At 36.6% G+C, this 144,179-nt stretch overlaps 7 protein-coding genes, 1 long non-coding RNA gene and 1 pseudogene across 13 annotated transcripts; 6 read left to right on the top strand and 3 right to left on the bottom strand.

Moving 5' to 3' along the window:
• LOC141685012 (protein EXECUTER 1, chloroplastic-like) overlaps nucleotides 1-964 on the bottom strand; it is a 5,434-nt pseudogene extending 4,470 nt beyond the window's left edge.
• Nucleotides 965-29,459: 28,495 nt separating this feature from the next.
• On the top strand, nucleotides 29,460-43,599 carry LOC141687279 (trafficking protein particle complex II-specific subunit 120 homolog). Its single transcript, XM_074492494.1, has 10 exons — nucleotides 29,460-30,039; nucleotides 30,991-31,197; nucleotides 31,358-31,540; nucleotides 32,065-32,174; nucleotides 32,315-32,374; nucleotides 33,415-33,703; nucleotides 35,442-35,734; nucleotides 37,170-38,044; nucleotides 39,058-39,996; nucleotides 42,771-43,599. Exons 1-10 carry the CDS (start codon nucleotides 29,629-29,631, stop codon nucleotides 42,989-42,991), a joined length of 3,588 nt encoding a protein of 1,195 aa, XP_074348595.1. The 5' UTR covers nucleotides 29,460-29,628; the 3' UTR covers nucleotides 42,992-43,599.
• On the top strand, nucleotides 32,384-33,076 carry LOC141687280 (uncharacterized). The gene is made up of 2 exons (XR_012560982.1): nucleotides 32,384-32,522; nucleotides 32,687-33,076. It is a non-coding gene; the product is annotated as an uncharacterized LOC141687280 (long non-coding RNA).
• A 1,268-nt stretch (nucleotides 43,600-44,867) lies between the features above and the next one.
• Nucleotides 44,868-50,035, top strand: LOC141687365 (uncharacterized). Of its 4 annotated transcripts, none has more exons than XM_074492610.1 (2): nucleotides 44,868-45,032; nucleotides 46,152-50,035. In XM_074492610.1, exon 2 carries the CDS (start codon nucleotides 46,185-46,187, stop codon nucleotides 49,812-49,814), a length of 3,630 nt encoding a protein of 1,209 aa, XP_074348711.1. In that variant the 5' UTR covers nucleotides 44,868-45,032; nucleotides 46,152-46,184; the 3' UTR covers nucleotides 49,815-50,035. The 4 variants fall into 4 exon arrangements, with proteins under 4 accessions (XP_074348711.1, XP_074348708.1, XP_074348710.1 ...); XM_074492607.1 differs by having other exon boundaries at nucleotides 46,149-50,035; XM_074492609.1 differs by having other exon boundaries at nucleotides 46,122-50,035.
• A 2,493-nt stretch (nucleotides 50,036-52,528) lies between these two features.
• On the top strand, nucleotides 52,529-57,017 carry LOC141686927 (phytochrome B-like). 2 transcript variants are annotated; one of them, XM_074492039.1, is made up of 5 exons: nucleotides 52,529-54,687; nucleotides 54,941-55,745; nucleotides 55,859-56,143; nucleotides 56,393-56,618; nucleotides 56,725-57,017. In XM_074492039.1, exons 1-4 carry the CDS (start codon nucleotides 52,593-52,595, stop codon nucleotides 56,592-56,594), a joined length of 3,387 nt encoding a protein of 1,128 aa, XP_074348140.1. In that variant the 5' UTR covers nucleotides 52,529-52,592; the 3' UTR covers nucleotides 56,595-56,618; nucleotides 56,725-57,017. The 2 variants fall into 2 exon arrangements, with proteins under 2 accessions (XP_074348140.1, XP_074348139.1); XM_074492038.1 differs by having other exon boundaries at nucleotides 56,720-57,017.
• A 107-nt stretch (nucleotides 57,018-57,124) lies between these two features.
• LOC141686928 (uncharacterized) lies at nucleotides 57,125-73,594 on the top strand. Its single transcript, XM_074492040.1, has 3 exons — nucleotides 57,125-58,070; nucleotides 58,183-58,643; nucleotides 72,751-73,594. The coding sequence occupies exons 1-3, from the start codon at nucleotides 57,253-57,255 to the stop codon at nucleotides 73,452-73,454; spliced, it is 1,983 nt and encodes a 660-aa protein (XP_074348141.1). The 5' UTR covers nucleotides 57,125-57,252; the 3' UTR covers nucleotides 73,455-73,594.
• LOC141687164 (uncharacterized) lies at nucleotides 67,960-69,098 on the bottom strand. The gene is made up of 2 exons (XM_074492347.1): nucleotides 68,578-69,098; nucleotides 67,960-68,502 (listed from the first exon to the last, which is right to left on the bottom strand). Exons 1-2 carry the CDS (start codon nucleotides 69,079-69,081, stop codon nucleotides 67,996-67,998), a joined length of 1,011 nt encoding a protein of 336 aa, XP_074348448.1. The 5' UTR covers nucleotides 69,082-69,098; the 3' UTR covers nucleotides 67,960-67,995.
• A 3,630-nt stretch (nucleotides 73,595-77,224) lies between the features above and the next one.
• LOC141685011 (uncharacterized) lies at nucleotides 77,225-80,421 on the top strand. Its single transcript, XM_074490138.1, has 5 exons — nucleotides 77,225-78,190; nucleotides 78,305-78,743; nucleotides 79,073-79,311; nucleotides 79,519-79,908; nucleotides 79,975-80,421. The coding sequence occupies exons 1-5, from the start codon at nucleotides 77,225-77,227 to the stop codon at nucleotides 80,419-80,421; spliced, it is 2,481 nt and encodes an 826-aa protein (XP_074346239.1).
• A 5,954-nt stretch (nucleotides 80,422-86,375) lies between these two features.
• LOC141684467 (putative ubiquitin-like-specific protease 2A) lies at nucleotides 86,376-104,241 on the bottom strand. Of its 2 annotated transcripts, XM_074489456.1 has the most exons (17): nucleotides 104,004-104,241; nucleotides 101,651-101,934; nucleotides 101,484-101,574; nucleotides 101,290-101,339; nucleotides 99,776-99,964; nucleotides 99,617-99,695; nucleotides 97,862-97,970; nucleotides 97,558-97,620; nucleotides 96,776-96,901; nucleotides 94,452-94,652; nucleotides 94,322-94,377; nucleotides 94,221-94,247; nucleotides 94,056-94,149; nucleotides 93,349-93,439; nucleotides 89,646-89,768; nucleotides 88,162-88,572; nucleotides 86,376-87,272 (listed from the first exon to the last, which is right to left on the bottom strand). In XM_074489456.1, the coding sequence occupies exons 1-17, from the start codon at nucleotides 104,194-104,196 to the stop codon at nucleotides 86,589-86,591; spliced, it is 2,871 nt and encodes a 956-aa protein (XP_074345557.1). In that variant the 5' UTR covers nucleotides 104,197-104,241; the 3' UTR covers nucleotides 86,376-86,588. The 2 variants fall into 2 exon arrangements, with proteins under 2 accessions (XP_074345557.1, XP_074345558.1); XM_074489457.1 differs by lacking the exons at nucleotides 101,651-101,934; nucleotides 104,004-104,241 and adding an exon at nucleotides 100,906-101,131 and having other exon boundaries at nucleotides 101,484-101,541.
• Nucleotides 104,242-144,179: the final 39,938 nt, after the last annotated feature.

The raw sequence follows: 144,179 nt of genomic DNA, 5'->3' as shown, positions 1-144,179 counted from the left end.
TGAATCAACCCAAATCAACATACAGAGCATGGGTACAGAGTGATTAAAATATTCAAGATTTCAAGTAGTTTCATCAAGGGATCATTTGTTATATCTACTTCACATTTTCTGGATAGATCAGATTTTATAATAAACTCACTGAACAATTAAACTAAATCCTAAAAATTAATAACTTTGACTGGTAAACTAAAATTTAAATTTATTTTATTAAACACATTAATATGATACCCTTTTCTATGATTTATTACACCATGCCATAAACAAGAATCCCCAACAATATAGAACTAGCAGGGAACCAAATCATAATGCTACAGTGACATGTTCCCAATATTGACCTGGCAGAAACTAATTATAAGAACTCGGAGCACTTACCAGTCCTGCACTAGCATAATCTCGAATAAAAGCTGCATCCTCATAACGCTCTTCCTTTATGGCTTTCTGCAGTTGGACATAGTTAACATAAAATTAAGCAGCAGATTGAAAAAGGATATTTTCTAATGTAACATAAAATACTTCACCTACATTCAGATGAGACATCACTCTGCTAACAGCATCCGTTGTAGTAGCAGCGCAATTGCAACTTAAGTTTGGCAGCTTCTTCATAGTTTTCTCTACTAATGGCTCGACTCAGCTGTGACTGTTAAAACAAACTTTTTCATCATATAAGTTCATGCTATAGTCAAGAAAATGTGCTTCCTGCTTTGCCTTAAATCTTCTTGCTCTTTTCTCTATACACTATTCTCAAGTTGGTTGGTTGAACTCTATAATTACACCATAAATCACAAAATATGAGGCATAAATATATCTGATATATTAGTTAACGGCAAAATTATGGTCCACTACAAGTAAAAACTTAAAAGAACCAGCAAAAATAATTGACAATGGTCTCACTTTCCATCCACATTACCCTCCCTCCCCCAAACCAGGCACCCTCCGGCCTCCACAGCCCTACTTCCCCCAACATCGGTCGCCAATCACCCTCCCTCTTGCCATTTGTAATTAATAACAAATATAAAGAGGGGGGGCCAACTTCCACTACTAACCATTTTGCCTACAAACTATACTAACCTCTCAAATTCACTAAATAAATACATGATTAATCTAAACATGAAAGTTTAGTTCCTAACTCGCAAATACAAATACACTAAGCGCAATAAAACTCACTGAAGTTTTATATTCACAAATACAAAATACACAAAAAACTATAATTCAGGTGTACACCCCCCCCCCCCCCCCTCCCCCCAAGTTTGCACACTCAAATTCCTTTAACTGCTTAATTATTTCCATTCATCACCAACAATCAATAGAACACACACATAAGAGTGACGATGAGAGAGGGGAGGGGGAGACGAAGGGAGAGAGGGAGAGGGAGAGGGGAGGAGAGAGTATAGGAGGGAGGGGAGAGGGGGAGAGGGATGGAGGGGGAGAGATAGGGGGGGAGAGAGAGTAGGGAGAGAGCAGAGAGGGGAAGAAGAGAGAGAGAGACTACAATCAATACAACTCAAAAATTCCCTAATTACAAACACATACATATCCTTCAAAACAGCAACAACCTTTCCTGATCATCAACCTCGTCGACAATGCTTCTACCACCTATCCATCCCACTCTCACTCATCTCTCTCCTCTCATCTCCCCTCTCTCCCCACTCTCTCCCTCCTCTCTCCTCCACTCTCTCACAAACACCTCCATCTTCTTCATCGCATTCCTCACCGCCTCCTTCAACCCACTCCCCCACTCACTCTCCCCAAAATCCAAACTTTCATTGTTACATCGACAAATTCTCACTCTATAACCACGATTCGACACTAAAGACGATTGCTTTATGGCTGGATTGAGTTTGTTAGGGTTTGTGAAGGTCAGTTTGTGTGGGTGCTGGAGATTCGCATCGGAATTGATGAGTGTCGATGGCGATGAGAAGCTCCGTGGAGGTGTCAAAGCCATGGTAGAGATAGAGATAGAAAGAGAGATATTATTTTGTGTGTATATATGTATGTATAATTCCAAGTGTGTATTTGTGAAGCTGAAAAATGGGGAAGGGGCGATGGGATAAGAAACGGATTTGTCCCTAGAAAAACCAGTGAGTTTGTGCTATCAAATTTGTAATGATTAAAATTTATTTTTGATTTTCAAGGTTCAAAATAAATTTGTATGTGAAGTTTGAAAAAATTGTTTAAAGTATAAAGTAATTTATAAAATAATTTAACTTTTTTTTTGTAATTTCATCAATTAAAAGTTAATATCATTATTTATATATATATATATATTTATTTAACAATTTAAAGCATCTCTAATGAGAGAGAGTCCTTAACTAAAAATTTAGATAAATAACCAAAATTAAAAATTATACAAAATTTTGTAAAAAACCATCACTCCAGTGGGAAATTCCCATCACCTAAAATTTTTAGCCAACCCAAAATATTGACTATATATGTTGAAACACTATCAATATATATGTAGAATTTTCACGTCATCCTCCGCTAATTTTTTTTCGCTTCCCAGCTAAATTCTTTTCCTCTCCCGCCACTTAACTATCTTGCAAATGAGGTGTATCGCCTATTTAATTGCTATCAAATTAAGGTTCATTTCTCTGGTTATTCGAAGATTGATATTCCTCTTATACAATGTGACGAAAAAGATATAAAACTCGATTGCAATTGCTTCCCCTCTCTTTTTTGTTTATATGTATATATGAATTTGTCGACCCATTAGACTTACGGGCACCGGACCTTTGATTTTTGTTTATAGTGTGCTTTCTTAGAATAAGATGAACTAGTTAACATATATGCTTTTTTCATTATATAAAGTCATAATTTGATTGGGTCCCTCAACTTCCATTTTACATGTTTATATGCATGAATATGCAATTAAATTAGATTAAGTACTTTCATTTTTGACTATGATAGATATCGGTGGTGGTGGTAATTTTGATAAAAGTAGGACTAATTTTGGTTGTGATTAGTAGTGATAACAGCGACCGTTAGCTTGCTTTTTTTTACTACACTTAATCATTTTGGTTGCTTAGTGTATGTGTTCTTTAGCTTGCTTGAGACTGCAATTAAAAACTCCGATCTATTCATATGCATAAACGAGTACCAACTTTGTTCTTATACATTCTTTACTCAACTAATGTAAATGATGATAGTCACATTATATCATAGATTTTATTGTTGGAGTGTATTGGAGAACTATAGTTAATCAGAGTTTTTTATATTGCAGTTATATGTGATGTTGGTGGTTGATACTTTGGATCTAAAAAATATGTTATCCTCTATTAGTTATTAGTGATAACAACGCCCCTCTGACTACTCAACTTTCATATTTTGCAGCCAAAATTTACTTGATTATCACATATGACTACTAGTTTTACTTCTTTACTCAATCACGAGCATACAATGAACTGAGGAAGTCTTTTACTCTCAACCACCTCATAGTACACAAGCGCCAACCAAGCAAAGAAAATGTCGATCAAAGAAATTTTTACTTTAAAATGGTATGTTACTTTTATTCAGTTGGCTAAACGTGAGCATGAACCCGGTGCAAGGTAATAATCAAACAAAGTACTTACTGGAATAGAATTTGGAGTTATCTCCATGAACACAAAATTTTTGAAAGTGATCGAAAGCCATTATTAGAATACAGATTTATAGCACAACATGTTTGGTTTTTGATATAAAGTTCTACTAAGTTTTAATAATTGTTTCTGTTTTTTTTACAATAAGTTTATTATCACTACAAAGTCTGTTAAGTTCAAGAGTTAATAATAATAATAACTCTAAAATTAAGTTTAAGGTTGGAGGCCCATTAGCTCTTGCCTATATAATATTTTTTTCTAATAGAATTAGGATTACACGTTTTATTTGATAAAACATAAACCCTAGCAGCTTGAAGAGAGATAGAGAGAGCAAGACGGCGGCCTCAAGAACGTGCTAGTACACACCCATCCTCCAGGCGATCATTCGTGTGGATACCTTCAAGGCGTAGATCGTTCCAGCGACGGGCTACGTGGTGATCATTCAAGACCTCCATCTTTCCATTAACGTAAAGCTTCTTGAGGTAAACATACTGAACTACGAATTAAATATTATTTTTCGCATGGATACTGCGGAGGGTTTCGTTATTTTAAAATTTAAATTTACGTTTTTGTTGTGTTTATGTGCTAAAAACCCTTCACACATAACTTGATTTTGAACAAAAAAAAATTAAAAATCACACATTCATCCCCCTATGTCTGCATTTCATACCCAACGGTACGCTACATGGACATGTGCATGAAGGCTGATGCGGCATATGAAAGGGCGCATCAACTGCGTATCACCTTGATGCAACATTTTCAATGGGTATTTTGGATCAAATTTTTAAAAAAATGATAGAGAGAACCTTGAAATTGAAAAGAGAAATGCTAGAGTTCCAAAATTCATTTCCGAAACCATTCCCAAACGATAAGTTATCAACATATTATTAAATATTTACTCATAAATGAAATGAGCCCATATTATGTTAATATAAATTTCACAAATTGAAAGATAACACATGTTATTTTGGAATAATGATTGAAAAATATTTTGAATAATGAAACTGAGGAATTTTTTTACTCTCAACCACCCCATAGTTAACAAGCGTCAAGCAAGCAAAAAAAAAGGTCGATCAAAGAAATTTTTAATTGAAAAGGGTATATTACTTTTATCTGATTGGCTAAACGTGAGCATTGACACGGTGCAAGGTAACAATCAGACACAAAGTACTTACTGGAATAGAATTTGGAGCTATTTTCATGAATACAAAAAATTTGAAAGTGATTAAAATCCTACGTCGTTATTAAATACTTAAGAACACGGATTTGTAGCACAACATGTTTGGTTTTTAATATAAAGATCAAGTAAGTTTTGATAATTTTTCTGTTTTTACAGTAAGTTAATTATCACTACAAAGTCTGTTAAGTTAATGAGTAAGGCAAACACATAACTTGATTTTGAGTAAGAAAAATAAAAATTCACATATTCACCCCCTATGTATGCATTTCATACCTAATGGTACGCTACATGGACATGTGCGTGAAGGATGATGCGGCATATTAAAGGGCGCATCAACTGCACATCACCTTGATGTAACATTTTCAATAGGTATTTTAGATCAAACTTTTAAAAAGTGATAGAGAGAACCTTAAAAATTGAAAAGAGAAATGCTAGAGTCCCAAAATTCATATCTGAAACCGTTCTCGAACGATGAGTTGTCAACATATTATTGGATATTTACTCATAAATGAAATGAGCCTATAATATGTTAACATGAATTTCACAAATTAAAAGATGACACATGTAATTTTGGAATAATGATTGGAAAATATTTTAAATAATGAAACTGAGGCAATTTTATACTCTCAACCACCCTACAGGAAACAAGCACGGCGCGCCCGTGCTAAGAAGCGGGGCGACCGCGTTGAAAAGTTAGTAACTGTGCGCGCCCGCGCTGGCATGCATGGCGGCCGCGCTGGAATTCCAGAAGCACGGCGCGCCCGCGCTGCCAGGCGGGGCGGCCGCGCTGAGTTACTGTAGTCGGAAAAAAAAGGCAGCAAATAAAGATAAAAATCGAGGGGTGCAACATAAAATCAATTCAAACCTGAATTTTACTCTCCCATATCTCATATTTCCCTCTCCAAATCAATTTGCATCACCCCATTATTCCCATTATTCCCATAATCAATTCCCACTTCTTTTCCATAACTAATTCTCTCCAAATTCTTATATATACACACACTTATACACAAACTTCTCCATCACTTCTCAAATTCTCAAACACAATTCTTTCTTATACACATATCTCTTATTCTCTCTTATTCAATCTCAATGGCACCCAAAAGACAACGAACCCAAGTTAGCAGCAGCACCACTGATTCTTCGAGTGTGGGTGGTGTGAGGCTCAGGTTTACAACTTCGGAGGCTGACGCGGAGTATATGAGGCTGCTTTCGAAGCCTATAGCCAAGGAGCGAGGTTTTCTGCCATCGGGGATGGATGGTAAGTTATTGGAGTTGATCTTGGAGATGGGCATGGTTGCTTTTTGCGAGACATCCGTTGGTGTGCCAATGAGTGTGGTTCGCGAGTTCTACGCGAATGCAAAGGCGGAGAAGAACGGTTTCACTATGGTGAGGGGGATGACAGAGGACTATAGTGTTGAGGCGATTCGTAGGGTGATTTAGCAGCCCGAGAGACAGTCGGAGCAGGAAAACTGGAACGAGAAGACGGAGGATGATTTTAATTTGGATTTGATCGTTGTTACCCTGTGTGTGCCTGAGACTCACTAGAAGTTCAAGAAGGGCACGAACGAGTATGCCACTTTTCCTGCCTCGTGCATGAACATGTTTACACGTGCATGGAATTCTTTTATTTGTGCCAACATCATGCCATCTTCTCACGTGCATGATGTTACTGTGGAGCGTGCATGTTTGTTGTGGGGGATTCTTCAGGGATATTATGTGGATCTTGGGATGGTGATTCATTAGGGGATTTTCAGATTTTTGCGAGGGAGTACTACGGGTTTGTATACCCTATGCATCCATTATGATGAAGTTGTGTGCGGCAGCTGGCGTTCATTGGCCCACACACGAGCAACTGCAACTCCCGAGTGCCCCGATTGATAGTTCGACACTGTTGAGTATGCAGGAGTGGTACGGTGGGAAGCCCGATCCTAAGGGGCTTGTATATTCTTATGACCATCTGCCAGGTGGAAGGTCGGCTGATCAGACGTATGTTGGTGGTTCTTCCCAGGCCCGTAGAGAAGCTCAGATAGCTCAGTTGGGTGAGGAGGTCGGTCCATCACAGCAGCAGCAGCAACTATTTTTGCGAGGGAGTACTACGGGTTTGTATACCCTATGCATCCATTATGACGAAGTTGTGTGCGGCAGCTGGCGTTCATTGACCCACACACGAGCAACTGCAACTCCCGAGTGCCCCGATTGATAGTTCGACACTGTTGAGTATGCAGGAGTGGTACGGTGGGAAGCCCGATCCTAAGGGGCTTGGATATTCTTATGACCATCTGCCAGGTGGAAGGTCGGCTGATCAGACGTATGTTGGTGGTTCTTCCCAGGCCCGTAGAGAAGCTCAGATAGCTCAGTTGGGTGAGGAGGTCGGTCCATCACAGCAGCAGCAGCAGGAAGAGGCTCAGGGCAGTGTTGGCATGAGTTCAGCACAGTATAGGCGCTTGATGAGGAGGATGGATGCGATGCATGACATCCATAGTTGGTTTGCACAGGACCTTACCCAGGCGTTGGGGACTGCATTCAGAGCCATGAGAGTTGACATCCAGTGGCCTGTATTCAGTGAGGATTCCGTGTATCCACCTCCAGACACTCCTGACACACCACCCGTCGAGGGTGATAACCCTGATTCTGAGTAGGTATGTCTGATTCATTACTATTATCTTCACTGAGGACAGTGAATATTTTAAATTTGGTGGTAGTAGTTAACGATTATATGTTATGTGTGAGTCGCATATAGTTTGCATAGTCATGATAGTTTAGTTCATATAGTTGGACATTTGCCATGTAGTAGTTTTTTTTTATTTTTGTTATAGTTTGTTGCATATAGTTTCATGCATATGCATTATATCATGATCTCTTAGATGATTTTTCCGATTGATTTGTGATATTGATGCTAGTGTGGTGATGTCGTGTTTAGTGATGTTAAGTCTTGTCGAGTTGATTTACATGTTAGAGGTAATTGTAATTTCACTAAGTCTTATAAGTTGCTCGAGTGCGAGATCATGATTATGGTTTATTTGTTTGTTGAGGTTTAATCAATTTTTTATATTTAGGATATTCTTTTAATGATAAAATAACACGGATATTTAAAAATTAGAGAAAAAGTTTGGATTTCATTGCTAGTTGTTATGACTAGGTGTCAAATGGCTAGTAGCCAACTCATTTTATATGAGTAGTCTAGGGTTGAACGTGATGGAGCGAAACGCACTCGTTCAGAAATAATGAAAAAAGAAAAAAAAGAAAAAAAGAAAAAAATAGAAAAAAATAAATGTGTTTATGCATAATTGATCACGAGTGGGCTCTTTAGTACTCGAGTTATTAAGTTCTTAGGGGACTTTGTGCTTAGTGACCTAAGCTTTTATTAGTCTGGTATCCACTAACCTAACGCTCGCTACATGGGTATTATTGTATAAGTCTTTTGTGGACCTCACTCATTGCACAGTCAAATAAACATATTTGTGATGAGAATACAAGCATGAGTCCATGTATAACTCCGATATAAGAATTGAAGTGTCGTAAGTCATGTTGAGTTTAGCTTTTTATTTTATTTATAACCTTGTGATTACCTTGATGAGTAGTGAGTCATGATTATTGATCTAGTTGTGATAGTATATATGTAAACATTTGCACACACGCACGTTTTTGGCTTGTAAGTTGATTTGTGGGATTTTATTGATCTTTGTGCGAATAACTGCATCTGTTAAGATGTTGCTTGTCGGTTGGCTAAGATATTCTATGGGGATCGTTGCATTCATATAGTTTGCATTCATGCATTTTTATTTCTTTCTCTTTGAGTTTGTTTATGCTTGAGGACAAGTATCGGTTCAAGTTTGGGTGTGTGTTAAGTGGCATTTATGTCCACTTAGAATGCTCTATAAATGCTTGAATTGACGTTTTGTACTCAAGTTATTTGTGTTTTTGATGTGTTTTGTAGTGTTTTTGCATTTCAGGCTTATATAAGGGATTTAGGTGATTTGGCGTTGTTTTGATGCTAAATTGGTGTTAGGATGGTGTCTTGAATAAAAGCTCATGGATCACCGACTCAAACCAACCAAGAAAACAAGAAAAAGAAGTTTTTTCCAGAAGGTCAGCGCACCCGCGCTGTAGTAGCGCGCGGTCGCGCCGGGATGCAGATTTGCAGCGCGCCCGCGCCAGGTCGGGATCACAGAATCCTGATTCTACTCTAATTTTGATCAACTAGACTTCTAATATGCATGGGCTGCTATATAAGCATAACTTATGATCGTTTTTTCATAACAAGACGTACCAGAGCTTAAGGAAAAGGCGTAAGAAGACCGTATAACACAATTCAACCACGGCGAAGAGGATCTAGTTTATTCTTGTGATTCTTTATTTTAAGTTGTAACTTTGGATGTTAGTTTTCTTATTTGTGAACTTATACTCTTGTGTAACGTACTTGGTTTTATTATTTATTCAGTATAAAGACTGTGTTTACTATGTCATGCTTTCATCGGAACCCACGTTTATGATGAGTCTGATTATGGACTAATCGTTATCGTGGGGTTCTAGCGGATTTACTTATGGATTTCTTTAGTTAATTTATTTCATGCCTTAATGTGTGGTGATTGTATGATAGCCTAGTATTGGTTGTGCTTATTCGTCTTATGAGTGTCGCGAACTTATAAGATAGCGTGTTAATCTCTAATGAAGCGGAAGTGAATTTAGGGGTTTAGAACTTGTCATGCTAGCATAGGTTCATGTATTGTTATGCATGATTCGTTGGTAATTTTTAACCATCTTACTTGTCCTATGTAATCATGATAGATAACTTGTGCATTAAACCGTTATGTTATCAAATTCTATAGACATATAGGGTCTAATATAATTGGTGTCTATTCAGCATATATCTATTTTGTGGATGTTTGGTAGTATGGTATTCGTGCAACGAAAGTTGGCATTTATCGGTTTCGTATTATCTGATTAGTGTCATCACCATTGCATGCTAAGGTTAAGAATAAATAGGCTATTGAATGAAGTAGTAATGAAGTTAGAATCCCATGTTTGTGTTATATAATAATCAATCCTTTTAATTCTCTTAGTTAATGTTCTTTAGTATAATTTCTTAGTTAATCTTAGTTATAACAATCTCAAATTGTTAATCGTCTTAGCATTGGATAATAAACATACCATTGTTGCATAAGTACATTGATTGAACTTAACTTAACCAGTCTCTATGAGAACGAACTATAAATAATTTTATATTACTTGCGAACACGTATACTTGCGTGAATATTAGCGTGTGTTTTCGTCCTAACATATGTTAATATGAATTTCACAAATTTAAAGATGACACATGTCATTTTGGAATAATGATTGAAAAATATTTTGAATAATGAAACTGATGATATTTTTTACTCTCAACCACCCCACAGTCAACAAGCGCAAAGCAAGTAAAAAAAGGTCGATTAAAGATATTTTTAATTGAAAAGGGTATATTACTTTTATTCGGTTGGCTAAACGCGAGCATGGACACGGTGCAAGGTAATAATCAGACACAAAGTACTTACTGGAATAGAATTTGGAGCTATTTCTATGAATACAAAAAATTTGAAAGTGATCGAAATCCTACGTCGTTATTAAATACTTAAGAATACAGATTTGTAGCACAACATGTTTGGTTTTTGATATAAAGATCAAGTAAGTTTTGATAATTATTTCTTTTTTTTACAGTAAGTTAATTATCACTACAAAGTCTGTTAAGTTCAAGTGTAAGGCAAACACATACCTCGATTTTGAGCAAGAAAAATAAAAAATCACACATTCATCCCCCAACGTCTACATTTCATATCTAACGGTACGCTACATGGACATGTGCATGAAGGCTAATGCGGCATACGAAAGTGTGCATCAACTGCACATCACCTTGATGCAACATTTTCAACGGGTATTTTGGATCAAAATTTTAAAAGTGATAGAGAGAACCTTGAAAATTGAAAAGAGAAATACTAGAGGCGCAAAATTAATTTCTGAAACCATTCCCGAACGATGAGTTGTCAACATATTATTGGATATTTACTCATAAATGATATGAGCCCATAGTATGTTAATTTGAATTTCACAAATTAAAAGATGACACATGCCATTTTGGAATAATGATTAAAAAATATTTTGAATAATCAAACTGAGGAAGTTTTATACTCTCAACCACCCCACAGTCAACAAGCACCAAGCAAGCAAAAAAAAGGTCCATCAAGGAAATTTTTACTTGAAAAGGGTATGTTACTTTTATCCGGTTGGCTAAACGTGAGCATGGATCTGACGCAAGGTAATAATCAGACACAAAGTACTTACTGGAATACAATTTGGAGCTATTTCCATGAACATAAAAAATTCGAAAGTGATCGAAATTCTACATCGTTATTAAATACTTAAGAATACAGATTTGTAGCACAACATGTTTAGTTTTTAATATAAATATCAAGGAAGTTTAGATATTTGTTTATGTTTTTTTTGCAGTAAGTTTATTATCATTACAGAGTCTGTTAAGTTCAAGAGTAAGGAAAACACATAACTTGATTTTGAGCAAAAAAAATAAAAAATCACACATTCATCCCCCTATGTCTGCATTTCATACCTAACAATACGCTACATGGACATGTGCATGAAGGCTGATGCGGCATACGAAAGTGCGCATCACCTTGATACAAAGTTTTCAATGGGTATTTTGGATCAAATTTTTAAAAAGTGATAGAGAGAACCTTGAAAATTGAAAAGAGAAAGGTTAGAGTCCCAAAATTTATTTCCGAAACCGTTTCCGAATGATAAGTTGTCAACATATTATTGGATATTTACTCATAAATGAAATGAGCCCATAGTATGTTAATATGAATTTCACAAATTAAAAGATGACACATGTCATTTTGGAATAATAATTGAAAAATATTTTGAATAATGAAACTACGGAAATTTTTTATTCTCAACCACCCCACAGTCAACAAGCGCCAAGCAAGCAAAAAAAAAAGGTCGATCAAAGAAATTTTTACTTGAAAATGGTATGTTACTTTTATACGGTTGGCTAAACGTGAGCATGGACACGGTGCAAGGTAACAATTAGACACAAAGTACTTACTGGAATAAAATTTGGAGTTTTTTTCATGAACACAAAAAATTTGAAAGTGATCGAAAATCTACGTCGTTATTAAATACTTAAAAATGCAGATTTATACCACAACATGTTTAGTTTTTGATATAAGATCAAGTAAGTTTTGATAATTATTTTTGTTTTTTTACAGTAAGTTACTTGTTACGACTGGTATTTTCGTGTAATATTATTTGTGGATTTGGTATAATATTAAAGTCAAATAAAAATATATTCAGTGATTGTACGTTAGTATGAGTGAAAATTTCTGCATTATAAATTTGCTTTGTGTAGTATATGATTTTTCAAAGCAAGAGTTTATTTAATTTCTTTATTTTTGATTTATAAGGAATATTCTAAGCCTTGGAAATTTTTTCTTTTAAAAGGTATTTTGTTCACAAATTTTGAAAATGATTTTATAAAGTCTCTAAAAATCCAAGTTATTTTATGGTATAAATTTTATAATTTTTGAACTTGTATTTTATTTTATAAAAATAAATCATTATAAATTCTAGTTGTCATATTTAGCAAATTACAAGAAAGCCCTTGCATGCAAACCACCCTCTCATTCTTTTCAAGGACAAAGAGGACAATTCCAACCCCACTAACTCTTATTTCTCTAGCCAATTTCCTTCTTTACCCTTGCATGCAAAATGCACCAAGTATAAGTGGAAGGATAGACTTGTCAATTCTCCCTTCCACTCATATTTTGTCAAATCAAATACCATAAAAACAAGCAAATACATGATCATTTTCACTCATCACCCACACCTCACTCTCTCCTCCTTCCCCTTCTCCCTCACTCTCGGCCCTCTCTCTCTCACTCTCGGGTTTAGCCGAGAACCAACCCCCTCCCCATTTTTCTTCAATTCTCCACCAAGCTTCTACTCTTTATACAAGTAAATGTTATCTCCCATACCATGATCATTCATATTTCAAAGAGTTTTGAGTAGAAAGTTTAAGTTTAAGGGTTGCATGTAAAGGTTTTAGTGAAACTCAAAATACAATCTTGATTCAATGGATTTAAGGTTGTTTTTGAGAGGACTACAATGAATGGATAAGTGCCAAGTCATGAGAAGTAAACTCTTGATGATTTAATGGCCATTTCTATCCATTTCATTCGGCCATGACCATATGGGAGCCGAATGAATGGTCCTTGAAATCATTCTTGTTGTTTTGATCAATTTTTGCATGTTTATGTGATAATGACTTGAATTTTGTGGTGATAATTTGATAAAACTCCTTGCATGCTAAGTGATCATCTAGGTATACCTTATGCTAGGCTTGCATGTCAATTTTAAGATGGAATATATGTAGAAAATGTGTTGTTTTGGTTTGAAAAATCCAAAGGCATGCATGCATGAGGATTTCTCTTAGAATGTTGTAAGATTTTGATCATTTGGAAAGATTTTGTTAGTGAGTCTTAATTTCAGTAGGAATAATGTGTTAATATTGATTTATGCTTCTTGTTGCATGGTAATAATTCGTGATTATCTTTTATAAAAATGCATACCCTGTTGTTTCAAAAGTATGAAGATTTGTGATTTGTGAAGTGTAGTCTCTTTTGTTTTGCCATAATTGCACCTTAGGTAAGGATGATCTCACCCAAGGTTATTTTGAGAATAAGGGAGTTAGTTCAGTATATTACCATGTATAAGTCTTGGTTTAAGTATTGAGTCGTTGTTAGTTGAGTTTGTCAAGTCAAAACCTTGGAAAAAGAGAGTTCTAGTTTCTGCAGAAAAATCAGTATAGCACCCTGAGGTTTAGAGTGAGTTTTGACCATGTCATTGGTGTGCACTTTGAGGCCCAAGCTACCAGAAGTTAGTATTGGGAGTATATAAAAGGTTTTAGGAGTTGGTTGTAGGTTTGCATGTCATTTGATTAGGTGCACAAGTAGAATAACAAAATCTGTCCAGCAGGGGACAGTTTTGTTGCAACTTAGAAATAGGGAGACTTGACCATGTCATGGGTAGGCCCTCATTAGGCCCAATTGGGCCTTAGTTATAGGGTATGTCAGAGAAGTTTTTCCAACCATAGTTCATGACCCAAGAAAAACAGGGGAACCTTGGACTTTTAGCTTAGGCCCAAGAAGGCCCAAGCCAGGCCCTTGAGCCAAATCAAGCTTGTTAGATGCCCTTAGATCAGGAGAGTCTTGTGTAAAAGTTTTGAAGGAAAACTTGTAGTTTAAGAGTGCCCAATGCACTCAAGAAACTATAGTTGTCATTCTGATATTTGCACCAGTGAGCACTTTCACTTATCACCTAGTTTTAGAACACTTAGGAGTAAGTATTAGGTCGACCACCATAGTTGCAAGATGGTATAAGGTCAGTAGAGCAAAAGGCACAAGTGAGGGTCAATAGGTTTTGGATAATTTAGGAAAGGCACATCGAGTTAGGGAGCCAAAATTTGAAGACTTTGTCTAGTTTAGCGACCAAGTGACTTAAGTGGTGAGTCGAGATCATCCAAGCCTAGTGTTGTATTATGGTATATATGGTGTTATTTGGTGTTAATATATGATATGTGAATATGTGGCTATGTGTGTGCAATTGTAATTTAAAAGTGAATATAAATTAAGTGTGTATAGGCCTAAGTGCCATCCGTGTTTAATTTCAAGTTGTAAATAGGTTAAGTTAGTGAGAATATATTATAATGAGGATTATTATTTATGTAGGATCTCGAGACGAGGGAAAACTTGCCATAAAAGTCGAGTGAAGCTCTAGTTGCTCCTACCAGTCAGACCAGACCAGCCTATCTCAAGGCAAGTGATTCAACTTGACCTTCATATTTACTATAAATAGTTCATATTTATCGATGCAATTATCCTGAGTCATTTTGATATGTTTAAATCAAGCGTATCTCTCGCTTATCTTTGAATTACATAGAGATGCCATGAACCCTCAAGTATGTATTGCAAGTAGTTCAAAAGTCTTTTCATGATAGTTAAATGCCATGATAAAATAAAGAGTTGTTATATTACTTGATTGATCCTCTTGATTAACATGATGATGATTCCTAAGTATTGATATCTCATCCTGATACTTGAACCCCTATAGAACCTTACCTTGAACTCTGATAGTCAGAAACTTACCAACATGATTCCTAATTGATTGATACCCCTCTTTCTTATCCTAAAGCTTGTCAATTCTGATATATCCTGAGCTAAAAATCATTTCTTCATACCTTAACACCCTTAGTATTCATGAAGCTTACATTCTTGATGATCCAGCACTTGAACCTTGATGAGAAACCATTGCTTTAAGCCCAATTTGGCACTTCCTTTCATGATATCCAATAGCCTCACTAAATTCCCTGGTCTAAACTTTGATACATGAAAACCATTAAGTTACCCTCACAGAGTATAGTTTTGTGATTCATGGCTCTGAGAGTTAGCACCAATTCCCCGTGTTTCGAGTTGATCTATAATCCTTTGATAAAGTTGTTTACTGTAAAAAGAGATTTTGTCACAATTCGGCATCAGCTTTTGAAATAAATAAAATATGGGTTTTCAGTCCCAAAGGGGGATAAATGTTTTCTTGAATAGTGGATCTGGACTGAGACGCGAGTCCTTTCCACACTTATATTAGGCTTAAAAATTACCTAGGGATTCCCGTTAATGTTTTAGAACCCAGCGAGGTTCAGGATTACTTCGCGGCTGATAACCGGCTGTAATCCGTAGCGTCATAAAATGATTTTGATTAAGACATGATTTTTAAAATTGTTTTGATACAAGCAAAATGATGCCATCTCACATAGTTCTATCTCTCGTTATCATTAGTTATGTCTTTCCATCGTCATTCTTAAAAGTATATCTCAATTTATGTTTCGTATTGTTAGCACTTGTTGAGAATTTGGCTCACTTCTTGCTTTACCCTGATATTACAGCTAGCAGCTATGGTTAGATTCAAGCAGACTACCCGTAAGACCTGTGATGCTGATGCTTATGTTCGAGCTCAGGTAGAATAAGTAATAATAGTTGTGTGAGGACTCGGTATTTGTAATCAGGTGTAATAGTTGGTAGTGTTGGGCTGTTCCAAACCCTAAACTGTAAGATCTTGGATTTGGTTGTGTATTCTTCATTAAAATGATGTAATGGCTATATTTTTTTTTGCTGTTTAAGTTGGGGGTGTGACAGGTTTTGGTATCAGAGCTACGGTTTAGAGTCCCTGGACAGCCCAAATAGGTTATAGGATTTGTGTGTAGGTTATAGATAATATGTGAGAGAGTAGGTTAAGTAAATTATTATTAATACTCCTCATATTGGTTGTCAGCAAAGGGCGCATTCCTCATCATCCTCTGGGTCAGACAACACTATTGCTTTCTCCGTGTATGCTGAGTTGAGGCGCGAGTTCGACATGCTTTAGGGCAAGTACGACCGACTGATAGACCGACTGATAGACCGACTGAAGAACGTGTATCCGGACAGCCGAAACTACGAAGGGAAGCCCAAGGAGCAGATGACTGCGAGACTTGAGACCTTGGTTTAGTACGTCAACACTAAGCTTGAGGAGATGCCAGCGCACCGGGACCGTACCAGCCAGTATGTCATTCAGATGGTGGCAGATGAGCTCCAGAGCATTGTGAAGACGCTTCGAGAGGAAAAGACTACCAAGCCCCGTTCAGATGGAGTGGAGCCTTAGTTCTTTCCATTTACCTTTCATGTTGTTGTACTATCAGACTCTATGGAATCCCCAGTTGTTTCCGTTTTTCTTTTAAATAAGCATGTTATTCCTAGAAACAGACTATGTCCCAATCCTATGTATTGTGACCTTTAAAAATTTCAATAATTATGTTCTATTGTTCCATTTGCTCTCAACTGTTATTTTACATTTTTATATGCATCATCTGCTTAATTTGGAAACTTGACCCCATATGTAAATCAGAATGCCATGCGATACCCTCGAATCATTTTATCATTCATATCTGTTTTGACACAACTCTTATTTCAGGATCCTGCCTCCCAAAAATAAGAACCCAACAACCACCTCCACCACAGACCCAAATATTCTTCGACTACTGGAAACTTTGCAACAGTAAACTAATGTTATAGCTCAACAACAACTAACTCTTCAACAACGAATTGAAAACCAAGATAACCGTGAGACACACCAACCACCTGAACCACCAGTACCACCTAGACAAATTGTCACTTTCAAGGCTTTTCAGAATGTGAATCCACCTGTATTTCATGATACCACTGATCCAGTGATAGCTAACACATGGATCAAGGAGATGGAAAGGGCTTTTGAGTTGGTACAGTTAGGAGACGATCAGAAGACGCCGTATGCTACTTACTTCATGAAGGGAGAAGTCATCTATTGGTGGGAATTAGTAAAGGCTATGGAAGTCACTCAACAGGTTTCTTGGGAGAGATTTAAGAAGTTATTTCTGGACAAGTATTACCCTAAGTACATGCAGAATCAGATGGAGCTAAAATTTCTTGAGTTGAAGCAAGGGAACATTACTGTATTGGAGTATGAGAAGAAGTTCACTGAGTTGTCAAGGTTTGTGACAAAGTATACCAGCACTGAGGAGGAAAAAGCAAAGAAATTTCAGCAAGGATTGGAGCCTTGGATCAGAGATAGGGTGGCTATGTTTGAGCTTGAAACTTATGCGGAGTAGTACAGAATGCTGCTCTGATTGAGAATAATGGGATGCAGTCAAGGAAAGAGAGGGATAACAAGAAGAGGAAGGTTCCATTTTATGGAGAAAAGTCTGAAGCTGGAAGTTCGCAAGATCGGAATATAAGGAGGATTGGTTTCCAGAAGGGCGGAAATTTTCAAAAGAAGGGAAATTTGGGCAAAAGGCAAGAATCAAAAGGGAACAACCAGGCAAGCCGAGGGCAAGTTGGAGAAAACAGGTTCCAGAGACCGGAATGCAAGCACTGTGGAAGAAGGCACCCCGGAGTATACAATAAGCTGAGCATGACCTGTTATAGGTGCAATCAGAAAGGACATTTGGCAAATGAGTGCAAGATGCCGAAGCCAGGAGTTACGTGCTATAAGTGTGGGAAGACTGGACACATAGCTAGGGAGTGCAAGGTAACCGGACCAGTCAAAGCTCTGATGAATGTGGTAAGTACCGGTGCAAGCGTGCCAGCTGAGGTATTGGCATTACCTCCACCACCTGCACCAATCCCGCAAGCAACAGCAAGGACATTTGATCTAAAGATGAAGGATGTTGTTCAGAATTCTGAAGTAATAGCAGGTACACTTTTACTCAATAATGTCAAAGCTAAAGTATTGATTGATTCGGGAGCAACAAGATCTTTCATATCAGAATCTTTTGTTGATAAGCTCCAATGTGATAAAATGGTTATGAGTGAGGTAGTAAATGTGGTAATTGCAAACCAAGAGAAGATTCCTGTGAATTAATTTTGTTCAAAGTGTGAGATTGATATTTCGGGGTATAAGTTCTCAGCCGACTTGATACTCTTCAAGTTGGGAGAGTTTGATATAATTTTAGGAATGGATTGGTTAGGAGAGAATAGCGCTCAGATAAATTGTAAGACCAAGAGAGTGTATTTAAAGACGAAGAATGGAGAGAAGGTAGTATTTAAGGAGCAGAGGCAAGAGCAACTATTCCTTATAGTTGTTCAGGCTAAGAAGTTACTTAGAAAAGGTTGTGAGTCGTTCCTAGCATATGTAGTGGATTCAGAGAGAGGCAACCTCAGAATGGAAGATATTCCTGTAGTTAACGAGTTCCCCAACGAAGTACCAGGCTTACCACCAGATCGACAAATTGAGTTCGAGATCAACCTTGCTCCAGGCGCGGAACCAGTTTCAAAGGCCCCATATAGGATGACACCAGCAGAAATGAAAGAGTTGGCGAGCCAGCTACAAGAATTATTGGATAAAGGAGTGATACAGCCAAGTGCATCGCCATGGGGAGCACCTGTTCTGTTTGTAAAGAAGAAAGATGGGAGTATGCGACTATGCATAGATTATCGGGAGTTGAATAAGGTAACGATCAAGAACCGCTACCCGCTACCAAGGATAGATGACCTTTTTGATCAGTTGAAGGGAGCAAAATGCTTTTCGAAGATTGATTTGAGATCGGGATACCATCAATTAAAGATCAAAGAAGAAGATATTCTTAAGACTGCATTCAGGACCAGATATGGGCATTATGAATTCCTAGTAATGCTGTTTGGATTGACCAACGCTCCGGCCGCATTTATGGATCTGATGAATTGGGTATTTAAGAAGTATTTGGACAAATTTGTCGTGGTATTCATTGATGACATCCTTATTTATTCTAAGTCGGAAGAAGAACATAAGCAGCACCTCTGGATAGCATGGAAGATACTCCGACAAGAGAAGTTGTATGCCAAGTTTACCAAATGTGAGTTTTGGTTAAAGGAAGTTCAATTTTTGGGGCATGTTATTGGAAATGAGGGAGTTAAAGTGGATCCGGCAAAGATTGAGGCAGTTATGAGTTGGGAGAGGCCAAAGACTCTTACGGAAGTGCGAAGTTTTCTAGGATTGGCCGGATATTATAGAAGATTCGTCAAGGATTTCTCGAAGATCGCCACGCCATTGACCAAGTTAACCAGAAAGAATCAAAAGTTTGAATGGAGTGCAGAATGTGAAGATAGCTTTCAAGAGTTAAAGCAGAAGTTGGTAACAGCTCCGGTGTTGGTACTTCCAGATGATCAAGGGAATTTTGTAATATTCAGCGACGCTTCACATAAGGGTTTGGGTTGTGTGTCGATGCAACATAGTAAAGTGATCGCATATGCGTCAAGACAGTTGAAGCCACATGAGTTAAAGTACCCGATGCATGACTTGGAACTAGCCGCCATAGTGTTCGCACTTAAGATTTGGAGACATTACCTCTACAGAGAGAAATGTGAAATCTACACGGATCACAAGAGTTTAAAGTACATTTTTACTCAGAAAGAGCTCAATATGAGGCAGAGGAGATGGCTGGAATTAATCAAGGACTATGACTGCTCGATAAATTACCATCCTGGAAAGGCGAACGTAGTGGCCGATGCTCTGAGTAGGAAGGAGAGATTGAATATGATGATAACATCAAAAGAGTTATCCGAAGAAATGGAAAAATTGGAATTGGAACTTTGTGCTTATGGAAAAGTCGAGGAAGTTTGTCGTGCAATGACCTTTCAGCCAACACTAGTGGAAAAGATAAAGAAGTGTCAAGAGGAAGTAATGGAAAAAGAGAAGAATCAGTTATCTGGAGAGGAGATTAATACTCAAAGGGATGAGCAAGGGATACTAAGGTTTTCATCCAGAATATGGATTCCCCATGTACCTGAATTAAAGAATGAGATCCTCCATGAAGCCCACAATTCGAAATTTTCAATCCACCCGGGAAGCACCAAGATGTATCGAGACTTAAAGAAGAACTTTTGGTGGCCAAATATGAAGCAAGACGTGGCAGAATGGGTTGCGAAGTGCTATACTTGTCAGAAAGTAAAGGCAGAACATCAACGACCAAGCGGATTAATTCAGCCCCTGAAGATTCCAGAATGGAAATGGAAAAATATCGCTATGGACTTTATAGTAGGACTACCGCGAACGAAATCCGGACATGACGCAATATGGGTTATAATTGATCGTCTTACGAAGTCGGCGCATTTCCTTCCAATAAATGAGAAGTCGTCACTAGACAAGTTGGTTCATCTGTATGTGCGCGAAATCGTACTAAGGCATGGAGTACCTGTATCAATAGTTTCAGACAGAGATCCCCGATTTAACTCGAGATTCTGGAAGCAATTTCAGGAATGTCTTGGCACAAAGTTGAATATGAGCACGGCGTACCACCCGCAGACTGATGGCCAGAGTGAAAGGACGATTCAAACAATTGAAGACATGTTGCGCAGTTGTGCAATCGATTTTGCAGGAAGTTGGGATGACCATTTGCCGTTGATTGAATTCTCTTACAACAACATCTATCATTCCAGTATCGGTATGCCACCATACGAAGCTTTGTACGGGCGAAAATGTAGATCACCAACAAGTTGGGATGAAGTAGGAGAATGAAGAATTCTCGGCTCGGATTTGGTACAACAATTGCATGACTCGGTCAAGTTAATTCAGAAAAGGTTGCTTGCTGCTCAAGATAGACAGAAGAAGTATGCGGATCCAGCACGTAAGGACGTTCAATTCCAAATTGGCGAAGCTGTGTTGCTGAAGGTGTCACCTAGAAAAGGGTTGATGAGATTTGGCAAGAAAGGGAAGTTAGCACCTAGATACATAGGTCCTTTTGAGATTTTGAGTCAAGTGGGAAAGGTGGCCTATGAGTTGGCCTTACCACCTCAGTATCAGCATGTGCATAATGTGTTCCATGTGTCGTTGCTTAAGAAGTACAATCCTGACGCTAGCCATGTGATATAATATGAACCTGTAGAAATTCAGGCAGACCTGTCATTTATGGAGCAACCGGTTAAAATACTCGACTGGCAAGTAAAGAGTCTTAGAAATAAGTCAGTAAAGTTAGTAAAATTACTTTGGAAGAACCCTAAGGTCGAAGAGTCGACTTGGGAGTTAGAGTCTGATATGCGTTCCCGACATCCTCATCTTTTCTCTTAGATTCTGGGGACAGAATCCCTTAAGGGGGAGAGGATGTTACGACTGGTATTTTCGTGTAATATTATTTGTGGATTTGGTATAATATTAAAGTCAAATGAAAATATATTCAATGATTGTACGCTAGTATGAGTGAAAATTTCTGCATTATAAATTTGCTTTGTGTAGTATATGATTTTTCAAAGAAAGAGTTTATTTAATTTCTTTATTTTTGATTTATAAGGAATATTCTAAGCCTTGGAAAAATTTTCTTTTAAAAGGTATTTTGTTCACAAATTTTGAAAATGATTTTAAAAAGTCTCTAAAAATCCAAGTTATTTTATGGTATAAATTTTATAATTTTTGAACTTGTATTTTATTTTATAAAAATAAATCATTATAAATTCTAGTTGTCATATTTAGCAAATTACAAGAAAGCCCTTGCATGCAAACCACCCTCTCATTCTTTTCAAGGACAAAGAGGACAATTCCAACCCCACTAACTCTTATTTCTCTAGCCAATTTCCTTCTTTACCCTTGCATGCAAAATGCACCAAATATAAGTGGAGGGATAGACTTGTCAATTCTCCCTTCCACTCACATTTTGTCAAATCAAATACCATAAAAACGAGCAAAGACATGATCATTTTCACTCATCACCCACACCTCACTCTCTCCTCCCTCCCCTTCTCCCTCACTCTCGGCCCTCTCTCTCTCACTCTTGGGTTTAGCCGAGAACCAACCCCCCTCCCCATTTTTCTTCATTTCTCCACCAAGCTTCTACTCTTTATACAAGTAAATGTTATCTCCCATACCATGATCATTCATATTTCAAAGAGTTTTGAGTAGAAAGTTTAAGTTTAAGGGTTGCATGTAAAGGTTTTAGTGAAACTCAAAATACAATCTTGATTCAATGGATTTAAGGTTGTTTTTGAGAGGACTACAATGAATGGATAAGTGCCAAGTCATGAGAAGGAAACTCTTGATGATTTAATGGCCATTTCCATCCATTTCATTCGGCCATGACCATATGGGAGCCGAATGAATGGTCCTTGAAATCATTCTTGTTGTTTTGATCAATTTTTGCATGTTTATGTGATAATGACTTGAATTTTGTGGTGATAATTTGATAAAACTCCTTGCATGCTAAGTGATCATCTAGGTATACCTTATGCTAGGCTTGCATGTCAATTTTAAGATGGAATATATGTAGAAAATGTGTTGTTTTGGTTTGAAAAACCCGAATGCATGCATGCATGAGGATTTCTCTTAGAATGTTGTAAGATTTTGATCATTTGGAAAGATTTTGTTAGTGAGCCTTAATTTCAGTAGGAATAATGTGTTAATATTGATTTATGCTTCTTGTTGCATGGTAATAATTCGTGATTATCTTTTATAAAAATGCATACCCCGTTGCTTCAAAAGCATGAAGATTTGTGATTTGTGAAGTGTAGTCTCTTTTGTTTTGCCATAATTGTACCTTAGGTAAGGATGATCTCACCCAAGGTTATTTTGAGAATAAGGGAGTTAGTTCAGTAGATTACCATGTATAAGTCTTGGTTTAAGTATTGAGTCGTTGTTAGTTGAATTTGTCAAGTCAAAACCTTGGAAAAAGAGAGTTATAGTTTCTGCAGAAAAATCAGTATAGCACCCTGAGGTTTAGAGTGAGTATTGACCATGTCATTGGTGTGCACTTTGAGGCCCAAGCTACCAGAAGTTAGTATTGGGAGTATATAAAAGGTTTTAGGAGTTGGTTGTAGGTTTGCATGTCATTTGGTTAGGTGCACAAGTAGAATAACAAAATCTGTCCAGCAGGGGACAGTTTTGTTGTAACTTAGAAATAGGGAGATTTGACCATGTCATGGGTACGCCCTCATTAGGCCCAACTGGGCCTTAGTTAGAGGGTATGTCAGAGAAGTTTTTCCAACCATAGTTCATAGAATATGAGTTAGAACCATGTGTCACAAGTTAATTCAAGTCAGGACATTTTCTGCCCAGAAAAACAGGGGAACCTTGGACTTTTAGCTTAGGCCCAAGAAGGCCCAAGCCAGGCCCTTGAGCCACATCAAGCTTGTGAGATGCCCTTAGGTCAGGAGAGTCTTGTGTAAGAGTTTTGAAGGAAAACTTGTAGTTTAAGAGTGCCTAATACACTCAAGAAACTATAGTTGTCATTCTGAAATTTGCACCAGTGAGCACTTTCACTTATCACCTAGTTTTAGAACACTTAGGAGTAAGTATTAGGTCGACCACCATAGTTGCAAGATGGTATAAGGTCAGTAGAGCAAAAGGCACAAGTGAGGGTCAATAGGTTTTGGATAATTTAGGAAAGGCACATCGAGTTAGGGAGCTAAAATTTGAAGATTTTGTCTAGTTTAACGACCAAGTGACTTAAGTGGTGAGTCAAGATCATCCAAGCCTAGTGTTGCATTATGGTATATATGGTGTTATTTGGTGTTAATATATGATATGTGAATATGTGGCTATGTGTGTGCAATTGTAATTTAAAAGTGAATATAAATTAAGTGTGTATAGGCCTAAGTGCCATACGTGTTTAATTTCAAGTTGTAAATAGGTTAAGTTAGTGAGAATATATTATAATGAGGATTATTATTTATGTAGGATCCCGAGACGAGGGAAAACTTGCCATAAAAGTCGAGTGAAGCTCTAGTTGCTCCTACCAGTCAGACCAGACCAGCCTATCTCAAGGCAAATGATTCAACTTGACCTTCATATTTACTATAAACAGTTCATATTTATAGATGCAATTATCCTGAGTCATTTTGATATGTTTAAATCAAGCGTATCTCTCGCTTATCTTTGAATTACATAGAGATGCCATGAACCCTCAAGTATGTATTGCAAGTAGTTCAAAAGTCTTTTCATGATAGTTAAATGCCATGATAAAATAAAGAGTTGTTATATTACTTGATTGATCCTCTTGATTAATATGATGATGATTCCTAAGTATTGATATCTCATCCTGATACTTGAACCCCTATAGAACCTTACCTTGAACTCTGATAGTCAGAAACTTACCAACATGATTCCTAATTGATTGATACCCCTCTTTCTTATCCTAAAGCTTGTCAATTCTGATATATCCTGAGCTAAAAATCATTTCTTCATACCTTAACACCCTTAGTATTCATGAAGCTTACATTCTTGATGATCCAGCACTTGAACCTTGATGAGAAACCATTGCTTTAAGCCCAATTTGGCACTTCCTTTCATGATACCCAATAGCCTCACTAAATTCCCTGGTCTAAACTTTGATACATGAAAACCATTAAGTTACCCTCACAGAGTATAGTTTTGTGATTCATGGCTCTAAGAGTTAGCACCAATTCCCCGTGTTTCGAGTTGATCAATAATCCTTTGATAAAGTTGTTTACTGTAAAAAGAGATTTTGTCACAATTCGACATCAGCTTTTGAAATAAATAAAATATGGGTTTTCAGTCCCAAAGGGGGATAAATGTTTTCTTGAATAATGGATCTGGACTGAGACGCGAGTCATTTCCACACTTATATTAGGCTTAAAAGTTTCCTAGGGATTCCCGTTAATGTTTTAGAACCCAGCGAGGTTCGGGATTACTTCACGGCTGATCACCGGCTGTAATCCGTAGCGTCATAAAATGATTTTGATTAAGACATGATTTTTAAAATTGTTTTGATACAAGCAAAATGATGCCATCTCACATAGTTCTATCTCTCGTTATCATTAGTTATGTCTTTCCATTGTCATTCTTAAAAGTATATCTCAATTTATGTTTCGTATTGTTAGCACTTGTTGAGCATTTGGCTCACTTTTTGCTTTACCCTGATATTACAGCTAGCAGCTATGGTTAGATTCAAGCAGACTGCCCGTAAGTCCTATGATGCTGATGCTTATGTTCGAGCTCAGGTAGAATAAGTAATAATAGTTGTGTGAGGACTCGGTATTTGTAATCAGATGTAATAGTTGGTAGTGTTGGGCTGTTCCAAACCCTAAACTGTAAGATCTTGGATTTGGTTGTGTATTCTTCATTAAAATGATGTAATAGCTATATTTTTTTTTGCTGTTTAAGTTGGGGGTGTGACATTACTTATCACTACAAAGTCTGTTAAGTTCGAGAGTAAGGCAAACACATAAATTGATTATAAGCAAGAAAAGTAAAAAATCACACATTCATCCTCGTATGTCTGCATTTCATACCTAACGGTACGCTACATGGACATGTGCATGAAGGCTAATGCGGCATACGAAAGTGCGCATCAACTGTGCATCACCTTGATGCAACATTTTCAATGGGTATTTTGGATCAAGTTTTTAAAAGTGATAGAGAGAACCTTAAAAATTGAAAAGATAAATGCTAGAGTCCCAAAATTCAATTCCGAAACCGTTCCCGAATGATCAGTTGTCAACATATTATTGGATATTTACTCATAAATGAAATGAACCCATAATATGTTAATTTGAATTTCACAAATTAAAAGATGACACATGCCATTTTGGAATAATGATTGGAAAATATTTTGAATAATGAAAGAGAGAAATTTTTTTACTCTTAACCACCACACAGTCAACAAGCGCCAAACAAGCAAAAAAAAGGTCCATCAAAGAAATTTTTACTTGAAAAGGGTATATTAATTTTATCTGGTTGGCTAAACGTGAGCATGGACCCGGTGCAAGGTAACAGTCAAACACAAAGTACTTACTGGAATAGAATTTGGATCTATTTTCATGAGCACAAAATTTTTGAAAGAGATAGAAAGCCGTCGTCGTTATTAAATACTTACAAATATAGATTTGTAGCACAACATGTTTGTTTTTTGATATAAAGATCAACTAAGTTTTGATAATTATTTTTTACAGTAAGTTAATTATCACTATAAACTCTGTTAAGTTCAAGAGTAAAGCAAACACATAACTTGATTTTGAGCAAGAAAAATTAAAAATCGCACATTCATCCCCCTATGTCTACATTTCATACCTATCGGTACGCTACATGGATATGTGCATGAAGGCTGATGCGGCATAAGAAAGTGCGCATCAACTGCGCATCACCTTGATGCAACATTTTTATTGGGTATTTTGGATCAAATTTTTATAAAATGATAGAGAGAACCTTGAAAATTGAAAATAGTAATACTAGAGTCCCAAAATTCAATTCAGAAACTGTTCCCAAATGATGAGTTGTCAACATATTATTGGATATTTACTCATAAATGAAATGAGTCCATAGTATGTTGATATGAATTTCACAAATTAAAATATGACACATGCCATTTTGGAATACTGATTGAAAAATACCTTGAATAATGAAACTGAGGAAGTTTTTTTACTATCAACCACCACACACTCAACCAGCGCTAAGCAAGCAAAAAAAAGGTCCATCAAAGAAATTTTTACTTGAAAAAGGGTATGTTACTTTAATCCGGTTAGCTAAACTTGAGCATGGACCCGGTGCAAGGTAACAATGAGACACAAAGTACTTACTGGAATAGAATTTGGAGTTATTTTCATGAACACAAAAATTTTGAAATTTATCGAAAGCCTACGTCGTTATTAAATACTTAAGAATACAGCTTTATCGCACAACGTATTTAATTTTTGATATAAGGATGAAGTAAATTTTGATAATTTTTAATGTTTTTTACATTAAGTTAATTATCACTATAAAGTCTGGTAAGTTCAAGTGTAAGGCAAACACATAATTTGATTTTGAGCAAGAAAAATAAAAAAATCACACATTCATCCCCCTATTTCTGCATTTCATACCTAAGGGTACGCTCATGGACATGTGCATGATGGCTGATGCGGAATACGAAAGTGCGCATCAACTGCGCATCACCTTGATGCAATATTTTCAATGGGTATTTTGAATCAAATTTTTAAAAAGTGATAAAAAGAAACTTGAAAATTGAAAAGAGAAATTCTAGAGTCCCAAAATTCATTTCCGAAACCGTTCCTGTTGTCAACATATTATTGGATTTATACTCGTAAATGAAATAAGCCCATAGTATGTTAATATGAATTTCACAAAATAAAAGATGACAAATGTCATTTTGGAAGAGTAATTGGCAGTTTGTAACCCACTTTTTATTTTCATTTTTGCGATTTAGGTCTACATTATTTTTTCTGTCAACATGCACCTTATAAAATTAATTTTGCTTCTATTTGCACCCCATTGACGATTTTCCATCCAAGATGACCGTTAAGTTTAATGGACGCGGGGGCATTTCAGTAAATTACTAATTAAAACAAAAGAAAATAAGAGTAATTGACACTTTGTAACCCATTTTTTTGGGCGTCTCTTCAATTTGGGTCTATATTATGTTTCCTTCCAAGTTGCCCCTTTAACTTTGAATTTCGCTTTGTTTTACACCCCTAGATCGTTTTTAACTTTTATATCTGGGGTAAAATCGGAAATTTCTGGTATTCAAGAATAAATTATCGAATCTTTCGATTTCCCAATCCAAACCTACAAATACATACATGAATCGTTTGCAAATAGGGTGAGCAAAACTGAACCGAAACTGAAAAGCCGAATCGAACCGTACTAATTCGGTTTGGTCCGGTTTTGGACCGAACAGATCAATTTTATTTTTTATTTTTTAAAATTGCATTAAATTTTTCTAACCAAACAACATAAAATCTAAAATATAATTAAAGTAAGGTGATCTGTAGAGATGTAGGAGTGTATAAATATAATTAAAAATTAAAATTTAAAAATTATGACTATAATTTTTAAGAAATATGTAAAATATATAATATAAAAGTATAGTATTTATGATTTGGTATATTCAGTCTATTCGGTCCGGACCGAAATATTTTTTAAAAGAACCGGACCGAACCGAATTTTATTTCGGTCTATTTGGTCCGGACTGAATAGAACGAATTTCTAAAAAATCAAGACCGAACAGAACCGAATTAGTACGGTACAGTTCGGTTCAGTTTTATAGTTTCAGTTCGATTTTGCTCAGCCCTATTTGTAATCGATTCATATATTATTTGTTGGTTTGGACTGGAAAATCTAAGGATCCGGCGATTTGTTCTTGGAGACTAGAAATCTCCGATTTTACTCCTGATATAAAAGTTAAAAACGCTACAGGGGTGCAAAATAAAACGAAATTCAAAGTTAAAGGTGCAACTTACTTGCAAGGAAACATAATATAATCCCGAATTGAAAAAACGCTCAAAGAAATGTGTTACAAAGTGCCAATTACTATTATGTTCTTCTATTTTAATTAGTAATTTAATGAAATGCCCCCGCTTCCGTTAAAGTTAACGGTCATCTTTGATGGAAAGTCGTAATGGGGTGCAAATAGATTCAAAATTAATTTTATGGGGTGTAAGTTGAGAGAGAAAATAACGTAGACACAAATCGGAAAAATGAAAATAAAAGTAAGTTACAAACTGCCAATTACTTTAAATACTCCATTTTGGAATAATGATTGGAAAATATTTTAAATACGTAACATTGCTGAATTCAAAATGTGAGTGTTTTATTTACGGGTTAAATATCAAAGTTGTCACTCAACTGAAGGTCATATAACAATTTAATCATTAAAATAAACGAGGTATCATTTAAATTATTAAAATCATAATAAATATCAAACAAATACTTCAGAATATGTGTTTGAAAATTAAAATTATTTTTATGAAATATATATATACATTTTTCTTAAATCATATTACAACCATAAAAAAACTTATGAATTATAGTATTTTAGATAATATAATGATATTTATAAAATTAATCTACTAATTATTTTTATTAAAATAAAAAACAACTACAAAATTAAAAATCAATAGTAGATTAATTTCTAAAAATCTCGCTATATTATCTGAAATACTATAATTCATATATTTTTATTTGGTTGTAGTACTATTAAATAAAAGTACAGAGAACACCATAAAAATAAATTTTAGTTTTCGCCGTGTATTTAGAGTTATTTGTTTAATATTTATTTTGATTTTAATGGTTAAATGATTAAATGACAAACTTTGATATTTGCAACCCAAAAATTAAGTATAAGTAAATTACGGGTGCATATTTGCAACACAAAATTCAAAAACAAAAAACTCGAATGTAAAAAAGAATACACTATTACACGCGCGCGTTGTTGATGCCATTTCCGGAACACTTTCCAGTAGCAATAGAGCAATAACTCCCACACCTCACAGAGAGAGACGAGAGAGATTCGAGAGAGAGAGAGAGAGCGAGAGAGATTCGATAGAGACGGAGAGATATTAGACTAAAATGGAACCAGACGTGAGCATCGAGACAAGCTGTATGATCCGAATCGCCGTACTCCCAATCGGCGAAATCACACCATCTCAATTCCGCGATTACGTCTCTATGCTCGATCGCCACCACAAGATCGATCTCTCTACAATCAATTCATTCTACACCGAGCATCAAAAATCTCCTTTTTCTCATCAACCGTGGGAATCCGGTAGTCTCCGATTCAAGTTCATGATCGGTGGATCTCCGCCTAGTCCGTGGGAGGATTTTCAATCGAATCGGAAAATTCACGCGGTTATCGGCATTTGTCATTGTCCGTCTTCGCCTGATCTCGATTCGGTTGTCGAGCAGTTCCAGGTTGCGTGTAAGGCGTATGCTGCTTCGATTGTGCATCGCTGTTTCGCGTTTTGTCCTGCTGATTCGCAGGTGATGGTTTTGTGTTTCTAGGGTTTGTTTGTTGGCGTTTGTGTTGAATGTGTTGTTGTGAAGTTGTTCTGGTGTGGAATGGTGCATTTGTGCGTAATTTAATAGGTTTTGTAGATTGATGCTATTTTAGTTTCTAGGGTTTATTTATTGGTGTTTATGTTGAATGTGTAGTTTTGAACTTGTTTTGGCGTGGAATGCTGCATTTGTGCATAATATGATAGGTTTGATTGATGTTATTCAATTTCTAGGAACTTGTTCTGGTGTGAAATGGTGCATTTGTGTGTAATTTGATAGGTTTCCGTTTCGTAGATTGATGCTATTCAATTTCTAGGTTATTTTTTTCGAGAGCAATTTTAAGGGTTTATTACTTAATGTTAATGTGCAAGGGTGTAGCGGTAAAAAATTTAATAGGTTTTAGTTCGAAGATCGGCTGATTGATGCTTTCTTCAGTTTATAAGGTTGAAGTTCTAGGGTTGGTACATTGATATTATTCTAATTTCTAGGTTATTAATCAAAAATTGTTTTGAGAGCATTGTTATGACCTTATTTTTTTGGTGTGCGACAGTGCAGCAGTTCTAAATTGTTTAATTATTGTTTTGAAATCATTATCATGTCCTTATTTGGATGTGCAAGGGTGCATCTGCACAGATTTTGACATGTTTTAGTTCTAACATTGCCTAAATAATGTTAGTTGATAACCAGATTATGTAAATTAGGATTTTTTAGGCACACTGTTGCTATTTTGTTAATTTCAAAATTTGGCGGCTATAGTTAATCTACGTTAATAGTTCCCGTGCCATCAAAGAATCAGGGCTTAACCAACTAAAAAAATGACAGTCTGATGATTCTGTAGTATAATTATATTATAAATTGAACTATTCTTATGCAGTTCAATTCCATTACTTCATATTCTACTATTCAGTTCTCAATACATTGCTTAATTTTGAGCAGCTGGAGCACGACAGTAAAAAAGTAGGTAGCTTGATCATGTTTCCACCAGCTGATCGACAGACTCTGGAATTTCACTTACAAACGATTGTGCAAGATATTGCTGCTTCTTTGTTGATGGGATTTGAGGACTATGTCCTTAAAGCAGAATCTGGTGGAACAATTTTGAAGACACCTTTAGATTCCCAAGCCAGTCTCGGTTCAGAGGAGGTTTATATTTTAGGTCTCCTGAAGCTTTGATTTTGTATTTGTTTGTTTTATCACTTCTCATAAATCTCAAGCTGTTTTATCACTTCTCATAAATCTCAAGCAGTGACTTTCCAGATACTGCATGTTTTTGTTAGAAATGTCTGACATGGTCATAATGCAGGTAATCAAGGCAAAGAAACGGAGACTTGGCCGTGCACAAAAAACAATAGGAGATTATTGTCTATTGTCAGGATCACCTGTTGATGCCAATGCCCATTATTCTACTTCCTTGGAACTTGCCAGGTTGACTGGGGATTATTTTTGGTATGCGGGCGCCCTAGAGGGTAGTGTTTGTGCATTGTTGGTAAGCATCCTCTATATAAAATCAAGATTTCAATCTATAAATAGGATTGGATATGGATCATCTTATTCTATGATGTTGTTATATTTTGTATACATGTAAATTTTGTGTGGTGCTGCACATTAGGCATGACTGAGAACCTGTGCAGGATTATTAGCAATATTTCTATGTTATCAGTGGCTCCGTGCATGTTCCTAAATGCATCCTTGCATCTATATGCTTATTTGAAATGTATATGGTATATAGGGGGTCCATCTACATTTGTTTTCTGTGTGTATCTTGGAAGTGCTAAAGATACATCTTATACAAAGTACTTGTTTTGAAGTTGCTATATGATGTTTTTACTATATTGTATATTCCAGTTGGTAATTGAGGATATTTACAAAGTACATGCATTATATTTGGATATGAATTTAAATGTTTATGATGTGTGATTCGTTACATTACAATATTTGGAAATCGCTTGAACTTTTAGATTATGAATAAATCACAAGTTCATGCATTTACCTTGCGCGTATCACTCGCAGATAGATAGAATGGGACAACAGGATTCTGCTGTAGAGGATGAGGTCCGGTATCGATACAATAGTGTCATCTTGCACTACAGGAAGTCATTTATTCAAGAAAACGCTCAAAGGTACATATGTTTAATGTTTTTTTTGCCATTTCAGAGCTTATATCTGAAGCTTCCAACTGTTCAATGAAAATCTACTACATGTTTCCATTACACTTGAAAATTCTTTGATGGTTGTTTTTTTTTTGGTGATTTTGCTGCAGAGTGTCTCCCCTAAGCTTTGAACTTGAGGCCACCTTAAAACTGGCAAGGTTTCTTAGCAGGTAGACATGTTAAAATTTCTGTATTACATAAATTATAAAGTTCTTTTTTACCTTAGAGTTATCATGTCTTCAGATACTTTTATCCAAAGTACACCTTGCAAGTTGTAGAAAAAAGATACAAGAAGATGCTTGTGGTGAGGCCCTGAGGGTAATAATCCTCTTTCCAAGCCAAACTACAAACAAAAAATAAATCACTGAAAGTACCTCATTACTATACAAAATTTAAACTAGAAGCCATATGTTCAAACTTAACGAACGGAAATAAACTTCTTCTAGACTTGTTTTAGGTTATAAGCTATCTTCCCTTTTTAGGTTTTCGGATGATTATATAGTTATGTAAGTGGAGGGGAGAGCAAGGGATTGAACCATGGCCTTGGTGATCGGAGAGGAGTGCGAGTGTCTCACAACTAGGCTAAACGCTCAACCTCAGTACTAATTACTTTTAAAGCCAGGTTCAGGCTTTCCCTTTTGGCTCGTTTGATCTTAGGCACGATTCGACTAGTGATCAAAAGCTCAAGCTTGGTTCAGCTTACAACTCTAGATGGGAAGATCATGTCCTTTGAATGCTGTCGATACAGGCCTACAGCAAATCAGATTATATATACATATTGTTGACTAGTTATTCTAAAACCTTTTTGTGGTCCCTGTTAATTCTACATAATGATTTCACGAAATTGTATTTTTATATAATTCTACCTTCGACTACTTTTGTTCATTACTCTCCTCTCCCGATATATAGAATTTATATTTATCATGACCTTGTTACAGGAAGTTATTTCTTCGACACCAGTTAACATGAAGTCTCTGGATAGAGAGCACGATATTGTTACATTAATTACAGTCTATACAATTCCTATTATTTCATGGTATTATCAAAAGCCACTGTTGTCTGTTAGCCAAGATTGCCGGGTTTTGTTTCAATGGATGTGATTTTTGATTATCTGATTTTAAACTATACATTGGCGAATTTCAAAATGGGTTCCTCAACTAAGAGCATACATCTTCTGAATTTCTTTTGTGACTTTTTATGGTCCTTACAGAAGAGTGCAGGCCAAAGAGGTTGTTGAGTTGCTGACTGCTGCTGCTGATGGTGGCAAATCATTAATCGACGCCAGCGATAGACTTATATTATACATTGAAATAGCTCGTTTATTTGGAACTATAGGTTATCACCGGAAAGCTGCATTTTTTTCAAGGCAGGTGGCCCAGCTATACATGCAGCAAGAAAATCGTTTAGCTGCTACTAGTGCTATGCAAGTGTTGGCAATGACTACCAAATCATATCGTGTTCAAAGTAGAGCTTCTATAGCAAAAAATCGTCCCCAATCTGTGAGTTTTATATTACTTGTGTGCCTTGGCCTGTTTGTTACTGCATCAATTTATTTATTTTATTTAGGATTAGAGGCTGCGGTGAATATTCAGTGTCCTGCTATGTGATGTTACATTTTTGAATTATTTATCAATTATCACGAGTGTAATACAAAGTTTTGAAGGACAACTTTTGCTTGACATGAAGCTCATCAGTAGAAACTCCGGTAAATTATAATATCCACATATACACTCCGCAGTGAAGGGTGGGGTCCAACCCTTATGGGAGGACATGTTATTTATTAGTTATCACTTCTCTTATTTCTGAAATTCAGGAATAAATTCTGAAGGTGGTACTCGTTTATATAAATGTGGCATGGTTATCTAGCAAAATCGATAGATTATTTGCACTTGGGCCATGTATCTCATAGAACAGTAGAGCAAGCACGATGCAATATGACCATTTTGACAACCCAACAGAACTTAGTTATTAACAGAAATTCAATGGAGTTAAATCCTTTCCTAAATACTTGAAATCTAGTATCCAATGACTTCTTCTGAAAAGTAGGTGTTGGGGAAAATTACCAAATGCTTCTTATATATCTTTGACAAAAAAATAATTAAAAATTAACAAAATTACTTCTGCTCGAGTAGTAACATAACATGATGAACTGAAAAAATCACACAAATAGATTTTTAATCATGTATTTTCTAATTACATGCGGGTTCATTTGATACTTGGATGTGCAACAATAGTAGGGTTTCAGGGGTTAATTACTTTTACTTTGCTATAAGACACACTGTAGTTAATGTAAGGTTTGATTTGTGTTGTGTCTCTGCTGCTTCCAGACAGCTGTTGTCAATTTATCTTTTGTTCAGTGTCATTGGTGGCCATTCCCCAGACACTCATAGCACTGCAGGAGAAACCATCGTTATGTCATATTATTAGTCCACAGAGTATGTCTTTTAGTCATTGCGTTACTATTACCCATGCCATAAGCTACTGAACTAGTGATGAAATCCTAAGAGGCCACCATAGATACCGAACACAAGTGATAACCATTGAAGATAATTTGTTCAATCTATTAATTTGATATCATTTTTAACACATGTCCCGGGATCTAGGATAGACAGCATTGGTTGGAGAATATACCCTGTAGTTGGTGGGTTATGTAGTTGGTAGTATGATATTTACAAAAATTGTAACACTGATTATATTGGAGGGGGTGTCAGGAATAGACAGTTATGCATATTATTATTATTATTATAATTAGTAATTGATACTAGTAGTAGTAGTAGTAACTGTTACTAAGGGTACTATGGTCTTTCTGTATGACCTGAGTAGTATAAATAGTATGGAGAATTCGTAATTCAGTTATATTGAATCTATCAGAAAATGGAAATGTTTTCCACCAATCCTTTCTCTTTCTAATTTCTGTACTTTCTCTCTCTATAACTGATTTCTGCATCTCTCTAGGGTTTCTCTCTCTCTAGAAACTATCATACTACTGCTAATTTCTTACATTTTAGCTTAAATTTCTTAGATTGCTACCTGTTTTCCTGTTCTCTATAATCAGAAACACCCAAAACAATATAAAACTTCAGAAAATACAAGTCAGAAACCTCAGTTCCTGACAGGGTGGGTATTGTAGGTTTCCTTTTTGTATCACGTGAGAGTAGTATATCTTTCTTTCTGTCTGTCAGTTTGACGGACACTTCAAGCCATTATAATTTATTTTTGAAATTTGGTGTTTTTAAGGAAATTGATTCAGACCAGGCTGACAATAGCAAAATGCATCATCATTTGGTAGTCTCATTATTCGAGTCCCAATGGAGCACCTTGCAGATGGTTGTGCTAAGAGAGATACTTCTTTCTGCTGTTCGTGCGGGAGATCCACTCACTGGTTGGAGTGCGGCAGCTCGTCTACTTAGATCTTATTATCCTTTAATCACTCCTGCTGGACAAAATGGTCTTGCTAGCGCTCTTGCAAATTCTGCTGAGAGGCTTCCTTCCGGAACTCGCTGCGCTGACCCCGCATTGCCCTTTATAAGGTATAGGCTGTAATTTACAATTTACTATAAGGTTCAATTTGGCATTTCTATTGTTTCCTTCATGGGCATATTTGTATATACAAATGTCTGCATATTTACACTGGACACTTCTGTTTGTTAAATAATTTATGGATCTTTATCTCAAAACGTTATCAGTGATGATTCAGAATGAAACACTTTTTCTCATCAAGATTACTCTTCCTGGCGTTTAGCTTGTTTCATTATTGTTTTTCGTATAATTGTGTCATTTCCTTTAAAATACTACGTATTCAACCCACTACTTTTTCCTAGAACAATAATCGACCCCATTAATGAAATGAAACTGTTTACTAGATATCAGACTTCTTACTGTGCTGTATCATGACGTGTTATTGTTTTGTATCGAATTTCCACTTAAAAGTTATACTACGTTTTAAACTGAGATTCCAGCGAAGCGTTTAGACTTTAGAGGGATGCAGATCCCCACCATCAGATTTCTTATAAAAACAGTACAAGTATATGACTATAAAATAGGAGGAAAGCAGAAAAGAAAAGACGATTGTACTTTGAGTTAAAAATTGTCCATTATTATATTCATTATTTTGGTTCTGAAGTCATAGTGGCAGACAGTCCTTTCATCAGTAAGGCTCTAAATGTTAGGAACAAATGAATATCTTTTTTTTTTGTTTTTTTTTGAATAAATGAAAATCTAATTATAATCATGAGCAGTTTTTGAAGTATATGTATCTATAGATGTGCATCCACTCGTTCAAACCAACAAAGCAACAAGAAGGATTTTTAAGTAAATATTAAGAATCATGCACACTGTACAGTACTTGTACTTGTAGTAGTTCTATTTCATGGTTGCCTCTAATTTGTCTAGGGCCCCAGATCAGTGGGCTCAGGCAGGCAACTCTAGAGTTCCGGCTGCCCAATCTCTGCTGCAACATGTTAGATTCAGCATTATTGGGAAGGATGAATTGTTGATAAGATTATGTGAAGATTTCCTATATGAAAATGAAATTAGTTGTTGATACATACCTAGTTGTTTCTGCGCAGTGCAATTCATCACATTTTCGTGTCTGCCTTCAAGATCTAAGTTGAGAGATTAATTTAGAAGAAGTAGGTAATGAAGGGATTTTTTTTATCATCTGGGCTTGAGAGCCATTGATACAATTAGGATATAATTTTCTGCCGAAAGGATTAAATTGTCCAGTTTTGTAGACATTGGGGGCTATATCGCAGTAATTTCCATATTAGTTTCATGTATACATATCTAAATGTTAAACATTTTTCCAATTTTTCAACATGCCAAAATAATTATCTTAATAATTTTGATGCTTCACATATCTGTTGCCAAGAGGACATAAGTTACATGATTAATTAATTTGCATAATGCTAAACATAAACTTCATGTGATACGTGACTATATTTCCATGTTTGCAAATGTTTCCAGGTTGCATTCTTTTCCTCTTCATAACTCGCAGATTGACATTATCAAACGCAATCCAGCTAGAGAGGATTGGTGGGCGGGATCTGCTCCGTCTGGACCTTTCATTTATACACCATTTAGCAAAGGAGAGTCAACTAATAATTGTAAGCAGGAGCTAATATGGATTATTGGGGAACCAGTGCACGTCTTGGTGGAATTGGCAAATCCTTGCGGTTTTAATCTCATTGTTGATAGTATATATCTTTCAGTGCATTCTAGCAATTTCGATGCTTTTCCTATCAGTGTAGATCTTCCTCCTAATTCCTCGAAAGTGATCATGCTATCAGGAATTCCAACCAAAGTGGGACAAGTAAAAATTCCTGGATGCATAGTTCATTGCTTTGGTGTTATTACCGAACATTTTTTTAAAGATGTTGATAACCTGCTTTTAGGAGCAGCACAAGGCCTTGTACTTTCTGATCCTTTCCGTTGCTGCGGATCTGGAAAGTTGAAAAATGTATCTGTTCCATTTATTACTGTGGTGCCCCCTCTACCATTGCTAGTATCTCATGTGGTAGGTGGTGATGGTGCTGTAATTTTATACGAAGGTGAGATACGTGAAATATGGATCAGTGTGGCTAATGCAGGCACAGTATCAGTTGAGCAGGCACATATATCATTATCAGGAAAAAATCAAGATTCTGTCATATCAATTGCTTATGAAGCTTTAAAGTCCGCGCTTCCTCTAAAACCCGGTGCAGAAGTGACCATACCAGTAACACTAAAAGCATGGCAGCTTAGTTCGGTGGATCTTGATAATTTAAACAGGAACTCTCATGGAAATCTAGTAAGGCAAGCAAAGGATGGAAGCAGCCCTTTGTTGACGATCCATTATGCTGGTAACTATCACATATATGTGCAGGATATATCATTACTAGTATTTGTCATTCTGGTATAATCTTAGAAACAAATATCTGAAAATTATCTCTAATGCCAGTTTTGAAGGCCCCAAAAAGATGTTTAGGGTTTTTTTATTATCATTAATTCATCACAGCTACTAATAGGAATGCAGTATTACTATGATATTTTCATATGTACAAGGGTATGATAGCTAGTACCTTGCACTCATGTACCTTTTACAATCTTCCTCGATCTATTTCGTATCGTATTTTTAAAGTTAGATCCTATGTGTAATAGGCATAAGGTGAATCTTTAGTCATATGTACTAATACCAAAATCATAAGGACCGTTAGACCTACCACTTTTGGATTACCCATATTTCGTGTTAAGAAAGGTCTGGGGTTCAAACCTTCTCAACTTCAATAAAAATTATATTTATAAAATTTATATATACATATGTATACATATGTTTTAATAAATATAAAAAAGTAATATGATTATATAATACACTATGTTTGTACAAATATTAAATTGAAATTTAATTAAAAAAAATCCTTGCACTCACACAAGTTGGCCAGATGGGATTAGAGGTGCCCAATTCATGACCAAATGGTCATGGATTTGACTCTCTTATCCGTCATGCCGGGGTTCATTTTCTGGAAACAGCCTCTTTAATCTCGAGTTAGGGTAAGGCTGTGTACATCCTACCATCCTTTTGAGAGAAATAAGTGGGTACCTTTCTCTTTCCTTTTCCCTTTACATAACATCACTTGAGAGATGTGTTATTTACATTCGGCTAGCACTAGTGTAGCCTAGATAACTTTTATCTTGATCATTTAAGCATTGCTATATTTGAATTGACGCCGTGACCTAGGCCAGATTGTTGGGACTCTACATTCACTGGGATTCTTTTGCACTTATGTGATGGAGATATCTAACTGAAAGTGAAAATGTGTCGTTATTAAGTTTCAATATATTGAGAGTTTTACTAATCTCCAGATCTTTTTTGCAGGATTACTCAACCCTGGGGAATCATCTGCATATGGGCGTCGCCTGGTGACCCCATTAAACATCTGTGTGTTGCAGGGCTTATCTTTTGTAAAAGCTGGTTTGCTTGCCATGGAAATTCCTGCACATGTTGGTGATAACTCTTCCCATGTAGCTCAGATGGATGGTGGCTTGACCGAGGTAGTCGACCGTTCTGAGAGTAAGAATGATAAATTGGTGAAAATTGATCCTTACAGAGGAAGCTGGGGTCTACGCTTTCTTGAACTTGAGTTGTCTAATCCAACTGACGTGGTCTTTGAGATTGGAGTGTCCGTCCAGCTAGAGAACTGTAATGATAAGAACACTGATTTGGATGATGGTGATATTGCGGAGTATGATTATCCTAAAACAAGAATTGACCGAGATTACACTGCACGTGTATTGATACCTCTGGAACATTTCAAACTACCAATTCTAGATGGTTCCTTTTTAATAAAAGATTATTCGCCCAATGCTCCTCCCAGCAGCAAAAGCCCAAACTTCTCAGAGAAGAATATGAAAGCCGAACTGAATGCTTCTATCAAGAACCTGATATCAAGAATCAAGGTAAGGTGGCAATCTGGACGCAATAGCTCTGGGGAATTAAATATCAAGGACACAATACAGGCAGCCCTTCAATCATCTGTAATGGATGTACTGCTACCAGATCCACTGACCTTTGGCTTTAGGATTGCCAAAAGTACTACAGAAGTTATTACAAGCCTCAATTCTTCTGAAGATTCTGACGTTCAAAACAACTCTTCTTCCTTTAAAGGTTCTATAGTGGCAAATGACATGACTCCTATGGAAGTTCTTGTTCGCAATAACACAAAGGATACAATCAAATTAAGTCTTAGTATTACATGCAGAGATGTAGCTGGAGAGAATTGTCTTGAAGGCAACAAGGCCACAGTTCTATGGGCAGGTCAGAGTCTACTTAACCTTTTTTTTGTCTAAGTAGCATATTTGTGGGTATATCTATGCATTTTCTGTATGGTCCAGATTTATGTTTAAATTTGGATAAGTATACTTTCTAGGTAGTTAATTATTTCATCTGATTTAACTTGCACCTACCAACTAGAACATAAACCTCATACAACTAGAACATAAACCTCAAAAGAATGATAATTAATAAGAAGTCATGACTGTGTATTACTGCTGGTGTACATGTAAATTTACATTACATGTAGAAGGCAAATTTAACTATAGCCTAGTGTATCTTGTATTTTTAACCATCCTTTATACTCTGTCTCCTGGTGTTGCTGTACATGGCCATTATTGTCTTTAATTAATAGCTGTCAAGATATGATGCCTAGTTGAGGAAAGAAGCTGGTTGGGGTAAATGTTGCGTGTGTCTTATCTTAGCCAGATAACGAGATATTACATACCCAAAACAAATATCTGTTTTGTGCAGATTAGATCTGAAAATTTGTTTTTTTTTTTTTTGTGAAAAAGATAAAATAAATAGGAATTGCTAGATTCAAATTTAAATTACCGGGTCAAACATCCATTAAAAAGATTTTTACTTTTAGTTTTGAAGGTTTTGAAATGGTAATACAAAACTGGGCATGCACTTCTAATTTTTAAACTTTGCTATTTCTTATCGATGACACTGATTGGGGATGGTATCGTTTGTATCTAGTTCTGTTGTGTTGGATATTTTCTTAAAATTACCTGAACTTAGTTGGGTTTTCCTTCAATATATATATATATATATATATATATATTTTTTTTTGAATAAAGTTTTCCTCCAATATTAATTTGTTGTCAGTCTGACACAACTCTCTCTAATCAGACAGGAACAACAACATGTGTGATTGGTCTAATTTGGATTTTGTGAATTTCTTTTGTTATGTTAGAACCAAAATCATATGGAAAAACCAATTTTTTCAGAAATATGGGCTGATTTAATTCATATGGTTATGGTTTAAAATTGGTTTTACCTTTATTTTGTATAAAATGTGTTTTTAAAATACCTTTAAACATTTTTTTTTGTTTTTTCTTCTAGAATTTAGATGCAAAATAATTTTTTTAAAAAGGACTTCAAGCTCAAGGAGTTCAACCATCTCAATTACTGTTAGTGTACACTTAAGTTTGCATGTATAGATGGGCATGGGGATGCATACATGCACATAAAGTTAATATGTATATATGCATACACTTATATATAAACAGGTATAGGTTTGTACTTTGTAGTGTATAAACCTATATTGACTTACATAGATACACATAGACTTGTGTGTGTTTTACCGGCTGTTTAGTCACAATAGTCAATAGTAGTACTTTCACTTATGAGGAAATTTGTACATGTATAAGTTTATATGATTTTTTTTTCACTAATTAGGCTTATATTTAGACTAGCCTAAAACTCGCGCTATGCACGGATTATTTTTAATATTACATATTTTTTTTGAATTTAATTTGAAGTAAAAATTTTAAATTATGAAACTTATTTATTTGAAATTTTCATAATATGATTTGATAATACTTATTAATATATACATAGGTGTATAAGTTAGTGATACTACAGTTTTAAAGAGTAATGTAATAATTGAAATCTATATTTTTATTGATATTTATAGGTGTGTTTACGAAAAATTATTATATTTAATTAAAAGGTAAATTTTAGCTGAGATCAATAGTATACGAATTGCCATTAGTATGTTAACCGACCAAATCCAACTAACTACATTCAGATTTATGTTAGTTTAATATGTATAAACTCGAATCAATAGTAAAATTTTATGTCAATGGCAAAAAATTTATGTTAGCTTGAAGCCTGTTATATCAACCAAATTCAGCCAATTATACTTACTACTTTGTTTAATTTTATTATAGCCCGGGGTGATTATTATTTTATTTTAGAGCAAATGGATAATATTTATTATTTTGTTTTAGTTTGATGACATTATATCGACCTCACAAATTTTCTTTCAAATTTTTATTTTGTTATAGTAATATTTATTATTTTATTTTAGCCCGATTCTTCAAATCCAACTAACTATATTAATTTTTTATTTATAATTGAATCAATAATATTTTTTTCCAGTCGGGTGAATTTTATATATTATTTTTGTTTTAACGAAAACCTTTAGACATATTATAATTCTGTTATAAATATTTATCTATTTATGGAAGTTTTTTATTTTAAATATTACTATAATTACGGTGACCAGACCGACTACCAACCAAACTTTCATTGTTTCGTTTTTAATATAATAGTATAGATGTGTGTGTCTCTCTCTTTATATATAACAATATTAGTGTAACCATAAGAAATTTACTTTGTTTGTAGTCTATATTCTTGTTTATTAGTCTATATGTGCACTTATATGTATACACTCATATAGATACACACATTTTTGTTATCATAGGTAGGCATACATATGTCAATATAATACAGTAATAGATCGCATATATATGGTTCTGTACGTGTGTGTGATTATGTCACAAACTAATTTAGGCTTCAAATGACAAGCTAGTGAATAGTATTTGTATTATTGTTAAATTTTGTTAATATATTTAGTATTTGTAGGTTTTGTAATAGTGATGTTGCTGCAGTCGTTTGATATAAGGAAAAAAGGGAGGGAAAATAAATAAACAATCCACACTAGTTTCTTGATGAACAATACTATGAATTTATACTATAGTCAATCTACAGACAAGTGTATTGATGAATCCAATTCCTTCTAAATTTAGGTTCTTTGAATGGTGTCAAAATGGAGGTACCTCCACTTCAGGAAATCAAGCATGCCTATTCCCTTTATTATATGGTCCCAGGCGAGTACACGCTCTTAGCTGCTGCTGTAATTGATGATGCTAGTGAAGTTCTTAGGGCCCGTGCAAAATGTAAATTGCCTGATGAACCTATCTTCTGTCGTGGGCCCCCATTTCATGTACGAGTCAACGGGACTTTGTAATTATCCCTCAAATGTAATAAAGATGAAATCAGGATGTTTTATAACAACTTCAGAGGTTGATTTGGGCATTGGCCTGGATGGAACTTGGATTTTGTTTTGCGAGGGAGGGGTCTGATCAACATCTGAACTCTGAAGTGATTCTTATTTATATCTCTTCTTTGAGTCCAGTTCTTGAAGATGGCTTAATCTATATACCTTTGCTTGTTATAAATTCAATCTGTATATCGTGGCACATCATCATCAACCGAAGACCTTACTTGTTAGAATTTCTCGAGCCTTTGTATGAGAAACTTGTAAAGTTTGTGCTTCTTCCCTTTGTTAGAAATTTGACTTTTATGTGAGAAGCTTCTGTGTTCTATTCCAGTGGTGATATATTTGATAGTTATTTGAATTAGCAAATCATTAGTGCACTGTTGTAAAATTATTGTTACACTGTTGTATAAATCTAGTGATACGTTGTTATGGGGCGGTACTACATAGGATACCACTTTTGCCGATACCACTTTTGCCGAAACTGGTTCAAGTTTCCAGGAGAAAGTCATGTTAGTTTTTCATTTAAGAGATTTTTTTTATTGTTAATGACAGTGTTACGAACATTTTTCACTGATTCTTTTGTTCTTTTCTGGACTTCTATACTTTCTACTATATGTTTAAGGAATGAAATATTCTGGGCTACTCATGTTTTTCTTTAAAACAAGATGGGTCTTGGTTTGTACAACAATTTGATATGTGCTTATGCTAGAATCTGAGTTCTGATATCTGATCGTAACTTGTGATACTGCTATGTTTACATAACCACAGTTGCATGAAACTTGAATGTGATTAGTGAGCAAGATGCAACGGTATTGCTGAATATAAATAAATCTCAAGTCTTCCTGCTTGGTATTACTGTTATAAATAGAAACCAGTTTTCCCATTTAGAATTGCTGCGGTAGATAGCAACACTGAAAACTGATAAAATATATTTTTTGCCAAAAAATTGCTTCTGTGTATTTGTATTTACGGAATAAGCTGGTTTCCCTGAAATTTGAAAAATCTAACTAAAACATTATTTTTAATATTTTATATCAAATATATGCACAACGAAATTTTCACGTCATATAATTTTTTTAACATCATTTTTTTTCAACACCACCTTTTTTTTCAAAACACAACACTTTATAATTAATAATCCCAAATGTAAACAATAATGTACCTTTTGAAAAAATAACAATGATATACATTTTTTTTGAAGAGTTTTGGTAAAGAGATGACCCTAAAGAGCTTATGGAACAGTTTTTTTAGATTTTCTTCATAAAAATTATATATTCGTTTTCGATTCAAGTACAGTTAAACCTTAATATATAAATACACTCATGACTTGAAAAATTCATTTATCCAGCGATAGTATTCATGTATTGAGGTTAAAATATACTGTGTATTATGTTTGGAAATAAAAAACTATTTATGAGACGAGATTATTGGTTTATCAACGTTTTACCACAGTATACCTATTTTGTTATTTAATGTACTGGTGGTATAAAAATGAAAAACAAATCGAATTTAAGTACTCTACCAAAAACTCGGCAAAAAAGCATTAAAAAAACTAGGCAAATATTTCATTAATAAACTAAAGAAAATTAATAATTCAACCAATTTTTGAAAACATTTATTACTTGTGTACTTGCACTTCACAAGGAAAATTCACAAAAATACTCGAATTCAAAAAAAATAATTTAATTCAAACAAAAAAAGCCATTAAAAATCCAATCCGCCCGGAAACCATCACACAGGCCCAAATGTTTGTACCATAAAATTTGCCCCCAGGCCACAACGCGAAAACTCCCGCTCCCCCAAATATTTGAATTCCACCCTACCAAATTTAAATCAAACGATCCCCTTTACATTTCTACATCTTTATAATCTTTTTCTTTCCGTCACAAGTCGAGCTCTTTACCTCCTGCAACGGGTGCAATACATCTTCATAATCTCGAAAGCTATTAATAACAATAATCACAATCCCCACAACAAACTGCTCCTCCCTCCGTCTCAATACCACAAGGTCAGTAGTAATTACAGTAAATTCATGTATTTATATTCATCTCTACATGTTTTTTTTTTAAATCTGCTTCTTTGTTTATTTCCCAATTTTATTCTATTTTTTGTTAAACCCTAATTCAATTGTATCGGATTTAAGCTATGTTTTGATATATTTATTAATTCAATTGTATGATTGTTTATTGTATAGTCACAGTGTTTGTATCACACTCAGTGCTTGTTGCATTGTGTGCGTGCGCGGAGAGGGATTTACGTAGTTTTTTTCAGGGAAGCGAGGTTTTAAAACCACAATATTTTGTGTATTTATAGTTACCGTGAAATTTTGATGGACTAATAATCGATAAATTAATATTTTCAATACAGGATTTTGGTCCCAACATTATAGAGATAGTATATATTTAACCTCGATTAGTTAATAATCTCGCTAAAGTGATAAAAATTAAGGGTCCGATAGTATTAATTTATAGAGGTTTTACTGTATTTGGGGGGTGGGGAATTTAGACTTTGTCCATTTGACTATCTTCAGATCTTCGATTTTTTGGGTCTTTACTTGCTATTGATAAAAGAAGTGGGGATATTTATGACGATAATTATTTCCGTTATGGCCATGGCTTTATTTTCTGGCCAGGGGGCCTATTTTTTTGTTGATTTTTTAATAACAAAATAAGGCGCTGATCCAATTTGTTCTATGAGTGTTAATTTCGGTATAATTTTGAAATCGTGCTAAGGTCCCATAGATTGTGATTGTTCTCTTTACCTTCATTTTGTTGTCTTTGTATCTGTTTTAGGACCAGTTAATAACCCGGTAGCCAAAATAGGTTTTTTAGAAGTTGTTCTTTTTTCTCTGTAATGCTTCAGAAACCATGTTGAGTGACCACAATTACTTTAGACTTGTCATAAATAATGCACAGTTCATTACGATATATAGGTAACATTTGATGGGTGACTGAAATAATGGCGGGCTGGGCTATGTTGATGTTGATCAGTATCTAACATGGAATAATTTTGAATTTTTTTTGCCTGTAGATAAGAGTTAGTATTTTGTTTTTGTATCCTAATTGTAATCTTGCAGTCGTTTCTGAACGTTACTCAGCTCATTTGGATCGTTATTGTATTTTAGAAGAAGTTCAAGATTATATATAAAAAATAAGAGGGAATGAATGGAGTTTGCGATGAACTGGATGGGATGAGAGCAGAACTTGAAAAGCTCAAAGAGGAATGCCGGTCCAAAACAAAGCTCATTGATAGTTTGAGGACTGCTCATAATGAACAGAAGAGCAAGCTTCAGGGAGCAATGGTGCAAATTGAGGAACTTGCTCGAGAACTTCATGTCAAATCTGAGGAGATACCCGAACTGAAGCAGCTCTATGAGGACCTCAAAGCAAAAGCCCATGAGAAAGATTCACTACTTCGGCACCTCAATTGTGCAAATGAGAAACTACGTGTAGATTATGGTGCGAGATTTCTGAAGTTAGAAGCAGAAAACAAAGAGTTGGTAGCAGCTTTAGATGAAGCAACAGAAAGGATTCAAGATTTGGAACTGAAGGATCGGTCTAGAACTGAGGAATTAGAAGGACTCAAGAGACTCTTATTCAATAAACAGAAAAAATTCACTGAATCAGATCAGGAAGCCATGGAATCAAAAAAAGTGAAACAGAGAGAAGATATGATACTTAAATTAGAGGAGGAAAATAGACTTGTCGAAGAAAAGCTTAAGTGGAAAAATGAGCAGTTTGCACATCTCGAAGATGCTCACAGAAAGCTTCAAGAACAGTTTAGATCTTGTAAGGTTGACTGGAAGAGGGAGAGATCAGCACTAGTTGAAGAAATCTCTTCACTGCAAACAAGTTTAGACTCTCAAACTAGAATTTCAGAAACACTTCAGACTCGGTTAAAGATGTGCAACCAAGCCTTATCTCATGAAGAAAGCAGAAGGAAAATTTTAGAAGTGGAGGTGTCTGAATTGAAATCACATTTTGAGTCTGCATTTTCAAGTTCCCACGAGACAAAAACAAATTCAGATCACTTGACCCTCAAAAGGGATGAAGATATTGCAAACCTGAGAAATTTAATTGGCACAAAAGAAATCAATTCCAAAGAGATGGAACACAGAATTGTACAACTTGAGCAAGAGAAGCAAGGACTGAAAGAATCTTTCAAAGAGTCTCAAATCAGTAATGCTGAATTGACCTTGTTGTTAAAGAAACTCGAATACAAGATTCAGGATTTAGAGCTGCTGCATGAGAACACTTCGATGAACCTCCAAAAGAAGGAAGACCAGCACAGTACTCAGATGGAAAAACTGAAAGAAGTTGTCGATGGCTACAAATCCAAACTGAAAAATAAAAATAAAAAACTGCAGGAACTCCAGAATGATCTGGAAGGTTACAGTTGTCTGCTGGAGGTTCAAAGTGAAGAGGTTTCTATAGTGATGATGATTATGAAGTCAGAATATTCTGCAGCTTACTTAAAGCTCTTTGATGAAAAAACTGGAATAGAGTTGCACAATAAAGAAAGTGAAGAAAAGGTTTTACTTTTGACAAAGCAACTGGAGATGAAGGATAGTGCCTTGAATAGTCTTTACCAAAAGCTGAAGCAGAAAAATGAGGAAGCAACATCACTTGCGGAGAAGGCGAAGAAACTTGAATACAAGATTCAGGATTTAGAGCAGCTGCATGAGAACACTTCGATGAACCTCCAAAAGAAGGAAGACCAGCACAGTACTCAGATGGAAAAACTGACAGAAGTTATCGAAGGCTACAAATCCAAATTGAAGGGTAAAGATAAAAAACTGCAGGAACTCCAGAATGATCTGGAAGGTTACAGTTGTCTGCTGGAGGTTCAAAGTGAAGAGGTTTCTATAGTGATGATGATTATGAAGTCAGAATATTCTGCAGCTTACTTAAAGCTCTTTGATGAAAAAACTGGAATAGAGTTGCACAATAAAGAAAGTGAAGAAAAGGTTTTACTTTTGACAAAGCAACTGGAGATGAAGGATAGTGCCTTGAATAGTCTTTACCAAAAGCTGAAGCAGAAAAATGAGGAAGCAACATCACTTGCGGAGAAGGCGAAGAAACTTGAATACAAGATTCAGGATTTAGAGCAGCTGCATGAGAACACTTCGATGAACCTCCAAAAGAAGGAAGACCAGCACAGTACTCAGATGGAAAAACTGACAGAAGTTATCGAAGGCTACAAATCCAAATTGAAGGGTAAAGATAAAAAACTACAGGAACTCCAGAATGATCTGGAAGGTTGCAATTGCCTGCTGGAGGTTCAAAGTGAAGAAGATTCTATAGTGATGATGATTATGAAGTCAGAATATTCTGCAGCTTACATAAAGCTTGTTGATGAAAAAACTGAAAAGGAGTTGCACAATAAAGAAAGTGAAGAAAAGGTTTTACTTTTGACAAAGCAACTGGATATGAAGGATAGTTCCTTGAATAGTCTTTATCAAAAGCTGGAGCAGAAACATGAGGAAGCAATAGCACTCGCGGAGAAGGCTAAGTCTTACGACTGCATGAAGCAGCAGTACAGTTTTATGGAGGAAGAACTTTTAAGGCATAAGAAGATGCTGGCTGAATCATCTGAAAATCAAAATTTCTTGAAAAAACAAGTTCTGAACATGGAAAGTGAATTGAAGATGCACAATCATGAGAGTTTAAGTGCTATAGAAAAAGCAAATGCTGAGTTGGCTAAGAAAATATCTGAAGCCAGTAATGTAGAAGTTGAGCTGCAGAAGTGGAAATCAGTGGCGGAAAACCTAGAGTTATGCCTCAGAGAGAGCCAGGAAACTTCTTGTGCAGAAAGTAAGAGTCTTAAAAGCTCTGTAAAAGAGCAAGATGAACAAATATGCACTCTGCAGAAAACAATTGCATCATTAGAATCAAGGTATGCAGACAAAGTAGATGCATTGGAGGCCTTGGAGGCAGAGAAAGAACACAGCATTCGAACTGCAGAAGATAATTGCAGTACCATAGAAAAACTTCAAAATGAGATCATGTGTTTGACACAAAATTTTGATGCAAGAGAAGAGGAAATTGTGCAGACAAAAGCGGATGCAGAGAAAGCCTTTAAGAAAGAGAAAAATAGATTACTACGTATCATAAAAGATAAAGACCAGATAGTAGAACATTTCTCAGAAAAGGCTAAACTGACAGAGCAACACTGCACTAATACCTTAGTCTATTTAGTAGATTATCAGATTAAGGTTGATATGCTCAGTGAAGCTCTGGATGAGGCAGGGAACTTGAAGAAAGCGAAGATTGAGGAGAAGGAGAAGATAATTACCGCATTGAAGATGAAAATCAAGAATTTACACGAGAAACTGGAAAATCAAGAGGAAAACCTGCTTCAAATGAAACAAAAAGAAGAGCAACTTGAAGATTTACTTCAAGCAAACAACTGCGAGTTGATAAAAGCTAAATATCAATCTTCATTCGAGCAAAAGTATCTGGAGAATCTGGTTAAGGATCTTGAATTACAAAAAGGAGCTTTGGTAGAAGACATCACGAAATTATCTACAGATAGAGATGATCTGCTGACCCAACTTGATCAATTCCTTGAGCAAGTAGATGAGTTTTCACGTAAAGATTTTGAACTAGTGTCAAAGTTGGAAAACATGTCACACAATTTCGAGGAAGAGAAAGGAAATCAACCGGAAATTTTAGCAGATAATGGGCTCAGTAACTCTGCCAGCAATATTGTAAAACAATTACATATATCAGAAGTTGTAACTGGAGGGACTACCGGGCAAAGGTTTCCATTAACTGAGATCAATTCTTAAATGCTATATTCAACAGAAGAAATGTATACTTCGAGAAGTTGATGGTATGCATTAACTTTTTCTAGCTAGTTTGTGATTAAAGTTCAAAAGGTCTGTCTGAGATAATGTGTAGAACTTGTTTTTACAATGATTTTCTTCCAGACTAAACTCTGATTCAAATGATTCTCCTTATCCTGAACAATGAGTTTTATCTGGTTTCAAATTATTGGTTAATTTGAATTAAGCAGAAAAGTAAATTGATGATCACTTAACAGTTAAGTAATTTTATCAATGTTTTGATTTTGATGAATAAATACAAATTATGCTATTTTGAATAGATTATATTTTTTTTTCAATTTAGTTCTAAGAGTCAGATTCAACTATTTGAAACCTATTCCATTTAGAAACATGTTCTGTAAGCGGAATAAATACAAAAAAAAATTAAAGGAGGACCAGATGTCACATTTGACAGTGCATTGTATATATAGTGAGATTCGTAAAAGAGATGAAAGCAATTCTGGCGATTTAAATTATGTCTTTTGGCTGTACAATGTGTTGGCCATATACTATATGTGCTATAAGTTGAGTTTTAGGAGTTGAAGTTAGTCGATTAAGTGTGATGCATTTAGCCTTAATCCAGCGTCCCTCAGTCATTTAAGTGTGATGCTTGCAAAGTGGAAGATACTAATAGTTAAGATTTGTCCTATAGATGCATTTATCCAGCATTGCAGACTCTGCAAAAAAACACTGAGCCGATTAGATTGAATTTACTATCGTCGCAAATGCAGATATTTGGTCAAGGGGATAAGTACTCTATACAACATCAATTATAACATCTCTAGCTCAACAAATAGTATCAATGATTGGGCTCATGATGAACATCATCTGCAACTCATGACTATTATGAGTTAAATTATCAGAAAGATGATGATAAAATATTTTTGATATGTTACGGATGTGTCAAACCATCCGGACTGATGTTGATCATCCATTCTACGGTTGTGTTACCTGTAAAATACTTTCTGCACACATTCTGTGCAGAGTTGCCCAAAAAGATTGAGCACAACACTTACCCAGGTATGATGGCGTTTGCATGCAAGTACAAGAAAATATACAGGCTTTTAAATTGTGTTGGATGTGGAATTCCGGGCAATGGTATATTGTTGGTTATTAGTGGTTCTTTTTATGTTCATATCAAATGCACAACACTGTCCAAAATGATCAAACATGAAGCTCAGTCACAAACTTTACCAAGTTTCAAAAAACCATTTATAGTTTGAAATTTTAGTAGGAAAACAGTTTTGGGCTCGTATTTTAAACCCAAAATAATCAAATCATTTTAACGGTACCAAACCAACATCATTACTTTTGAACCATAAAGCCATAGCTCAGCCCATAGTAAGAATGAAGGTATTTTGTATTTGCTAGCTCATGAACAAATGAATCAGTAAAGTCACATGAGTAGTGTAGAGAGGTAGAGAAAGTTGACAAGAAAAGTTTTGGGAGTTGCAAAGTTGGAAGCCCCACAGGCATTGTCCCTAGTGTTGACTGTTTTGAATTCTCTGAATCCAAGAAGAAGAGCTGAGCAGTGCAGTGTCAGGGGGCTTGTTTATTTGTAGTTAAGGTTTGTAAGATAACTATGAAAATAATGTTCTTCTAGGCAATAAACAATAATAACATTTGCAGTTAATGGATATATACTAGGAACTCTTGTGATCGGCTTGCATAACCAAAACATTACCAGAGAGTGACACGAAGTCAAGCAGTTTGTTTTTATGTTTTTATGATGTCTTGTGAATGGGAGAATTTCTTTCATTTTTTTAGTAATCAGTGTTTCCAAAATATTTTAAGGTGGAGAATTTTTTTTCCCACAATTTCTTTTACAAAATTTTCTTCCATTGTTGGATGATTGAAAGGAACTATTTTATAAATTAATTTTTTTATATCTAAGAAAAGAAAATAACCACCAGGAACCATATTGAGGGCTTGTTATTATTTGCTACTCATTATTAAACTTTTTGTTGAAGAAAATTAACACCAAGTTTATAATAATTTTGGGAGTAAGCCTAAAAGTTAATCATCACTGTCTGTAGTCTATTTAGATAAAATTTATTAAATTTTGTACTAATAAAAATATCAACTAGCTCATATATGCTATGGTAAAAATAATTTTTTTTAAATATACATGTTGTTTTTAGAAGTATTTTTTGCTAAATAAATATATTATAGAAGTTATAATACAACCTTGGACGTGAAAATATTTGTTTTTTTGGTAAATTTTGTTATTACTTAATAAATGCATAATAACTTGTTTATTACTTTATTCAAAATAAGAAAAATAATCAATACCACTTAAAACAAGTATAGTTATGTGTATTTAGCCATCAAATTTTAATTTCAGGTGCTAATTTCACAAAATTTGTGCATCATAAAATAATTGCCTAATAAAATAGACTCCCTTCAATTCCACAATAACCTAATTTTTATGTTTATTAAATATTAATTTAAAAACATCTTTTCACTTATATTAATTGATTTTGTAAAACTGTAAATTTGTAAATTATTTACCTCTTAATTACTATTCATGAGTCATATACAATTTTGAAAAAGTTAAAAAAATGTTTATATAGCTATATTGAAATTGGGAAATAAATATGTATTAGCCTATAAAAATTTCTTCTAACCAGAAGACAACATAAAAACTAGCATACTTTGTGATCAAAGGTTGTCTGGGTGGGATGCTTAGTCATACTTGGGAAAAACTATAAACCAGTTAAACAACTTCAAGAACTTCACAAAATGGCCTCAAGAAAAGATTCAGCAAATTTACAAGGTAGTATCATAAATGAAGGGTTGTCTCCAATTCCAGTTCAAGTGTCTCAAGTTCAAGTTCAAGTTCAAGGTGAGTCTTCTTGTACAAATAAAATAGATAACACAGCTGCTCAACACCATGTAGATGCTTGTCTTCATACTGTGTTCGATCAACATCAAGAGTCCGGCAATTCTTCTAACTATTTGCCGTATATCACCAACACTCCTGGTTCCCTTAATGAATCACAAATAACAGATTATATTTATCAACTTCAACGAGGTGGTCATACTCAGCCCTTTGGTTGTTTAGTCTGCGTCAAAGAATCAGATTTATGTGTTATTGCTTTTAGTAGTAACGCGCCAGAAATGTTGGGGTTCACTCCAAGTAGTATTGAAACACCACAGAACTTATTCATGGGTGTTGATGTTAAAACACTTTTTGTTCCTTCGGAATCTCTCATGCTAGCCAAAACTATTAGGTCTGGCCAACTTTGCATTTCAAACCCACTTCGTATTCATTCCAAGGCTTCTGCAAGACCATTCTATGCAATTTTGCACCGAGTTGATGTAGGAATTGTTATTGACTTGGAGCCTATAGAATCAGAAATTCCTTCCTTGTTCGTTGCAGGGGCTCTGCAGTCACAGAAGCTTGCCATGTGGGCAATTTCACATTTGCAATCACTCCCGCAAGGGGATATTAAGGTTCTGTGTGATAATGTTGTTAGTTGTGTGAGGGAGTATACTGGTTATGACCGAGTTATGATTTATAAGTTCCATGAAGATGAACACGGTGAGGTTGTGGCGGAGAGTGCGGTACCTGGTTTAGACTCTTATTTGGGTTTACATTATCCAGCCACTGACATTCCTCAAGCAGCAAGATTTATGTTTCAAAAAAGTCGAATTAGGATGATTGTGGATTGCAGTGCTACATCTGTCCCTGTGATACAGGATGAATCTCTTGATAAACCGCTGTCTTTAGTTAGATCAACGCTGCGGGCTCCTCATGGCTGCCACTCTCAATTCATGGCCAATATGGGGTCGGTTGGCACATTGGTGATGGCTGTTATCATCCGTGATAATGATAAAGGCACTGATATGACAGAAGATGAAGAGAGACTATGGGGTCTAGTTGTTTGTCATCACAAATCTGCTCGATATATCAAATTTCCACTTCGTCAGGCCTGTGAATATATAATGCAAGTTTTCGGACTCCAGCTAAATATGGAAATGCTTTTATCAACACGACTTAGAGAAAAACATATTTTGAGGACTCAAACACTATTATGTGGTATGCTTGTTCGTGATTCCCCTACTGCTATTGTAACTAAACGCCCAAATATCATGGATCTTGTAAAATGTGATGGGGCTGCACTGTATTTTGGAGGGCGTTTTTACCTATTAGGAATAACCCCCACGGAAGCCCAAATAAAAGATATAGTGGAATGGTTATCAACTTGCCATGAAGATATAACAGGTTTTAGTACTGATAGTTTGGTTTGGGCTAAGTATCCGGGGGCAAATTTGTTTGGTGATGAAATTTGTGGCATGGCTGTTGCTCGTTTTACAACAAACGATTTTGTTTTCTGGTTTAGATCCAATAGTTCTAAGGAAATCAAATGGGCCGGTGAAAAACATCATCCAGATCACAAAGACGATGAGCAGAGGATGGATCCGCGTTTCTCCTTTAAAGTGTTTATGGAAAAGGTTAAGATTAGGAGTTTACCTTGGGATGATGCGGAAATAGATGCAATTCATTCTTTGCAACTTGTTTTACGAGACCTCTTGATTAATGTCGCATTTAACAATTTTAATGCCATTATGCATGCCCGCGTTGAAGATGGGGAGTTGGAAGGTGGAAATGAGCTCAATCCTATTGCTAATGAAATGATTAGGCTTATTGAGACCGCAAATGCTCCAATATTTGCCGTAAATGCTGATGGTCACATCGATGGTTGGAACACAAAGATTGCTGAGTTGACAGGCTTACCAGCTGATCAAGCAAGAGGAATGTCCTTGGTTTATCAACTTGTACATGAAGAATCAAAAGAGATTGTTTCACAACTTGTTTCTCACTCACTCAGAGGTACTGTTCCTATGTATCCTCTCTATTTCTATTAAACGATGATTTGAGTGTGTGCATGGTGCATCTAAACATAATACAGAATAACCTGTAAATTATCATAAATTTCTAGATTTTTTTTGCATATTTATACTTGTTTAGAAAATAGCAGATACTTAACTCAACTCATCATCTACTTGATGTAGACCCGTAACTGTAGTTTCTACAGCTAACATATAATTAATTGACATTCACAATATTAATTTAAATAATGCAGGTGAAGAGGAGAAGAACATGGAAATAAAAATGAGGAAATTTGGTGTCGACGAGGATAAGATGACTGTTAATTTTGTGGTCAATACTACTTGTAGCAAGGACAACACAGGTAATATCATTGGGGTATGTTTTGTTGGCCAGGATGTTACTCTTCAGAAAGATATCTTAGAAAAATATATCAAATTAGAAGGTGATTACAAGGCCATCATACATAGTCCCAATCCTCTTATCCCCCCAATATTTGGGTCAGATGTAAATACATATTGTTTTGAATGGAACAATGCTATGGAGAAAGTGACCGGTTGGAGCAGAGATACTGTCATGGGAAAGTTGTTGGTGGGAGAGGTTTTCGGAAACTATTGCAAGTTAAAAGACCAAGATGCTATGACCTATTTGATGATTATCCTCCATAAGGCTATTGCAGGACAGGATACAAATGCATCCCCGTTTCTCTTCTTTCATCGAAATGGAGAGTCTGTACAAGCTCTATTAAGTGCACAAAAGAGAGTTAATATAAATGGGCAGATTACTGGAACATTCTGTTTCTTGCAGATTCCAAGTCCTGATTTACAACAAGTTCTTGAACTGGAAAGGCAACAAGCTCTCGAATTGGAAAGTATGCAGCAATTGACTTATATATGTGAAGAACTAAAACGTTCGTTAAGTGGTATACACTTCACTAATTTAAACTTGGAAGGTAGTGAACTAACTGACGATCAAAAACAATTACTCCAAACAAGGGGTGCTTGTGTGAAACAGATTGCACAGATCATAACCGATATTGATCCGGAGATCCTTGATCAAGGGTGAGCCATGATTTCTAGTCTTGATTTATGCATAACATTATATAATGAACTATATGAGACTCTTTTACAAATTATACATTTATTAACTACATGATTGTTTTTTGTCGTGCTAGTTTCAACTTTGACAAGGCAGAATTCTTGCTCGGGAATATGATCAACGCTGTTATTAACCAAGTCGTGTTATTGCTCAAGGAAAGAGATGTGCAGCTTATACATAACATTCCTGAAGAAATTAAAAGGCTGACTGTTTTTGGTGACCAAGCAAGAATTCAGCGGGTGTTAACATCATTTTTGTCAAGTATGGCAAATTATGCTAAGGAAGGGTGGATCGTTTTTGGACTTCAACCAATTATGCAGCAGATTTCTGATGATGCTTCTAACATCCCTATTGAGTTCAAGTATGCTTCCACAATTCCACATCTTTCGATAATTTGTATCTGTGACAACAATGTCTGGTTTTCATTGTTTTAAATAACAGTTATGAGTTTACTATCTGAAATACCGCCTGGTGTTGGGTGAACAGAACATACATGAGAATCAAAAAGTAATTCAAACAATGTGTTTTTTGATATAAGTAGCAGTTTCATATGTTCGAGGTCACATTTTCTATATATCTTACAAGTCTTGAGGTATTTTTATATATGAAGGATTGGATGCTCTGGGGAAGGCCTCCCTCCGGAAGTGGTTCAAGAGATGCTTCATATGAGTGGACAGGCGACTCTGGAAGGGTTAGGATTGAGTACTTGCAGGAAAATGTTAAATCAGATGAATGGTCACGTCGAATACATAAAAGAGTCCAAAATTTGCTATTTTACAATAAGACTTGATCTTTCTACGACTGCGAAATGAAATTTAACAATGTTAACCAAGTTGGTATGTACTTCATTTCTTGTTAAATACTTCTATAATGTTCACTGTTATTATATCTGTGGCGATTGGGAGCATGTGCTAATTTTGATTTTGTTTTCGTATAGTTCAGTGGTTGCCATGTCAACAGACTACGTTGCCATTCTCGGGTTGACCCGGACTCAAAGTTATCTCACTAGCTAAAGATGTCATGAACAAGTACCTAAGATGCTGCCTTCAAGGATCATGGCCGGTGTTCTTCGACTTCCAACTTGTTAAGTGTATGTGTTGTGTGTTAAGTAAGGCTACTCAAGTACCTAAGTTCTGTGTTTTGTGTCTGTCATACGTTTAAATTTTACTTGGAAAAGAAAAAGTAACAGGTTGCAGTGTACTTGGAAACAAGAAAACTAAAAATTACAAAAGAAGGTTACTTGGATGCTAAACATTCGTTTTCTTTTCTTTTTAAAAGCTTTCATGCCTGCCTTTGGTGACACGCATTTATAATTTGCTTCGAATTTTATGTATATCTTCACAAAATATGTATGTTATATATAGATAACCTACTCTAAAACAAGTAGACCCAAAATAAGAGAGAGAGAGAGAGAGGGAGAGGGAGAGAGGAGGGAGGGAGGGAGAGAGAGAGAGAGAGAGAGAGAGAGAGATGGAGATGGAGATAGAGCACCCTAGCCATGAACATTCACTAATTCTGAATGAGAACTACATTGCTAGGGAGGGTGATGTATGTCGTGCCTGCAATGAAAAAATAGTCTCATGTAAGTCATCTATTTATAGTTGTAGTCGCAACAGCATCACCGATGACATCAGTGATGATCTGAGATGGGATTCAGATGATTTAATCTGGCGCTTTTTCCGGCAAACAAGAGCTAAATCATGTGCTCAATTTTTACTCCACAAAAGCTGTGCAGAATTACCTGCATTCATTCCAAATCCAACCAATCCTAAAGATTTTCTTAAGCTCTGCTTCAAAGGCATTCTCTTTAATAGGTGTAATGTTTGTTGCATAGCAATACAAGGGAAGCAGTTCTTATATTTCAGTTCTGATACTGATATCTATATTTGCTTCAAATGTGCACTGTTCCACTTTCACCGGTCCTTAGAGGACCGCAAATTTGAGCATCCAGCTCACAGTCAACACCCATTAGCCTTAATCCAGCGTCCCTCGTCATTTAAATGTGATGCTTGCAAAGTGGACGATAATAAAGATTCGTCGTATAGATGCACCAAATGTCAGTTCTGGATGCACAAGTGTTGTGCTGATGCTCCTACCACTTTCCAGTTTCAATTTCACCATCAACACCCTCTTGTCCTTTTATTTTCTCTCCCACAAGTTTATTACAATTTTTTGCAGCATTGCAGACTCTGCAAAGAAACACTGAACCGATTAGACTGGATTTACTATTGTCGCTACTGCAGATACTTTACCCATTTTCAATGTGCTAGATCAAGTCAAATGTTGAGGTACTACATAATTAGCTTGAACATTAATATTAATATCTATGTTGCATTTATCTACCTTTCCCTATTCCCATTATATAATTTTTTTCCTGCCAAATTTAATTTCTCTTACTAGCATTCTCAGCTCGAGTGAAAATGAAAAAGATGATTCCGATGTGGTGCACCTCCCAGCAGCCGATGAATCATCCATGAATCTATTAGGCGAAGAATTTGTTAAGGGGATGAGTACTTTATACAACACCGATAATAACATCTCTTGCTCAACAAAAAGCATCAAACATTGGACTCATGATGAACATCATCTACAACTCATGACAATTAGCGAGTTAAATTATCAGAAAGATTACGATGAAATATTATTGAAATGTGACGGATGTGGCAAACCAATCCAGACTAATGATGATCATCCATTCTACGGTTGTGTTCCCTGTAAATACTTTCTGCACACATTCTGTGCCGAGTTGCCCAGAAAGATCGAGCACTACTCTTTCCCAGATGATATAACCATTTCTTCATTCAAGTACAAGGAAACATACAAGATTTTACCTTGTGTTGGATGTCGAGTTTCCTACAATGGTATTGATAACTCCTGGTGGCGGGGCTGCTCCTTCGGCGCCGTCCTGGATCTTTCGCCGCTGTAGAGGTGTAGCTGTGGTTGGGTTCCTACAAAACAACACCGGAAGGGGGGTTGGAGTCCCGCGGCGCCTCCGGCGTGAGAGTAAGAACTAGCTTTTTGGGAAGATGAGGATGAATATGGATGCGAGGTGGCTGTGTGTGTATATGAGTGTGAAAGAAAATGATTAACCCCAAAACCTCACCTTCTTGGGCTATTTATAGCTCAAGGGTAGGGTTTTGGGGTTGGTACCTTTGAATCGTAGCCGTTGGTTCTGGGAGCGGAGGGCACCTGGCGGGAGTGGATGCTTTACACGCGTCAGCGCGGGACAGGTCGAGGAATGTTTTGAGGATCCTCTGACACGTGGCCTGATTATTCCCATGATTGATGTGTGACAGTTGTCCCCGTCACGTGCTTGGGCCAACGTCTCACGTGTTGGGATTTATCAGGGTTTCGCTTACGGGACTAAGCTGGTCGGGAGTGGTAGTGTGCGGGAGTATCCCTTCCAGGAGCTGCGTGGAGTTATGAGCCTAGGAGTAGGCATTCCCGGAGCTGCACGGAGTTAGGAGCTTAGGAGTAGGCCTCCCAGGAGCTGTATGGAGCTGAAGGCTTAGGAGTAGTTCTCCCAGGAGCTGTGTGGAGTTAGGAGCCTAGGAGTAGGCCTCCCAGGAGCTGTATGGAGCTGAAGGCCTGGGGGTGGTTCTCCCAGGAGCCATATGGACTATCATGTGCCCCCCACTCCCTTATGCAGATTTTCTGGATGGGGGAGTGAATTTGGGTATGTTTGTAGAATATGAGTTTTTGATTGTTTTGTTAAAAGAACTTGAGATTTTCTTGCCCCCCAGTCCGGAGTTCGTTGAGTTCAGCGAATCAGGACTAAGGTTGTTGTCTTTAGCAGGAGTTGAGCTTTTCTTGCCCCCCAGTCCGGAGTTCGTTGAGTTCAGCGAATCAGGACTAAGGTTGTTGTCTTTAGCAGGAGTTGAGCTTTTCTTGCCCCCCAGTCCGGAGTTTGTTGAGTTCAGCGAATCAGGACTAAGGTTGTTGTCTTTAGCAGGAGTTGAGCTTTTCTTGCCCCCCAGTCTGGAGTTCGTTGAGTTCAGCGAATCAGGACTAAGGTTGTTGTCTTTAGCAGGAGTTGAGCTTTTCTTGCCCCCCAGTCCGGAGTTCGTTGAGTTCAGCGAATCGGGACTAAGGTTGTCGTCTTTAGCAGGAGTTGAGCTTTTCTTGCCCCCCAGTCCGGAGTTCGTTGAGTTCAGCGAATCAGGACTAAGGTTGTTGTCTTTAGCAGGAGTTGAGCTTTTCTTGCCCCCCAGTCCGGAGTTCGTTGAGTTCAGCGAATCGGGACTAAGGTTGTCCATATGGCTCCTGGGAGAACCACCCCCAGGCCTTCAGCTCCATACAGCTCCTGGGAGGCCTACTCCTAGGCTCCTAACTCCACACAGCTCCTGGGAGAACTACTCCTAAGCCTTCAGCTCCATACAGCTCCTGGGAGGCCTACTCCTAAGCTCCTAACTCCGTGCAGCTCCGGGAATGCCTACTCCTAGGCTCATAACTCCACGCAGCTCCTGGAAGGGATACTCCCGCACACTACCACTCCCGACCAGCTTAGTCCCGTAAGCGAAACCCTGATAAATCCCAACACGTGAGACGTTGGCCCAAGCACGTGACGGGGACAACTGTCACACATCAATCATGGGAATAATCAGGCCACGTGTCAGAGGATCCTCAAAACATTCCTCGACCTGTCCCGCGCTGACGCGTGTAAAGCATCCACTCCCGCCAGGTGCCCTCCGCTCCCAGAACCAACGGCTACGATTCAAAGGTACCAACCCCAAAACCCTACCCTTGAGCTATAAATAGCCCAAGAAGGTGAGGTTTTGGGGTTAATCATTTTCTTTCACACTCATATACACACACAGCCACCTCGCATCCATATTCATCCTCATCTTCCCAAAAAGCTAGTTCTTACTCTCACGCCGGAGGCGCCGCGGGACTCCAACCCCCCTTCCGGTGTTGTTTTGTAGGAACCCAACCACAGCTACACCTCTACAGCGGCGAAAGATCCAGGACGGCGCCGAAGGAGCAGCCCCGCCACCAGGAGTTATCATTTGGCGCTAGAAGGAGGGGTTCTCCATCCTTGGGTCTCGGTGCCCCTGGATTCACCTTCATCAGCAAACTCTTCAAAGAGCCCATTTATTCAAACTTGTAAGAACTCAAGCAAACAACCCTTTACGTAAACATGAATGTTGCTCATATCGACCACGTTTGTATGCGCTCGTTACTTTAGGCCACGTTTGTTTGAGCTCATTTTGTTGGTTAAGCCACGTTTGTGTGAGCTATCGTTAGTTTTAATCGTTATTGTTCTAGTTTGAATATAACTTTGCGTTGTACTTCATCGTTGAATAGTCCCATAAAATCGGTTGAACTGCTCCCAGGAAGCTATTTGCTAGTATTTGTCGTTATTTTGGGTAGTTTCTGCAAATTTCATAAAGCAACCTTAGACCGATATTCTCTGTGCCATATTGTTATCATTTGTTGTTGGTGCTGTTGAGAAATGGCAAGACCAGGAAAGAATACCTCTGGGAGGCCATCTGCTAGTGCTAAGGTCCAGGATCCGGACCACTCCCAGGCTCTCGACCCAGGAGCCGAGAGAGAAACATTCCAGGAGCAACCACTACACACTCCCGTAGTGGAGAGAATTGTAAACACAAGGGATGCCAGAACCCTCATAGAGCTCAATCAGTACAAGTACACAAATGTCCCGGTAGCCGAAGAGCACATGGCTAACCTTACAAGCGATGAACTAGCAGAAGCAATCAGACTATACAGACAGGAGCAGACCCGCCTCCAAGAAGAGGCAGAACTAGAGGAGGAGCCGGAGGAATCCGGGGACTCCCAGCAATCAAAGAGGTCGGTGTTCGACCGCATTGGAGCCAAGGGGAAGAAAAGCAAAAAAGATCAAGGCAAAAAAGAAGCAGAAGCTGCTAAACAGAGAAAGTTGGAAGAAGTCCGGGAGCAAATCAGGAAAGAAGAAGAAGCAAAGCTCGAGCTAAAGATCCAAAAAAGAATACAATTAGAAGAAGAGAAGCTGTTGACCAAGCCTAGGAGCAAAAGAACCCGGAGAGACCCCACTCCGGAGCTGATTTCTGATGATGAAGAAGAAGAGAAGCAGAAGGACCTAAAAGACATGATCTATGAATTGCAGAGGAAGATGGACAGAGACTCAGGAGTGGAGATTGGAGAAACACTCACTCCTTTCAGCTACTCCTTAGAAGCTATCCCCCGGCAGCGGGACTTGAAACATTACAACTTTGACTCCTTTGATGGTCTGGGAGACCCGGAGGAGCACTTGAACTACTTTGAACAGATAGCGCAGATATACTACTACAATGACTTGACGAAATCAAGGTTCTTCGCTTCAACACTTAAGGGAGGGGCCCAGAGATGGTTCAGCAGAATCCCCTCCCGCAGCATCCATTCCTGGAAGGAATTTCGAGCCTCTTTCCTCAGGAGATTTCGGGCGAACAAAACGCACGAAATGCACATGTGTCACCTGGAGACAATCCGGCAGCACGACAATGAATCCCTATCTGCATACATGCGCCGGTTCCAGGAAGCAATCAATAAAGTTTCAAATCTGGATGAGAGGGAAGCTTTAAGCATTTTTAGAAGAAATCTGGACCCAGAGCACAACGAAAGGTATATTGTGGAGCTAGTCAATAAGGAGCCGCAAAGTCTGGCAGCAGCTTATTCCATGGCCGCCAGATTCATTAAGGAAACCGACGTGCTCCAAGCAATGAGAATGACCCGGAATGGAGGGTTCAGGAATAAAAACACTGATGACCGACCGAAAGGAGGTTACCATCAGGACAAGAAATTCAAGCAAAGCAACCAAAGCCAAGAAAGACAAGCAAACCCGGTTTTCCAAAGACTTGGTCCTAAGCAGGAGTCGAACAGCGACCCAGGACCCGTGAAGCAAGCTCGGGAGCCGAAGCAGGAGCCGGACTGGACTCCTCTCAACATGACCCGGGAAGAAATCTTGAAAGAAGTCAAAGAAAAGCCTTTCTATTACCCTCCGAAGCCAATGCAAACTCCTCCGGAGAGTAGGCCCTACAATAGGCAATGTGATTATCACGAGACCCATGGCCACAAAACCGAGAATTGCTTATCACTAAAGTACTTCATTGAGGACCAAGTGAAAAAGGGGAATATGAACAAGTACTTAGTTCGGGACAACAGCAGAGGAGAAGCACAGAAGAAAGGAAAGAATATAGTCAATGTGGTCCTAGGCGGATCCTACTCCCCACCCGGAGGCCCGGGCTTCGGCGAAGAAGTACTCTCAATCCAATCGCTCCCAGACCTGGTGATATCCTTCAGCAGCAAGGACTATGAAGGAGTCAACCCTCATCACAATGCAGCTTTGGTTGTCACTCTGGACATCTTTGATAATGAAGTAAGAAGAATGCTCATAGACAATGGCTCCTCAGTAAATATTCTATTCAAGCACACAGTGGATAGAATGCAGTTAGGGAGCGTCCGCTCAAATGAATGTCGAGAAGACCCACTCTATGGCTTCGGCCACAACTTAGTCCCGATCCAAGGAACTTTGTATCTGCCAGTCATCTTTGGATCTGCTCCTAACCAAGCGACTCATGTCATCAAATTTTATGTGATCAACGCTCCTTCCTCATACAACGGAATTATTGGCAGATCAGCTCTGACCATGATGCAAGCAATAACTTCAATCTCCCATCTCAAGATTAAGTTCCCAACCCCGACGGGAGTCGGGGAGATTAAAGGAGATTACGGAGTTGCTGAAACATGCTACAACCAGGGGTTAGTTATGGCAGAAACCCATCAAGATAACAAGAGGAAGGCTACGGTCCTTCGCAAGCAACAAAGCACGAAGAAGCACAGACCCCGGACAAGGGAAGAACCAAGCAAAACAAGTCCAGAAGAACTGGCAAGCAACCAAGTCATGGTAGTGGACAAGACAAATCGAGTCCTAGACCAACCTCGTCCTACCATGCAAGCAACCGAAGAACCTGAAAAAGCAAACAACTATCTAAAGAAGAACTCTGAAGCTCGGATTCATCAAATGATCTCAAACAAAGAACAAGCAAAAATCGAAGCAGCAGTCGAAACAGAAGAAATCGAAGTAGATGCAACCAATTCAGGCAAAAAAGTGAGGATTGGGTCAGGACTCGAGGAGTCCTTCAAGGAGAGATTAGTTTCCCTGCTCCGGGAGTATAAAGATGTTTTTGCCTGGAGTCCAAGGGACATGCCAGGACTACATGAGTCCATAGCAATGCACAGCTTGGATGTCAACCCCAACAAAAAACCAGTAAAGCAGAAGAGAAGAAACTTTGCTCCAGAGAGGCAGAGAGCCATTGACGAAGAAGTAGAAAAGCTACTCAAAGCAGGAATCATCAAAGAGATCAAATATCCGGAGTGGCTAGCTAACGTGGTCATGGTTAAGAAGTCCAACGGCAAATGGAGAATGTGCGTGGACTACACTGACCTAAATAATGCATGCCCGAAGGACCCGTATCCCCTTCCAAACATTGATCAGCTGATAGATGCCACCTCAGGACATGTAATGCTAAGTTTCATGGACGCCTTCTCCGGATACAACCAAATAAAGATGAACCCGAAGGACATCCCTAAGACAGCATTCATAACTCACAGAGCAGTCTACGCTTATGTGATGCTACCCTTCGGCCTTACCAGCGCAGGATCCACTTACCAAAGAGCCATGAATAAGATATTCAAGTCCCAGATTGGGAGAAACTTGGAATGCTATGTCGATGACATGATTTCGAAATCAACAACTATACAAGGGCATTTGGAAGATCTGAAGGAATGCTTTGAAAATCTAAGGAAGAACCAACTAAAGCTAAACCCGGAGAAATGCACCTTCGGAGTAGGAGCAGGGAAGTTCCTAGGGTTCATGATCAGCAGCAGAGGCATAGAAGCCAATCCGGAGAAAATAAAAGCAATCCAGGAGATGAAAGCTCCCAGGACGCAAAAAGATGTGCAGAAGCTAGCAGGATCACTAGCAGCACTCAGGAGATTTGTCTCAAAACTAGCAGAGAGGTGCTTACCTTTCTTTGATCTACTCAAAGGAGCAACCAACAAGAAAGAGGTAAACTGGAGCCCAGAGTGCCAGAAAGCATTCGAGGAAATCAAAACTTACCTCTCTCAGCCACCAGTCCTAACTAAAGCCAAGCCAGAACAGCCTCTCTACTTATACTTATCAGCAGGAGCACAAGCCGTAGGAGCTGCCCTGATCAGGGAAGAAAATGGAACACAGCAACCAGTCTACTACGTAAGCCAAGTCCTAAAAGATTCAGAAACAAGATACCCAAGATTGGAGAAGTTTGCCTTTGCTTTGGTTACAGCATCAAGAAAACTCAGACACTACTTCCAAGGGAGGGAGATCAAAGTAGTAACAAATCAACCACTAAGAAAAATACTGCACAAGCCAGAAATCTCGGGAAGACTTGTTAATTGGGCTGTGGAATTGAGCCAGTTCAACCTAAGCTTCATTCCCAGGACTGCAATCAAAGCTCAAGTTCTTGCAGATTTCATAATCGAATGCAACTTCCCAGAAGAAGACCAACAACCAATGGACATGGATCAGGAGCCAAAAAAGGAAATTAGTCCAGGAGCCTGGACCTTAAAAGTAGATGGTTCTTCAACAACCGAGAGGTCAGGAGCCGGACTCATACTGAGGAGCCCAGAAGGATTCAAGATTCAGACAGCTATATCCTTCAACTTCCCGGCAACAAACAACCAAGCAGAATATGAGGCGCTGATCGCAGGACTAAAGCTCTCCCGGACTCTAAGGGTCCAAGACTTACAAATTTACAGCGACTCCCAGATAGTGGTCAAACAAACAAACGGAGAATACATAGCAAAGGACCCTACTCTGGCGAAGTACCAAGCACTGGTTCAGAGCTATTTAGCTTCAATACCAAGCCACCAAATCCTCCAAATATGCCGAGAAGAAAATGAAGAAGCGGATATCCTATCCAAATTAGTCCGGAATTCATCAGACCTAGACTGCTCAGTCTACTTCGAGGACCTCCACAAACCATCAATTGAATCCGGAGAGGTCTTGGAAATAGAAAGCACTCAAAATTGGATGACTCCCTTCATAGATTACTTGGACAAAGGGGGACTCCCAGAAGATAAAGGAAAAGCTCAAAGATTGAAAGCAAAAGCAGCCAAGTTCTTCCTCGAAGAAGGAGTACTCTACCGCAGGACCTTCTCATCTCCTACCCTGAAGTGCATTGGCCCAGAAGAAGCAAAGTACTGCTTGGCAGAAGTGCATGAAGGAATATGCGGAGACCACATGTCTGCAAAAGCCCTAGCTCATAAGATCATAAGACAAGGCTACTACTGGCCAACAATTCATCAGGATGCGATACAATTCGTCAAGAAGTGCAAGGAGTGCCAACTCTTCAGCAATGTATCCCGAATAAGCCCAGTCCTACCATCCTCAGTCCTGTCACCTATCCCCTTCGCTGTTTGGGGTATTGATATCATGGGACCATTCCCTCGAGCAAAAGGAGATCTAAGGTACCTACTAGTCTCTATTGATTACATGACAAAATGGGTTGAAGCAAAAGCAATGAGGACAATCAATCAGCAAGATTGCATAAAGTTTATGGACAACATTTTGATGAGGTTCGGGATACCACGAGTCCTAGTATCAGACAATGGACCTCAATTCATTGGATCAGAGTTCGAGTCCTACCTCCAAGACCGCGGGATTAAGCACAAAAAATCATCAGTGGCATATCCCCAAGGAAATGGCCAAGTAGAAGTAACGAATAGAATCCTGCTCCGAGGTATCGAGAAAAGACTCAAAGAAAGCAAAAGCAAGTGGCCAGAAGAACTACCAAGCGTACTCTGGTCCTACAGGACAAGCCCAAGGACAAGCACAGGAGAAACTCCATTCAAACTAGCTTATGGAACAGAAGCAATGCTCCCTATTGAAGTAGGCTCTCCTTCCCACAGAGCAATAAACTTTGAAGAAGAAGCAAATGAAGAAGGACTCAAAACAAACATGGAACTAATTGATGAGGTCCGGGACCAAGCTGTGGTAAGAATGGAGAAGTACAAGGAGAAAACAAGAGAACATTTCAGTAAGAAGTCAAGAGTCAAAAACTTCCAAGTTGGAGACCTAGTCCTTCGAGACACTGAAGCATCAGATCCCACAAACACCGGAAAGTTAATGCCCAAATGGGAAGGACCATACAAAATCAAAGAAGTCCTCAGGCCAGGAACCTACAAGCTCTCGAGCATGGATGAATCAGAAGTGCCAAACACTTGGCATGGACTAAGGCTAAGGAAATACTATCAGTAGTACAGCAAACAAAGCAACCAAAAACTTGTAGCCAATATGGCAAGTAACCAAAATGTTTCTCCTCCTATATTGTATGAATGATCAATGAAAAGCTTTCTTTTTAACTTGAATATTTTCCAAAAGCAACCACTAGTCCGGACAAGCCATTAGTCAGGACTAGAGCAACCAACTTTTACTTAGAATTAATTTTCTAACTTAAAGCAACCACTAGTCCGGACAAGCTATCAGTCAGGACTAGAACAATCAACTTATCACTAGTCCGGACAACCTATTAGTCAGGACTAGAGCAACCAACTTTTACTTAGAATTAATTTTCTAACTTAAAGCAACCACTAGTCCGGACAAGCTATCAGTCAGGACTAGAACAATCAACTTATCACTAGTCCGGACAACCTATTAGTCAGGACTAGAGCAGCCAACTTTTACTTAGAATTAATTTTCTAACTTAAAGCAACCACTAGTCCGGACAAGCTATCAGTCAGGACTAGAACAATCAACTTATCACTAGTCCGGACAACCTATTAGTCAGGACTAGAGCAACCAACTTTTACTTAGAATTAATATTCTAACTTAAAGCAACCACTAGTCCGGACAAGCTATCAGTCAGGACTAGAACAATCAACTTATCACTAGTCCGGACAAGCTATTAGTCAGGACTAGAGCAACCAAATTTTACTTAGAATTCATTTTCTATCTAAAAGTCCTCCACTAGTCCGGACAAGAAGATTAGTCAGGACTACAGCAAAATTCAAATTGGGAAGATATTCTAAGGCAAAAACAAACTACAGAAGAAAAGTAAAATAGCGTCAAAGAAAGCATTCATTACAAATTCAACGGCCTCAAACAAGCACGGGCCAAAGTACAAAAAAAAATATTACAAGAACCAAATATTATCAAGTCTCAAATCAGTAGCAGTAGCAGTTTTACAAATCAAATATAGATCAGGACTCCGGAGCACGGGGAGGCAGGAAGCTGGGGCAAGGACCGTCGAACGGCTCCGGTTCACCTAGTCCAAGCTCAATATCTTCCTTGGCTTTGATAAACTCAGATACGAAACTATCCCAATCAGCCTCCGGACTCGTCTTGATATGCCTCTCAGCAACCAACCAGCATCGAGCTATCTCCGGAGCACCAGCATTGGCGAGAGCTCTATCATACTCCTCAGATCTCTTAAATTCTTCAATAACCTGGGCCTCCGGACGAACAGCAGACATTTGCCTCCGCAGCTCAACCAACTCGGATTTTAGGTCGGATACCTCCTTCTCCGAGTTATCAGCCCGGATAGTCACTTCATTCAGATGCTTATTCAGTCCGGAGAGGGAATTGTCTTTTACAATTATCTGATCCCGGAGCTGACTAATCTCCGAATCCTTATCAGCAATGGTACTCCGGGAGATTTTCAGTTCATTGTAGGCCAGAGAAGCTGATCCAGCCATATACCCACCAAGCTACAAAAAATGGAAAAGCTCAGAAAAATATTCTAAGGCAAATAAAAGCAAGAAACAAGAACAGAAAGAAAATACCTGACCCCAGAGACGGGAACACTCCTTCATTGTGGCATCAAATCCGGACTCATTCATCTTACTCCACTGAGATTGAGTCGGAATCCCAGCCATGAAGCGAGCCACCTTTTCCTCCAGCCCCGGAACAACTTCATCCGGACTATCCGATTCAACAGCATTCCCTTTTCCAGCCCCGGACCCAGAGCCAGCTTCATAATTTTCAGCCCTAGGAGGCTTCGACCCAAGAGTCCGGAGCCTCTTCCTTCTCCGCCCAGAATCAACGCCCGGAATCTCCCCAATAGGACCCAAATCCTCAAGATTGTCAAATTCATTATCCAACTCAACATTATTCTCCGGAGTAGACTGGTTCACATGAACTTCCGGCTCCGGATTTGGGACGGCATTGCTTTGTGACCCCTCCTCGACCGAGGCGTTCGATCCGGAGCCAGTAACAGCATTCTTCTTCGGTAACTTGAAAGCCTTGCCCAGACCTTTCAGAGCATCACTGTAGGCTGAAGACGACATGTCCGGGTTGTAATGAGGCAAACCTGCAAAGGAACAAAGAAAAAACACAAGTCAAAACTGGTACGGAATCAAGACAAAAAAAGATATACAACAAAAATATAGAAGGTCCGGACAAAAAGAGAAACTACTTACACCCTATTCTATGCATAGTCCTATACATCATAAAGGTATCCCGGGTCATTTGAAAACCCAAGCATTCACAAAATGCAAATATCATCCGGAGCGCATCTCCCCGGAGAACATCCCTTCGGAACCTAGTCCGGACTCCGTCGGCAGCTATATAAGGAAGATAAAACAAATCTAAGCCCCTCAGCATGATGAGCTCTCCATTCCAATGCTTCAAAGAAGATTGCTGAATCACTGGCCTATAAGAGCCCCCGTAACCGCACTCAGCAGCCCGGAACCGAAGCTCATAAAGAGGAGTCTGTCCGGACCGGACCAAATGAAATAAGTGATGCCATAGCTTAAAAGTGGGCTGAACTTTAAACTTATTACAGGAAGCAATAAACCAAGTCATCCATTTTATACCGTTGGGCGTAATCTGCATCGGAGAAACCTTATATATATACTTGCACAGGTGCTTGAGGAACAAGTGCCAGTGCGGGTTCCATCCGGACCGGAGATGCTCCAGCCATACCGGAACAAACCCATCAGCCGGCCTATGATAAATCCTTTCCTCCGGAGTCGGCCACCTCCACTCAATCCGCCGATCCAGCTGAAAGGCAGCCCGGACGGAAGAATCCTGCGCCTCATGGTCCAAAGCGGCGTATTCCTCCCTCAACTCATAGGGCTCCTTAGCCGCTATACTCCCAGCAAATTTCCTATCCAGCTCTTCCTGATTATAAGGCCCCGGATTCGCGTTCGGCTGCCTAGCGTATCCGGACCTAATGCTCCTATAGTAAAAGCTATCCTCAATTTCTTCACTCTTAGTAACGAAATACCCGAGGTTCTCAACCCAGAGCCCCTCCGGACTACACGGTACTTTTCTGGAGGAAATCTTAGCAACTGAAAGCTTCGTTATGGCTTCGGAGTCCGAAGTAGAAGCTTTCTTACCCATTTCAACCCGCTCAGAATCAGCAGAAGACTCAGAACCTGAACTAGATGGCCCCGGATAACAAGTTATGTAGGCCTTGGCAAGAGCTTTAGTCCGGACCATAAACCTAAAACAAGTGACAGAGGTTAGTCTAAAACACCTACAGGTTATTTATCTTGAAAGCTACATGGTCCGGACTACCCTACGATTCATTTTAATTACAAGTTAAAATCGACAGTCCGGCGACCCAACAAAGAAAACACCCCTAAACAAACGCTCCAGACTGCAAAAACCCCGAAGCCATTACTCCGAACTCAAACAACACACAAACACATAAACGCAAACCAATTGCAAATTCCAAAACCTAGCCTATTAGTCCGGACTAAGTATCCAAGTCCGGACCCTAACATAAAACCCTAATTCCATAAACAATATCAATACAGAATCAAAAACTAAAACATGCCCACAAACACATATATATACACATACATACAGCAAAACAACAACAACGAAACGCAAGAACACATAAACAATACAACCAAACAATGAGGAAAACGGAAGAATCAAAGTAAAGACACAAGCAGGGAAATATAGCAAAACTTACGAGACTGATATAACGGAGCGACTGGGGACGACCAATAATCAACAACAGGCCAAGCTACAGCGACGGGTAACGACGGCAAGAACGGCAAAGAAAAACCTCGAGAGAAAGGAATAAAAACAAAGAAGAAGAATTGAAGAAGCAATAAAAAGAAAACAAAGAAGGCAGCGCCTCCTTTTATAGGGGGTAAAAAACTAAAAAACCATGCCACGTGGCACGATCCCAGCCGCCCATCACGAGCAGTCATTATTGAAGAGCCATTATTACAGCACGTCTTTTGAAAAAGACAACTGTAACAATTCAAATAATTGGGGGGAAATTCCCCAAAACCGTTTCAACTTCCAAGTCCGGACTTTATAAATCAACGAACTCCGGACTGGGGGGCAAGAAAAGCTCAACTCCTGCTAAAGACGACAACCTTAGTCCCGATTCGCTGAACTCAACGAACTCCGGACTGGGGGCCAAGAAAAGCTCAACTCCTGCTAAAGACGACAACCTTAGTCCCGATTCGCTGAACTCAACGAACTCCGGACTGGGGGGCAAGAAAAGCTCAACTCCTGCTAAAGACAACAACCTTAGTCCCGATTCGCTGAACTCAACGAACTCCGGACTGGGGGCCAAGAAAAGCTCAACTCCTGCTAAAGACAACAACCTTAGTCCCGATTCGCTGAACTCAACGAACTCCGGACTGGGGGGCAAGAAAAGCTCAACTCCTGCTAAAGACAACAACCTTAGTCCTGATTCGCTGAACTCAACGAACTCCGGACTGGGGGGCAAGAAAAGCTCAACTCCTGCTAAAGACGACAACCTTAGTCCCGATTCGCTGAACTCAACGAACTCCGGACTGGGGGGCAAGAAAAGCTCAACTCCTGCTAAAGACAACAACCTTAGTCCTGATTCGCTGAACTCAACGAACTCCAGACTGGGGGGCAAGAAAAGCTCAACTCCTGCTAAAGACAACAACCTTAGTCCTGATTCGCTGAACTCAACAAACTCCGGACTGGGGGGCAAGAAAAGCTCAACTCCTGCTAAAGACAACAACCTTAGTCCTGATTCGCTGAACTCAACGAACTCCGGACTGGGGGGCAAGAAAAGCTCAACTCCTGCTAAAGACAACAACCTTAGTCCTGATTCGCTGAACTCAACGAACTCCGGACTGGGGGGCAAGAAAATCTCAAGTTCTTTTAACAAAACAATCAAAAACTCATATTCTACAAACATACCCAAATTCACTCCCCCATCCAGAAAATCTGCATAAGGGAGTGGGGGGCACATGATAGTCCATATGGCTCCTGGGAGAACCACCCCCAGGCCTTCAGCTCCATACAGCTCCTGGGAGGCCTACTCCTAGGCTCCTAACTCCACACAGCTCCTGGGAGAACTACTCCTAAGCCTTCAGCTCCATACAGCTCCTGGGAGGCCTACTCCTAAGCTCCTAACTCCGTGCAGCTCCGGGAATGCCTACTCCTAGGCTCATAACTCCACGCAGCTCCTGGAAGGGATACTCCCGCACACTACCACTCCCGACCAGCTTAGTCCCGTAAGCGAAACCCTGATAAATCCCAACACGTGAGACGTTGGCCCAAGCACGTGACGGGGACAACTGTCACACATCAATCATGGGAATAATCAGGCCACGTGTCAGAGGATCCTCAAAACATTCCTCGACCTGTCCCGCGCTGACGCGTGTAAAGCATCCACTCCCGCCAGGTGCCCTCCGCTCCCAGAACCAACGGCTACGATTCAAAGGTACCAACCCCAAAACCCTACCCTTGAGCTATAAATAGCCCAAGAAGGTGAGGTTTTGGGGTTAATCATTTTCTTTCACACTCATATACACACACAGCCACCTCGCATCCATATTCATCCTCATCTTCCCAAAAAGCTAGTTCTTACTCTCACGCCGGAGGCGCCGCGGGACTCCAACCCCCCTTCCGGTGTTGTTTTGTAGGAACCCAACCACAGCTACACCTCTACAGCGGCGAAAGATCCAGGACGGCGCCGAAGGAGCAGCCCCGCCACCAGGAGTTATCAGGTATATTCTTCCATAATTCTCCATTTATCTTTCTTGACATTGGATGCGCGACACTACCCAAAATGATCAAACATGAAGCTCATGGTCACAAACTTAATCAAGTTCTAAAGCCCTCTCAACGTTGCCAAGCATGCGGAAAAACTTCATCATATGTATGTTACCACAGGTGCGAACAATGTGATTACTCCTTATGTAATGGCTGTATTATGAAGTCAAAAACAATTAATCATCCGTGGGATCCTCACCCTCTGCACTTGATATATGATCCTGCCATGGTCACTGATCATGTGCACGACTTCAATTGTGAGTTCTGCTCTAAAGACATAGACGCAAACTTTTGGTTTTATCACTGCACTGATTGTGATCTCTCACTTCATCTCGACACATGTTTTCAAAGATCACGTTATCGAGAATACTCGAATATCAAGTTTGGGGCTACTGATATTGTAATCAGAAAACTCCATCCTCACAGCCTCACATTTGTTTTGAACAGAAAAGTTCGTTATTGTCAAAACTGTGGCACAAAACAACTTGGGGAGCCGATCTTCGAATGTAATGCACCATGCAAAGTCATTTTTTGTACGGATTGCACAGAAAGCAGATTGGTATATCTACCCGTGATCAAAGGAAAACAGGGATTCTTTGGCCGTTCACCAATCCTCGTATCCTCACTCACTACTCGGATGCTTAATAATCTCAACTAAAATTCATCTTTTTTAATATTTGTACTACCAACAAAAGTGATTTCAGATTAAATTCTTGTGTTTTAGATATGCTTATATCATGTATTTGATCTAAATTGTATAAAATATACTAATTTTTTTAGTAAATTTTATTTTTTATAGTAGCAAGTGTTGGGTATAATTCTAACTAAACAGCAACAATGGGCAGTTATATATATAATAACAAGAACATGACAAATAACCAACTAACGAAATAAAACACGAAGACAATAACAAACTATAAAGACTGTAATTGACAAAGAAAGTAAAGAAAACTTATCTCTTATCGCTTTCCAAATTCTGATAAGAAAAAGAACACAACAACTGAGTCGTCAAACCCTTCAAGAGGACTTTACTGTTCTTGAAGAGATTATTGCTCCATACTTAAGCTGTGATGGAATGCAGCAATATCGCTTCCAGGATAAAACAGCAACAGATCAATTTGGCCACAGAACCAACAATGATCAACGGCAACTCGCACCTCAGTTTGCCCAAAAAACCTATGCAACTCATATATGTTTGCGAGGTAGGCACCGAGACTTGTTTTATTTTAATCTCAAGTATACCTCTCAATATATAGGCATCTCAAGTTACCCTTCTTCTATTTTACTCGATGTGGTACACCAAGTAACAAAACAGAAAAAGTAAACAAAATGGGTTTTCCTTATTATTTATATTATATCCTGATTAATTAATATTAATATTACAAAATATATTCAGAGTATGATTAAAATAATCCTTACTCAATATATTTTATATTAATAATTAAATAATCAATATAAATAATTAAACTTGTAATTGAAAAGAAAAATATAAGAGTTCCCACTAGCACTAGGCCACACAAGCATTCCACTTATGCTAATAGTTGTAAACAACACTAACACAAGATGCTATATAAACTCAATATCTTTCTTTTACAATACCAATGTGGGACAAAATCCCCATAACCCATTTCAAACAAGCAACTTTGTCTCAATATATTCATGGATTCCACTAAGAAAATATCTTAGATCCAAATATGAAAGTTTAAATGCTCATGTCAAGGAACAACCTCCAAGTGTTAGTTTCCGGAAATCATATCAAGAACATATATAAAATATGCCTCAAACTTTCCATTTTCTAACAACAAGTATATTTTTATAATATTAATATATGTGTCGTATCCCCTCGCACCCGAGTCGCCATATTTTTTTTATCGAATTCATGTATCCCCGCACTACGCACCCGCATCCCCGCACCCGTATCCTTGCATCTTAGCCGTAAGTGAAGGAAAAGTTTAACCTATTCATTATATAAAAATATAAAAAATAACCATTTTTTGAAAATTGGTCAATTTTAGTCTGTTGGGTACTCTGTATTGGATACCCAACTGTCAGTGCATGAAATATCCAATCGGATAAAATTGGTTATGAAATATCCAATCAGATAAAATTGATCATTTTTTCTCAGAATGATTATTTTAGTTAGTTTTTTAAAAGAGTTTGGTCATTATTGTGATTTTTTCTTAGTTTGTGCTGTATTTTTTAAATGGTCGGGCCACATTATTATTGTTATAATTACTTATATATATTGTGATAATATAATCATTCTTATAATTACGAGTCAATGTAATATAATCATTAACTTCTGCATCAGTTGACATCAGAGTATATAATTGCTGGCTTTTAACCTGCATAAATTCATTAACCCAACCAATCCTAAAGAGTTAAGCTCTACTGCAATTATTCCCGCGATATTTTAATGTTACATTTTCTACCATGGAAAGTGATGCAGGTCCTATATTGAGCATTCAGCTCACGGTCAATACTCGCTAGCCATTTTATGCTTTGATAATTAATTATAAATATATTTTAATAATTGGTTATGTTGACCAAATGTTTAGAATAATATATTATATTTAGATATGTTTTAGATTTGAATGTTTTTGAATTATGTTTGTATTATTTTTAGGAGATAAGATAAGTTTGTTATGTATTGGTCTATAAAAGGTCACACAGGCCTACAAAATTTAACAAGACATAAGAGCTTTCTTCTTAAGGAACCTGTGAAACACCATGCCTCATACCTTTATCATAAAATATTTCCATGGCTCATACACACACCATAACACAACTCACAACCATAACACATTTTTCATGACTGAGAAGTCTAAAATCACAACTCATAATCATAACACATGCCATGACCTATAACCATTACCCACAACTATAACAAATCATCTCGACACAAGTTTTCAAAGATCACGTTATCGAGAATACTCGAATATCAAGTTTGGGGCTACTGATATTGTAATCAGAAAACTCCATCCTCACAGCCTCACATTTGTTTTGAACATAAAAGTTCGTTATTGTCAAAACTGTGGCAGAAAATAACTTGGGAAGCCGATCCTCGAATGTAATGCACCATGCAAAGTCATTTTTTGTATGGATTGCACAGAAAGCAGATTGGTACCTCCTCCCTCCCCTGAGTGAAGGAAAAGTTTAACCTATTTATTATAAAAAATTAACAAAAAGAACTGCTATTTTCTGAAAATTGGTCAATTTTAGTCTTTTGGATACTCTACTGTCGGATGCCCAAATGTCAGTCCATGAAGTATCCAATAGGATAAAATTATTTTATGAAGTATCCAATCAGATAAAATTGACCATTTTTTTATTTTAGTTAGTTTTTTAAAAAAAATTGGTTATTATTGTTAATTCGAGATTTCTCATGATGCATTATGCCTTGAAGAATTCTACAGCAAATCAGATTGGTTAGATTGTTAGTTAGATAGATAAGTATTAGAGTTTTGTTTAATGTTAACTTAGTTAACCGGATAATCTTTGACTTATCTTTTCTAAACAAACTCTATCTTGAATAAACCTAATCTATTTCAAATAACTCAATCTTTATCAAGTTTATTTTTTCAAGTAACAAACTAACGGACTGTTTTCAAATACTTAGTCAAATGTTTTCAAACATGAGCTTATCTAGTATTATCTTTATAACAGTTTGAAATACTATCTTATCCGTTATGTTTTTACTATTTATAACCGACTTGATGTTTTCAGAAAGAATACACCTTCTCTCTGAGTTTTCCATCTTATTCTTTCTGAGAAAAACAGCCTCTTAATTAAGTCCATTACTTATCCAGTTAATTAAGAGATATAATCGAGTTGTAATCTTTCACATTCTATTCTTTGTACTCGAAAGGTGTATTGTATCACTTGTCTCGGGTTGTGGGAGGTTGATTACAAGAGGAAGGCCAAGTAGTTGTGTGCTAGTTAGTTGTGTGTTAGGGAAATGTTTCTTTCAAGTGGTCCAAGTTTGTAATCAAGGAAAGTTTGTAAGTAATTTGTTATAAGTGGATATAATACATTCTCTATGCTAGTTGGCATGGGGACTTGGATGTAGGCCATAGACTAGGTATAGGGGCCGAAGCAAGTGAAAAACTCTTGGTGTTCTTGCATTGATTTATTTTCCGCATTGCACATTTAATTTTCTGCAATTTACATTCTGTTGTTAAATATGGTATGTCTCATTTAGATACAGTCTGTCTCATTTGCAAAAGAGGCTGTCCCATTTGTGAACAATCATACTTTAACTGTAATTCAATCGTGACTACGAATTTTATTTGGTATCAGAGCATGTGCATTTAATATGTCTTTTAGTGACTGTTTTGCTAGCAATCCATGGCACAATCAGAACATTTGTCAATTAATATCCCTCTTCTCTTAATTGTAGCTGAAAATTACAATGACTAGAAATTTCGAATGAAGATTTTCCTTCAGCGAGATGCTTATGAATGGGATGTTGTTGAGAATGGCATAACTACTCTCATAAAATATGGAAAGCTAAAGCCTCTAAAGGATCTATCTACTGAGGAAGTCAACGCCTTGAACTACAATGCTAAAGTCATGAATGCCCTTCTAAGTAGAATGGCTCCAACAGAACTACGCAAAGTTTCTGCATGTACTATGGCTAAACAAATCTGGGATACTATCCGAGTTAGCCACGAAGGAACATCTAAGGTACGTGAAGTGAAACTTAGTATGCTAATGAGTGATTATGAAGCTTTCAGGTTGGAACGAGATGAAAGTATCAAAGATCCTCAAGGAAGGTTTTTGACCTTGATGAATTTTATCTCACTACTAGACAAGATCATTCCTCAAGCTGAGATCAACAGAAAAATCCTAAGAGCTATGCCTAAGAAGTTCTTCTCGAAGGTCACCATACTTCAGGATTCTCCATCTATATCAACTATGAAAACTCTCACTCTATTCAGTGAATTAGAGGAATTCAAGAACCACCTACGCAGATATGATGAAGAAGATGAAGCCCCCAGGAAAAAGACTCTAGCTCTTAATGCAGATGCAGGTGATTCTTTTGAATATTCCGATGAGGAGATTGCACTTCTGACTAAGAAGTTCCATAAATTTCTGGCCAAAAGGAATGCATTTAAACGACCCATGAAGTCTTCATTTCCAAAGAAAGAATTCAGATCTAGTTCAAGCAAGGAAAGCAAAAATAATCAAAATAAGGATGCATGCTTTGAATGTGGAAAGAAAGGTCATTTCAAGACGGACTGCTACAAGCTCAAATCCAAAGAGAAAGCTTTGCTCACATGGAGTGATGATGATTCTGAAATGGAAATCGACTCAGAAGATGAAGTAGCTCAACTATGCTTTGCTGGACTTGAATATGACTCCAGTGACAATGATGAGTTACATATTGTTCAAGTTAATAAAAATTCATATATATCTCAAGATATACTAACCTTGCAGGCTCAGAATAGAAGGTTAAAAGAAAAGAATTCTTATCTAAAATAAGCATTGAGTAAAGTTCTTAATGAGGTTGATGATTCCATCAAAGATGAATCCCTGGTAGATGAAAATAAGCTATTATCCGAGAAGGTCTCTAAGATGAAAGAAGAAGTCAACTATCTCAAGAATGAGATCGAGTTGAAAGATGCATGTCTTGATGCATTAAAGAAGGAAACTTTTTTTGCCGAATCAAATGCATCTTCTAATTCTATAGTTCCTGAACTCGAGCAAAAGGTTGCCCAACTGGAAACTGATCTAGCCAAATGTTTCCATGGAGAAGGAACCCTGAATGCCTTACTTGCCCAACAGAAATCTTCTCTTGACAAAGAAGGTTTGGGGTATGGATCAGCCAAGAAGAAAGTTTTTCAAAGTGGTTACAAAAGAACTCCTATGAACTACAAGATGCCTTATGAAAAATGTCAAGAATGTGGCAAATCTGGACACACTACTTCTGCATCTCGGTTATGTGGTATTAAGGGCCACAATCCTAACTCTTCAACTAGATCTAAATCTATGCATAAATCTGTTAATGTTGTTCAAATGTGGATTAAGAAATCTGACAGGCATTTGTATAAGATTTATGATACTAACATTCAAGGACCCAAAGTCGTGTGGGTACCTAAGAGATAAAGGATCTTTTGCAGATATGCTTTAAAGTCCATGTTCCTCGAAACAAGTGGATTATTGATAGTGGTTGCTCTCGTCAAATGACTGGAGACAAATCAAAGTTTCTCTCATAAATTGCTAAAGAGGGAGGCTTAGTTACTCTTGGAGATCCCAATACTGTACGTATTGTAGGTAAATGTACCATAGGTAACAATAAGTTTGTTATCAATAATGTTCGTTTAGTTGATGGTTTAAAGTATAATCTTATTAGTGTAAGTCAGTTAACTGATGCTGGTCATAGTGTTAAGTTTGATAAAGATGTTTGTTATATTGGTAATAAAGCTAACGAGTTTGCTTTAGTAGCCAAAAGAAAGGGAAACATTTTTGTGTTAGATTTTGATGAGCAGCAAGAAGAAATCTACCTAGCTACTGTTTAAGAACAACAGAATTTGTGGCATAGGCATCTTGGTCATGTTCATATGGATCTCCTTCGAAAGATATCTTCACATGAGTTAGTTCGAGGTCTACCAAAGCTGAAGTACAAGAAAACAGAACCATGTTCCGCTTACCAGCTTGGAAAATAGGTGAAAACTTCCTTTACTGCTAAGAATATAGTATCAACTTTTGTTCCTTTGCAGCTATTACACCTAGATCTCTTTGGTCCAGAAAGATATGTAAGTTTGGGAGGTAAGAATTATGCTTTCGTTATAGTAGATGATTACTCTCGTTTTACTTGGGTGTTATTCTTGCGTACTAAAGATGAAGCTTTTAGTGAATTCAAAGATCTTATTACTAACCTTGAGACTAAGTATTCTTTAAAGCTCAAGACTATTCATAGTGATCATGGAGGAGAATTCGAGAAAGATTTCGTAACTTTCTGCAAATCTAGAGGCATTACTCATGAATTCTCTGCCCCACGTACTCCTCAACAAAACGAAGTTGTCGAATGCAAGAACAGAACTTTACATGAAACTGCTCGTACTCTACTTCATGAAAGTAATCTGCCACGTAAATTCTGGGCAGAAGCGGTAAACACTTCCTGTTATGTATTAAATATAGTGCTTATTCGTCCTATTTTGCTTAAAACTCCTTAGGAATTGCTTAAGAATAAGACTCCTAACATCAGCTATTTTCGAGTATTTGGTTCCAAATGTTTTATCTTAGATACACAGAACACTCGAGGAAAATTTGAAACTAAGTCTGCGGAAGGAATTTTCTTGGGATACTCTACTACAAGCAAGGCTTACAGAGTTTATAATTCTATCAAGCACAAAGTTGAAGAATCTATCAACATTGCCTTCAATGAATCTGCCTTGAAGATCTCTCAAATTGAAAAAGATGTTGCTGATCAGCCGTCTCATTCTCAAATGAGACAGTCTCAATCTCAAAAGGGTCAAGCGTCTCAGGAAAAATCAGACATTCCAAAACTCCTGATTCATCTAACTCTTCTGAGAATTCTCAAGACTCTCCTCAGACTCCTGATCAATGGTCAAATGATTCTTTCACTTCTCAGCAAGGAAATTCTACTCAAGAGGAAATGAGACAGTCTCATTCCAAGTCTCAGTCTCAATCAAAAGAGACAACACATATTCCTTATCAAGCAGAAAATTCTAATGAAGAAGAAATGAGTACTATCCAACTGTCAAAGTCTTCCAGAACTGTGAAGAATCATCCTCCAGATAATCTCATTTCAGATTTGGATCAAGGAATTACTACTCGTAGCAGACTTCAAAATTTCTGTGCTTTTTGTGCTTTTGTTGCTGATTTCGAACCAAAGAATGCTCAAGAAGCTGTTGTAGATGAATGTTGGTCAGTTGCCATGCAAGAAGAATTGAACCAGTTCGAACGTTGTCAATTCTGGGAACTTGTCCCACCTCTTTCTAATGCCAAAGTCATTAGTACTCGTTGGGTTTTCAAGAATAAGAAGGATGAAGACGGTAACATTTTTTGAAATAAAGCTCGTCTTGTGGCTCAAGGCTATAACCAACAGGAAGGAATTGATTTTGACGAGACATATGCCCATGTAGCTCGTCTGGAAGCTATTCGAATTCTAATGGCATTCGCAGCTCACAAAGGTTTCAAGCTTTACTAAAAGCGCATTTTTAAATGACTATCTCAAGGAAGAAGTTTACTTAAAGCATCCCCAAGATTTCATTCATGAAAAATATCCACACTATGTCTACAAGCTCAAAAAGTCGATCTATGGATTGAGACAGTCCCCTCGATGTTGGTATGAACGTCTCAGTCAGTTTTTGCTAAAAAGTGGTTTCACTCGTGGTACACTCGATCCAACTCTCTTTATTTTTCATAAACGTAATCATTTTCTATTAGTAAAAGTTTATGTAGATGATATTATGTTTGGATCTACTGATGAATCTTTGTGTAAGTGGTTTTCTAACTGCATGCATAAAGAGTTTGATATGAGTTTAATGGGTGAATTGTAATATTTTCTAGGCTTGCAAATTAACCAATCTGCTGCAGGTATTTTCATAAATCAGAGTAAGTATGTTAATGATTTGCTTAAGAGATTTGCCTTAGAAAATATTACTGCTAAAGCTACTCCCATGAGTACAACTGTCAAGCTCACTAAAGATGAACAAGGTACACCTGTAGACATTACTAAATATTGAGGTATGATTGGCTCTTTATTATATTTAATTGCTTCTCATCCTGATATTATGTATAGTGTTTGTCTATGTGCTCGTTTTCAATCTCAACCTAAAGAATCTCATCTGAATGCAGTTAAACGGAATTTCAAGTATCTTAAGGGAACTAATGATCTTGGAATATTTTATCCGAGTTCTACTTCTTTTGATTTAATTGGTTTTTCAGATGCTGACTATGCAGGGTCACAAGTTGATAGAAAAAGTACAAGTGGTGCTTGTGAATATTTAGGTGATTGTTTGGTTGCATGGCACAATAAAAAGCAAACATCAGTGGCTTTTTCTACAGTTGAAGAAGAGTACATTGCAACTAGTAGTTGTTGTGCTCAAATCCTCTGGATGCAACAAATATTACAGGATTTTGGTATTTTCTATACAAATATTCCAATTTATTGTGATAATACCTCTGCTATTAATATCTCTAAAAATCCTGTTATGCATTCTCGTACTAAGCATATTGATGTTCGTCACCATTTTCTGCGAGATAATGTCTCAAAAGGTAATATTGAGTTAATTTATATCTCAACTGATAAGCAAAGAGCAGATAATTTCACCAAACCTTTAGGTGAAGATCGATTTTGTCTTATGAGACGTGAAACCAAGTACAAATCTCAGCAGGTCTCTACTCGAAGCATGCCATGGAACCAGAAAAAGGACTGGCTTGGTGATTTGACTCTGGCCGAGATTACCTCCCCTTTGCCCCTGCCAGCAGTTCCTCCACCCGAAGCCTTTGGGATGACTCGTGTTGTCTATCACTCACATATCTTGGAATGGCTCCGCAAAAGGGATGGGAAAGCTCCTGATGAAGGCCAGTTGGACAAGCTCTTCACTGAGTATGGTGCTCCGTCAGCCTACCACAACAAGGGAAAGAGAAGGATTCGAGATTCTGCTCCTGTCGCAGTTAATGATTCTGACTAGTTTTTCTGCCCACCTTTTATGCTGATGAGGGGGAGAAATTTTTAGTTATTTATGTGGTTTAATCAGTTTTTAATTTGGTTTCTCAGACAATTGCTTCACTGGTTTATTTTGATTTTAAGACTTGGTTTTTGTGACGGTTTGTTGGATAGCACTGGTTTAAGTGCTGGATTAAGTTGTTAAGTTGTGTTTATGACTTGGTGGTTTAAGCACTGTTGGGTGCTTAGTTTATTCATGATATGGATTTTTTTTAAATCTAATTTGTTGTCTCATTTATTTACCTGTCTCATTTGATAATTCATATGTTTCATTTGCATATTCACATGATTATCATCTGATTGTTGCATATATACACTGTTATTATCAAACATATTGCAACAGGTGATTAAAGTATTTTTGATAGGGGGAGCATAACATTTCTTTACCCTTGGCATCATCATAAAAGGGGGAGAATGTTAATTCCAGGTTTCCGATGATGCATTATCCCTTGAAGAATTCTACAACAAATCAGATTGGTTAGATTGTTAGTTAGTTAGATAAGTATTAGAGTTTTGTTTAATGTTAACTTAGTTAACTGGATAATCTTTGACTTATCTTTTCTAAACAAACTCTATCTTGGATAAACCTAATCTATTTCAAATAACTCAATCTTTATCAGGTTTATTTTTTCAAGTAACAAACTAACGGGCTGTTTTCAAATACTTAGTCAAATGTTTTCAAACTTGAGCTTATCTAGTATTATCTTTATAACAGTTTGAAATACTATCTTATCCGTTATGTTTTTACTATTTATAACCGACTTGATGTTTTCAGAAAGAATACACTTTCTCTCTGAGTTTTCCATCTTATTCTTTCTAAGAAAAACAACCTCTTAATTAAGTCCATTGCTTATCCAGTTAATTAAGAGATATAGTCGAGTTGTAATCTTTCACATTCTGTTCTTTGTACTCGAAAGGTGTATTGTATCACTTGTCCCGAGTTGTGGGAGGTTGATTACAAGAGTAATGCCAAGTAGCTGTGTGCTAGGGAAACGTTTCTTTCAAGTGGGCCAAGTTTGTAATCAAGGAAAGTTTGTAAGTATTTTGTTTTAAGTGGATATAATACATTCTCTATGCTAGTTGGCATGGGGACTTAAATGTAGATCATAGACTAGGTACAGGGGCCGAACCAAGTGAAAAACTCTTGGTGTTCTTGCATTGATTTATTTTCAGCATTGAACGTTTAATTTTCTGCAATTTACATTTTGCTGTTAAATAGGGTCTGTCTCATTTAGATACAGTCTGTCTCATTTGCAAAAGAGACGGTCACTTTTGTAAACAGTCATACTTTAACTGTAATTCGATTGTGCCTACGAATTTTAATTATTGTGATTTTTTCTTAGTTTGTGTTGTAGTTTTTAAATGGTCGGGCCACATTATAATTGTTATAATTACTTATATATTGTGATAATATAATCGTTCTTACAATCACCAGTCAATATAATATTTATTATCGTATAAATTTTAATGATCATACGAACTTCTCATTCATTAACTTCTGCATCAGTACCGATTGGACATCAGGGTAGGTAATTGTTGGCTTTTCAAAGTTATATTTTCTTAAGAGACTTCCCGTTGGCTTTTTAAAGTTACATTTTCTTGAGACTTCCCGTTGGTTTTTTAAAGTTACATTTTCTTGAGAGACTCCCCGTTGACAGGTGTACTGTTTGTTGCATCCACTACCATGGAAAGTGGTGCACGTCCTATATTTTAGTTATGATATTGATATTTATGATTGTTTTTTTGACTAATATGACTTATAACCTTACAAATAAGTATTTATTCTCAATAATTCTCGGGTGAGCGAGAGTCGAACCCAGGACCCCGGGACAACAGAGGATAAGCTCCTTACCACTGGAGGCTGAAGCTATCCAATCGTGCTCATATTTATGATTGTTTTAGTCTAGCAGATTCATATCTATGGCCAGTTTAGTTGTTTTCCTTTAGAAATCAAAGTTCTCATAGTAAGTTCATTAGTTCAACCGTGCCTTAGTCTGTTCTTTGACACATAGTGGAGAAATGGAGTGAAATGATTTTTCAGTAATGAAGTTCGGATGACCAGTGGTTACTCCAAATTCACTATTTTCAACTAAATTTCCTAAATTTAATATTTTGGAAGGTCAATAAAGTGTAGTGATTGAGTTTTTTACCCTGAAGTCAGAAGTTCGATTCTCCAAAACACTTTGGAATCAATATCGGGGAGCTGTTGTGTTGATCTTGCTGTTCACTTAGTTATAATGTAAAAAAAACAATTATGTACTATTTTGGTGTCAAAATTATGCATTCACAAAATTAACAACTCATTTACACTATAGTTTAGTCTATGATATATTTAATTTTTTAAAAGCAAATATCTTATTTAAATAAACTTGTTTTTGTTAATAATGACAAAAGTACAGAAAGAATTGTAAAAGATGCCAAATTTGGTGTAAAAAATACACCAAATGCACTATTTATTTGGTATAATTTTTACACCATTATGATGTTGTATTGAACTATATTTTACACTGTAAATCACACTGTAATAGAGTTATAGTGTTGGGTTGAAGTTGTTCGAAAATACTTTATAATATATCATCTCCGGTAAGATGAAATAATCCTTACCGTTCAGATGATGATCTATATGTTCCCGGACACTGTTTGCGAGTACTAGGCCACATTTAATTTCATCTCCACAAATTGCATTCATATTCTTGAAAAGGAAAAAGCGCATAGTGTGTGAATTTACATTGAAAAAACAAAAATATAATAGAAACAAAACATGTATATACGCTAGAAAGGATATAAAAGGCTAGAAAGGATATAAAAGAGAAAAAAGTTTTAGATGTTAATCGCAGTGGCTTTACTTATTCTGCATTATAAAATTATTTGAGAAAAATTACAGTATTCAGTTAATAGTACTTCATGGTAGATTTAGTAATTTTTTATTCACGTCATATGAAATTACAAATATACCTCTAGTATATTCGGGCGAAAAAGTCTTTTTAATAAGTTAATGAGTAAATACTTAAGACTCAAGCTCAAAGCAATTTTTTAAATACATAAAAAGAATCAGGTTTTATTTGAGAACGAGATAATGTAGATATGACTATTATTATCAAGGCACTCGAATAGTCGCGACTGCAGAGCTCGACTTGCGAATTGTGGATTAATTGGACGATTTGGTCGATTAATTAGTCTACTAGTGGAAAATTCAATCAAAATTTAAAATGAGAAAAATAAAAAAAATTCTAAAAACCTACTAAATATCAACAACAATAATTCTAACTTAAATATCTTTATGTGGGTGTGTTTATGTATATTAAATTGATTAAAATTGAACATGCATGTAGTATAATCTGTTTATATATTTGTATAGTAAGTATATAGATTGAAAAAAGGATATTTTATGTTTACCATATTTATTTTGTGATTGATATACATATAAGTATATAAATATGAGAATATTAGAATTTTGTTGTGGGAAACCATGTATATAAGATACATATTATTATATATTATTTAATTAATTATTATTAATTTATCGACTAGTCAACAACTAGACTATTAGCGACCTCCATCGATTCGACTTACCGACCTGACAACCGTGAACATGATAGATATCATATATGGTATACATGTACGAAGAATGAGAATAACTGCAGCTAGATGTAATGTATTAAGGAAAGTCAACAATATTTTTTTGAAAATACACACACAACTGATATATTCCATTTTTAAAAAAAAAATTATTTGACCAACATAAAAGACTGTAATGTCTTTGTTTGTTTTAATTATTTGATACGTATATAGCACACTTGTTTAAAAAATTATTAACACATTCGAAATGAGGAAAAAAGCTGAAAGATGGAAAAGAATTACAATGCAAAAGGTTCATAGTTATGCATTGGCTAGAAAAAGTTTCACCGAACACCCAAAAGGGCCTGGGCCTGCTATGTTAATATACAAGTTTCGGCACAGCAGAATCAGGGTAAACCTGAAAGCCTTTCTAGATTCTATCATCTCTATTCCCTCTAAGAAAAACAAGCGAAATTGTGAAACATACACATTTGCCGAATTATCTATACATTGATATTACCACGCATCAAACTATCAATCTAATACGACAACAGTTTCGAACCTTTTGCGAAGTGGTTCCTCCTCTTCGAGAAGCATATGCCTGGGTCTTTTTGCACTCATTCGTTCCTTGGTATCTGAATTTAGTGGAGCATGCCTTTCTACATAATCAATTATCTCAAGAGCATGCCTTTCTGCAGAATCAGTTATCTCCATTTGGTTAAATTCTAGATTAGACAAGGTATGTTTTACTCCCTGCTGATACGGGCACCCAAGGTCGACTTTGACCCCAGGCGTCTTAAGTTGCTTCTCGTCAGAAGCACTGAAAACATAATGTGCAAGACCAACATTTAGCGTATGCTCTGATGGAAAAAAAGTTGTTGCAGTTGAGTTGGCCACTTTTTCAGAAGAGGCAGCTTCATTTTGATGGTTAGCAGAGCTTTGACACTCATCGCCGCCTTGTGTCTCAGGAATCTCCTCAGAATCCTCAACTACACAAGCTGCAAATTCATCTCTTTGGGTTGAAGAAATTTCATCAGAGTCTTCAACATCCAAATCCAGAACTGCAGATTTCCAGTCTCTACTCACATGGGGATTGTCTTGCTTCTCGACTTCCTGAAGATCTACAGGTATACCTGCCAGCAGTTTTGACCCGGTTGCATTTGGTACCTTGTCACAATACGACATTGCTGAATTCTGTTCCTCAGAATCTTCAAGTTCCTGATTTAAACAACAAATTAAACGGGTAAACACGTGTTTTCTGCCACAAAAAGAAATACCCAGATGTCAAAAGCATAAAACCCAAAATAATCTGTGAAGATTCACAACTAGACGACCAGTAAATAAGAGTCCAACTGCAATATAACCTGGCCAGAAATCTAAATACACCAAATCATATAATGTGGCTATTCCTGTGATATTGGTGGTTCTTTTTGCTATTTTAATTGATATCACCAAGTGGCTTTGCCATTACTAGAGCTTGCAGACTCCAATGTACCATGAAGTTGGACCCTTGTCCCTCATTTATCCCTTCAGTTAGAGAACGAAATGCATCTTTGTTACTAGTGCTTCTATTTACAGATTAAGATTGCCACCCAGTCTCCCACTTAAATATACAAATTACAAAGAATTCACTAACAAAATTATTAAGAATCATGAAGCAAATAAATTAACTAAACATTATGGTCTCCCTCCTTTCTTCAGCAAGTCAGAACGATTATTATGAAAGAGATTCACTCATTTTGCACAACTTCTGGAACTCGGTATTATAATTTGTAAGGATATGGCAGACTGTAGCCAAGTATGGTGTCTAAGATGATTCACCTAGTGGTCAATCATGCAAAGTAATCAAATGGTCTACGAAAACCTTTTAATATATATAGAGTTACAATTACAACCATTTGATAGGTATGTCCGCTGTCTAACATTAATTCTCGTTTTTCTAATTCACTTCAATTAAAAAGGAGCAGGTCTAATATGTTGACTGAAAGCATATTACAGTTCATGCCCACTTCCTTTTCCTCCACTAAGCCTACTTGACAGTGTTGTAATCGAAGTTCAGAGTTAACAAAATATTCGTATAGTAAAAAAAACAATTATAGGTGATTACCTCTATTGGTGACATGACACTCTTTAATTGATTATACTGCCTTGCTGGATGACAATACCAATCAGAAGGTGATCTTGCATTATATCTAGAATCTGATATATCATCACTATTTAACTTGTGTTCTCCATCACATTGTAAAATATGAGGAGCCTCAACCACTGGCTGAGTTCCAAACTTTTGATGAGATATAGAATTGGAATGATTCACCAGACATGTGCCTGCTGAAGTACAAAATTCATGAAGAAAAATCCCACTGTTATTGCATGCATCAACTTCAGTAGATTCTGAAGGACTCCTTTTATCATAAGCACCAAAATCATAAGACTGCTCGACAGAAATCCTATAAATTAATTCTTTGATATGAGCACGCTTTGAAGAAGCTTCTGCAGGGCTGAACCAGTGCTCTGTGAGCTGCAACACAGAATGATGTAACTTTCATTAAGAAGGTAATTTTAAGGAAAGTTTTAAATAATAGAGCAAAAAGGATAAGTTAGTATTACAAAAATTTAACTATTTCAGACAGAGCAGAAAGCAGATCACTGAAACAAATAATATTTACAGTAAATTCAGTTAATTTCTGTAATGCAAGGGATTATAGTGCACATGATCATATTTGGTTGGACAACAGGACAAGTGATTAATAATTCAACAAGGGCAAAAAACTTCTGGTCAGCCAGATCCGCGGACCAGGGAGATGTATAGCCAAAGCAAACATGGATATACGTCGCAGTTAAGTCCAAGAGAAAAGCTGAAAACACTTGTTGCAATCATTTAGTTTTATAAAAAAACAAATTATCTGCAAAACAGATTATTTTATTGTATTACGTAATTAATTAATTAATCACACTTACATATATAATAAAATGTAATTTTTCTAATTGTGTATTATGCCTTGTTGGCAAAATGAATGAATTCATGGTTTTTTTTACAGATTTTAAAATTAATAATACATATTTTAAATTTACTTTAAATTTACTTTATTTAAAAATTATTTTAGTACAACCTTGCATCCTAACCCCTCAACCAAACATGAAATTTTAACCCAGCCCATCCCTTCCCATCCCAACCTTTCCCTTACTAACCCAACCTAACCCTTTAAGGAGTTAACTAAGAACTCTTTGAGATGCTTTTAGGGTTCAAACCATCGGTTTGAGATTAGGTTAGGGCGGCCATAACCTGACACTCCTCCCAACCTTAAGCTATGACGCCATTTAAAAATTTCAAACTCCATCAAAACATTAAGGTATTAAAAGAGGGTTTATTAGGATCATACAACTTCATCAGTATAATAAACTACCAAGTATCAAATATAGATCAACATTTATTTACTTGAAAATAGTTGAACATGTATTTTAAGATCCACAACATAGCATCAAAATGTTGTATTGAATGCAAATTTATTAGAAGTTCCAATTACCTAATATTCTGAAACTCAAAGTCTATAGTGAATTTAAAATAGTCGTAAAAAAGATGAGATCACTTACAAAATTGGATGATGACTTGGCGATCTGGAAAGGATTGAAGTTCTCTGGAACATCCTCCATGAAAAGCTCCGCATAATGGAGCAAAAATAGACCACAATCATATAAGTTTTTCTGCTGTGGTACCTGAACCAAGAGAAGTGCAATTGCTGAATAATGAGCTTACCATATCACATAGAAAAGTGGTGGAAATTTGATGCACGACAAGCCAAGAAAAAACATAATAATAAATGAAACAAATCATTTTCTTAGTCTCTACCTTTATGATGAATCACAAGTTAACATATTCTATATAGTAACATAAAAAATAGATATCAGCATGGATAACAGCGATGTGCCAACAGAGGTGAACCTGTGGAAGGCGTAGACAACCAAAAGTCGTTGCACTAAATCTCTAATTTAAGGCTTAGAGACCTTTTGTTTATACTCTGTGGGTACTTGCAGTAAATTATGGTAACAAATAAGACAGTAACCATGCCCTTACTAAAATGCAGAACAGGATTTGACCCAAATGTTAGAGAACATCTACATATGTACTGGATCCTATGGTTTATCCATCTAGACAACTGTGCTAATAGAAGAATTTTCTAATATGGGAATAATTAATTTTGTTTACAAGACGTCCAAGACAAGTTAAATGCGTCAGAAATTGGCCAATAAGGGAAATTTTCTATATAAAAATACGTAAGGGGAAGCAACTCCTGCATGTGCCCATGTATTTTCATTTAAGAAGCTCATGTACTTTCTCTGACTAACAATGAATCAAAAAAATATTCTTAATGATTCATTAATATTAATATTAAATTACTATGACACGCTCCAATATAATTATTTAATCATCCAGAACAGTTGACAAATATATACAGTTGGATACTCACAGAAGGTCTAGGGTGACTTATAAATATAGCAATTTCCATAATTTGAGTAATATAATAATACTCAAAAACAATAAATAACTGTATAGGCAGATGTACGAGTATATTCTATTACAAACTCATACTCTAAGCTATGTTATCCAGACCTAGGTGTATGAGCTTAACACTGGTATGGTCCGTATGGATCCAACAGTCATATAAGGTATCCGGGGAATATAAAGAAGATAATCAGAGACCTCCAATTTCAGATATTTTACTTTATTTAGTGTTTATTTATGGTAACACCTGAATAAATTTTATGCACTTAAATATCTATATTAGTGTATTACAAATTCATAGCATTGAGATAGAATCAATTCACAAGTTAGCATTATTCCAGGATTCAGCATCAGGTCTCTAATTAATAATCTATCAAAATCATATCCTTACTTCTTCCGGTTTTTAAACGAAAAGTCATTCCGTTGGAATAACTAGTTAGTTCGCATTGTATTATTGTGGAAGCTAAATAGCTATGACAGTCGATCAAATTTGGTCGGAAACTGGATGAAATCCTTTCCAAAACAATAGCTAAAAGTAAAATATAAGCAACATTTCTTAGAAAGTAACAATAATTCAGAGCTTTGTTTTCAATTGAACGGACTGAATATTTGGGTCAAAGGCGCTGCTCAATTTATTTTAAAAAAACTGTCTGAAAACTGATATCATATACAAATGGGGGCAATAAAAAGCCATTTTATTATACATCGTTAAATTTGATTACTCCAGTCATTGAATATACACAACTACCATCAATGTGCTTCAGCTGAGTATGATTACTATTCTCAGAAAATTTACTTGATTTTTAAATCAAAATTTGTAAAAGGAAGTCATCGAGAATTTATTTAATCAGGGCCAGATGCTAAACGAAATATTTTATTAGAGCTGCAAACTAACAGAACCGAGCCGAGTTCTGTCTGAGCAGAGCTTTATTTTTTTTAAACGAGCCGAGCAGAGCTTTATTTTTTTTAAACGAGCCGAGCAGAGCCGAGTTTTTAAACCGAACCGAAAGTGATGTTCAAGCTCGGCTCGTTCCGAACACGAGTTGGTTCAGGAACAACCAAGTTGAGCCGAACACGAGCCGGGTCGAGTTGTCCACTAATAGGTCACATAAATTTTTCAATGGACCAACCTTACAATATACTCCCTCCATCCCATTTTAGTTGTCACATTTGGATTTGTGCCGGTCAAATTGACTTAAGTTTGACCGAAGTTTATTAATAATTTATAATTGAACAAAATAAAAAAATTACATCACCAGAAAGTAGATTTAATCTACTTTAATATATAATGTTTAGTTTTTCGAAATAATATAAGAGTAATGTTTAATCTTTGGTCAAAAATTGGTCAATTTGACTTCTTTAAAAGGAAACATGACAACTAAAATGGGATGGAGGGAGTATTTTATAATTTTACAAGTTGTATTGAGATCAAATACTAGTTGTATCTTACAATTATATATGCACACTCACACTCTACACTTGTTTCTTAATCTACATCATTTTATTTTTCAAGACGTGTTTTATGAATATATCCAATTTTATTTTAAATTATTAAGATATTCGTAACTTTAAAAATTATGCATTATTTTATAAATTGTCGATGTCGAAATTTTATTATATTTTGATGTTTTACTTAAATCTGGTTTATGCAAATTACAAGTTATTTAATGGTGTTTATGAAAGTGTAAAGAATTGGAGATGAATATATCATGATAACAATGTTTGATAGTTTCCTTACGAGAAAACTAAGTGTTAAATTTTAAAAAATGAACAAAAATTGTAAAATAATTAAATTGTTAATAAATGATGAAAAAATATACTAATAAAAATATTTAAGTGATTACTAATAATTTATTATTTGTAATATATATAAACTTTATCCGAGCCGAGCCCGAGCCGATTCCGATTTGAAATTGACAAAAAACTCGGGCTCGTTTAATCATCCGAGCTCATTTTTATGTTCAAACTCGGCTTATTTAAGAAAACGAACCGAGACAAGTTCACTTAAACGAGTCGATCCCGAGTTTTGTTTACGAACGGCTCTGTTCATTTGTAGCCCTATATTTTAGTGCCTAAAAAATCAATCTTCCCAACATCAAGTCAAACGATTTGTGTAAAAGCAAGTAGAAACATAGGCCTCTATATCCTTTGCATGAGATAGTTATGAAAGAAATAACACAAAAAAAAACTATACCTACAATTCATACACACACGATATTTGCAGTTATGACAGAAATTGATGTGTTCAAGCATGGGAGATTACAAGATAGTATGAAAGCATCGTGCATGGTACATTCAAAATCAATAAATGGCAATATATCTAATCTAATAGACTTCATTGTAACACACTACATTCATACAACAAAGTTTTTGATTAATCTTAACAATCCGATATATTAAACAAGAATATGGTCACGTTAAATCGCAATTAACGGACAAACTGAGGACGGACTACTGGTGATCATCTATCACATGAAACCAATTTAAAAGAGTGACATTGTCACAAATGTAGAAAAATTTAACCCTGAACGAAATCAACCAAGCTACCATTTACTATAGACATGCAAACTTAGAGCATTACAAAAGAGCAATAAACAAATAAACAGTACGAGTACTTGATGGAGCATCCTCACACTAAGTGACAGCAAAAGATGAGAACGCACGACACAAAATATAAATGCCGCGTGCGCACTCTACACAAACACGCATTTAGGCGGTACAGAAACGAATATATATATATATATATATATATTCAAAAACTGAAAATAAATTGAGCAAAAATTTAGTAGTCACCTCAAGGCTAAAAAAGGGTACATCCCAGAATCTTGAAGATAAATCTACTACCCGGTTATTATGCCTCTCCTTCCATTCTTCCGACAAATAACTGTCAGTTCATGAAATAAAAAAGGTGAAGGCTTTAACATGATATATATCAATAGTTTAGCATTCCTTCCTAGTATGCACGTCCTTTGCTTAACATACCCTTGAAAGGATCTTTATCGTCTATCCCGAATGTACTACATATATCAATTCTTAATATATAAATCAATTTTACTTCAAAAAAAACACAAGAAGGTAATACCGAGAAATGATATTAATAATTTAAAGCAACTATTACATAAGTTAAGATTAGTAGATACATTCATAAATTGCATAGTGCATACAGACATTTACTTTCAAATCATGTACACATGTAATAGTTAAAATACATGAGTTTAGGCTGGAGGATGATGAGAAAAAATATAGGCCAGTGTGAAGGGAAAAGAAAATTAGTTGATTTCTTAAGTCCTAGGGTTCACATCAAATGCACTATAGACGTGATAAGACTAATGTGAACATAGGGAATATGATTTCATAATTTTGAAATCCAATATCGACACTCACTGATGTGAAAAATAATCATTAGTAAATTTTATCCCGTACTCCATCTCATCAACCAAACTCCATGACCCATGCATGTTCAAAGCAGTATTAATGCAAGAAAACGCATATGAAATTACCCCTGAAACAGTTTTTTGAGACCTCTATGGCTTCCTTTTATAGAATCCATGTGCAAAATGCATGGTATCTTAGGCAACTCCTCCATTCCCTTTTCTGCAATAATAGATAATTAGCGACCACAAAAAAACAAAATTAATCAGATTTACAATGATAGAAGATCTTGCCTTCAGGACAGGCCAACTTTCCCTCATCTGTAATTATTTTAAAAAATTAGTTATTGCAAAACAAAAATAAGGGTCATGTTTATGATGGTTAAAGATCTTGCCTTTGAGATTGGCCACTTCTGCAGGGTGACATATAACAATTAAACTCCAATGGAAACTGAAACATGATGAAGTCATTAACACAAGAGATAAATGATCTGAATTTTTTCACATCGTAGTGCATTATCTCACCTGAAATTAACAGGAATAAAGATGTAATCCTTTTCAAACAGATTGAGTTTCCTCGTCCATTTATGAACACGTAGAAAAGCTTCCCTTCCTTCATGTTCAATAGACAAATCTCCATCCAGATCAACCAACTTTCGAAAGAAAAAGCAATTAAAGAAGTGGATCCGAGGCACATCCCTATGTTTGACTTTGTCCTTAAGGTATCTGTAAGTTGTCCAAACTCCGTGAGTTCAAGTTAAAATGTCAATAAAAGAACAAATGCAGTAAGTGTCAGAGGAGATGACTGTATTTCAGAGGCTTAATTTTTGGCATTCTGATCTCAAACTGGTTGTACGTGAAAATATCATCTAGAACAAAAAATAGAACTATACGAAGTATGAACTAAAAAACTGCAACTCTAAGATTAAACTGGATTCCAGAAGTTGTTTTCACATATCTTTAGATTTTTGACAAGGATTAAAAGATAAATTAGTCAATATCCAACAAATAGAAAAGAAGGCACACAACACACAACCTACAGTACAATATAGTTAATCACTTAATCCTGAAGAATATGTTTCTTATAGTTACTTGAATGATATAGACTAGACAAGCATCAAAGTTTATACGCACAAGTACATAATAAACATAAATTTTTTTAAAAAAAAATATAAGTGAGAAGTGTATTTCTGGTACAGTTTTTAAAATATCTAAGATCCTAATTATTTCTATATTTAGGGATTTTCAGTATGTAAATTAGTGATTTACAGAGGTTTTAGAGAATCTAGAATCCATCTTTCTTGACATAACTCAATAATTTCAACCGGCTCAGAGTTATCTTTTTAAACCCGTTCATTTTTAGATATTATCTAGGATCTTTTCATTAAAAATCTCAACTTCTTTCAACCTAATTACATACAATAGTTCAGTTATAGTATTTTATCCTGCCCAGATACCCAAAGTACAGACCTACATTATTTTATATATGATACACTTGATGCGGTGGTGGATTTCTTTCATCTTCGGCCCAATACAATGTAAAATCCAAGTGACCAACTAACTAAAGGTCTTCATACTAGCTTTCATAGGTATAGTGCTACATAGTATAGATAGTTTTGTCCGCAAATAAAAAATATTTAGACCACCACAACCATCTTTTTAAGATAATCCATTTGTTTAAGCAATTTGTCTTTCAGTAATCGCTGATCTATATATAACTATAAACTAAATTATATATAAATATAATAAGCATATGGGATCTGATTTGGTATGTTATAGCACGGTCGTGGTCACAAGTTGAAAGCTAAAAGAAAAATTTCAAAAATACTAATATACATACACTATTTCTATTAGGATTACAAAAAAAAATGAAAAAACATAACAATAAAGAACAGTGGATATGAATGATGATACATATTGCATGATATTATTATTAAATAAGAAAGAATATTGTTATAATAATAAAAATAAATGTAAATCAAAAATAATAAAATATTAAAATAAAAATAAAAACAAAAACAAAACAAAAAAATCTTAATAAAAACTCGTGCAAAGAAAGTGTGAATCAAAAACATAAGAGCCCGAATGCATCAAGAGGAGGCTGGTACAATATAAAGTTCCCCAATATTGATCTTTTGTATTCTTTATTGAAATAGAAAAATAAAAGGGTGGCGTTTTCTGTGTAACATGCACCTTCAAATAATATAAAGTATTTGATTAGGGACTTGTATTCTCTTAAAGTATTTTCTACCCAGAGACAAACAGCATAATTAAATAGTTCAGCAGAGATGAACAAAGAAGACTTGGAACAGTGTAGACTAGAGTAACTACTTCATCAACCTCCAAATTTTATTTTAAAACTCCTCACCATCCCTTTCAAAGTATACAAAAGTTGTATCCTCCCTTGCTTTTCACCTGAATCCATTTAAGCAAACTTGTTTGTCTATTTTACGAGAGCAATGAAGACAATGAGCTGAGGGATTAAACAGAGTAACTTAGGCACCGGCGTGCGTCACTATCATCATAACTATTCATTGTCACCTTAACATATATTATACCTAGTTCACGGTATGATAGTCTCATATTTTCAAATTTGACGGTCTAAAAGTTAAGATGGCTGGTTATAATTATTAATTTGCTTCAAACACATTAGTTGTTAAGTATTATACAAAATTTTTCATTAACAATCAATTTCATATAGGCTAGATTATTGGAACCACTTCACCCCCATTCAGGATCTTCTTTTTTCCAATTTATCTAACCCGTGTGGATCTGTATACTTTACTCGTACATGATCTACTATACATAATAGAAACACGGCATAATGTAAGTTTAGACATCCCACTTACTTCATGTAAAAGTCAATGATAGTATCATTGATGAAAGTCCTTGGTTGTAATAATTGGAGATCACTCCAACCAATGGATACAGCATCAAGATCCCCTTTTGGAAATGTAACAACGAAATCATCCGAACTGCAATACAATTTATTTGAGTAATCAATATTTTAGGAATTTCGTAATTTATATCAATAGATTAGTTAACATAACTGACTGACTTTCTAAACGTAAATACGGAAGAAATTTAATAGAAAGGCATATGCATAATTCCAAGATTAATAAAGCTGAGCATGTATGACTGCATTAGAGTATATATTGCAGCAAAAAATCCCACTACCAATTATACTTGATATATCGTAAATAGTAAGCTCTCAATGATGTATGTTTCTATCTTCTCTACCAAGTGAGCTTTTAAACATCGTCTATAAACTGCATTCTCTACAGTGTATATAGATTCAGCTAAACATCATCTTCAAACTGCATTCTCTACAGTGTATATAAATTTCAACAACCACTGATTTAGACAGGTTTATTTTCTGGATTTATACAACTAGTTCAAACAGACTTTCGGCATCTTTACATTAAAATAACAAAAGATACAGGGGATGTTCTTATATAAAGGTAACGATAATGGGGAAAAATGAATTTCTCATTGAGGACCAGGCTTCTATAAGAATTCCCAAGTAGAAAAAGACAGTACTTAAGCAGAACTATACTCAGTGCCTACTTCAGTAGTATTTTCACCATAATTGACAAGGAAGATACTGACACAAAACCTTCACCACACTTACTCACGAAAATGATGACTTGAAAACTTGTCCTCTAAAACGCCTTCTATATTGACTGCATCAACACTGAGACAAGAACATCAAAAGCCATCAGATCCCATGCCAAATTCATAAAATAGCTTCAGAGCTTAATATGCTTTATACACGAAGTCAACAACAGAATAACAGAAACACGAAAATTAACAATTTTGAGCAATAATTTGTTTTGTTGGACTAAATATGACATAAATGAACAAAAGAATGCAAAATTAAGCAAAAAAAAAACATTTCCGCATGCATTTGAGGATTAATGACCAATGACACTCACAGAGAATCAGTAATCCATGCTTCTTTGTATCTACTGTCCAGTGCACAAATTTTATTCTTCAGTTCCGGCCAGTCAGAATAAGCGACTTCCCAGTCCAACTTGATAATGCCTGCATGTAGTAAATTTTGAATTAGTAACCTGGTTTGAAGTTGACGACAACTCTCAAGTCTCAACCCCATAAAACTTGCCACGCAAAACTGCTACATGACTGGCAACTAAAGCAGTTTCCACGCATTTGATGCTTAAGTATCTGCATTTAATAAATCATCCTAGATAGTTTCTCAATCTAAGAAAGCACTAGGTACTACCGAAAAGCTTTTCTAGCCCCCAAAAATGAAACAATCGCATTAAACTAATCCTCAAAGTATATACAAAAATACGTGAGATGCCATCTAAAATTTGACGGTCATCTTGTAGAGCACAAATCCACCTTATAATGCTTGACAGAAAATTTATCTCGCATGTACTAACTTGAAAAACAATACAGACACGCACAGACATGAAAAAGGTCTGCGTATGGTAGTCTAAAATTCTACTTGTATCATTACAAACATCAGTCAAACGCCCGAAGAGAATTACAATTAACGCACTAGGTTCAGAAGTAGTTGCATGAGTTTCGATTATTTAAGCAATGAACTTGAGCTTGTAGACTAGTATAAAATGTCAAGAAGACTATGCATTTATTTGATTAAAAAACAGAAAATACTGGTATATTACTACGAGGAATCTATTTTAAACAATAATAAGAAAACATGGGTATAATTTGTAATTTTGGTTAACCCTTTGTTTTTGGTTATCCCTGAAAAGTTAGATCATTCAAAACAAACAAATGAGAACCATTAGATCTAATTATATATTATGTAGGATAATAAGCCTAAGAGGAATAATATCAAAGTACTACCAAAAGTCGAGGGTTTGAAACTCATCAATAATAATGATGGAGACCGGTGTGGCACAGGTTGTAAGCTAGTAAGGTTAATACTCCAAAATTAGTCCGGTCCTGTTGGCAATTTGACTAACATTTTCCCAAAGCTAACCATTGAAGGTAATAGTTAAACATAATTTTCTATTTAGATCATTACTGGAGACCCGTGTGGCACGGGTTGTAAGCTAGTAAGGTTAATACTCCAAAATTAGTCCGGTCCTGTTGGCAATTTGACTAACAATTTCCCAAAGCTAACCATTGAAGGTAATTGTTAAACATGATTTTCTATTTCGATCATTATCGAATAGAAGTCAAGTCCGCGACTAGCTGGTGTCCAATCGTCCGGTTAGAAAATATGAACCCACTTACGATTTTAATCATTTAATGTCATTTAATTGATGAGTTTGAGAAATGGATGAGTAAATAAATATGGAAAAACCTTCCGAATATAGTATCATCGGGCCACCATTTCAGATGAAAAACATCTTTTTAACAAGTCATCTATCATTTTGCTGTTAATATCAAAGACTTATGGTATACCAAATATATCATATCCGATATAGGGTCTTCATGCAACCATTTCGACGACATGATTTACAACATTAAACAACAATATCCCAAATCTTAAATAGAATCTTCCTGCCACCATTCTAGATGAAATCATCTCACAGCTTGTAGGATACATCAACTCGCAAGAAAGATGCATGAGATCAGATTATGTAAAGCAAAATATAGTAAATTACGGCCATTCTATATAAAATTAGAGTTTCAGAGGTTTATATAGCTGCATCGAATTTAACCACAAAAAGGGAAATCATGGGAAGCCCTACCTGATTCTTCAACATTTATAACTGGTTCCCTATCCTTGGACCTTAAAAGGATATTCAATTTCAAACCAACATGTGAAAGCTGAAATTAACACAAAGTTAATTAACAATTTGAAAGCTGGATCTGGAAGTGCAAATTAAATACGGTGATATTAGGCTTACTTTTTTAGACGACACAGACTCGATGCTAAAAATATCAGCAGTTGTCCATTCACAGCTTAAACGGCCCTCATCAAGTACCGAACCCTCCGCCTCAAGTTTAACATGATTCCTAGTGAGGGTCACTTGGGGATCCCAGAAGATCTTATCACCGACAAAGATGTTTACAGGTAAAAACATAATCCCCCTATCCTGCATGTTACAATAATAAAAAAAGATAATCGATGAAAACAGAATAAAAGGCTGTACAGAGATAAACATAAGAAAAAAGTTAATGCAGAGAAAAGATAAATGTGAGTTTGAATTGCTTAAATGACTTAAAATTCACACTCTCTGATTTGTAGAACTAAAAGAAATACATAGCATTTATTTGAGATAGACCAGTGACGATCATTGGTTGCGATGAGCTACAAACATGTGGCTACGAACGGGATATTTCTATGATGCTCGGACTCGTTTAGAAGGATTAAACACCGAAACAAATCGAAGTGTCAAATTCTTCGAACCCCAAAGCCAAAGACACGAGGACATGTTTTATAAGGGTCCTACACTTGGATTAGGACACGGCAGTTATTGTTTTAAATTCATTATGAGACTCTTTACTAAATAATGCCTATTATCTTCTTCTTTTTTTGCTGTACGCCTAGTATCAATTTAAATATAGTAAATATTCTTTTTAAGAACGGAAAAATAATATTTGTTAGTTGTATATGTGTATAACAGGTACAATGTTAAAGGTAAAGGGTCGACTTTAAGATAAAAAGATAAATTGGTTAAAGAGAGTACAATTATAAAGACTAATCTATTAGAATGAAAGGGGAAGTTCAATTTTTGACAAACAGACAGAGAAAAAGGTATTTCACTATTGGTAAGATAAAAAATAAGAAATTATTACAAGAATCCACATTAATCCTAATTCTTGCATATCTACATTTACTATAGTAGTTCTGCGATCAAATATGTTTATAATTCCAATGCAATTCACCAATTATCCTCCATATTTTTTAATTCGTAGTCCTACTTCACTCCTTATTTAAAGCTTAAACTAATTCAGATGCCACGTGTTAAACCAAAAAATCAAAATCCAATGGTTTACTATGTTAGAAATTTATGCAACTGTAAAGTTTGCTCACCTCTATCCAATGCATTATATGTAATATCCAACTGCAATAATAATTTTAGCCAGTAACTTTAGAAGATGTAATATTGATAATTACAATTCACAAAATCAAGGCCAGCTTTGGTTAATGTGATGCATATACAAGATTCTGTGTCTACAAGTATATCAATCAAAAGTCGTACTACCACCGGAAAAAGTCAAACAGGCAACGACCAGCATAGAGAAAGAAACTGTGGGCACTATACATCAAACAAACAAAGGGCATTATAAAAATATTTAAGGAAAAAAAATGGATCTCCTCCAAAAGGAAAAACAACAAACTTTAAATTTCTGTAATAAGCCTCAACTGACATGTTTTCTTTAGAAGCTACAAAATAAAAGGATGTAGTGTGCTTACAGATTCAACTCCATTGAAACCATACAATAGAACTCGCACTGCTGATAAAGCTGAAAATATAATACATAGATATATTTAGTATTATACTACAACTCCTACAACACATTTTAGAAAATCGCATCATTAATATGACACTATTACTGAGAAGAATATGCACTTCAAGTAAAACAAGCATATATTAATGAGGTTACAACCTTCATCATCCACGTAATGGCAATTTAATTTTGATACAGAATTCAGTTCAATGCTATCTTCATCATCTGAAGTGATGCCAATAGGCTGACTCTGCAATAAACAAAGATTGAACTATGATTTAAATCGATACAGCCAACATAAATAAGCAGATGAAGAAGTCTCGTACATCAGTTGGAAGTTTATATTGAGTATCGTCTCGATGATTGCTGATAGTGGAAGTCCCTAAAATATCCGCGCTTCGGCCTCGAGACACGTCGGAGTTTAATTTAGATAGACAGAAACTGTCACTGTGATTATCATAAAGAGACACATTTGAATGAGAGTCTGAAGAGCTTGACACAACATTAACTTCTAGGCTGGATGTGCATTCTTTCACAACTTCTTCAGTAGCATCAATATTAATTGGTTCCTGGCCAGATTTCTTGTCTTGATCCTTATTTACTTTTGAAACTACAATAGAACTTAAATTATCAAGATTTGTTATATAAATAGCGAACAATGCATAGGTCAAATGTACAGAGTTTATTTAACATTCACAAATCGAAATGAAAGTTTGGTAACTGAACTGAACATGAGATACACAAAGAATTGGGGGGGGGGGACAAAAATAGAGAGGATGTGTTTACAAGGATCCTGATCGCTTTTCAATTTGCATGTTTAAATATTGATCTTGCAGCTCCAGGCCAATATGAAAACAATAGAGGGTGAATTTAGTTCGTCTGAAGGTCTAAACAAAGGAAAAGTCGACCCTTTTTGAGAAAAAAATAAGCTGTCAATGTAAAATATATTGGCTGAAACCCCTCTAATGACATAAATATCAGATCAATAAGCCTTACTATTTATAAAATCGAAGACCCACAATACTCTGAGATAATAATAGAGATCTGGGTTTACTGTTTCAAATACTATATTATGGTCTTTATTATTTAGGTAATGTCTAGGTAATGAGACGTTTAAAAATTTAGCCTTATTTAACCTAATAAAGCAACTGCTTTACTCCTATCACTTTGTCATAACTATTTTCCCTATGCAGGCTCCTAACAAGGAAAAACTGAATGTTGGTGAACTAAAAAATTGTCGACAATATTTTGTGCCTAAATAACAATGAACTACTGATTTGCAAGTTAATTTCCTGACATAGACAAAATTGAGGGAAGCCAAAAAAAGAAAAAATGTGTTTACAAGGATCGTGATTGCTTTTCAATTTGTATGTTTAAATATTGATCTTGAAGCTCCAGACCAATATGAAAACAATGGGAGTGAATTTAGTTCGGCTGAAGGTCTAAAAAAAGGAAACGTAGCTCCTTTTTGAGAAAAATATAAGCTGTCAATGTAAAATCTATTGGCTAAAACCCCTCTAATGACATAAATATCAGATCAATAAGACTTAATATTTATAAAATCAAAGACCCGCAATCCTCTGAGATAATAATAGAAATCGGGGTTTACTGTTTCGAATACTATATCATGGTCATTATTGTTTAGATAATGTTTAGGTAATGAGACGTCTTAAAAATTAACCTTTTTTAACCTAATAAAGCAACTGCTTTACTCCTATCACTTTGCCATAACTATTTTCCCTACGTAAGCTCCTAACAAGGAAAAACAATCTTGGTGAACTAAAAAATTGTCGACAATATTTTGAGCGTAAATAACAATGAACTACTAATTTGCAAGTTAATTCCTGACATAGTAAAAATTGAGTGTATGTTAATAAAGAATAATATACAACTCTCTCGGCATCACTTGCTGACCTCACGAGCACCATTATCAACATACAAGAAACAACTACATTTAATAAACATTCAGTACAAAAGCATCCAACACGAACCGATGTTTCCCTCATATGTTTTCCAAAAAATAAAATAAAACACACATGTCTTCATGCCTTGGAGTAAACCACACACTCACGTATAAATCACATAAACACTCATCACTCAACATCATATAATCAGAATCACACTATCATCATACAACACACACGTATACAACTCCAAGTCCTCATCACTCACTCGCTATCGAAAACATCAAACACAAACACAATTATCACAAAATCAAAATCATTTACACAAACACAAAATGCATGTTTTAACAACAAAATCATCACAATTATGCAATCATTACGCACATGATACACATTACCCACATGATATAAAAATAAAACACTCACTATCAAATGATCAACCAACACAACAACAAACACACACACACACACAGACGCATGTGAACTATTAGTCCTGAACACTCACTATCAAATGATCAACCAATTAATCACAACAAACACAAACAGAGAGAGAGGGGGCGGAGAGAGAGAGAGGGAGGGAGAGCGAGAGAGAGGGAGAGGGAGAGAGAGGGAGAGAGAGGGAGAGCGAGAGAGAGAGAGAGAGAGAGAGAGAGAGAGAGAGAGAATCACGTTAATGCAATCATTACGCACATGTTATATATATAAATTTTAATCCTGAACACTCACTATCAAATGATCAATTAATTAATCACAACAAACAGAGAGAGAGACATACAGTATTGAAGGAAAGTGTATTTGTCAACAGAAGAGGGAGATATGTTAGGGCTAATAACAGGCTTATACTTATTGAGAACGAGCTTCGAATGCCTCTCCGCATCAATTTGCTCCTCCTCGCCATCGAAATCGAAGGCCGAGTATTTACTTTTATTTTTACTATTGCTCATTCCTGTACTCATCATCTTCCCCATTTTTACAAACCCCTAATTTTTTTCATATGATTGTGTGTGTGTGATTGTGTGTGATTGTGTGTGGGGGGTTTTAAACTTTAAACACCTCCTATATACACAACCGTTTGCATACGTGGATTTATTATTCTCATACTTACCCTCCTACAAACATCAAAATTATTTTTTTAAAAATGTCTTTTTATGAATTATTTCTTGTTAAAAATATGATTTTTTAAAATAAATTATAGAAATACGATTTTTTTTAAGTTTTATTTTTCAAAAGTATGATATGAAATTTTATAATATAATATTTAACCTTTTTAAAAAAAGTTATTAAGGAAATTTAAATTTGATTGCATCAGTACAAAACTAATTCAAATTATTTTGATGCAAATTTATAAATAACCAGAAATCGTTCAATAACAATTCAAGCAAAGAAAATCTTTTAATCAATCAAATAATTGGTATGCACTGTAAAAAAATTTAAACGATCAAAATTAACTATAATTTCAAAGGGTTAAATATCAAGTAAGTCATTGATTAGAACAAAATATTTCAAACTAATCCTTAATTGTCATTTTAACTCGTCTTAGTCCCCTAACGTCATTAAAAATAAAAAAACGTTAGAGTCAAAGACAAACTTGGTTAAACTTAACGAAATCTGTCATGTTTCTCATTAGTGTGTGACTTGTCGCTTACTTGAATATATGTGGAGGCTATATGGGCTATCTGGAAATAATTGAAATAGAGTAACAGGTTAAAAACAAAAAAGCAGTCAAAATCGATTCATTTCAAAGGCGTACAAATGGGAAAACAAAACCCTAATTTTAGTTCTTCGGTAAAGCAACTGATTAGAGCGGTTCTAAGGTTATGGGAAGAATCTAAAGATAATCGATAGAAGATAACATCTATAGGTCGTATTAGGTATGTTCTCATTCTGTTCATTTGCATGTAATTATGTATGTATTGTTCTTATGTGGTGTTCTTATTTCGAAATTTATATATTTTCTTGATATTTTTCATTCGAACTATTGTTGTATGAGTATATATGATTGTATTCGTCTATATTGACTACATTGTGTACACTTAATTTGTAGAATGGGTAGGATTTCGATTCACTTGCATCATCATGGTGAATTTAGTTCAAATAAAGGAAGATTTTGTATGTTGGTGGACGTGTTGACATGTGTTTTCATTCCCTGATTTAGAAGTTTATGTGAAGAACTATAATTATAGCAAGCATGATTTCTTGTATTTTTAATGTGATGGTCGTATTTGTAATAAGGGTTTTAGATTATTGTACGATGAAGAGTCATTTAGGAGTATGATATATATCTGTCGTCCGTATAAAATGATTACCTTATTTGTTGATCATAAAAAGAAACTTCAATTTACAGAGCATATTGTTATGGATTAAAACTAATATATATGATTGCTGTATCTAATAATAAGGAACGTGAGCTTCAAGGCTCGATTTTGACTGTTCTTGTATTTCGTGACTCAATCTGCCTTAACAAGATGCCTACGTACCTTGCTGATTGTCAAGGATCAAGTCAAAAAATGTAGTTCTTGGCTGTGGGGTGAGGCCCCTTATATAGATGTTGAGAGTCCTTGAATTGGACTTGGTATAGGAGACTTGGTGGGCAAGTCTCATAATTAGAATGGATTTTGGAGTCCTAGATAGTAGGAAACTGATTCCTTATCCTTTTAGGTCCCCTTGAGGCCAATCTACAAGGATTTATATCCCCACTAGGACTTATCTTAATAGTTGTTTTTCTCCCTTATTTATTAATTACGAATTTAATAAATAATCAGGGTTTTTGGGCCTTCTTTGTCTCATCAGGCCTGATCCGGTCCATCAGGCCTGATCAACATGTTAATCTTTCTGGTCTGAATGTCATACATCTTCTTATTGGGCCTTGGAGCCCAAACTGTAATAACTAATTATGCAATCAGGATTTATTCATCCCTATCATTTGCCCCCCAACTTTTGGGAAACATTGATTAGGTTTTGCAGAAGTTAAGTATATTCATTCCCTTACAGGGTTTCGTTTTTGCGTAAAGTGTGGAGCGACCTACACGTTTACAACGATTGTTCCTTTTATCCAGGAATTATCTTAATTTCCGGGAATTTTTCCCTTACTTCCGGGATTTTTCCCTAATTTTCTGGATTTTTCCCTTAACTTCTAGGATTTATCCTTAATTTATGGATGTTTCCCTAATTTTCCGGGATTTATCCTTAATTTTCCGGGATTTATCCTTATTTTTGGGGATTTTTCAGATTTCCAGCCCTTTTTCGACCAGGATCCTAGTCGAAATTTCAACCTGGATCCTAGTCGAAGTAGGGGGCAGCCTTGCAATCCTGGTCGAAGGAGTTCGACTAGGATCCAAGACCTGGAATTCGACTAGGATCCTAGTCGAACTTTCGACCTGGATCTAGGTCGAATACTCACCCCTTTTTTTTATTCCTGGACTTGAGCCTATCGACTAGAACTCTAGTCGATATTTCGACCTGGATCCTGTTCGAGAATTCTTTGATTCTTATGCTTCCTGGTCGAAGGATTTCGACTAGGATCCACGACCTGGTTTTCGACCAGGATCCTAGTCGATCTTCGACCAGGGTTTTTATTTGGGTTTTTTAATCCCCATTTTTGAAAAATGCTTGATTCCTTCGACCTCGTTCCTGGTCGAGGTTTCGACCTCAATTCAGTCCTGCTATTCCAATAATTTTCGGGTGTCTGCTCGAAAAATTTCGGGCAGGATTCACGACCTGAATTTCGACCTGGATTCTGGTCTTTTTTACCCGTTATTTTCGTGTGTCTGCTCGAATGATTTCGGGCAGGATTCACGACCTGGATTCTGGTCTTCCACTAGCCTTCTTCATTGGGCTTTACATCTTTTAGGGCTTTAATTTAGGGTATTGTATTTTTCAAATCCTAATTGGATTTGGGCCTGGCCTTCTTTTATTGGGCTTTATCAAATCCTACTGGGCCTCTTTATTGGGCTTCACTTCTTTTAGGGCTTTAATTTAGGGTATTGTATTTTCCAAAACCTAATTGGATTTGGGCTTTATCAAATCCTACTGGGCCTCTTTATTGGACTTCACTAAATCTTACTGGGCCTCTTTTTTAATATGGGCTTAATATTGATCTGGGCTTATTATACCCTGTTTAGAATCCCTTAGAATTCCCAGGAATATTCTGGAATATTCCTTTTTGTGGGCTTTTTCCTTTGGGCCTTTGTCCCTAATGGGCTTTTGTCCCTTCAACTTCCCTTTTCCTCTTATATAAAGGACTTAGGAGAGGCTACTACTCCTCACTTTCTCATTTCTAAATTCTTCTTCTTTCTCCTCCTGCTAAGATTCTCAGAGCAATAACAGCAAGTCGGAGCTCAAAGCCTTTTTTAGGAGCGCTTCTTCAGGTAAAATCCCTCCCTTTACTTTTCGTGTCTATTTTTCCGTTGTGTGCCCTTTTAAGATAGCCTGTCTACGTGCCCCTTTTTTTTCAGATGGCTGACAAGAAAATGACTCGCTTGGCCAAGATGAACGTGGCTAGAAAGTCCAATGAATTTCCTATTCGATCGAGCTACACTTCCTTAATCGACATGATCAACACTCGAGGGGATGAGTACCCGTCTGATGCGCATCTGGATGCGCACGACCATATTAGTGCTTTGCGGGATCCCAAGGAGCTGGAAAAGTTGAGGAGCTGCTTCAAAATCAAGGAACCTTTCAAGCTGGTTCTTGCAGGTCCGGCCGATAGGGTCTGCCAGTGGAGGAAGGACGCATTATGCGTCTATAGGGATACTCTAAGGGCAGGTATCAGACTCCCTTTTCATCTGTTCATTCCTCTTTTACTGGCTGATGTGGGCATCAGCCCTTGCCAACTTCCCCCTAATTCTTGGAGGCTTATTCTGTGCTATCTGTCACAATGTGCCAAGCACAATGTCCCCACTTCCGTTGCCGTTTTCAGAAAGATTTTCCAGTTCAAAAACAGCCCTGATAAAAGTCCGGGTTGGGTTTCTCTAAACCAGCGCCTACTATTCCCCACATTGTGAACGGGAAGTCCATCCCTGACAACAACTTGGGGTGAAAGAAAGATTTTTTGTTCGTCGTTTGGGAGGGTGGCGATTGGGGCACCCTGTTTCGATCGTCCTTTGGGCTTGCCGTCGATGGGAGCCCAAATGACATAACTTTGTCTGAGGAGGAGGCTAGAGCTTTCAACCTCCTCATACAAGATAATGGGACTTCCCATTCTTGGGATCTTATCCGGGAGACCGTTCTTGTAGAACGTGGCCTCTCTCCCGTCCCTAAGAAAAGTAAGTTTCCTTCCTTATATCTCTTTTTTATTTCCATTTTCTATTCCGCTGATTCTTCAATTTATCTCACTTGTTTGCAGTGGCTGAGAAGATTGAGGAGGCTACCAAGCCTAAAGACCTGGAGACAACCAGGATGAAGCGGGCTGGGAAGGTCTTTAAAGACCCGCGCCTTGGTGATCGCTTCCCTGAGTTCCTACTCCAAGCAATGGAACCAGGCGAGGAAGGCCCCAGCCAAGTTATGCGCACCAAGCAGAGGCCAGGGGCCTATTTTCAACCTGCTTGGGGAATCCGGGGCAAGGATTCAATCGTTGGCAACACGGCGCTTGCCAAGGAATGGTCTAAGCATTCCATCTCCCCGATGGATTATCAAGACTTTGTCCTTCAACAGGACTTAGAGGGGAACGAGCTTTTTGGAGCCCAGGCTTTGGCGAAGGTACGTTTTTTTTTATTTTTATATGCCCTTCATACTTGCCCTTTTCGATTTTCTTATCTCATACTTTTGCGATTCACCAAGCCAAGACTTGGAAGGTTGGTCTGGAGGACGCTAACAAGAAGTTGGAGGAGGCCAACCAGAGAATAGAGGCCCTTGAAGCTCAACTTGCCTCTTCCACTTCTGACTTGGAAACGGCCCGGGCTGAGAATGTTATCCTGAAGGCTCAGAAGGATAAAGCCTTTGATGGCTGGATGGACACTCAGGAGTTCAAGGACTTGATGGTGGAGCACGATGTTCTCCTACATCCGGTTAGCTATAGAGAAGGCCGGGATGCTGCTGTGGAGGCCATACAAGATGAATTTCCAGAAGTCCTCGAGCAGTCCTCCTTTCCTTGCCCTGTGCGAGTTCCAGAGCTTGGGGGTGTTACTGAGAAGCTTGCTGATATGATCAAGGACGGCCCTTCAGGGAGCCAAGGCCACAAGAGAAAAGAGCTTGGGTCCAGCTCCGGAGAGGAGGAAAATTCTTCTGAAGAGGAGTTTGAGCATGTCACTAAGAAGGTCAGGGTGGAAGAGCCTCCAAGAGCAGCGCCTCAGCAACCAACATCTCCCACAGAGGGAACCTCTACAGGGACTTCGGAGGGGACGACCGAGACATCCGAAGGGACGACTGAGACATCCGAGGAGACTTCGGATAGTGGTTCCAAGGAATCCCAGCCTTCCAAGGCCTAAGTTTTTTTATGTATATCTTCTTTTTGAACTTTATTCATATCAGAACTTGTTACCCTTCGGGGTTATATTTCATATGCTGCTTTTCTTACTCGCTTTTCTTTCCAATACTTAATACGCGTTTAGGCATGAATTTTTGTTATACCCACACAAGGTATTATCATAACTTAAACATCCAAAGGTTGAAATAATTTCAAACTCTTAATCATGAAGTATGGCTTTTCAAAACCTTACATAGTATGGGTTCGACCCTAATCAATAATAACTAGACAATGTAAATTCTACTGGAATATAAAATCCTACGCAAGCAAAGCTTCAAGGTGCTTTTAAACCTACTTGTCACAATGACAAGTGAGAATCGTACTTCGACTATCTTACACGTAGTAAACCTTCAGGTTTTGTGTGTGTCGGGTTCTCGGGACTTCAAAACCATCCATAGTCTCCAGCTTGTAGGTTCCTCTACCCTGAACGCTCTTGACTTTGTACGGCCCTTCCTAATTTGGGGCAAGTTTTCCTTTCTGTCCTACACCAGAAGCTTCCACTTTCCTTAATACCAAATCTCCTTGCTTGAAGAATCTTTCTTTAACCCTTAGGTTGTAATAAAACGAAGCTTTTTTATGGTATTCCACTATCTTTGCATGTGCCTCATCTCGCACTTCATCAATTAGATCCAGGGCTAACCTCTGCCCTTCCTCATTTTCTTCTGCATTGAAAGCCTGAATCCTTGGAGAGGAATGTGATATCTCCACTGGAACTACTGCTTCTACCCCATATGCCAACATGAAGGGCGTCGCTCCTGTCGGGACTCTACAGGTAGTCCTATAGGCCCATAATATGGGAAGTATCTCATCCACCCAATTATTTATTGACTTCTCGATCCTCTTTTTTAGTCCATCCAGGATCATTCGATTTGCTACTTCCGCTTGCCCATTGGCTTGTGGGTGAGCCACAGAGGTGAACCGTAACTCAATTTCATTTTCTTCACAATACTTCTTGATTTCCTCATTGTTGAATTGTGTTCCATTGTCAGTGACGAGGATACGGGGAATTCCATATCGGCACATAATATTTTCCCACAGGAATTGTGCAACCTGCTTAGTTGTGATCTTGGCCAAGGGTTTGTCTTCGATCCACTTGGTGAAATAATCAATGGCTACAATCAGAAACTTCCTTTGTGTTGTGGCCATGGGAAAAGGCCCCAAAATATCCATTCCCCACATAGCAAAAGGAATGGGCGAGTTGATAGAGGTCAGCATCTCGGAGGGTTGTCTAACAACAGGTGCATGCTTCTGACAGCGGTCACATTTCTTCACGTATTCTTTGGTATCAACCATCATTTCTGGCCAATAAAAGCCTAAACGAGTTATCTTATGAGCCAAGGCCCTGACCCCCAAGTGTTGTCCACAAATACCTTCATGCACTTCTTCAAGAGCCAAGCGTGCCTCATCGGGCCTGAGACACCTCAAGTAGGGAACCACGAAAGATCTTTTGTAAAGAATCCCATCTATCAAAGAGTACCTTAGTGCTCGAACAGTTAACTTCCGTGCTTCAGTTGCATCACTTGGTAACCAGCCGATTTGAATGTGAGCCTTGATAGGATCAATCCATGACGTCCCCAGGCCTATGGGAGCCACAAGCTTAACATCTATGCTTCGTGTCTTCAAAATACGGAAGTACACACTTCCTGAACTTTCTTCTATCTCAGATGAAGCAAACTTTGATAGCGCATCTGCCTTAGCATTTTCTTCCCTTGGAATGTGTTCAATATGGCATTCATTAAATTGGGTCATCACAGCCCTTACTAGGCGGACATACTTAGCCATCGTATCATCCCTTGCCTCAAATTCTCCCTTTACCTGGGATATGATCAGCTTCGAGTCTCCACGGACCTTTAAGTTTTTGACTCTAAGTGTCCCAGCTAGACCAAGGCCAGCTATCAGGGCTTCATACTCTGCCTCATTGTTTGTGGTTGGGAAGTCTAGCTTCATAGCATACTCAATTAAGAACCCATCAGGGCTTTGTAAAACCAACCCTGCTCCACTGGAATTTGTTTTTGATGCTCCATCAAAATAGAGAACCCAATATTCTTTCTCCTTATCATCCTTCTCTCTGTCCCCATTATCGACTCCCTTGTCTTGAGGTATGGTATCTTCCTGCCCCCCGACTTCTTGGTTGAGTATGGTACATTCCACCACGAAGTCAGCTAGTGCCTGGGCTTTTATGGCCGTACGTGGCTTATACTTGAGATCGAACTCTCCCAACTCTATTGCCCACTTAATCAATCTCCCACTTGCCTTGGGACTGTGAATGATATTTCTCAGTGGCTGATTCGTTAGCACCTCAATCTGATGAGCCTAAAAGTAAGGACGCGGTTTTCTCGAAGCCATTACCAAGGCTAGAGCAAATTTCTCAATAGTTGAATAATTCAATTCAGCACCATGCAGAATTTTGCTGACATAATATACGGGTTTCTGGACTTTTAGCTCCTCCTTAACCAACACCGCGCTCAAGGTGCTCTCTGAAACAGCCAAGTACAAGAATAAAACTTCATTCAAAGATGGTTTGGCCAACAACGGGGCCTGAGCCATATATTTCTTTAACTCTTCGAATGCCTTCTGGCTTTCCTCATTCCATACAAAGTCTTTGATATTCTTTAGTGACTTGAAGAATGACAAGCACTTGTCTCCTGACTTGGAGATGAATCGTCCTAGCGCAGCGACCCTTCCTGTGAGCTTCTGAACATCCTTGACAGTTTTTGGTGGTTCCATGTCCAGGATTGCCTTTATTTTATCGGGGTTAGCCTCAATTCCTCTCTTTGAGACCATCAATCCCAAGAATTTTCCAGATCCTACTCCGAAAGCGCACTTCGTAGGATTCAACATCATCTTGTGGTACCTCAGGATCTCAAAAGCTTCCCTCAAATGGGTTATATGATCAGTCTTTACTAGACTCTTGACTAACATGTCATCAACATAGACTTCCATAGTTTTACCAATAAGATCCTTAAAAATTTTATTTACCAACCTTTGATAGGTGGCTCCCGCATTCTTAAGACCAAACGCCATAACAAGATAACAATAAACACCAAAGTCTGTGATAAATGATACCTTTGGAATGTCATCCTTGTGCATCTTAATCTGATTATATCCGCTAAATCCATCCATGAAACTCAGCATCTCATGCCCAGCAGTGGCATCAATCAAAGTATCAATCATTGGCAATGGAAAACAGTCTTTAGGGCATGCATCATTCAGATCAGTGAAGTCTATACACATCCTCCACTTTCCATTAGTCTTCTTCACCATTACAGGGTTTGCTAACCACTCCGGAAATTGAATCTCCTCAATGAAACCAGCCTCTAAGAGCTTCTCTACTTCCTGTTTTATAGCCTCTTGTCTTTCCGGGGCAAAATTTCTTTTCTTTTGTTTCACTGTCTTCCGGCTTGGATCCACATTTAGCTTGTGAGTAATCAACTCCGGGTCTATGCCTGGCATATCAGCTGCTGACCATGCAAATACATCACTATTTTCTTGCAAAAATCTCACCAACTTCCCTCTAAGGGGCTCCTCTAGTGTGGCTCCAATGAAAGTCATCCTCTCAGGATTCTCGGGGTCTAAAGGAACCGAAACCAAGTCTTCTGCTGGCTTTCCTCTTTTCTCATCATTTTCTCGGACATCCATATCTTCAATAGGAAGAACCTGCCCCCCGACTTCATCTGCCCTCAAAGAGGCCACATAACAGCTTCTTTCCATTTTTTGATCTCCTCTTTCTTCTCCAATCCCATCTCGAGTTGGAAATTTCATAACTGAATGATAAGAAGAAGGGACTGCCTTAAAGGCATGTATCCCTGTTCTTCCCATGATAGCATTGTAGGTCGAACTAGCCTTTACTACCACAAAGTCCAACATCTGTGTTGCTTGCCTTGGTTCCGTACCTATGGTGGTTGGCAACTTGATTATCCCTTCTACAGGACATTCTACTCCAGCAAATCCATATATCGGCATATCGGTTGGCGTCAACTAGGAGTCGTTATACCCCATCCTTAGAAAGGTATCGTGGAGCAAGATATCCACAGAAGCACCATTATCCACAAGGACCCTTTTAATTGGGCTATTTCCTATTATCGGTGTTATGACCAGGGGGTCGTCATGAGGAAACTTTACACCCTCTAGGTCAGAATCATCAAAAGCCAATGTTACTTCTGTCCTGGCCCTCTTCGGGGCTTCTCCTACAATATGCATAACCTCTCTAGTATATGCCTTTCTGGAATTTTTGGACAATCCAGCAGCAGTTGGACCTCCAAAGATCGTGTTTATCACAGGCCCTTGAGGTCGCTGCCCTCCAAAAATTGCATTTATAACCGGCCCTCTAGGTTGGGGATTCCGCCCCTGATCGTCTTGGTCCCGCCTACGATCTTCAAAGTTCTTCCTTCCATTATTATTCCTGTCCCCTCCCTCTCCAGTATATTTGTTCAATCTTCCTTTTCGAATCAAAAACTCAATTTCATCTTTCAATTGCCTACACTCATCGGTGTCATGGCCAACATCTTTTTGAAATCTGCAATACTTGCTCTTACCTAGTTTGGCGGGATCAGCCTTCAAGGGCTTAGGCCAGCGAATATCTCTATCTTTCTCAATCTTCATCAAAATCTGGCTTCTAGGAGCATTCAGCTTAGCATATTCAGTGAACTTTTGCCCAGGTCCTCCCTTCTTGGGGGTTGAATCAGAATTTTGTTCGGTTCTAGGATACTTGTCCTTTGCAATATATTCTAAATCAGTTTTCCTCTTCTTGTTTCCAGTGGGCTCATTACTTACTACGGTCTTCCTCATACTTTCTTCAACCTTGATATACTTCCCTGCCCTCTCTTGGAGCTGCAACATGCTTTCAGGGGGACGTTTAGCCAAGGACATCTTGAAAAACTCATCCCTAGTTCCTTGTTGCAGTGCTATCATGGCCACCTTATCATCAAGGTCCGGGACTTTTAAAGCCTCCTTTGTGAAACGATTCAGGTAATCTCTCAAGGATTCCTTAGCTCCCTGCACAATACTCATAAGAGATGCTGAACTTTTCTCATGGACTCTCCCACTGATGAACTGCTTAATAAAAGCCTGACTTAACTCTCTGAACGATCCAATAGAGTTTGGGGGCAAGCGACTGTACCATCTTTGAGCCATACCCAACAGGGTTTGAGGGAAGGCCCGACACTTTATAACATCATTCACGGGTTGCAGCAGCAGTGCATTAGAGAATGTCCTAACATGATTAGCGGGGTCTCCCGTGCCATCATAAGCTTTGATAGCGGGCATCTTGAATTTCCTTGAGATATGGGCATTCATTATCTCTTCTGTGAAAGGTGGAGTTGGATCATCAGGATCTCCAAGGGAAGGAGATTGCTTGGATCAGTTCTTGGGGCGACAGCCCTTCTTCGTACCGGACCATCCAGGTCTATGACAGGAGGAGGATTCCTCCCCCTAGGAGGTATCTGGGGTCTGGTGGCCTGGTGAGCTTCTAAGTCACGCCTCAGCCTTTGGATCTCAGCCTCATGAGCCCTGATCCTTTCCTGCACTTCCTGGGGATTCGCCCCTTGGGTGCTTCGAGGGCGTTGCCTTCCATCAGCCATCGGCTCTTTGCCAGGACGTCTCCTTCTTGGGGCCACTTCATCATCTGAAGATTCGGAGTCTCTCTCAGTGTAAGGACCATAAAATTCTCGATCCTCGGGGATAGGAGCCAAACCTCGTATATATATGGGGGCGATTTCCCTCGTGCTTCACTTCGCCTAGCATATCCACTTCCTCCAACCTCGGGGTGAAGGGGCATCCTATAAGGGGGGTTAGTAGTAACAACAGTTGAGTATTCATACCCGACGGGTCGGGAATTCACAGGTATATGTACTTGTTGAACTTGAGGATTCGTACCTTGAATAGTCGAGGGAGTCGTCCCTTGTGGCTGAGGTTGAGTTGCCCCTATCTGGATTTCCGCTTGAGTAGATGCATAAGTTGAGTGGGGAGGTATCTCCACGGTGGACGAAATCATCTGGGTTGTTCCCGACGGTGTTCCTTCCTCCAGAGCTCTAGTTGTTCTCCGTGTTCTCGCCATGGTTGTTGTTGTGCTTTCCCACAGACGGCGCCAAATGTTATGGATTAAAACTAATATATATGATTGTTGTATCTAATAATAAGGAACGTGAGCTTCAAGGCTCGATTGTGACTGTTCTTGTGTTTCGTGACTCAATCTGCCTTAACAAGATGCCTACGTACCTTGCTGATTGCCAAGGATCAAGTCAAAAAACGTAGTTCTTGGCTGTGGGGTGAGGCCCCTTATATAGATGTTGAGAGTCCTTGAATTGGACTTGGTATAGGAGACTTGGTGGGCAAGTCTCATAATTACAATGGATTTTGGAGTCCTAGATAGTAGGGAACTGATTTCTTATCCTTTTAGGTCCCCTTGAGGCCAATCTACCAGGATTTATATCCCCACTAGGACTTATCTTAATAGTTGTTTTTCTCCCTTATTTATTAATTACGAATTTAATAAATAATCAGGGTTTTTGGGCCTTCTTTGTCTCATCAGGCCTGATCCGGTCCATCAGGCCTAATCAACATGTTAACCTTTCTGGTCTGAATGTCATACATCTTCTTATTGGGCCTTGGAGCCCAAACTGTAATAACTAATTATGCAATCAGGATTTATTCATCCCTATCACATATCTCTTCGGGTAAGGTTGATGAGGTTGGGGGGTAGTGTGGTTGATAGGGAGGGTGAAATATTTAGTGATGATGACACACACAGACACAGAGAGAGAGAGAGTGAGACATACAGAATTGAAGGAAAGTGTATTTGTCAATATGAGAGAGATTTGTTAGGGCTAATAACAGACTTATACTTATTGAGAACACGTTTTGAATGCTTCTCCGCATCAATTTGCTCCTCCTCGCCATCGAAATAGAAGGCCGGGTGTTTACTTTTATTTTTATTATTGGTCATTCATGTACTCATCATCTTCCCTATTTTCACAAACCCCTAATTTGTTTTCAAATGATTGTGTGTATGTGTATGATTGTCTGTGTGTGGGATTAAAACTTTAAACGCCTCCTATATACACAACCGTTTGCATATGTGGAATTATTCTCATACTTACCCTTCTGCAAACATCAAAATGATTATTTCAAAAAATCCTTTTTATGAATTATTTCTTGTTAAAATATAATTTTTTCTAATAGATTATAGAAATACAATTTTTTTAAGTTTTATTTTCAAAATTATGGTATGCAATTTTATAATATAATATTTAACCTTTTTTAAAAAAAATTATTACAGTAGACTTTGGATTTGATTGAGATTGCATTTATTGCCCGTATAAAACTAATTCAAATTATTTTGATGCAACTTTAAAAGTAACAAATATCGTTCAAACACAATTCAAACAAAGAAAATCTTTTAATCACTCAAATAATTGGTATGCACTTTAAAAAAATTTAAACAACCAAAATTAACTATAATTTCAAAGGATTAAATATCAAGTAAGCCACTGATTAGGACAAAATGTTTCAAAGTAATCCTTAATTGTCATTTTAACTCGTCTTAATACCCAGCGTCTTAAAAAGAACAAAACATTAGAGTCAAAGATAAACTTGGTCAAATTTAACGAAATTCGTCATGTTTCTCATTGATGTGTGACTTGTCTCTTACTTGACTACATGTGGAGGCTATCTGGCATAATTGATGTGGAGTAACAGGTTAAAAACAAAAAAGGAGTCAAAATCGATTCATTTCAAAGGCGTACAAAGGGGAAAAACAAAATCCTAATTTCAGTTCTTCGGTAAAATAATTAATAAGAGTTGTTCCAAGACGATTTATGGGAAGGATCTAAAGATAATCGATAGAAGACAACATATATAGGTCGTATAAGTTATGTTCTCAATTTGTTCATTTGCATGTAATTATGTATGTATTATTCTTATATGGTGTTCTTATTTCGAAATTACATATTTTCTTGATATTTTCATTTGAATGATTGTTGTATGAGTATATATGATTGTATTCGTTTATGTATATTACATTGTGTACACTTAATTTATAGAATGGGTAGGACTTTGATCCACTTGCATCATCATGGTGAATTTAGTTCGAATAAAGGGAAGATTTTGTATGTTGGTGGATGTGTTGACATTATTGATGTTGACACTGATGTGCTTTCATTCCCTGATTTAGAAGTTCATGCGAAGAATTTTAGTTATAGCAAGCATGATTTCTTGTATTTCCAATATGATGATCGTATTTGTAGTAAGGGTTTTAGATTATTGTACGATGAAGAGTCATTTAGAAGTATGATATCTCTTTATCGTCCGTATAAAATGATTACCTTGTTTGTTGATCATAAAAAGAAACTTCAAGCTACAAAGCATATTTTTTTGGGTAAGGATGATAAGGCTGGGGGTAGTGTAGTTGATATGGAGGGTGAAATATTTAGTGATGATGATAGTGCAGATTTCGATTATGACTTTGCTAAAGAGATTGGCAGTGATGAAGAGTTTTTGAGTGATGCGGAGTATGATAGTGATTTTGCATCAGATGATGAGCTTATAGCTGCTAGAAAATTACGAAAAAAATATGATTGTGACAGTGAGGAGTTTGAGTACAATATTGATGAACTTAGGTCGGAGGATTCGTCAAGTGAAGATGAAAACCTGAAGTAAGGGTATATAGGAATACCTCCTGGGTAAAAAAGGAAGAAAAAACAAAGAATTCTTGATGCAAATAAAGATCATGTTGTGAAGTGGGATGTAAGAATGAAGTTTGCTTGTATGGAGGAATTTAGAAAAGTGGTTAGAGAGTATGGCATTGGAGAAATGAGGGCCATACACTTTATGAATAATGATCGAAATAGGTGTCAAGTTGGTTGTGGGAGTGGGTGTAGTTTCTATTTATGGTGTAGCAAGTTATCAAATGAGGAGGCAGTGCAAGTGAAAAATTGTTTAGATGATCATCAATGTAGAAAACCATATCATAATACCCTAATATGATGTATTTATAACGACATAAAACCCTATTTATTAACCTACAAGTATCCATATTAGAAACTGATCCAAATTTTAGGCTCTTTAGTATAATCCAATTTTAAAATCCTAATCTTTATCCAATTTTATTCTTTTTTCTATTAATTTTATTATTAATATTTTCTAAAAATTATGGGATATTACAACTTAATGAATCTGAAAATCAATTTTTAGAGGATGTACATTTGTTATCATGCTTTGAAAACTGGGTAGAAAGTTGGGTGTAGGCCAGTTCTAGGCCTTAATGGTTATTTTTTGAAAACTGTTTGTGAGGGTCAAATGCTAAGTGTTGTTGTAATATCCCGTAATTTTTAGAATAACAATTATAGAAAAAAAGATTAGAAATTGATAAGGACTAGAATTTAAAAATTGGATTAGACTATTAGGCCTAAAATTTGGATATAATTGCAATATGGATAACTTGTAGGTTAAGGTATTGGTTTTTATATCGTTATAAATACACCATATTCGTTTGCCTAATCTTTAATATCAAAATTCGCAGGTCTTTTACACACATAAATCATCAATGTTGTAAAATTCATAAAAATTGCATCATAAGTCAGAATTCATTGATTTTGGATTTTTCGGAAAGCTCTTTTTATTCCCTTCAACTTTAGTGCTTCGTGTTTTCCAAGAAAACATCGTTTAGAGGGTCAAAAGAGTAAATTCAGATCTGATCAGGTTTTGAGATAAGTTTTCAATCGATCTTGCCAGTGTTTTCCAAATTGTGTGTTATACGTGTTGTTGTATAAGACATGTCTGTACTTTAACAAGACTAAGACATTTTGTCAACCCTAAGTAAGTTGTATTGTTATCTTAATTTGTATTTTTTACTTGTAACACTTAAAGTCTGTAAAAATGTAAAGGAGCAGACTATAGTCTTTTTCCTGAAACAGTATCAAACCTAAGAATTCTATTTGGAAGAAGATCATGAAGATCATGCCTCAGAAGAATTTTGAAGAAGCTTGGAGTTGAATAAATCTGTTTGGATAAAAATATTCTAAGTCAGGATCTCTACAAGTCACAGATTTAGTGTTATAGAGAAGTCATTCGAGAACTCCAAATGACTTATCGAGAAGTCAGGAAAGCTACTAGAGAACTCAGAGAGATATCGACAAGTCAAGAAGACATGAAGGTTGGAGATATCGACAAGTCATTTCTTCACTAGAGAACTCAGAGTTATCGACAAGTCTACATTTATTAGAGAACTCTGAGTTATCGATAAGTCTAAGTCTACTAGAGAACTCAGAGATATCGATAAGTCAAAATTCACTAGAGAACTCTAAGTTGTCGATAAGGCAAAGTGAAGACATGATGCTGAGAGATCTCGACAAGCTAAAGGTTCACTCGAGAACTCATAGATCTCTATAAGTCAAAATCACTAGAGCATTAGAGATCTCGATAAGTCATTATACTTATCGAGATGTCAAGATCTCTATATGCCTAATTGGAGATCTCGAGTAAAATTCTCAAAGTACAAAATCACAGACCAGTTCAATATTCAAGATTAATAATCAACAAACAATCCAAACAGCTGGATTGACAAGTCTACGAAAAGCAGCTTGAAGAATGTGCAAGATCAATGGTGAAGATTAACTGACAGAGGAAGATTAAAATTATCACAAGATGCTAAAGATATGCTAAGCCATAAATGGAAGATCTACTTTTTTATAAATAGAAATGACAAGTGACAGTTTAGAAAAGCTAATAGCATGTCTTACTGTACACTGTGTAAACCAGCAGTTAACTGGATTATAAAGTTAACAATGGTCCATTAGTCAGTTGTAACAATTTAGATCAAATTTCTTGTAACACTCTCAAGAAGAAGCTAAGCTCTTTATCAACAAAGAGCCTAGAAATTTTGTAGCAAAATATTCTTAATTTTAATATAAAATTAAGTGAGTTTTGAAGATCTGTATTCTTTATTCTTTCAAGTTTAATCTTTGCATGAACACACTTTCACTACAAGATTTAATTTACTTTGTTCAACCATAAAAGATTCAAGAAAAGCTTAAAAATAGTAAAACACATCCACCCCCTGTGTGTTATTCATTTTCTAACAAGTGGTATCAGAGCTAAATCTGAGAGTAAACAGATTCAAGATCTTGGAAGAATGAATACACAGAAAATCAGTAGCATCAAAATTCCTACCTTTGACAAAGCTAACTACACTCTTTGGAAAAAGAAAATATTGTTGTTTATCAGGATGACCAATCCACTCTATATTCAGATTCTCAAAAATAGGCCCTTCACTCCTATGGTTAGAGTTGAAGAATCAACATATGGTGATATGGTCATTCCAGCTCATTATGCTCCAAAAGATCCTTCTGAGTATTCTGAGCCTGAAAAGGAGAAAGTTTCCCTGGATAGTAGCTTGCAATTGATATTGATTGAGTTACATGACAATGTGATGTATAACAACATTGTCAACTGTGACACTGTCAAGAAAATATGGGAAAAGACTGAAATAATTTGTGAGGGAACTGAGGAAGTTAGATCTAATCAAAGAAGGATACTGATTTCACAGTACGAGGGTTTCATGGTCAAGCCAAAAGAAAGTATAACTGATGTGTTTGAAAGATTCAATAAGCTGATAAATGACTTGCAGCTCCATGACAAATACTATGAAGCTGAAGAAGTGAACTTAAAGTTCTTGCTTACTCTCCCTGATCATTTGGAACAGAAAATCTCAGCAATCAGGGAAGGGAGAGACTTGAGTAGAATAACACTGGAAGTTTTATATGGAATTCTCAAAATATATGAACTAGAGATGATTCAAAGAGAATCATTGAGATCTGGCCAAGGACATGTTGTGGATGGCTCAAGTGCTTTAATTGTAAATAAAAGCCAAACATCTAATGATGAACCAAGATCTCAACTCCAGTTGCCTCAATAAGTGAGCAAAGAACAAATGATTCACAAAAATAAGTCATTCTGGAATTAGAAAAAGATGAGTTCTACACTCTTGAAGAACTGGATAAGCTAGATCAATCAATTGAATATTTGGCTAGAAAGTTCTCTAATATTAGAGTAAAGAAGCCAAGATACTTCAAGAATAAATGACAGTCTTTCAACAAAGACAGTAGCTGGAAAGAAAAAGGGAAGTATAATTCTGATAGTAAGAATGGCTACAAAACTGGATCTGTTGACAGATCTAATATAAGGTACTTCAATTGTGATGAACTAGGTCACTTTGATACAGAATGCAGGAAACCCAAGAAGGCAAAGAAAGACAAAGCTTATCTTGAACTGGAAGCAAAGTATGAAGCTCTTTTGAAAAAGTAGCAAAACAAAGCTTACATTGCAGAGGGAAAGAGTTGGGACGATTCAGATAATGATGAGAATGAGGAAGTTGGAAACTATACTCTAATGGCTTTGGAGCAAGGTGAATCATCCTCATCAAAAGCACAGGCACCAACTCTTACCACTATTGATTTAAATGTGAATCAATATATGGAAACTATTGAAAAGATGAGCACAGAAATGTTTCACATTCACACAAGCATGGTTGCTGCCAATGAAGAAGTTAGCAGATTAACAAAGATAAGTGAGAAGCTTGAAAGTGAGAAGCAAGAAACTGGAATGTTGTTGGTGGAGCTTGAAGCTTTAAAACAAGAAAATGCATATCTAAAGAACAATCTCAAGTGTGCAAATGAAATTGAAGCAGTGCTAAGGGAGAAGCCGGAAAAGAATGAAGTGAAGATGAAATCTTTCAGAAATGCATCTGAACTGGTCGGACAGTACCATGAGAAGAATAAGCCATGTGCAAACATTGCTATTGGCCTTGACTATGATGTTATGAATGACAAAAAGAAGACTGTAGGTGACAAAGGAAAATGAAAGAAAACTGAAAATGCTCCAACCTTATTGAAAGAGGTTAATGCACCTATATTCAAAGCATGTGAAGTCAACTTCAGTGAGGAAGAATTGATTATCAAGTAAGAAATCGTTGATGAGGATAAAGAGAAGAAACCTGAAGAATCAGTTCAGTTTTCCAATACTAAACAAAAGCTCATGGATAAACAAAGTCCCAAGACTCCTGTTAAAGAAATCAAAACTGAAGATGCAAGAAAGAAAAAGAAAAATAGAAATGGAAAAATAGGGATAAACAAAAGCAACAATTTTTCTTATGTTGGAAATGCTCCAAAAAAGAAATGTTAAAAATGTGGCTCTGTGAATCACCTAACTCACCTTTATAAAAAGGCAGTCAACAAGCCAACTGAAGGAGCTTGCAAATACAATGAAGCAAATGCAAATGATCCCTACTCATTCTGTGACAAGTTTGACTGCATCCCTTGTAACTTGAAAGTGATGAAGAGTTTCCACAAACTGAGAGTAGACCTTAAAGAAATAAAAATTGGGTCTACATCAGATATGGGAAATGCACAACAGTCATTGAACTATATTTTATCTAAAACTACTCATTCTACTTCTGCTGAATCAGTTAACAAGAAGAAAGTACCCAACACTGCTTGGGTTGCTTAACACACTTAAAACTCATTGTGTGCAGGGCAAAGTAAAGAAAGCCATATGGATCATAGATAGTGGATGTTCCATGTATATGACAGATGATAAAGCCCTGCTATCACAGTTTGAGGAGAAAGTTGGCCCTTTGGTGACCTTTGGAGACAACAAAGGATTCACAATGGGATATGGCAAGATTGTTTCTGAAAATGTTGTCATTGATGATGTAGCACTGGTACCTGATCTTGAAGTGAATCTTCTCAGTTTTAGCCAATTTGTAGACAAAGGCTTTGAAGCTTTATTCAACAAAGAAGAATGTAATTTTATCAGCAAGAAAACTGGTGAAGTTGCTCTGAAAGGAGCAAGGAAAGGAAGCTTGTTTGTTGCAGATTTTGACTCAATAAATAAGGATGATGTATGTTGCTTCCACACCAAGGCATCAGAAGAACAAAGCAAGCACTGGCATAAAAAGCCGTCTCACCTGAATTTCAAGGCAATTAACACCTTGGTCAAAAAGGAGTTAGTAAGAGACATGCCTAATCTGGAGTTTGCTCAAATTGAAGTTTTTGAATCCTGTCAGAAAGGAAAAATGAAAAGATCAAGTCACAAGTCAAAAACTGTGAATTCTATAAGTGCACTATTGCAACTTATTCATATGGACTTGTTTGGGCCAGTAAATGTCTTATCAATTTCAAGGAATAAATATATGCACTTGTGTTGGTGGATGATTTCTCAAGATATACTTGGGCATATTTTATGCACTCTAAAGATGAGACTCCACACATTATAATTGAGCACATAAAGAAGATAAAAAAATAGGCTGAAGATCAAAACTGTGTAATGAGATTGAGAAGTGATAATGGAACAGAATTCAGAAATATAACATTGAGTGAATTCTGCAAAGGCAAGGGCACTGGTCAAGAATTCTCAGCTGTTAGAACATCTCAATCATGTCTAAAAGAAAGCATATTGTGAAGAATCTTCATGTGTTTGAAAGCAAGTGTTACTTTTTGAAAGACAACTCTGAATATGTGGGAAAATTTGACTCAAAGGTTGTTGAAGCAATTTTCTAGGATATTCACCGGAAAGAACAACATACAAAGTTTATGTGATTATTCAAAAGAAGATCATGGAGAGCACAAATTTGACTTTCAATGATGACTAGTATCCGGGCTTGGAATGCCTTGATGATAATGAAGCTGAAGCCTTTGCATTTGAAAACCTCAACTTTGATAGTGTTTCTGATGGGGGAAATTTCAAGCCAATCCAAAAGAATCACATTTGATGGCTGTAAAGAGGATTTTCAGATATTTAAAGGGAACTCCTAACTTGGGATTATAGTATCCTAAGGGGACTGGTTTTGTAGTTGTTGGTTACACAGATGCAGATTTTGCTGGATGCAGGGTTGATAGAAAGAGTACTAGTGGAAGCTGTCAATTTCTTGGACAAAGACTTGTATCCTGGTATAGCAAGAAACAACAATATGTATCAACTTCTACAACTGAAGATGAATACATGGCTGCAGGAAGTTGTTGTGCTCAAGTGCTTTGGATTAGAAATCAGCTAATGGATTATGGCCTAGTGTTACACAAAATTCCTATCATGTGTGACAATACTAGTGCTATATCTATAATAGCTAACCCGGTTAATCATTCTAGGACAAAGCAGATTGTTGTAAGGTACCATTTCATTAGAGAACATGCTACAAATGGTACCATTGAGCTCATTTTTGTTCCAACAGAAAAATAATTAGCTGACATTTTTATTAAACCTTTGGATGAAGTATCTTTCACTAGACTTGTAGGTGAAATTGGAATGCTTAATTCTTCATCCTAATGAAAGAACTCAGCTAATATTTTGCAGCAGATTAATTTCTAGTAAATCAAAACTAATTTGATTTAATTGAAAATTAACTGAAATATGAATTATAAATATTTCGGAAATCTCTGCATATTTAGTTTTTAAATTCAAATCAACTTGGATTTTTTTTTCTAAGTAAACTGCTCAATTGTTAATTTACATCCTTAATATGTAAAATTAACACAATGGCAGAATTGTAACAATCAAAAGTATATAGAGAACTGAGTTCTCTTAAGTCTAAGTGACTTCTCGACAAGTAATCTTAGGAATTTTCGAGTGAGTTCTTGACAAGTCAATTTACTGACTTCTCGAGTAACTTCTCGATGGGCTTGAAAATGACTTATCGATAAGTCCTTATAGAGTTCTCGAGTAGTGATAATTCAAAGAGTTCTCTACAAGTACAATTTTTGACTTATCAATAACTCAGAACTGAAATAATTTAATAATAATTATTTTGGTAAAATACTTTTGGAAAACTTATTCTACCTTTACTTTGATGATTATTCAAATTAAAGTTAGAATTAATTCAGTCCATTTTTGGATAAACTAGGTATTTATTTGACATCTCGTTAAGTCAATTTTTTAGTTCTCTATAAGAGTAATTTAAAATGACTTCTCGATATGTATTTCAACTCTTAAAAATTATTTTCTCGACTAGCAAACTCCAAATGTCTATTTTTGAGTTCTCGACAAGTCATCTGCTTTTACTATAAATACTCAGACTTCTCGATACATACACCTACTTACAACTTTCGAGATCTAAAGTGACCTAGCTTTAAATCCAAAACAGATTTCTCTCTCGTTTTTCATCCTTTCTCAGAAATTTTTCTCCATTCATTCTCATCAATCAACAATGGCTCTATATGTTACAAGAACATCTATCCCGGAGAAAGGAACCAATTATCTTGCTTTTACTGATGTAAACCAAGCCCTTGATAGTTTTAAGGGGTTTGTGAAACTGTTGGCTGAATCCTATCTTGCAGGTGCTTTGACTGCAAATCCAGTACTGTATCTAGATGTGCTGCATGAATTCTGGACTACAGCTGTAGTGAGGACTGATGTAAACAACAACTCTCTCTCTATGGTAGTGATATGCACAATTGGAGGCGAACTAATAGAATTCAATGACAAAGATATGAATAGAGCTTTAGGGCTGCCAACTGAGAATCTGGTGGAGGTACCAACTCCTGATGAACTGACTGAGTTCATGGACTTCATCAACTATGGTGGGAGAATCAACCTGTCAAGCTTAAACATAACCAATCTGAGGAAGGAGTGGTCTTTCATCTTTGACTCTGTGGTAAGGGCCTTTACTTGCAGAAAACAGGATATGACAACATCTCAAGTGTTGTGCAAAAGCTGGTGTATTCAATTGCCCACAACAGACACTTGAATGTTGGTCTGTTGATCCTGGAAGAGCTCGCAACCAGGCTAACAATGCCCTTATCACCTAGAGATAAGGAATTTTTCTTCCCTAGATTTATTATGTCCACTTTAAATCATAAAGTAGCAGACATACACTTACTGAATGGAATAGACAGCACAAAAATAGGCAATTTTAAGCAAGTGTCCAAAATAATATTTGGCTCACTTACTACAAAGAATAAGGTAAATGTAAGTCTGAAAATTACTCCATTTATATGGGAGAGGTTTAGGACTTACCCTTATCCTATGCCTGAAATGAGATCTAACATATAATCTAGCTCAGCTATGATCCCTGAATCTGTGGAAGTACAAGCACAGGAACACCAACAGGGATCTTCCCAAGATGCAAATATTCTTTCAAAACCTTTAGAAGCTAGGCAACCAACTACTTCATTTTCTCAAAAGGATGAGGTGAGTAAAAAGAAGAGAAAGGGGGCAACCTTAACTGTAATAACTAAGAGTAGTGAGGACGTAGCTGAAAAAGAGTCACCCTTGGTCAAGAGATCCAAAAGGAGTAAATAAACTAAGCTGAACACTCTAGCCACCTCTGCATCCTCCCAACAGAATGCAGTTGTAAAACCAACCAGTAGTGAGTCTGCGCAGCCTACACAAGAAGCAATTCAAGTGTATGGTAGGAGAAACAAGGAAGGCACACACAGTGAGGTCACATCTCTTGAAGCTCCCTCATTCATTCAGGGGGAGCTGCCAACACTCACAACTGAGCACCAAATTCTCATAACTCAAATTTCTTCTATTCTAATTCCAATTGACTCCATTTCTCAAGTGCATCAAAAATCAAGTGACTTAGATCAAGAAGCTTTGCTCACCACCCAGACACTCCATTTAGATGGTGAGAGGCTACATGCCGGGGTAGACCTTGATGACACCATCACAAACATGGGGGATTCATCAGTTTTTACTGAAGACCCCATGGATACTTCTAATGCACCTTCATGTGCAAAACAGTCTTCACAGACTGAAAGGTTTGAGGGTAGTACTCCTGAGGGGGAACTATCTAAATCCTCTACAATTCAATTGGAGGTTCCTCAAGTAGGGACAACTCCCCTCACAACTCTAGCAGAAACTGCCTTAGCAGTTGAAGCTAGAAGTACAATTGCCCATGATCCTATCTTAGGGGAGGCAAGTATAACACATTCAAGTGCTAGTATGTTGCAAGACACACAAGGGTTTAAGGCTGCTGTACATGACAGTAACCCAGTCAAATCCCCTCCAATTCAGTTGGAGGTTCCCACTACAAGTGAAGAACAACACACTGTCAAAACCACAGAACAATCTGTGAGTCCAACTGTGACCCCAGTCACAGGTGTTCTTGATGAACCATCCACCTCACAACCTCAACAACCTCACATACTCTCTCAGTGGCTGCAAGAATCTGCTTCTCAACTAGCTTCTGTAGATGATCTACTAGTATAGCAGATATCTGGATTGGCCAACATTTCACAGCATCTCCTAACTTCAAATATGAGCAACCAGGACTATCAAACTATCATGCTTGCTTACAATGAAGAGGTTGAGGGGCAAAAGGAGAAAATTGTCAATGATGCTGAGCAAGATGGAAATGTGGATGCATGGCTGTCTGATGATTTTTCCTTAGAGATGAATCAAGTTCTGGCCAGATTCAGAGAAGAGTATGTTACTGTTCTGGGCAGCAATGCAAAAGACTTAAGTCCAGAAGCTGTCTATGATGCCATTACAGATGTATACAAAGCTCAGCTCAAAGCATTTTATCTGTTTGGTAAGGCTCTTGAAATCAAGCTTACTAGCCATGAAGACAGAATCAGAAAACTGGTGAATGAGAAAATGGACAAGATCATACCATCTCAAGAGCAGATCTCTACTAAATCAAGCATTTTACTGAGCAAATGGCTAGGATGGATCTTGCCTCTATTGAGAAGGAAGTCAAAAACCTCAAACTATCTTTCATCAATCTCCATACAGTGGTCCAGCAATAAATTACTCACTAAAATGAGACCAAGGTCCAGCTGGATCAACTTCACCAGAGCAGATATAAGCCTTCAGCTTTGTTAGATATATTTGTGATGTCATTTCTAATAATGATTTGTGTTTAGTTTTCAGATCTTGACTAATAGGACAAATCAGGACTTAACTGGAAATCAGTACTTATACTGAAGTCAGAACTTAAGATATCAGAACTTAAGTTATCAGAACTTAAGATATCAGAAGATATTTATCAGGAGATAATATCAAGACTTAAGAAGACTTTCAGATAAGGAAGGCGGCTGATTGAAAGGAAAGAAGATCAAGACTAAAATAAGAAGAGATATGCATGGAGAAGAATTCTATGAAGAATAGAATACTTGGAGGAAAAGATAACTAGTTGATATATTTTAGGATGCAGACTTATATTCGATATCAATTAGAAGATTATCTTGTAACTGTGTGTCTATATAAACACAGCATAGGGTTTACACTATATGTGTTATCTTAATCGAGAATATTATTCATTGTAACCCTAGCAGCTCTCGTGATATTTGTTCATCACTGAGAGAGAACGGTTCCATTGTAATACTGTTTTATTAATAAGATTATTCTGTGTTTCATACTTGTGTTCTTAATTCGATTTGATTGTACTATACACTGTATTCAACCCCCTTCTACAGTGTGTGTGACCTAACAAGCGGTACCAGAGCAAATCTGTTAACACATATACAGTAAAGATCCAAAACAATCATGTCTGAAGAAGAACAAACTCCAACTAAGCCCACCAAAACTGAAGAAACTACAAAGACTCAAATCCATAATCGATATGAGACTATTAGGGTTCCCATACTGAAACCTTCTGAGTATCCCATATGGAAAGTGAGGATGACTATGTTTCTGGAAGCTACAGATCCAGAATACCTTGATAGAATTAATGAAGGACCACATAAGCCAACCAAGCTCTCTGTTGTAGTTGCAGATCAACCAGCAATGACTGTACCAAAGGAGAAAAGTGAATATATAGCTGAAGATATCTCATCTATTGCCAAGGATGCAAAGGTAAGGCATTTGCTGCATAGTGTCATTTATAATGTCATGTCAAACAGGGTAATAAACCGCAAGACTGCAAAGGAGATATGGGATGCCTTGGAAATAAGATGCCAGGGAATTGATGCAATTAAGAAGAACATGAGGACTATACTCACTCAAGAGTATGAGCACTTTGACTCAAAACCTGATGAGTCATTAACTGGTTTATATGACAGATTTGTCAAACTCTTGAATGATCTGTCACTGGTGGATAAGGAATATGATCTTGAAGATACTAATCTTAAATTCCTTTTAGCTCTTCCTGAAAGTTGGGATTTGAAGACAACTACTATAAGAGAACACTATGCTCTTGATGAAACTACTCTTGATGAAATTTATGGTATGCTCAAAACTCATGAACTTGAGATGGATCAAAGAAGCAAGAGGCATGGGAGAAAGTCAAGAACAGTTGCTCTTAAGGCTGAGGAGGAATCCCTCAAGTGGCTGTCTCAAAGAAAGGCAAAGGAAAGGCTCTCATCACAAAGTCTGATACTGAGTCATCAAGTTCTGATGATGATGAGGATTCAGAAACTGAAAGTCTATCTGAGATGGATGCTGATGAAGAGATGATGAAATTGTGTGCTCTTATGGTGAAGGGTATCACAAAGATAGCCTACATGAAATTCAGAAAGGGAAAGAAGTTTTCCAGGAAAAGTGGAAGTTCTGATAAGAAAGGATTCAGAAAATCTAAAGGTAAAGCAGGAAAGTCTGACATAGGAGATTACTCAAATGTCAAATGCTACAATTGTGGTGAGAAAGGCCACATATCTCCTGATTGCAAGAAAGGAAAAAGTGACAAAGGCAAGGCACTTGTCACAAAGAAGAAAAGCTGGACAGACACTTCAGATTCTGAAAATGAGGTGAACTATGCCTTGATGGCAAATGCTGATAGCAGTTCTGATGCTGCTGAGTTAAAGGTACCTCAAACAACTTATGCTTCTCATACTGATGATATTACTGAGTTGAGATCTTATCTTAAAACCATATTCATTAGCTATAGAGATCAGACTTTAACATGTGATAGGTTAACTTCTGAAAATATGGCTTTTAAGAAAAGGAATGACTATTTAGAAAAAGAGTTAGTTATGTTCCATCAAACTCAGAAAGAAAGAGATGATGCTTTTTATGTTAGAGATGAAGTGCTAAAATTGAATCAATCTCTAAAAACTGAGTTAGAAAAGGAAAGAGAGATTATCAGGACTTGGACTAACTCTGGCAGAACAACTCAGAATTTATTAAGTAGTGGAAACTGGAAAGAGGGCTTAGGCTATGGAGATGATAAAAGTGAAAAAGGAACTGAATAAATTAAGCCAATTATTGTTAAACAGACTACTAAGCCAAAGATAAATCATGTTAAGTTTGTAGCAAAAACTGTAAAGTCTGATTCTGAAAAGATGAAAGATATTGAAACAGAAGTTAAGGCAGAGTCAACTTATGACAGATTAAAACAGGATAAACCAGCTGAAGTTAACAAAGGCTTAATGACAAAGAAGCAGCTTAAGTATAAGCTGAAAGAGATTAAGAATGTAAACAATGTAAAACCACCTAGGAAAAATAGGAATGGAAAGGAAGGTGTGAATAAAAATAATAATAATATGCCTGTTCTTAATGCTCCTAGAAAGAAATGCTATAACTGTGGAAATTCTAACCATCTGGCTTCTTTTTGCAGGAAGAATAAGAATATAAACTCCTTACCTTCTAAGTCAGGAGTTCAGAGTCAGTCTGTTAGGTTTAAGCCACAAAATCCTTGTTTTCATTGTGGTAGTTTATGGCATTCCATTTATACTTGTAAGGAATATCATAGTTTGTACTATGATTATTATCAAATAAAACCTTCTTTAAAGAAAGTTAGCATTATTCCTTCTAGTGTAAGTTCTGATGCAAAGTCTGATACTGTAAATTCTGATAATAAAAATGTTAATATAAACTTTGATTTTAAATCCGCTGTAAATGTTAACAAACTCAATAAGGCCAAAGGATCCAAGCAAGTCTGGGTCCTTAAAACTAATCAGTAGTGGTCTTTGTGATTGTATGGCAACAGGAAAAACATCCTAGTTCTGGATAATGGATGTTCAGGACATAGGACTGGAAATAAAGCCCTGTTATCAGACTTTGTGGAGAAAGCTGGCCCAGGAGTTTCTTATGGAGATGGCAACATGGGAAAAACTCTGGAATATGGAAATATCAATCTTGGGAATGTCATCATTGAAAAAGTAGCTCTAGTCTCAGGACTTAAACACAATCTGCTGAGTGTTAGTCAAATCTGTGATAGAGGTTATCATGTGGATTTCTTTGAAGAACACTGTGAAGTTGTAAGCAAATCTACAGGCAAAGTTGTTCTAAAGGGATACAGGCGTGGTAACATTTATGAAGCCAAACTTTCAACAAATTCTGATGGTTCTATAATCTGTCTGTTAAGCAGAGCATCAATTGAAGAAAGCTGGGATTGGCACAAGAAACTCTCTCATTTAAATTTCAACAATATAAATGAACTAGTAAAGAAAGATCTTGTGAGAGGACTGCCAAAATCAGTATTTGCTCCTAATGGCCTTTGTGATTCATGTCAAAAGGCAAAACAAAGAAAGTCTTCATTCAAGAGCAAGACTGAATCTTCAATTCTTGAGCCTTATCACCTACTACATGTTGATCTATTTGGTCCAGTGAATGTCATGTCTATTGCAAAGAATAAATATGCTATGGTTATAGTAGATGAGTTTACCAGATACACATGGATGTATTTCTTGCACACAAAAAGTGAAACTGCATCTATCTTGATTGATCATGTCAAACAACTGGATAAATTGGTTAAAGACTCTGTGAAAATCATAAGAAGTGATAATGGCACTGAGTTCAAGAATATGATCATGGAAGAGTTCTGCAAAGACCATGGAATAAAGAAAGAATTTTCTGCTCTTGGAACTCCACAGCAAAATGGAGTTGTTGAAAGAAAGAATAGAACTCTTATTGAAGCTGCACGAACTATGCTTGATGAAGCAAAGTTACCAACCTACTTTTGGGCTGAAGCTGTGCAGACTGCTTATTTTACTCAGAATGCAACACTTATCAACAAGCATGGAAAGACACCATATGAGATGGTGAAGAAAAAGAAGCCAAATCTGAAGTACTTTCATATATTTGGATGCAAGTGTTTTGTTCTTAAGACTCATCCTGAATATCTATCCAAATTTGATCTAAAAGCTGATGAGGGAATTTTTGTTGAATATCCACTTTCCACAAAATCCTTCAGAGTCTACAATTTAAGAACAAGGGCTGTCATGGAATCTATCAATGTCTCTTTTGATGATAAGAAGATTACTGGACTTGAAGATTTCAATGATCATGATCAGCTGAGATTTTAGAATGAAGTTTTAAATTCTGATTCTGTAAATTCTGATAGTCTAAATCCTGATACTGCAAATTCTGATGGGTTAAACTCTGAAGTTATTGAAATTGTGGTGACTACACCAAAGGAAAATGCACCTATGCAGGGGGAGCATACTGAAGATACAACTACATCTCAAGAAGCATTAGAACCTGGAACATGCTCTTCAAGTTCTGATTCGTCAAGTTCTGTTGGGCCAAGTTCTGATAATTCTGGAAACTCAAATTATGAAGAATCCAACTCAAAGAGCATAATTTCAGGGGGAGCATCAGAAAATATTGATGGAGACAACATGGATCATGGGGGAGCATCCAGTTCTAGAGATCATCTTCCATCTGCAAGGAAGTGGACTAAAGCACATACACCTGACTTGATTATTGGAGATCCTGAAGCAAGTATTAGAACTAGAACAGCAACATCAAATGAATATCTCTATCATTATTTTCTTTCTCAGGCTGAACCAAAAAAAATGGAAGAAGCTCTTCAAGATGCTGATTGGGTGCAAGCAATGCAGGAATAGTTAAATAAATTTGAAAGAAGTAAAGTCTGGACCCTAGTGCCAAGACCAAAGAACAGATCAGTTATTGGTACAAAATGGGTGTTCAGAAACAAAACTAATAGTGATGGCATAATTATAAGGAATAAAGCAAGGCTGGTTGCAAAAGGATATTCTCAACAGGAGAGAATTGATTATGATGAAACATTTGCACCAGTTGCTAGATTGGAAGCCATAAGGATATTTTTGGCTTATGCTGCTCACAAAAAGTTTACAGTCTTTCAAATGAATGTAAAAAGTGTTTTTCTTAATGGAGAATTGGAAGAAGAAGTATATGTTGAACAACCTCCAGGTTTTGTAGATTCAAAATTTCCTCATCGTGTCTACAGACTTGATAAAGCACTTTATGGCCTTAAGCAAGCTCCAAGAGCATGGTATGAGATATTAGCTCAGTTTCTTCTGGAAAGTGGATTTAACAGAGGGACAATTGACAAAACTTTATTATATCTCAACCATGGAAAGGACTTACTTTTGGTGCAAATATATGTTGATGATAATATTTTTGGTTCTACAAATGACAGACTTTGTAAAAGGTTTGCCAAGCTAATGCAGTCAAGATATCAAATGAGTATGATGGGAGAACTTAGCTATTTTCTGGGCCTTCAAGTCAAGCAGAATGAAGAAGGAACTTTTATTTGTCAATTTAAGTACACCAGAAACTTGTTGAAGAAATTTGGAATGCAAGACTGTTCAAGTGCATCCACTCCTATGGCCACTGCAACAAAATTGGATAAGCATATTGGTATATCAGTAGATATTATTAATTACAGAGGTATGATTGGCTCATTACTCTATCTAAATGCAAGTAGACCTGATATTATGTATGTTACCTGTCTTTGTGCAAGATTTCAAGCAGATCCAAGAGAGCCTCACTTAATAGCTGTGAAAAGAATTTTCAAGTACCTTAAGGGTATAGCTGATCTGGGATTGTGGTATCCTAGGGAATCAGACTTTAAGCTAATAGGTTACTCAGATGCAGATTTTGCAGGGTGCAAAATTGACAGGAAAAGCACAAGTGGAAGCTGCCAATTTCTTGGAGGAAGATTAGTTTCTTGGTTTAGAAAGAAACAAAAGTCAATTTCCACATCAACTATAGAGGCATAGTACATTGATGCAGGAAGATATTGTGCACAGATTCTTTGGATGAAGAATCAGTTACTGGATTATGGGTTAGAATTTTCAAAAATCCCTATTTACTGTGATAATCAAAGTGCTATTGCTATGACAGGTAATCCAGTTCAACACTCAATGACAAAGCACATCAGCAATAGGTACCACTTCATAAGGGAACATGTGATGGAAGGTACAGTGGAATTGCATTTTGTTCCAACAGATCAACAACTAGCAGATATCTTCACAGAACCACTATGTGAAGCTACTTTTACAAAATTGGTAAATGAACTTGGAATGGTTTCAGGTTCTTTCTTTAAATCTGCTTAGTTTATGTTCTGATACATCAGACTTTATGATCAGTATTTACAGATATTACTATCTTTATGTAATTTGTACTTAAATTGAAATTTACTAAGTGTTGATTGTTGTCTGATGTGAATTTCTAAACTCTGATAGTCATATGAATGTTTCTGTGCCTATTCAATCCAATGAGGATAACTGTGTTAGATGCTGACCTAGTAATCTCTAATATACTAATGATCCCATATTTGAAGTAATTGTTTATGTGGAAATATTTTAACACAAGAAAATTCTGATATTGAGCTTGGTTAGGTTTACTTTGTGTATCTTATTACTAAGTCAAAAACTAGAATGGTGCTTCTTATCTGTTAAGTTCCGATGTTTGTAAATCTGATAGATGTACTAAGTGCTGATAAGCCTCACTTATCAAAAGAAAAAAGTACAGAAAAGAAATAAATATCAGGTACTCCTTTGAGATCTAGAGAAAAATGTATGTGGAAGGGAAGACCCAAGTGCATTGCTGGTATTAAGTAATATGCATTAGAAAAGCAAAATAAAATTTTCTTGGTGACTTTTCACATTCTCTGATTACTGGAGAAATAGTCTGATAATAGCATAAATTCTGATAAGCAGTCGTGACTCACTTACACTGAGAAGCCACCGTAAAAAGGAATTTCAAAAGATGCATAATATGAGCACAAAACAGTTGAGGTGGACTCATGCATGAACTCATTCTATAGTAGACTTCAGACTAATGACAGATTTTAAGCAAAGTTCTTAGTTATGTCTTATTTTTAAGATGTACTGAAGTGAATCAGACTTTACTCTTTGTCTGATATTTAGCTTAAAGCACATACTTACACTCCATATGAATGATGAAAATTACTGTGGTGATCAATGTTGTTTTAGATGAACAGTTTAAGTGTCAATTGCATAAATTCCGATGACAAGTTCTGATGGAAGTTCTGATGATTAAGTTTTGTTGAAATCATATCATTATTTGTGTGAAGAATTACAGAAATAAACATTCACTTTTTGAGTTAAGAAGCCATATTCTGATGACTTTTAAATTATGTGACCGTGCATGTTTTAATTGCAATTTGTTAATCTTTACTTCATCGTTTTTAACTTTATCCTGTGATGAATGTTTTGATTTAATAATTGTCAATAATAAATTTTGTTGGTTTGAGGAAACAATTGAAGCACGAGTTCATGCATCTGAACCTGTGATAAGTGCAGCCTTCTTCTTCTAGAGCAAAGAGGACTAAGATAGTACCTCAGTCATAGCAGAAAAGAAGGAGGATGATTCTGAGAGATGAATCAGAAGATGAGGCACAGGTTCAAACATCAGAACTTGTTGCAATAGCAGCTGAGGAAGTGTCTCCTCAGAAAACAAAGGAAACTGGGAGTTCTAGGCCCCTCAAAAGGCTTATAAAGATACATTCTGATGATAAAGCTCCCAAAGTCTCTCCACCCTTAAAGAGAGTAAAGAAACAAAGAGCTAACAGGGACATAGTTGAGTCAGATTCATAGGATGTGGAAGCAGCAGCTAAGGAAGGGGATCAGGAATCTCTAATCTCAAAGGAGCCAATTGTGATTGAATCCCTTCCATCTACACAACCTGAATGTGCTGAAGCCACTGAATCTACACCTCCACTGTCACCAATTCAAGCTGAAGAAACTGCTCAAGACAGAGTGCCTATATTTCCTGTGTCTCCTATTATTGAAAAAGTATATGCGGAAGAACCAGGTTCAAGTGCTGAAATAGATATTCACAACTTGGTAGTGCCTGAGGTTCTGTACTTAGAAGCTCCAACCATTCCTCAATATACTCCACCAACAACACCAATTTTAGATGTTGATTTAAATGCAGATATTCCAATAACACCTCTTCTGAATCTAGATAATGCAGATCAGATATTAGGTGAGCATCATAATTTGGATGTTGATCAGAACTTAGAGGATGATTTTGAAACCTCTATAGCCTCACATACCCTCATTTTATCAAAGGATGTTGATTCTGCAGACTCTGTAAGTTCTGATGCTGCAAATATTGACACTACTGGTGAAGCTGCTACAAATCAAAATGCTGATACAGCTGGTCCTTCAGGACATGCACCTCAACAAGTTCTAGGCAAAGCTGATCTAATCAAGAACTTTGTTAGAGAGGATGCACCAGTACCTTGGTGTGAAACTCCAAGAGGACAAGAATGGATCAAGGAGTGGAACAACGTTGATTTTGTTCCTACTGCAAATATTCTTGCTGAGCACCTGACTAAAGTTGATGAGATGCTGGTGAATGATGACTTCAAAGCACAGCTCAGAGTTACCGCATTGAGTACAAGGCACCTTCAAGGTCAACAATCAATAACTCAAGCCAAGGTGAACAAAATTCAAGAAACACTAATCCAGCAAGACATGAATGTCAAATTAGAAAAGAACAGGTTTTTTAAGCCAGCCTTTGACCATATTGGGTATATAGAAAAGAAAAGCAGCAAGCTCAAATATCTGATATTTTAAAGAATCAAGCTGCTCAACAAGATCAACTCAATGAAATCCAAAACTCTGTGGAATTGCTTGTCTCTCTCCTTCTACCAGATGATGCCAAAAAGGGGGAGAAAGTGATTAAGTCCAAATGCAAAATTGATTAACCACTGAAGGGTAAGGATGATGGAAATGAGGACCAGGGAAACTCTAAAAAGGGTAGAGGTCATGGTCAAGGAAAAAGTTCTTCATCCAAGAAAGCAGGAACTTCTACACAGAGATCAAGCTCTGATGCTGATAGAAGAAAAAGTTCTGATAAGCAATTTCTGACTAAGCCTGATGTTCTGATACAAGATGAGAGTCAATAATCACAGAAGTTTATGCAGACACTGAAGCTTAAGGGAAAGGAAACAATAGTCTACTATCAAGACCCCAAGTTACAGAAGCTGGATGAAGAAATTTCAAAAAGACTATTTCTCAAAGACAATCCAGGAATGGACTTTCAAAGTCTGAAGAAAGAAGAAGCCAGACTTAAAGCAGAAAATGTCAAATCCAAGTCTAAAGCTTCTATTACTGCAAAGAAACCTCCAAAGCCTAAGGGCATTGTGATTAAAGAAAAGACAAACTCTGAGGCAACCAAATCTGAATCCAAAGCCAAATCACAAGTAGAGGTAGATCCAAGGTTCAAGGGAAAAACTAAAGTTGATGATTCTGTAAAAATCTATCTGCCAATTATGGATCTGGAAGCAAAGGATGATGAAGATACTAGTCTGATTTTGAAGAAGAAGAAGAATATTCAAACAACCTCTGACAGAGCTCATGTTGTTCAAGATCAGGACTTAGTAAATTCTGATATGATAATGAAGCAAGCAACCTCTGAAAGAGCTCAAGTTGTCTTTATATCAGAAGATAAAGGAAAGGAAACCTCTGACATTGCTCATGTTAAACCTTCAAAAATTCTACTACCTGGGTTTACTAAAGCTCAACAATCTACTCAACCTTTGACGACTACATCAAGTGGTTTTGAAGCAAGAGTTATTCGAGGAAAGGAAGCTAGAGATAAATCAGGATTGGGTAGTTCTAAAGAAAAGAGAGTAAATAATACTACCTCTGATCCAACCACTTTGAGTGAACCAGGAGTGGGAACAACTCCTGAAAGATTGAATCAACTGGAGTCTGTACAAATGGTCTACCACTCTGTGCTAAAAGAAGATATCATGTTATATTTCATGACATATGGGAGGGTATTCCATATAAGAAATGATGTTATTCGTTTGAAGTACTTTGAAGAATTGCAACATGTGCTATTTCTACTTCAAGTGAAGAACAGATCAACAGATGGTGTTGCCAGATACATAAGGTCTAATATTGAAAGACAGAAGAAATTATACTTTGTAAAGTCTGACAGGCCATACTATCCTAAGTACAGAGCTCACAATGGTGATATAGTTGAGATGAAGCCTAATACCGCCAAAAACACTACATTTCTTGGTATTAAGGGTCTTGAATTCAATCTAGAGTCTGATAAAGCCTATGTCATCAGACTGGATCAGGAGATAAGGAAAGCAAAAATAAATGATCTCCGGGCTGCTATCTTTCAGACAGGAGAAGATACAGTTGAACTTAAAGATGCAAAAAGGAGGATGCAAAATGAACTTGAATATGCTGAGAGAACTCCGTTGAAGAACTATCTCAGAACAACTCCTGACATTAAAGAGATCACACACTGAAGCCAAGTCAAGGAATACAACTGTTAAATTCTGAAGTATAGACAGGCTAAAGATGATATCAGACTTTAAGGATGGTAAAAGCTACAAGGACTGTGAGTTGTAGTTATTTTATATTTAATGTTTTTGACATCATCAAATATCTATTGAACTTGTATATTATGCTAATTTACAAGTTGGGGGAGATTGTTAGATATATTTGTGATGTCATGTCTAATAATGATTTATGTTTAGTTTTCAGAACTTGACTAATAGGGAAAATCAGGACTTAACTGGAAATCAGTACTTATACTGAAGTCAGAACTTAAGATATTAGAACTTAAGTTATCAGAACTTAAGATATCAGAAGATATTTATCAGGAGATAATATCAGGACTTAAGAAGACTTTCAGATAAGGAAGGCGGCTGATTGAAAGGAAAGAAGATCAAGACTAAAATAAGAAGAGATATGCATGGAGAAGAATTCTATGAAGAATAGAATACTTGGAGGAAAAGATAACTAGTTGATATATTTTAGGATGCAGACTTATATTCGATATCAATTAGAAGATTATCTTGTAACTGTGTGTCTATATAAACACAGCATAGGGTTTACACTATATGTGTTATCTTAATCGAGAATATTATTCATTGTAACCCTAACAGTTCTCATGATATTTGTTCATCACTGAGAGAGAACGGTTTCATTGTAATACTGTTTTATTAATAAGATTATTCTGTGTTTCATACTTGTGTTCTTAATTCGATTTGATTGTACTATACAATGTATTCAACCCCCTTCTACAGTGTGTGTGACCTAACAAGATTTGCTAATGGAAGGGATCAAACAGGCTGTAGAAGAATACTTTGGCACATCTAGCAGCTCTTATCAGCCTGGATCCACTTCAACAAATCTGCAAATTCAGTCTCTACAAGGTCAAGTCACAGCATTGCAAGACTCCAACTCTTCTCTCACTGCCCAAGTTCAGGCCTTGACATCTCTTGTCAAGAGCCAACAAACAGATATCCAAACCCTGTTGGACTCCCATAAGCATCTTCAAATGCAAAATTCTATAGATTTGGGAGCCATCATGGCCAAACTCAATATACCACTACCTTCTTTACCTGAACAAGTAAGGCCTGAAATTCCTACTCCCTTCCTCATGCCTGTGAACAAGACTAGTGGGGGATAGAGGCTAGATTGGCACAATCAAGTGAAGGGTTTTTTAGCACATAAACACAACGAAAATGTAAATTTAAATCTTAAAATTCGGAACCCTCCGCAGGATCCATGCGAAAAATAATATTTAATTCGTAGTTTAGTATGTTTACCTTAAGAAGCTTTACGTTAATGGAAGATGGAGGTCTTGAATGATCACCATGTAGCCCGTCGCTGGAACGATCTATGCCTTGAAGGTATCCACACGAATGATTGCCCAGAGGATGGGTGTGTACTAGCACGTTCTTGAGGCCGCCTTCTTGCTTTCTCTATCTCTCTTCAAGCTGCTAGAGTTTATGTTTTATCAAATAAAACGTGTAACTCTAATTCTATAAGAAAAAAGATATTATATAGGCAAGAGCTATTGTGCCTCCAACCCTAAACTTAATTTTAGAGTTATTATTATTAAATTCGAAATTCTAATTATTGTATTATTAAGTCTCACTTAATCATCCAATAACTTAATTTCGGATTTAATATTAAATTCGAATTTCCTATTTATTTAATTAATTAAGTCACACTTAATTAATAACAAATAATTCGAATTACTTACATTTAATTTAAATCTAAATTTAAATTAAATAATCCTCCAATCATTCTTTGTGCGACCCTTTAGGTTATTATTACGTTGGCAACAATTTTAAATCTAATTTAAAATCATAAACAATGAGCGGCATCTAGTAATACATCATTGTTACCCAAGTAATAATAATTAAATCGGTGATCGATTAAACCTTTTGTGTATAATGTACAATATACTATAATCCTTTTAACCATATATTATAGATTAAACTCGAGGCATGTTATGTGTCATCTCTTCATAATTTAATCCAGGTTTCCTTGATCGATGAGTAGACTATAACATCAAATCAACATTTGAGCATGATCATGCATTTCATAGTCTAACTCAAACAAGAGACCAATAATATCACTCCTAAAATAGGAGGGTTAAATCCTTTCTAGATCATTCATATTTCTCATATGATTCACAATGTACCCAATATACACTTTTATCATCACCCGGTCAAAGGTAACTTTTAATGCAACCAAAGTATATTAATTCTCATATAGAAATATAATGATTTCAAGTCTAAGGACCAATACATCATTATCACTGTGAGAATTACTTATGACACAACAGACATGTAGAATCTCACATTGGGTCTTCCAGCACCATGTATGTAATACATGTGCCTGTGTTTTGACTTTAGTATCACTATACCTATGATCAATAAGATGTGATCATCAGTCAACATTCACACTAGTCTTAATGCATTATTATTGTCCCTTAATAATAATACTCGACTAGGGATCTTTAGGAATATCGATACTATTCTCGTAATCTCATTTCTAAGTCACGTACTTAGAGATATAAAATTACATATCATATTCCAAGGACATTTATTAATCTAACATCTTATCGCAGAAAATAAAGATATAATAAAATACTAAAGAATAAATATATATAATCAGAATTAATAATCCAAATGTTTCATAATATAAACATAATAGCGTTGTCTCTAGAGCACAAACACTAACATCAAGGTCATCTCAACAACAAGTCCAGGGTGCTGAAAAGAAATTGTCTAAAGAAGTTGATCTTGACATGGAGAGACTTTTTAGGGCTGTCGAATGACCTAGTCTAAGCAGAGAGTTTGATGAATTATTTAAAAGCCTTAAAATCTTCTCTCAACAATAATCACTTCACATACAAAAAGAACCTGGACAAGATAATTAATTTCATAAGCGTGATCACAAAACCCTATTTATTAACCTACAAGTATCCATATTAGAATCTGATCAAAATTTTAGGCCCTTTAGTATAATCCAATTTTAAAATCCTAATCTTTATCCAATTTTATTCTTTTTTTTATTAATTTTATTATTAATATTATTCTAAAAATTACGGGATATTACAACTTAATGAATCTGAAAATCAATTTTTAGAGGATGTACATTTGTTATAATGCTTTGAAAACTGGGTAGAAAGTTGGGTGTAGGCCAGTTCTAGGCCTTAATGATTATATTTTGAAAACTGTCTGTGAGGGTCAAATGCTAAGTGTTGTTGTAATATCCCGTAATTTTTAGAATAACAATTATAGAAAAAAGATTAGAAATTGATAAGGACTAGAATTTAAAAATTGGATTAGACTATTAGGCCTAAAATTTGGATATAATTACAATATGGATAACTCGTACATTAAGATATTGGTTTTTATATCGTTATAAATACACCATATTCGTTTGCCTAATCTTTAATATCAAAATTCGCAGGTCTTTTACACACATAAATCATCAATGTTGTAAAATTCATAAAAATTGCATCATAAGTCAGAATTCATTGATTTTGGATTTTTCGGAAAGCTCTTTTTATTCCCTTCAACTTTAGTACTTCGTGTTTTCCAAGAAAACATCGTTTAGAGGGTCAAAAGAGTAAATTCAGATCTGATCAGGTTTTGAGATAAGTTTTAGATCGATCTTGCTAGTGTTTTCCAAATTGTGTGTTATACGTGTTGTTGTATAAGACATGTCTGTACTTTAACTAGACTAAGACATTTTGTCAACCCTAAGTAAGTTGTATTGTTATCTTAATTTATATTTTGTACTTGTAACACTTAAAGTCTATAAAAATGCAAAGGAGCGGACTGAAGTCTTTTTCCTGAAATAATATCAAGCCTAAGAATTCTATCTGGAAGAAGATCGTGCCTCAGAAGAATTTTGAAGAAGCTTGGAGTTGAATAAATCTGTTTGGATAAAAATATTCTAAGTCAGGATCTCTACAAGTCACAGATTTAGTGTTATAGAGAAGTCATTCGAGAACTCCAAATGACTTATCGAGAAGTCAGGAAAGCTACTAGAGAACTCAGAGAGATATCGACAAGTCAAGAAGACATGAAGGTTGGAGATATCGACCAGTCATTTCTTCACTAGAGAACTCATAGTTATCGATAAGTCTACATTCATTAGAGAACTCTGAGTTATCGATAAGTCTAAGTCTACTAGAGATTTCAGAGATATCGATAAGTCAAAATTCACTAGAGAACTCTAAGTTATCGACAAGACAAAGTGAAGACATGATGCTGAGAGATCTCGACAAGCTAAAGGTTCACTCGAGAACTCAGAGATCTCTATAAGTCAAAATCACTAGAACATTAGAGATCTCGATAAGTCATTATACTTATCGAGATGTCAAGATCTCTATATGCCTAATTGGAGATCTCGAGTAAAATTCTCAAAGTACAAAATCACAGACCAGTTCAATATTCAAGATTAACAATCAACAAACAATCCAAACAGCTGGATTGACAAGTCTACAAAAAACAGCTTGAAGAATGTGCAACAGAGGAAGATTAAAATTATCACAGGATGCTAAAGAGATGCTAAAGATATGTTAAGCCAGACATGGAAGATCTACTTTTCTATAAATAGAAATGACAAGTGACAGTTTAGAAAAGCTAATAGCATTTCTTATTGTAAACTGTGTAAACTAGTTGTTAACTAGATTATAAAGTTAACACTGGTCCATTAGTCAGTTGTAACAATTTAGATCAAATTTCTTATAACACTCTCAAGAAGAAGCTAAGCTCTTTATCAGCAAAGAGCCTAGAAATTTTGTAGCAAAGCAGTCTTAATTTTAATATAAAATTAAGTGAGTTTTGAAGATTTGTGTTCTTTATTTTCTGCAAGCTTAATTTCTGCTTGATCATATTTTACTATAAGATTTAATTTACTTTGTTGAACCATAAACATTCTAGAAAAGCCCAAAAACAGTCAAACACATTCACCCCCCCTGTGTGTTATTCATATATTAACAAGTGTACATTTTATTATCAAAACTTAGGCTAAGTGATGATACATTTTATAGTATTATGTGTTATAGAATCGATGTATATATGTAATGTCAAGACGATAA

The sequence above is a fragment of the Apium graveolens genome, chromosome 9 (assembly GCF_009905375.1).
Source record: "Apium graveolens cultivar Ventura chromosome 9, ASM990537v1, whole genome shotgun sequence".
Lineage (NCBI taxonomy): Eukaryota > Viridiplantae > Streptophyta > Magnoliopsida > Apiales > Apiaceae > Apium > Apium graveolens.
This window is presented reverse-complemented; position numbering and strand designations above follow the sequence as displayed.

Bases quoted from the DNA above. Each gene is read 5' to 3' on its own strand.
- LOC141687279 (XM_074492494.1), top strand. From the start codon at position 29,629: ATGGAACCAGACGTGAGCATCGAGACAAGCTGTATGATCCGAATCGCC. The intron at 32,175-32,314 runs GTACATATGTTT...ATTTTGCTGCAG, and splicing joins ATTCAAGAAAACGCTCAAAG to AGTGTCTCCCCTAAGCTTTG. The intron at 32,375-33,414 runs GTAGACATGTTA...TGGTCCTTACAG, and splicing joins CTGGCAAGGTTTCTTAGCAG to AAGAGTGCAGGCCAAAGAGG.
- LOC141687365 (XM_074492610.1), top strand. From the start codon at position 46,185: ATGAATGGAGTTTGCGATGAACTGGATGGGATGAGAGCAGAACTTGAA.
- LOC141686927 (XM_074492039.1), top strand. From the start codon at position 52,593: ATGGCCTCAAGAAAAGATTCAGCAAATTTACAAGGTAGTATCATAAAT. The intron at 54,688-54,940 runs GTACTGTTCCTA...TAAATAATGCAG, and splicing joins TGTTTCTCACTCACTCAGAG to GTGAAGAGGAGAAGAACATG. The intron at 55,746-55,858 runs GTGAGCCATGAT...TTGTCGTGCTAG, and splicing joins CCGGAGATCCTTGATCAAGG to TTTCAACTTTGACAAGGCAG.
- LOC141686928 (XM_074492040.1), top strand. From the start codon at position 57,253: ATGGAGATGGAGATAGAGCACCCTAGCCATGAACATTCACTAATTCTG. The intron at 58,071-58,182 runs GTACTACATAAT...TTCTCTTACTAG, and splicing joins AGATCAAGTCAAATGTTGAG to CATTCTCAGCTCGAGTGAAA. The intron at 58,644-72,750 runs GTATTGATAACT...AGGAGTTATCAG, and splicing joins ATGTCGAGTTTCCTACAATG to GTATATTCTTCCATAATTCT.
- LOC141687164 (XM_074492347.1), bottom strand. From the start codon at position 69,081: ATGTCGTCTTCAGCCTACAGTGATGCTCTGAAAGGTCTGGGCAAGGCT. The intron at 68,503-68,577 runs GTATTTTCTTTC...CATTTTTTGTAG, and splicing joins GTTCCCGTCTCTGGGGTCAG to CTTGGTGGGTATATGGCTGG.
- LOC141685011 (XM_074490138.1), top strand. From the start codon at position 77,225: ATGAAGATTTTCCTTCAGCGAGATGCTTATGAATGGGATGTTGTTGAG. The intron at 78,191-78,304 runs GTTAATAAAAAT...GTTCTTAATGAG, and splicing joins ATGAGTTACATATTGTTCAA to GTTGATGATTCCATCAAAGA. The intron at 78,744-79,072 runs GTATTAAGGGCC...TACGTATTGTAG, and splicing joins TTCTGCATCTCGGTTATGTG to GTAAATGTACCATAGGTAAC.
- LOC141684467 (XM_074489456.1), bottom strand. From the start codon at position 104,196: ATGGGGAAGATGATGAGTACAGGAATGAGCAATAGTAAAAATAAAAGT. The intron at 101,340-101,483 runs GTTGTAACCTCA...TTATATTTTCAG, and splicing joins CCATTACGTGGATGATGAAG to CTTTATCAGCAGTGCGAGTT. The intron at 99,965-101,289 runs GTAAGCACACTA...TGTAACATGCAG, and splicing joins GTTTCAATGGAGTTGAATCT to GATAGGGGGATTATGTTTTT.